The sequence below is a fragment of the Protopterus annectens genome, chromosome 1.part0 (assembly GCF_019279795.1).
Source record: "Protopterus annectens isolate FY-2018-M chromosome 1.part0, PAN1.0, whole genome shotgun sequence".
Lineage (NCBI taxonomy): Eukaryota > Metazoa > Chordata > Ceratodontiformes > Protopteridae > Protopterus > Protopterus annectens.
The window spans coordinates 913453669-913597847 of record NC_056725.1 but is presented as its reverse complement, the minus strand read 5'-3'; positions in this window follow the sequence as shown (position 1 = coordinate 913597847).

Genomic DNA, 144179 nt, shown 5'->3' with positions numbered 1-144179 from the left:
TAAATATTGGTTTAAGGGATACACGCCCATTTAAGCTTAGATGCCTATCTGCTTTTAGCATAATGATCCATTTCATTTCACAACATTCTATTCTGTTTTTAATGTCAATCCCTCCCTGATTAACAAGGACTGCAAATTTAAACCTATGCTCTGGATCACATTCTAAAATATGCTTTGCCAAGGCATTAGTTAAGTTATCCCTGACATGTTCTAATATTCTTTCCTTTAACATCTAATTTGTCTTGCCGATGTAGTAGCATTCACAGGTAGAATAACATGCATAATAAACAACATTCCTTGTTTTAGAATCTGTACAAAAATCTAAGTCAACCTTAACATCTATAGCAATAATGGTAATGCAAATAGTTCTCAAAATAAAGCTGCAAGCTGAACAAGACTGACAGGGAAACGTCTCTAGCCTTTCAGATGAAGAAACAGGATGTAACTGATGTTCTCTATAGTATAACTGCTGTTTAAGGGAGAGATTATTCTTAAAGAGAATTTGGGAGTGGAACCTAATACCTTTGCCATATCTTCATCTGCCATGAGCACAGACCATTGTCTTCTAACAACATCACAAGCACCACTGATATTACTAGAAAATGTTAAAAAAAAAATCGAGATTTGCATTCATTATTTGACTCCAAGAAAGGGCAGGCGCTAGTGCTTCTTAAAGAGTGAACAAATTCAGTAGCATTACATGTTTGCTGGGGCTTTGTCCCCTTTAGTCTCAACTGAAAATGGTTTGCTTACTATCAATACAATACAAATAGTTAATTACCTTTTCTTTTTTTACAATTATTTTGCATTGTGATTGTTAATTAATATTTGTATATTGTCACTTTATCTTTACTTATGTTTTCTGGGGCTTTTCCCCATGGGTCTCCACTGAAAATGAGGTTGTTTGCAAACTCATTTAGACTAACCTGGTTAACAAGTGTGAAATAAATAAATAAATAAATAAATACATAAATAAATAAATAAATAAATGTATCACCTTCTGAGTAGCTCCTATTAATAAAATCTCTAGCTGTCCGATCTAGTGCTTCCTTGGCAGTGGTGTCAACATCATGTAGACGCATACATTTCTAGATACAGGTCAGGGATGCGTGCGTGATTTATGCAAGAGATTGTTGTGCTTACATGGCTTCTTAAACATTGTAGTGTTTAAGTCTCCTAGCTCATTCATATGAACAGAGACATCTAAAAAGTCTACAACAGTATGGAAACATTGATAACTAAACCTAAGAAACATGGCAGTAGTATGTAGATACTCAGAAAAATCATTCAAATTGTCTTCAATGCCTCTCCATGCCATAAATAGGTCATCAACAAAGTGTTTATAGTAACATAAATTGTCACTAAACGGTTGTTACTATGCACATTCTCAGTTTCCCATTGTGCCAATACAGTCTCCGTTGCAACTCTGACCTTTTGTAAATAAAACCCATGAAAAATAAAAACATTGTTGTCAAGAATCAGCACAAGCAATGGACAAATCTAAAAACCTTGTTATGAGACATTGAGCCTTATGTAAATAAAAAGGATCTGACATATTCAATACCCAAATCATTAGGGATAACAGTAAAAAGAGAGGAAATATCCAGAGTAACAAGTAATAGACCACATTTGTCCTATAAGTTCTTATACCACCTCAACCAGCTCTTCAACAATAAAGCAGTACATAGAGAATGTTGTTGTGTCTTTCGGCTTTTCCCGGTTAGGGGTCGCCGCAGCGGAACTCTAGTCCGCTAATGATTGGTAGTTGATTTTTACGTGCCGAGTTACCAGCCCTGACGCACAACCTTCAACTAAGGTATGCCCATTCATGCATGTCTCCACGCAGAAGACACTCTAGCTGAAAATCGAACCGGACAGCATCTTACTGTGAGGCGACAATGTGATAGATACAAACTGGACACCGAGATGGTACAGGAAATGTACCGTATGGAAGCACCACACAATATAACACATTGCATATGGAAGAGTACCATTCTCTTGAAACGAATTTATGCTTATTGCTTTTTATACTGGTGTCTCAGACATTCAGGCAACATCTGGATGACATCATTGGCATGTCCCAAATTACCTTTTTATGCATACTTGTCAAATTCTGGAGCATTATACAGTATGTGACTAGGCTGTAAACTACATGATGTTTCTAAGAGCACCTGTTCAGCATCTCATTGTCAAGGAAGAACCCTGTGGAATGGTCCACATTTCCAGAGATCTTTGTGTCACTGTGCAAGCCCACATTGCTATCATGATCTCAACTAAGAAGCCTCAGACACATACATCAATCAAAAAGGTTACTACTGTTTCAACTTTCAGGTGGAAAGGATAGTATCATAAGTAACAGCTGCATCAGATACTCTGCACTGTGCATCATGTTACTTTTTAGAGAAGGTATGAACATCAAAAAATATTACCAGATGACCATAGTCCAATTAGCCAGGTTTCTGAAAGTAAAGCAAAATTGAAACCACAGATAAAACTATAATAAATCATTCTAGGGTGAATGCATAACATGAAATGACTGAAAACAATAACATATAATGGCCTAAAAAATATATTTTTTATTTTTTTGGTGATAGTGGCTACTCACTGTAGCCGAGGCAGACTGCACACATCTGTAGCCGACATATTTTCTTTTATTTATTTATTTTGTTTAGCAGGGTAGTACATTGACCACCACAGATAATTTGCAAGAACAGCCTGGGTAATATTACTGTAAATATTTAATGAACTGTACACGCATACGAGACCTGTAAAAAAAGCACATCTGCATTGTTGAAACTCTTGCCCAATGGCACAAGTGTTCATGTTAGCAACTTGTCTGCAGCAGACCTGGACTACTTGGTCAAGACCTCTCATAACAGTCACCTGGGAGACAATAAGTTCTCATAAGTAGTGTGAATAAAGTCCTAACTCAGCAGGGCAAAGATATACTTTTGAAGATCAGCTGCGAGAATGGCATTTTCTTCCAATGTTAAACTGTCATGTCTTTACTGTCTAGCACCACAAGTCAGTCTGCGATATTATGGCAGAAAAATGACCATCATCTATTGGTTATCACAATTTGATTAAAAGCTTCTCTGTATAGAAAGATAAACAAACAATGTCCAGTGAATACATATTTGGATGAGGCATTCTTTGAACGCAGCAGCAAATTACACTTCTAGGTAATGATGTCTACATGTGTAAGTGATAGTATACAATGCCAAACAGTTTGCTTCATTAACAAACAAGGGGAAAGGACTATGAAGTGTTATTCATACCTGTCACTGTAGCACCCCATTCAAACTGAAAGATTACCGAATACAACTCCGTCCAACGTTCATGTTGATGATCCAAGCTGAATGTGAATTCCACTATGAAACCGTTCTTTTTCCTTTTTGTTTCTTTTTAACTCTAGCATATCATGCATAGTTAATGATCCTTATTTGAGTAGACTACTTTGGAATCACATTATTTTCCAATGGCATTATGTACAGAAATTAAATATTAATGATGACCTGCAACTTTTTTCGGATAGTACATGGTAGCACTGATGTCCTAAAAATGATCTTGCTGTCCTAGGAGTTATCTCAGCATGGTGATCTGGATTCATGCCAAGACACTAAAGACCAACACAGCAAACACATTAGGAATGATCTTATCTAAGAAACTGTTAATCTACAGAGAACTGAAGTTTCCTAAGACAACTGAAATCACAAAGAAATGATTTTTCCTGCTAGGGGACTGCCTCTTCTCCTACAGTACATTACTGAAACATCCTCACGACTGCAAAGAAAGTTTAAAAGAAAGTCATTCTAATCTCTACAACAGTACCGCAACAAAACATCATAAAAAATGCAAGCCTATCAGTAAAAATCATAATGTACACCCTAGATTATGCCAGACACAGCAGATAAAATTGAAATTGCATTGCCAGTGAAATAAAATGACACTTCACAACAAAAAATAGTAAAACAAATAAACATTTTCATTGACAGTGACCAAGAAAAATGTAAAAGAAACCTATCAATGGAATAGTCACTGAAAGTGTCATCCAGTTTCACTTGCACTATAAAACGTCCTTTAAGGAGAATGCTTTTGATCAGACTATACACTCAGGGGTGATCTAACACATTCAAACTAGCACAGCACATATTTTTCTGACAATACCTTCATAGTTTAACATGTGTCAACACTATCATTTTGATATGCTTAAGTCATCCCTCTTATGGAAGCATGAGAGATTATGTCTTTGGTGAGCATTGGGTCCATTTCAATTTCTACCTGATAAGGTGTAACATCATTGTAATGACCAGCATTTTCAGTGCCCCAAGAAACTGACAAAGTGGAAAACATGAAATATCAAAGTTCAGCCTCAGGGCTTCAGTAAACACACAGGCTGTGTATGATTGCATTATGGTATAAACTCAGGGACAAAGCACCCTGTCAGTTACTGCAATATGTAAATAGAGTTTCCTTATTATTGTAAATAAGTCTGCCTACTTTTCCTATTGTGCAATACACATGATAAGTACAGCTGACAATAGAATAATGTCACTACTTGAATGTGCCTGGAATTGTAGTGTTAGTGTATAATTTTACTATAATTATGCATTGTGTTGTTATGGCATTTGTGAGCTACTTCTCTGAAGTTCCAGCTGTCTAGTATTGATACAGATACAATGTGCACTCACAGATATATCTGGTGCAAAACTAAACAGAATTTCTGTTTGAGTCTACATAACTATATAAGAATTGGAAAACGATTTCACTTATTTTCTGTGGAAATATCATGTGTACTATACATTGTATTCTGAAAGATGATGAAGAATGCTTTAGCACTATAATATATATATATATATATATATATATATATATATATATTGTGTAATAATGACTGTTTCACTTACATAAAATTACCTTATAATGTATGTTACAGTAGCAAAAGCTTGTAATAGTCAGTCATGTGGTGTGTATATATAGTCAAATGTAAACCACTTATGAGGTATTGTTAAAAGAAAGTCTTGCAGCCTAAATAAGCAGAGATGTTTCACACTCTTAAAGAGGGATTTGTAATACCAATAGTGGAGACTATTGCAGCTACTATAACCAGAAAGATCTGTGGATTTACTTTTGGAGTTTCAGCTTATTTGCAGAGTACCGAAAATGTACCTGTGAATTCACTATAGGTCTAAGTTGTAAATATATTTGGGAAAAGTATAGGGTTGTAGACGTGTAGCATAAGACTTCTGAGACCCTATAAAATCTGAACTGAACTGCAAGTGACCTGAATACTACTGTTTTATTATTGTTGTAAAACACTTTTGAGTTCACATACTTGCACTGTGAGTACAATACCTTCATACTTCTACTGTAAATAAGCTACATTTAAACCATAAACACACTCTCAAGTGTGCTAAACAAACAACGCAGGTGGAGAATGTAATATATCATATTACATTATTGTTTCTGTAAATGCCAGAAAGTGCTAAAACACTGTAAATAAATTACTTCTTTTGCAAAGAGAGAGAACTATTACTCAAGGATTTTTACCATACGGGGGGTGGGGGTTCTTGTTGAATGAACCATTACTATTTTATTAAACAAAAAGGAGAATCTCATAGAGACACCCACAGAAATATTAATATTATACAGAATATCATGGATCTTTGAGAGAAGACTGTGTTTTTTAGGAGTGCAGTGGAATTACTAAGAAACACTTGGTCAGTCTTCTGTAACATATAACTTTATTATCCTCCATACTGGCCACCACACCACCACTAAAGAAACGGAAAACAGATGATGATATTGACACATATCTTATTACCTTTGAAAGGTATGTCACACAGGAAAATTAGGGCCAATCTGTGGTGTAAAATATTATCTTCACAGCTGACAGGTGAAGCACTTACAGCACATATGCACATGGAAGGTAATGGCAATATGGGCTATCAGAAAATAAATAAATAAAAGAACTGCTTGCAACAGCTGCTGCACCCACTGACACATAAGACTGGGGGGGGGGTTAATAAAGCCTATGCATTTTTTTTTCATGTAGGCATCTTGCCGCGCTGCTAACACAGCCACAAACATTTTTAGAGTCAGTAAGAACTGCTGAGCTGCTCGCACTAGTGCACCACCACAGAAACTTCTGTGGCATGCAAATCACCTCATAAACAGGTGAATCTCATGCAAATGAAGCAGGTAGAGTGATCCGGCAAGCAGACAGGCAGCTCTGCAGACCTCGTGTCAGTGTCTGTAGTGTACATGAAAAATTTCCATGTACAGGAATATAGACAGAGACAAAAAGGGTTGTAAAAATGTAGATAGATGGACAGAAATGGCATATCATGTACAGCTATATGTGAAACTATCCTCTATGTGTCAGACAAATTAAAGGAAATAAGTTAAATTAAATTGATTTATTTTTTTAATAATCTGGGAATGTTTCGGCAGTGCGCTGCAGTACACAAACATGCGTTATAAAAAATGCTTTAAAAAAATGAAAAAAGCAAAATTAATATTGTGTGATATAAATGTATTACAGGACCCTGCGTGGAGTATCTGCAATGGTGCATTGGTGCTGTTGCTAACGTGGTAGGGCTTTAAAGTGTGTAGTTTCCAGGCTGTGAGCATGGATCACTATAAAAAGGAGGTAGCTACTGAACAACACAAAGGGGTGATTATGTCCGCATATCCCCTTCGTGTAGGCAGAGAACCATGTTTTTGTTTACAGAGGATGTAGCTGACATCAGGGGTGGGTGTGTCCAATGACTTCTAAGCTTATTTTAGCCTGCTTGCATGGTGTGCTACAGTGCTTAATGTAACTTTGCAGGGGGTGTGTGCACTAACTTCTAAGCTTCTAAGCGGTGTTTAGCTTAGGGGATCGTGTTTCTGTGTGTTTGTGCAGTGTCCCACTAGACTGAGCATGGAAGTCTGTGGGGGTGTGTACACAAACTGCTAAGCTTTGTTTACCTACAAGGTACACATTTGCACAGTGCACAGCAGTGCTGATTGTATCTAAAAGCCAGTGACATATTAATTAGTTTTGACTTTTGTTCAACTTAAACTAGGGCCATTAAATGATGGTAATGATATACTAGGCATGTGGAATGCATCATAGCTAGCCAATCACACAGTCAGAATATACAGCAGAGCACTGTAAAGTATGCATACCCCCTAGAAGCTGATTGTCTCCCATGCTCTGCACCATTGGAGTACAGAATTGGGAATTTTAACTGAGAGAATGCTAGGGGCTACTGCAGGTCTGCTACATCTGTATGTGCTAGATGCTGAAGTCAGTGCTGCTGCTGCTGACAATAGGCCCAGACTGAGAAGGAGAAGAGTGTTCAGGCCCAGGATAACATTCCAGGCCTACATGAGCTGGAGATTGTAGAGCTCTACAGGCTGCACATGGACATACTACAAGAGCTCAGTGAGCTCTGCCACCCTCAACTCAGACTCAGAGCCAACAGAGGGGAACACATACCAGTGGAAACAAAGGTATGTGTAGCCCATAGAATACTAGCTACAGATACTTTCCAAAGACCAACTGGGGAAATGATGGGGGTCTCTCAGGTATCTGCTTCCAGGGTACTCCATCAGTTCTTGGATGCCATGCTACCACATGCCAGTGAGCACATTTCATTTCCCCTCACCTCTGAGGTGAGGGCCAGCAATATGCAACACTTCTACCATGTAGCACACTACCCTGAGGTACTGGCTGCCATAGATTGTACTCATGTACACATCAAGTCATCACTCAGTGAGGAGGGTAGACTCTATGTCAACTGCAAGGGGTACCACTCCATCAACTGCCAGGCCATGTGTAATGCCCAGGGCATTAGTATGAATGTGTGTGCTGGCTGCCCTGGCAGTTATCACAACTTCCATATCTGGCACGCATCACAGCTGCACCAGATGTTTGCTAGAAGGGCCATTCCAACTGCCCATTTACTGGGGGATGCTGGCTACACACTGGAACCATGGATGATGACACCCATCAGAAATGCACACACACCCACTGAAGAATGCCATAATGAGGCATATGCACAAACTAGAAACATCAGTGAGGCATGTGTTTGAGCTTCTGAAGTCACAGTTTTGGTGCCTTGATATATCTGGTGGAGCCCCACAGTAATCTCCAGCCACATGTGCCCATATGTTCACTCTATGTGCCATGCTACACAATATGATACTGCAAAAACAGCTGCAGCAGGATCAGCAAAGGGAAGGGATACACAGCCTCATGCCAGTGCCTAGGTCACCACAGCCACAGTCACAGGAGGACTCAGAGGAGGAACCCCTGATGATGTCCCTGTAGGCAGATGTAGGTGTGCTCAGTAGTCCCTGGCTTTGACTAAGAGACAGCACATAGCACATTCCCTGACAACCTAGGGCCCTAGGGACTGACACCTTACTCCTACTCACATACATATAGTAAAACTGTTGATGCCACACAACCTGTACCTATCCATGTATTGGCTGTTTACTGCTTGCATCACACAGAGTCAGTCCTGAACTACACTCCTGTCAACTGCATCATTTGTAAGGTAAGTCTCTAACCTATACACTACTTGTAAGGATTACTATAATATGGTATCATATTAATGGATCTCCTGCATTTATGCAAGGAAATTTAGAGGGCTATGTGGACAGAAGTAACATCCACATGGGACTACAGGTACCCAGTCTAATAGTACGTGTTGCCTAACAATCACTAGGCCTCATGGTTGGAATATGCACTACATCAGGCAAGGGAGATGTTAAACAGTGGGGTCACATGATATTTGGACTACTGACTATTCCAGCAGATCATGTTCTGTTGTTCCCCCACCCCCGACACAGCAGTGTTCCCATATAAATGCTTTAACAGTAAGTCAGCAATGGTATATCAGCAGACCAGGTAATCTCAGGGTTGTAACACAGAACTCAATCACACATTGTATGTCACACATAATGCAGGAATAATAACGTACATATTTAAGCTGTTGATTGTGTGATGACTGACTCCACTGTGTAGCTCAATGGACTGGGGAAGGTAGCACAGGTGATGGTGTTGATGCTTCTAATCTGGAAGTAGGCACATCTTTTGCATGTGAGGTATTATTATGTTGACGTTTTCACAGACTGTCAGTCTGTGTGTGGTGTAACATTATGAACCTCAGTCACATATTAAGTGCAGTAGATGGCTGGGGAATGCCGTGGACATTTTGAATGATGTGCACTACTGCAGAAACAGGGACAGATGTCAATGTCTGTAACATACAACTCAACCTCTTAGAACAGGAAATCTGTTCAAAGCCTGACAAAATGGGGAACAAAGATCCACAAATAGGGGCATATGTTAAATACTGCTCTCATAAATGTAAACAGTCGCTAAAATAACATGGCGTGTTTCAACAGACAATTTTATGAAGGATTTGAAGGCAGGCTCTCAAATGTATTCAATCCTAAGTCCATAAGAGTGATTTGACAGAAAACCACAAATATTATGTGAAACAGACCAAAACTATGAGCCAAAACTCTGGACATTCTGCAAAACTCTGGACAGTTGCAGGTATAGTCTGTAGCATACACAATCTCAGACTGGAGTACAGGTAGGTATGGCCTGGAGTCACTGTATAACAACTGACAGTCACACTGGGCATGCCTAAACAGTTAAAATGAGTGCAAGTATGTTTCCCCGTCATCAGTCCAACCTGTTATGTATAGATATGTCTATACATACAGACATATACGTTTACATATCCATCTGTCACTATCACTCTCTCACATACATAGTATATTTATCCCTATGTAGTGTCAAATAGATATATACCAATATATATATATATATATATATATATATATATATATATATATAGCTATATATATCACATTGATACATAGACTCTCCCCATATATCTACAAAACACATAAACATATCATACACAGACACAACTACATTTATATATACATCCCTGTTAATTACAGAAATATGTTTAGATGTCAGTATTGTCCTACATACCCTAATAATGGTGAATAAATTTGCACTATCACACATACTGTTGCACATAGGATCCAAACTAAGAGCCAACAGTACATAATACAGTTACCTACAGACACCTGTGCGTGCTGGATGTCATCACACATACAGCAATAAATGAGCAGGTGGTGTAATGTATAATGCTGTCAACACACACATGGACAAGGCACATTATGCTTGCCCACAGGTTTGCCCATCTAACTGCAAGCAGCCACATATGGCCATACTGGTAAATTTACACACATAGCTAGGATAATAACAGTTATCCCACTGCTAGGATACTAGATGCAGATAACAGTATGAAGCAATATCACTCTGCAGATCACAGATGCTGTTCAACGCAAGCCTAGTTTGTGTACTGCAGAAGTAGTGTGCCTGCAATCACATATACAACAGACTTAACCTGTGGAGTGTGCAATAAGTACTGTAATCTTTAGGGAATAAGACTAGATAAGTAGAGGTTCTAATCTCTCTCCAGGCTACTTGGTGTGTGTGTCTACCCCTGCCAAACAACAGCCATGCCTTCATGGGCTATCCACATGCAATGGTTATGCACTTTTGGCTGGCTGGCTTCCAAACTCCCCTCTTCTACAAGACCTGATGATGTGATCCACATTACGACTACCAGCTGAGAGTGTAACATCAGGACTTAAACTGTGGTGCATGTGATATATACTATGCTCTGTAGTGAATAAGACTAGAAAGGTAGGGGTTCTAATCTCACTGCAGGCTACTTGGTGCATGTGTGTGTGTCCCAATGGCATAAATATGATCATCTTGGTAACATAAAAATAGGTAGGGTTTTTCAGTATTTTATTTGTAGCATGTGATGTGTCCCCCAAATGGACTGACCACAACAAAACCTGCTGATGTCATCAAGCATAGTGTGTCCTGAACTGACAGTACTAGCAGACATGAGGTGTGCTGCATGCATCACATACTGTGATCTGTAGTGTGTACCATTACATAGGTAACTGTTCTCATCTACATACAGCTAACTTGCACTACGTGTGTGCCTTGGCATGTGCTGTACACAGTGATTGGAAGTAGTGCTAGTCTCATAGTTGATTGTGAGCCTGTTAGAGCATTTTATGTCATGTTAAGGAACCATAGGATTTTGAGCTTCACTGCCATAATGCCCATACAGCCCTCACAATCATAGACATCTTTGTACTCATAGTTACCAGATCAGCACATATTGCCCCAGCTCATGAGGGACACAGGCAGATGCCTTTGTGTTGAGATAATGGTTGCCCAGCCATTGATACAGATGGCATGTGGTGGAGTGCACTGAGGTGATCTGTGTACCATTATGCAGGGTTCTGTTTTAAGGCTGTGTTTAAGTCTGCTAGACAAATCTCTCCCACAAGCATGTAGTATTGTCACATATGAGGTTAATGTCCTTACAGTGAGTTATCCATCTACTATGCATAGATAGGCAGCATATTCAATAAAGCAGGGTCACATATTGCCCCGTATGCAAGGCACAGATGACCTTTGTGTAGTCTATATGTCAAAAGTGACAATGACACTCATAGCAGACTATCCCCATTGAACACATACTGAAGACATGAAGTGACCATGTGAAGGACCATACTGTTGTGTGCAATAGCCAGCACTGCTTGGAAAGGTACATCACCAAATGGCCATTGCACTCAGATATTGGCATGCTGAGGGAAGAGAACTTGAAGGTTATGAGCATGTCACTTACAGGTGACTGTGGCCTCAGCTATGTCATATGATTCCTGCTATACCACTGTAGAAACAAGGTGATCTAAGGCACATTAGGTGGCCAGGTCTGTTTGCCCAGTTTGTTCACCCCTGACTATGTGCATCACATGTTGGGACAGATATGCTACTTACCAAGTACATAGGTACATAGGTCTAACTGATGGAACTGATACTACCTATATATATTTCAGTGTTTTGAAGTTTCATTGTTTTGGTCTTCTATATTATGAAGTTTTCTCATTTTCAGTGTTATGAAGTGAATCTATATATATATATATATATATATATATATATATATTTGCATACAGATTATGGTCATTACCATGTCAACAGGCCATTACAATGTCGACAGGATAGTGACATACCACAGAGACTCTATGAGTGCTCACAATTTGTAGGTATCAGCCAACATTGTTAGCCATAGTCAGTCAGTAGTCACGTGTATTATTGTTGAATGGATTCCAAGCATTAGAGCACCCAGGACTGCACACTGTTGAACACTGCTGCTGACAGATCAGCTATTGGAGGTGGATATCTCTGTGCAGCAAATGTGTGCTAGCAATGGGTCACTTAGTGACCCCTACAATGATAGTATCATGAATGCCTAAGTGGGAGCTTTGTAAATGTTGCCTGAGCTGGGGATATAGCCAGATGGCTTGGCTGAGTCTAGGGGGATGTATGCTCTGATCTACCCTCGCCCAGGTTCATGGTCACTACCTCGGAAATGTCAACCACATGTAACAGTCATGAGCCTCCTGTCAGACATCCAAACTGTGTACAGTCAACTGTGTGTAGAACACATATATGTGTGCTGACCAGCTCCATGATGATCACTCCTGCAGACATACAGTTATGGATACTCAGACAAAGAGATGTATAGTTATAAAATGAAGGAGGAAAAAGGACCACACTGGATACTCAAAAACAGTTCCAATTAGTGCTTTTGTTTACTAAAATGAGCAAACTTCTTCAGACACTTTTGAGACACACAAGTACACTTAAATACAATACTTATCATGACATCATTTAAGTTCATAGGTTCATAGGTTCATAGGTTCATACTAGGCTATCTGCCCAAGGGCATTTATAAGCCTAGCCAGAGTTTTGTGGCTTTCGCCACCCCTTTAGTTTGGAGGATACTATGCCCATTATTTTGCTGTGCCTCTGTCAAGCAGTGACACTGAGATAATCCCTGGGGTATATCTGTGATCTCCCATCCATTGGTCAAGATTTCTCTTGAACAAAGCCAGCGAGGTGCTCTGCCTCACATGTACCGGGATTTTGTTCCACAGCATAGGGAGTCTCTGGGTGATGAATCTGTCCCTCCAGCATGTCCTATTAATAACCGTGTCAAGGTTTAAGTCTCCCGCCCTTGTAGTTCTGAGGGATCTAGATTTTTTGAGATGAAGCATGTTCATCAATTCTGGGTTGGACATGGCCTTGTATGTCAGGCAAAGGTCACCTCTGAGCAGGTGGTAAGCGACTGAATAGAGCTGAAGTTCCTTCAGTCGGGCAGCATAGGACATATTTTTGAGACCCTTTATCCTTTTGGTGAGGAACTTTTGGGGCCTTTCCAGTTGCTGCAGGTGTCGTGTCAGATACATTCCGAATGGGGCATTGTACTCAATCATTGGCCTGATGATTGATGAGTACAGGGGGACGATGACTTCCCTTGATCTGGATGTGAATCCCTTCATGATTAGGTGGGCAATGTAGAAGGTCTTCCTAACTACTTTGGCAACGTGAGTATCAAATGAAAGGTTACTGTCAACCTGGGTACCCAGATCCCTGATAACCTCTTCTGTGCTTAGTGGGTTGCCGCCTATATGGTAGCTAGGGGTAACCTTGTTTTTCCCGAAGGGTATGACTATGCATTTTTTGGCGTTTAACTTTAGGCCATGGTTCTGGCACCAGTTTTCCGTTTCTATAAGACCCTTCTGAAGGATATCTGTGTCAGATGTGTTTTCAACTATGGCACCAAGTTTGCAGTCATCTGCAAATTTTGTCAGCCATAGTCCTCCTGTGTTTACTTGTACTTCTGAAAAGTAGATGCCGAACAGGAGAGGGCCCAGGACTGAGCCCTGTGGGACACCACTTGTGACAGGCTTTGAGTCTGACATGGCACCAGCAACTCTGACCCTGTGGGTTCTGTCACTTAGCCAATTTGCAACCCATCTTGTGACGTATGGGTTTACGTTTAAGCTGATGAGTTTTTCAATGATACCTGAGTGGGGTATTGTGTCGAAAGCCTTTGCCAGGTTGAGGTAGGCTGTGTGGACTGCCTTTCCCTCATCAATGGCCTTGGTGACTGTTTCAAAAAAGTCCACCAGGTTTAAAAGGCATGATCTGCCCTTGACAAAGCCAAACTGGGTCGGATCCAAAGTCTGCAAGTCTCCTATGTCTTTATTTATGAGTTCCATTATGATCCTCTCCATAGCTTTGCAGATCAAGCTTGTCAAGCTGATGGGATGGTAATTTCCCGGGTCGGTGGAGGCACCTCCTTTGTGAAGTGGACCACAGTTGCCATACGCCAGTCCTTAGGCACATATCCTGAGGCGAGGCTAAGATTAAACAACTGCCCTAACTGCGGGTTTAATTCCTCATTGAGTTTGTGGAGCACACATCCGGGGACACCATCTGGTCCCATGGATGCTGTGTTTTTTGCCTTGGAGAGAGCAGTTCTCACCTGAGCGTTAGAGATGTTTGGGGGGGCTATAATTCTCTGGTATAGATATCTCACCTTTTGGGGGGAGGGGGGGGGTTTGCACTGAACCTGTCAGCCAGTATGTTGGCAATGTCTGTAGGTTCAGTAATTTTTATATCATTTTGAACTAATTCTGAGCATATCTGGGAGTTTCCTCCCAGGTTTCTAACATAGCTAAAGAAGGCCTTATGATTGTCCTTTGAGTCCTTAGCGACTTTTCTCTCAAAATTTGCCTTGGATGATTTTATGAGAGATCTTAATTTTTTACTTATAATGATCAAGGATGTTTTCCCTTTTAAGGATTTTGCTCTATCTTGTAGTAGCTTCCTCCTTTTGTTGTAGAGCTTGTTTATGGCTGGGGTCCACCAAACTGGATGCTTGCCTTTGGTACAAAGGGTCTTTGTTTTGTTTGGGATTGCCTGATCCATGCAGTCCTGTAGGTGCTGGTAGAAGGCATTTGTAAGTGATTCAGCGGCTTGAGTAATGGTTTCCGCAGTCTCGGGGGCCTTAAAAGAGACCACACTAGCCTTTAGAAGTGTGAAGTCGGCTTTTGAGAAGTTCTTCACTGTGGTCTTTTTATCTCAGGTGGGGGGATGTGGACTTCCAGTGAGATTAGTTTATGGTCTGATCTCACCAGTGAAGGGTATACTTTCGGTGTTGAACATTGTGACCCCATGTTCGTGATGATGAGATCTAGTATGTTATCTCCTCTTGTGGGAATGGTGACTAGTTGTTCCATGGCATTTGAGTTTATGAACTCTAGGAACCTTTGGGCTAGAGTGTTGGGGCTTGAGTAGTGATCCCAGTCTATATTCGGGTAGTTGAAATCACCTAGTATGATGGTGTTTGGAGATACATTTATCCCCTCCAGTGTTTTCAGGAAAGCTATGTGAGGTTCCTGAGATTGAGAGGGTGGCCTGTAACATGCTACAAATTGCAGAGCAGTCTTGCCTATGGTTAATTGCACCTGGATGGTCTCCGATGCATCGTGCATTGCCACCAACCTTGAGGTGTGGGTGTTCTTGATGAATATAGACACCCCCCCTCCTTTCTTGGTGTTGTCCAGATTTTGGGGCCGGAACGCATGACATGAGGTAAAGCCTGATAGTGCCGGGGTGCTCTCGGGAGCCTTGAACCAGGTTTCAGTCACAGCACAGACATCGATGTTCTCCATACTGAGAAGGGCCTCAAGTGCGTGCATCTGGCATTGAGCAGCATTACCCTTAGTTTTTTTCCTTTTTTATGTTCTAGGGTGGTAGGTTTAGAATTTGAGCCTTGCCTAAAAAAGGCACTATGGGGGTGGCAAGAGCCTTTGCCAATATCCGGAAGCCCAGGGGTGACAGGTGCAAGCCATCCCTTGCGAAGCAGCGTGGCTTGTCCAGCATGTCATCCCAGGCAGACAGACATTGGATCCCCGTTGAATGACACCAGAGTTTAAGCCAATTATTAAAGCTGATCATCTTGTCTCTGTATTGTGGCATCATTCTTGGTGCAGGTAGGATACTGCTCAGGGTCAGGGTCATACCTGCCTGGGCTACATAATCAGAGAGCTCTTCTATGTCTCTTTTCATGTAGTCCAAGGAGGTACGTCTCAGGTCATTCACACCAGCGTGGACAATGACAGAGTCGTACTTGTACCTGCTGTTGAGAGACCTGAGTGCTTGCGTTATGTGGCGGATTCTAGCACCCGACAGGCAGCTTACTTTCCTTTAGAAAAACATAATTTCCTTTAGAAAAACATCATTTCCTTTGGAAAAACATCATTTCCTTTGGAAAAACACAGCCTCATTTTAAAGTGCCAAACTCTAAAAAAATAAACTATATATAAAAAAACAAATGAATAATAAAGGTCCTTACAAATACTTCTAAAAATTCCATGTAAAAATACATTTGTATAATTTAATAAATATACAGTAAAAAGCGATAAAGATATATAAACATAAATCTATCTAATTAACGCTTTTAATTTCAAGATGCTCTTAATAGAAACAAAGTCATTTAAACCTGGCAGAACTAAGGCATTTAATTTCAACTGCCAAATCAGTTCCTTCTCCTCTAATTTCAAATCCATCGGTCCACCCCTAAAATTATCCGGAATTTTTTCAATAACTAAGAACTTGAATTCATGTTTGGGACACAAATTAATATGCCTTGCAAGTGCATTATTTAAATTCTTTTTTATCAATGGCATACAAGTGCTCATAAATCCTATTCTTGAGGGGTCTTTCAGTTTTGTCCACGTAAAAAACGGGGCAATTTTTACATGACCTCAAGTAAACCCCCCCTCTGGTGTTAAAATTGAATTTATCATCAATGTGGTATTTTTTACCATTTATTGTAAAAAAGGTTACCACATCTTTATATTTGCACCAATGGCAGGCCTCACATTTAAACATCCCACAATGTGGGGGATGACATTTTAAAGTACTATTTTCCAAAAGTGTTTTTTAAATTCCTGCCTTTCCTAAATACAACAAAGGGAGCCTCTCCTACATGTTGTCTAGTCAAATTATCATCTAATAAGAACGACCAATTTTTGAAAATGATTGATCTCAAAAAGGGAGCATCTATGGAAAATGTGGTTATAAAACTCAACCTTGCTAAATCACTATCTGAGGACCCAGATGGTTGTTTAAGGACAATATCCCTACGGTCCCAATCAATTGCTGATGTATTGCAAGTAACATTCAAATTGTTCAATGAATTATCCGGACTACAAGAGCCCAAACTGGTGAAAATGATACTATCCTTGACATTTAATAATGGTTTAAAAATACCACAAACTCTTTTAGAGGAGACTTCATCAATCAGGTCATCCACTAAATTGATGGGGTAGCCACATTTACTGAACATTTCCTTCAATAACTTGCATTCATCTAAAAAATCATTCTCTAAGGTCACCATTCTTGCAGCCCATACCAGTTGACCCTTAACAACTCCCCTTTTCTGATGAAAAGGGTGGCAACTGGAAAAATGAAGGAATGCGTTCAAGTATGTGGATTTTCTAAAAATTTTAGAAATAACCCCGTCCAATGAAGGACGTTTAATCAATTCAACATCAAGGAAGCAAATTTGTTCAGTATTAAATTCCCATGTAAATTCAAGGAAATTTGTGTATTTGGAAATATGTTCAACAAATGCTGCAGCAGAATTCCTACTACCTCGCCAAAGAATAAAAAATATTGTCTAAATAACGGCTGTACCATGCAACTTTTTCTTGGAAAATATGATCCCTAAATAGGAATTGTTTTTCCCAGTGGGCCATCACTGTGTTGGCAAAAGTACCACCACATGGAGACCCCATGGCTACACCAGTTTTCTGTAAGTAAAATTCTCTGTTGAAAAAAAATAATTGTTACTCAAAACTATTTCCAACAAACAAATAATTAAATCTATAGAAGCACCATCCAAATGTTGTTCTAACAAAAAATCCCTGACCCATTCACAACCAAGCTCCTGAGGAATGGTAGTGTACAAATCACGGACATCAATTGTTAAAAAATTAAGGTTCTTAGAAAAAGGAAAATTATTCATGGCACTTAAAAATACCCACGAATCCTTGCATATCTGGGTTTCATTTCTTAAAGCTTCCTTAAGTTTGACATCCACTAATTTAGCACATCCATAAGTTATAGACTGCCTCCCATCAATGATGGGATGAAAGGGAGGTTTTTCCAAATTTTTGTGGATTTTTAGGTAAGCCAAATAAGGTAGGGGTGATTGGGTAGGGAATTAAGAGAAAGTTCAACAAATCAACATCAATGCGTTCCTCAGCAAAACAAATCATTAATGAAGCCTTTAATTTTTTGATATGCTCCATTCATTTCATTGAGGGAAACCTTTACATAAGCCCTATTGGTCAACAGAGAACTCATATTATAATTATAATCTTCGTTGTACATAAACACCAACCCACCCCCCTTATCCGGTTTAATGATACGGATGTCAGCAAATTTTAAATCATCCAAAGCATCCTTCTCGGATTGGGTTAAATTACACAATCTTTCATTAAGGGCTCCCCTAGTAGTCAAAAGTGTTCTAAAATCATTCTCGCAAATTCTTTTGAATAATAAAATGGAAGGTTGTAAAGGTGGATTGAAGATACTTGCAATTCTGAACTCTTTAGTGAGACTGGAATTGTTCACAAATGCCACGTTCAAATTCAGCTTCCTAGTATATGTTTTGAGGTCAATAAGTGTTCTTGCTAAGTCACTTCTAGTTGAAGGGACAAAGGTTGAACCTTTAGCTAGGACTTCTATTAATAAAGGGGCAGGAATAAAGGTAGAATAAATGAAAATTCTAAAGTCTTGTGTACTGTTAAATAAAATCTGAACTGGTCTCTTTTGTGTATTAATAGGACTAATATGTCCTATGGGACCAGGAGAAAGAACTATCTCCTCCTCCTGTTCTGTGTTTTCTTCTTCCACTGGTGTTGTTGCTGTGGACGATTTAATTGTCCCCCCATGTTTGTTTTCCTGTGTCCCTGAAAACCCTGATTTTGATGTGAACCATTACTATTAGTGTTGTTTTGATGGTTTGCATTATTGGTGATATTCTTGTTAGCAAACCTTTCACTCCTCCTAACTGGGGATGCTTCATCTAATAAATTATCATTCATTTGCATCCGGTTATTATCATACACAGCAATAAAGTTATCACCAGAACCACCTAATGCATTATTAGAACCAAAGTTCACATTCACATTTACACTGGAAGGAGGTAAAGGGTACGCCAGACCCTTCTCATAAGCCAGTGAGTCCCTATTAAGTCTCTTGATTTTGTTTTCTTTAATTTTAAACAAAGCATTATCAATACTAGTGAAAATACGTAAAAAATCTAATTTATAGCACAAAAAGTCATCGTCAGATCGAATACTAGAGTCCAATAACGCCAATTCGTTTTTCAAATTATCCATCTGTGTGCAATAATCTTTTATTAAAAGTTCCATAAACTCAACCCCTTGTTGATCAAACAAACTTAAAAGTTCCTTGTGAAAGGGTGAGTTTGAAACTAGTTCAGTAGGAAACCGTCATTGTCTAAGTCCCTTTGGGACTTGTTGCCTCTTGATGCATTCAGACAAATACTGCACCTCAATTTGCAACTTTTTAAATTTGAACAGTTTGGTGTCATAAACCTTTATATTGTTAATTAAGTTATTTTCACCAATTTCAGAGTTTCTAATACTGTCAGGCTGAAAGGACCCATTGACAAAACAAACTGGATACCTAAACCAGTCCTCTAGAGTCGGAATAATAGATGGAGTACTTACTGTACTGCCCAAATCTCCGTTGTTCCTCAAACGCTTGTTCGTCCTGCTGGAGGGTGCATTTAAAGTCTGAAAGCCTGAACAAGGCACAAAAGAAGAACCAGAAGCCCTTGGCAAATGGTTGCCTCGATCCTGTGATCTTAAGGCAAACGCTGATGTCCCAGGCGAAGAAAAATTGGATAAACCATGAGAGTCTGTGTTACCGGGACTTCCGGATCTATGAGGCCAAACAGTCGCAACCTGACTTGCCAAAGAGTCTGCACATTGTGACAATAGTTCTATTAAGGCAGTTAATTTCCCTAAAGCACCATTGTCATTATTAGATGAATAATCCATGACATTAGGCATAGGATCCATGGTACTAAAAAGTACTTGTGATCCAGGTACGGGACTAACTTCCATGAACCAAACATGTTTATATATTTTTATCGCTTTTTACTGTGTATTTATTAAATTATACAAATGTATTTTTACATGGAATTTTTAGAAGTATTTGTAAGGGCCTTTATTATTCATTTGTTTTTTGATATATAGTTTGTTTTTTAGAGTTTGGCACTTTAAAATGAGGCTGTGTTTTTCCAAAGGAAATTATGTTTTTCTAAAGGAAATGATGTCATGATAAGTATTGTATTTAAGTGTACTTGTGTGTCTCAAAATTGTCTGAAGAAGTTTGCTCATTTTAGTAAACGAAAGCGCTAATTGGAACTGTTTTTGAGTATCAGGTGTATAGTTATGTTGGTCAGTGGATACACCACCTCTGTGCAATGGTATAACAGTTGCCATTGTCCACTCAGCTGGTGTGCAGTCAGTAGTGTCGATTTGATTGTAAAGATGTCCCAATGGTGTTAGTAATCCTTGTCAGATCACATGTGGGATGCAGCCTGGAATGTTAGCATGTGCGATAGATGCTGTGTCTCTTCCAATGAGAGGCCAGTTATGAACTGCTTTGTAAATATGGATGTTAAGGGACAGGTTGTAGGAATGCCATGTGTCACATGTGATGGAGACAAGGGAGTGTAGTTGATTTTGACAGTGTGGGTCTACAGGTTAGGTATGAGTCCAGACTCATCATATGTGGGATCATGATATATGAAGTCACCGATAATCTGGGCCTGTCCTTTGAGGTCACACAACTACACTGTGCGTTGTGGTTCTGCTTGCATGGGTGGCTACTTTTGTCACTTACCATATATACTTAACATCACAACAACACTATGTGCTTCTTTTAGCTGAGGATGTAGTGCCTCCGTGTCAGGAGGGGCACCCACATCCCAACTGTCACACAGCACTGCCCACCTGTTACTGTACAGCCTGCTAATGGCAGTTGTCCACCAGTCAGGTTTCTTGAGCCATGATGAGCCTGTGTCCCTCCTGTCACATACAGCTGAGTTCATGCTGTTGTAATGCTGCTGACATAATGCATGAGTGTAGAGTTCTACATACTTGTCTGTCCCATCTGAAGGCGGATGTGCTGTCACAATATGTCATCCTCTCCACGGGAGGTAATAAATGGCTGTCTTGACATATATGTCTGTATTGTCTGCAAGGAGGGAGTACATGCCAGTAGTTCTAAGGAGACTGATCTGTGGCCAGATCCCACCAGGGAGAACCTAACATTGGGGGGGGGGGTTGTAATGGTCACCCATATTGGTAAACAGATGATGTATTACATTGGTTCCTCATGTAGGGATGTCACAGCACTGCTGTAGGGCATTGTAGGTTAGGATCTGGACCATCCTTTGTGTAAGTGAGCCGCAGCATGACTAAGTAACACAGTGTGTACATATTATACATCCCTAATGTGTTTGTCTGTGCTCTGTAAAGACACCTTGCATGACTCTCTTCCTGCAACATGCTGGAAGTAACTGCAACATTTATTTGCATGGAGGACAACTAGCAGGTAGTGCCAAGCAGTTTCCCCAGATCTCTGAGTCATGTCACCTGAAATGCCATGATAGGTGTTAGCAAGGATATGAGCACTGACACTGTCATACACCTAGTGACACTGGACCCAAAACTGCTACATTTGCTCAAGGCCAGATCATGCATATTGGCTGTAACCGGTCAAGTCCATTGACTGTTACACTATGCAATGGATGTCAGACATATGTCTCACTCCAACAACCATGGCCTGACAAGGTGCATGACAATATTATGCCAGCAGACCTTTCTGGAAACTGTGTACATCATGTACAGAGTGTTATGTCAGCTGGTGGATAAGGAAGTGTCTGACAGTTGTACTCTGGGAAGATAGCAGTGGGAGACCTACATTGCAATAATGCCAGTCACCAGTGTGGTTCACCATCCTCCAGTATTGGTGCAGCCCATCTACCTATTCCCTCTCTGAAATCACAGCCAGTGTCAGTGACCTCTGACTGAGTACATTAGCAGGTGATTGTGGCAGCTCCTAATATGCAGACTCACACACAGAACTAACAGGTATCCATGATGGCCTAAGACACAGTCAGTTGTACTTTGAGCTACTAACAAAGACTAACTGCCAGTGACTGCAAAATACTATCCTGTGGGACATCATCCACCCCTGCAAAATATTGTAGTGTTCAACACCACACACAGTTGAGCCATTACACATGGAGTTATGGACACAGAGAGTAATGTAGCTTTTGACTCTCACTGGTTGGTAAGATGTGGGGATACATTCACTGCTGTACAGTCTACACCAAGAGGTTTGGGATGTAAATCCCAGACTGTCACTTCTATACTTAATGTGGCAGTCATCATACTTATCATTGTGTACAGTGGCACCCTTGCTATGTCACTACACAGGCATATCGTACAACTGTAACAGCCGCACAGGTCCATTGGTACACTAATACACAGTGTAGATAACATGTCCTATGGAATCTGTGTAATGACTGTACATGTGTAGTCTGTCCCCTAAATGCTTTGAAGGGATGTGTCTGGCTCCATACAGGGAGGTGTCGGATGCCACTGTGTACCTCCAATGTATCCATGACAGGACTAACACGTCTCACCTGTTCTATATGCCACCAATATCACTGTTGTATTCATAGTACATGCTGGAGAGACAGGTATGTAACACAGGCAGTACACCCTACATGAAACAGCCCCCCCCCATGCATGTGAAGCACACATCTGCTGTGACACACATCATGTGCAAGTTACACAATGGAATGCAGAGCATGACAATCATAACTGGAGTCAGGAAACTGTCTGTACTGGACACAGGATATTTGTAGATGGGTCATCATCATCACCAGCTTGTAAATGTGTGAGTTCCAAAAACCTTGGTGACACTTATCAAGAGTAGCAGACCTGTTCACAGATTAGGGATGCATGAGTATGCTGAATGCCAACACTGTCCTTGCTAGCTGATAATACACATATGAACCTATGGAACCATGCACTTATACTGCTGTACATACCTCTCAACTGTCCAGATTTTTGGCTCATATTTTTGGTCTGTTCTTCATAATTCTTTTTTCTGGCAAATCACTGGGCTGATATGAGATTTGAAGTCACTAAATAATGACATACATTTGAGTTTCAGACTTCAAATCTTTCAGAAAATGTATTTTAAAACCAACCCTGTTACTCTAGCAACTTTCTAAGTTTATAAGGGCAATATTTAAAATATGTCCCTATTTTTGGGCCTTTGACTCCTTATTTTGTCGGGCTTTGTCCAGATTTCTTGCACTAAGATTTTGAGAGGTATGCTGCTGTACCTTGCTGAAGACATAGTTCTGCTGTGCTGACATGCCATCCTGTACTACTTCATTGTCATAGTGTATCCATAGATTATCCCAACAGACCGCTGAAACAGAAACAGAAACAAAAACAGGTCCATGACACACTTGTCATCATGTAAGTATACAGCCATTACAACATCATATAACATAAGGTACACAAACGTACGTGGCTTACTCATTACAAATGTCATCATACAGTCTCTGTCAGTGACCAGTGCAACTGGCATGGCAAAAAAGCACTGAATTACACAATTACATATTAATTTATACAGTCACCCTGTGGATCAGACATATAGCTTCATTTCCCTGCATCGATAGGGAGGATGACTGGGATGTGGCACAGGTATCATCACTTGCACAGGGTGTTGTGTGGTGGTGCAGGGGGCCTAGGCTGATCCAAACAGTTGACAGCATCTGTGTGGGTCAGGAAGGGAAGCAGGTAAGATGGACCATGGAAAGGTGCCGTGTGTGTCTGTAGGTGACCTGCATTTGACAGTGGCATGTGAGTGTGTGTCTGTGTGTGCATGCATATGTGTGTGTGTGTGTGTGTGTGTGTGTGTGTGTGTGTGTGTGTGTGTGTGTGTATACACAGTCAAGCTCAGTGCTAGCCCTACAAGTTTGTATGTTGGACAGCTTTGAACCGTACATGGTAGAGTTGATAGTTCACCATCTCTGGCCCTGAACATGAGAACTGGTTCTGCCTGCCAGGAGTTGCACTGACACCTCCAGGCCAAGTTCAGAACTGGTGCTAGTAGCTGATGGTGATTATGGTGATTACTGTCTGATGGGACCATGTCCCCCATGGGAATTCCCAGGACCATGAGCCCATGGCCTGCCACATCGTGGTGTGGACAGCACACTCCCCTCTATAGAGATGGATGTACTGCCACTACAGGAGCCTGATTGTGTACAGCCACATGGCCTCTCAGCAGAATGGGTTGCTGACCTATGTCCAAGTGTCTGACACTCAACTCCAACCACACATTCCAGAATAGACAATGTGAAGTCCAAGACAGACACTGCTTTAGCCCACCTATTGTCCACTGCATCAGTTAACTGATCCAGGGTGTCCCCAATGCGGTGGAGGTAGTCAAGGATGTCAAACTGTACTGCATCCATAACCCTAAGCATAAGTCTGGTGTTCCATTCAGGACATACCTGTTCCTCCATGATGGACTGAAACATGCACAAAGTGACCCTTGATGTGCCACCTACAGACAGCAGGCCTGCTACAAGCACCCCTGTCAATCTGCCTGTGTGGGACCTTGCCAACTCTCTGGTTATGTCCAGCATCTACACTTAATGTAGCCATAGTTGCCATACATTCCTGTTCAATGTCCCCACCCTTTGACTGTCCAATATCTGTGGCCTCCAGGGACTGGGTATGTGTGGGAATACTGACTGTGTGCTGTGACAATGGAGGCAGAAGAGGGATGTCTACCTCTGGGACAGATTCATCCCCTAACACCCCCACCTGTGCCTCACTGTGACCACCATCATCATCAGAGTCTGAAGAGACACTGACATCCAGTTGTGTAGAGGACAGAGGCAAACCCCCCATCACCTTTCGTAAGAAGGAAAAAAGCAGTACATGGATACCTGCACTACTGTGTATGGAAAATCAACCAATACTCATAATAACATACAGCCACAACTGGATTAGCAGTCAAATCTTTCCTCACCACATTTGTCCAAAATAGACTTCTTCAGAACCAAATACACATGCAACTCAAGACCTTTATAACAATCATTTCAAGTAAATCAAGTAAAACATGGCCAGTACAATTTACCTTTTAATTAAGCAATATGACACTATACTTGATAAACTGACACATAAAAACCCAGTATACCTATTGTAACAAATATATTGAAATACATGTTTTACTACCTAATTTAATGTCCTTTCAACCTTTTGTGTTTAAAAAGGCATTTTAGATCAAATGCCTCATTTACACCAGGAGGCTTTTGTTTTCTTAGCTGTCACTGCCAAAGTGTTTCTATTTGTTCAGCTACACTCCTGTGATTACCTCCTCTAAGATCCTTATGTTCATAGGTTCATAGGTTCATACTAGGCTATCTGCCCTAGGGCAATTATAAGCCTAGCCAGAGTGTGTTTGGCTTTCGCCAGCCATTTTAAATTAATTTTGCTATGCCCTTTTTCGAGGTTAGTATACTGTGCCTCTGTCTAACAGTGACACAGAAGTGATACCTGGGGTAAACCTATGATCTCCCATCCACTCATCAAGATTCCTCTATAAGAGAGTCAATGAGGGACTCTGCCTAACCTGGACTGCGATTTTATTCCAGAGTGAAGGGAGCCTCTGGGTTATGAATCTGTCCCTGCAGCATGTCCTATTTATTTCAGTGCTGAGGTTCAAGTCTCTCGAACGCATAGCTCGATGGGATTTGGATTTTCTGAGGTGCAGCATGTCCATTAATTTTGGGTTGGACATGGCTTTATAAGTCAGGCACAGATCGCCACTGAGCAGGCGGTATGCCACTGAGTAGAGCTGGAGTTTCGTTAACTGGGCAGCATATGGCATCTGTTTGAGCCCTTTGATCCTCTTGGTGAGGTACTTTTGGGGTCTTTCCAGTTGCTGCAGGTGTCTGGTAAGGTACATCCCAAAAGGGGCATTGTACTCAATTATGGGCCTGATGTGGGATGAGTAAAGAGGCACGATGACCTCCCCTGATCTAGATGTGAATCTCTTCATGATTAGGTGGGCTATATAAAATGTTTTTCTAACCACTTTGGCCACGTGGTTGTCAAATGAGAGATTGCTATCAACTTGGGTCCCCAGGTCCCTAATTACTTCTTCTGTACTTAATGGATTACCACCTACGTGGTAATATGTGGGCAGTTTGTTTTTGCCAAATGGGATGACTATACACTTTTTGGCATTTAGCTTGAGGCCATGGCTCTGGCACCAGTTGTCTGTTTCTATGAGGCCCTTTTGGAGGATGCTTGTGTCGGCTGGAGAGTCGATTATGGCACCCAGTTTGCAGTCATCTGTGAACTTGGTCAGCCACAGTCCTTCCGTGTTGGCCTGTACCTCTGAGAAATATATACCGAACAAGAGAGGTCCTAGGACTGAGCCTTGTGGGATGCCACTTGTAACTGGTTTGGAGTCTGACATGGCTCCAGCAATTCTAACCTTGTGGGTTCTGTTCTTAAGCCAGTTTGCAACCCATCTAGTGACATAGGGGTTTATATTTAAGCTGGTGAGCTTATCTATAATGCCCGAGTGGGGTATTGTATCGAAGGCTTTTGCGAGGTCCAGGTAGGCTGTGTGGACCACCTTCCCCTCGTCAATGGTCTTAATGACTGTTTCAAAGAAATCGACCAGGTTTAAGAGGCAGGATTTGCCATTAACAAAGCCGAACTGGGTAGGATCCAGTGTCTGTAGGTCCCCAATATCTTTTTTATGAGGTCCATGATGATCGTTTCCATAGCTTTGCAGACCAAGCTAGTCAGGCTTATGGGGCGATAGTTTCCAGGATCCATTGAGGCACCACCTTTGTGGAGAGGGACCACTGTTGCTGTACGCCACTCTTTGGGTACATATCCTGTAGTAAGGCTGAGATTGAACGGTAGTTTTATGTTTGGGTTTACCTCTTCTTGGAGTTCATGTAGGATGCAGCCCGGGACACCATCTGGTCCCATTGATACTGCGTTTTTTGCTTTGGAGAGGGCGGCTCTTACCTGAGTATCTGAGATGTCAGGGGGGCAGCACTCTGCTTGGCTAGATATTTGCCCTTTTGGTGGGGGGGGAGAAGTTTGCGCTGAACCTGTCAGCTAGGATGTTGGCAATGTCTGTGGGTTCAGTGTATTTTTTGTCATTTTGGACTAATTCTGAGCATATCTGGGAATTCCCACCCAGGTTCCTAACATAACTAAAGAAAGCCTTGTGATTATCCTTAGTGTCCTGTGCAATTTTTCTCTCGAAGCTGGCCTTAGACGATTTTATGAGTGCCCGTAGTTTTTTGCTAATACTGATCAGAAATGCCTTCCCTTTTTGGGATTTTGCTCTATCATGTAGTAGCTTCCTCCTTCTATTGTATAGTTTGTTTATGGCTGGGGTCCACCAGACAGGACGTCTGCCTTTGGAGGATTGGGTACTGATTTTATTTGGGATTGCATGATCCATGCATTCCTGAAGGTGTTCATAGAATGTGAGCAAAAAGAATCCAGCACCCTGAGCATAAGTAGCAAACAAAAAGTTTATTGTAAACCAAACCGGTTTCAGCAACTAGCTTTCTTCAGTGGCTGATTTTACAACATCACAGTGAGTCATATATAGAGGAAATACAAACTAGGTGACCTGACATCACTTCCTGTATTCTCACAATATAGCCACAAAACATAAAAAGTGAAAAATAAATTAATATTTGACAGTAAAGGTTTCCCAAAAATAAAATATTGGTTGTGTTTAAAAAATATATAATTTAACTACAACCATCCATGAAAAAATATCCATGAAAAAAGAATATAAAATACCATCTAAATGCTGGTAAATGTAATAACAAACATTCAAAAAGATTATTAATAATTATTGACCAAGAAAATGACCAAAAAAGCTATAAACACGGAATCAATATTAATATAATATAATAAATGACACTAAGTAAATCATTACAGTTTATCATTGAGACCTGGTGGGAATAAGCCACCTAATTTCACTATCCATTTGGTCTCTTTGTTATCCAATATTTTGTGCCATCCTGTTTTATACATTCTGTTGCCAACAATTCTATCAATACAAACAAAGGAAAAATGGGCCGTTTTGTGTATAATGGAATGTTTAAATAATGCATTAGTTTGCCTGGCATTTCTGATATCCCCCAAATGTTCAGAAATATGGATACGAAACTGTCTGGATGTTTGCCAATATAGAAGGCCCTGCATGTGCATGTGGCTAAATCTTACCTGTGTTTTTGCTAGTGAATTCTTTGGTTGTAAAAACAAATTTGCAAAAGGCACAATGACCACAAGGGTGACAACCTATTAATTTATCCCCTAAAATGGTGGTTTGAATCCTGGAAGCTTCCAAGGGAGTGATTTTTTGGAAATGCGAAAAATATGATCCCAGAGTTTTACCTTTCCTGTAAAAGAAGAGGCATCTATCATCTAGCCATTTTGCTAGATGTTTGTTGTTAGTTAGTATGTTCCAGTGATGATTTATTATATCTTGTAGTTAATAGGTGTTTCTGCCAAAAGTGGTAACTAATCTCGGTGTCTGATCAGGTGAATGAACAGCCTTAGGTTTGTAGCATAACAGGGAATCCCTAGACACGTTGGCAGTCATGCCAACTGCTGAATGAATGTCTGAAATGTGATAACCCCTCTGTGTAAATCTATTGTAAAGATCATCCTGACAACATTTAAGATCATGGTTCGATGAACAAATTCTCTTAATCCTGATGAACTGTGATTTGGGAATGTTCTTGATGATGTGTTTGGGATGTAAACTGGAAGCATGTAGTAGACTGTTGTATTGTGGATGTTTCCTGTGTAATGTGATATATAGTGTATTGTCCACTTCTCGGGAAAGATGTACATCCAAAAAATCAATTTCTTTTGTATCAAAATTGACTGTAAATTTAACACCCCATTTATTGCTGTTAAGATATTCAACAAATTCTTGGAGATACTCAATACCTCCTTTCCAAACCAGCCAGCAATCGTCAAGATAGCGTCTCCAGATGTCCATGTATGGCAGATATAGGTTGTGCAATTCGTTGTATATGATTTGATCTTCCACATATCCCATGAAGAGATCTGCATAAATGGGTGCGAAAGACGCACCCATTGCAGTACTCTGTATCTGCCAGTAGCAATTGCCTTTGAAATAGAACACGTTTTTAGTAAGGACGTGTTCCGCCATGCAAACCAATAGGGTGTTAAATCCAGGACTATAAATGTTAATCCTTTGTAGCCAATATTCAAGAGCTGTTAACCCTGCCCAATGTGGTATACAGGTGTATAATGATGTAACGTCTAAAGTGCACATCATCCAGTGCTCTTCCAGCTGGGATTCAGAAACAATCTGAAGAAACTCTGTGGTATCCTGTAATCTGGCCCTAATATACCGTAACAAAGGTTTGAGATACTGAGTCAGAAAAGCAGACAGAGGTTCCGTCAATGAACCAATACCTGACACTATGGGTCTCCCTGGAGGTGTAGAATATGATTTATGAATTTTGGGGAGTAAATACAGGTATTGCTTGGCTGGATCCTGGACAGTAAGATGAAATTTAGATTTAGTACTGATGATGCCTTCATCAACTGCGAGTTGCAAAAAATCATCAATTTCTTTTTTGAAATTGGGCGTGGGGTCAATGGGCATCTGTAAATAATGCTGAGTGTTGGACACTTGTCTTAATCATTCATCCCAGTAATAACTGGAGTTCATCACCACAATGGCCACACCCTTGTCCACAGGAAGAATAGTTATATCAGTTTTGTTTTTCATGTTTGTAAGAGCCTGTTGTTCATTGATGTTTAGATTGTTTCTGATAATATATCCAGTACCTAACTGCTGATGTAAATCCTCTATAACTGCATTCCGAAATATAGCTACATGTTTGTCAATCGGAGGACTAAAAGTGGATGGTAGAAATTTAAATTCAGTAGATCTTTGAGTAGACTCCTGCTCATCAGAAACGATTTTTAGATTTAACTTTCTGCAGAAATTCATAACATCAAATACAAAAGTACTTTCATCAACCAAAAAACCAGGAATAAAACCAAGTCCTTTATTTAACAATTGTTCTTCCATTGGTATTAATACATGATCAGAAATGTTATGCACATTTAAAGTATTGGTATTCATTTGACTATTGACAAAAACAGTTCTTCCAATGTTTTTATGCTTGTGTCCTCCCCTGTGTCTACGCCTAAAGGGTGACCCATGTTTCGTACTCTTTTGGGAGTGGGTGAGTCTGACAGTTGAATGGATTCGCTGTCCGTGGTGGACGATTCATCCCCAGAACTCCTAATAACACTTAGAATGGAAACTACAAAATTCACCCTGACCATTTCTGACCTCTTTACATCAGGGTGAATTTTGTAGTTTCCTTTCTAAGTGTTATTAGTCCTGTTTTTTTCTACTATTGCTACAGTTTCTATAAACTAATCAGTAGAAGACTGTATATGGTGATGTATGATTATATTTTTCTCTTCTCTATGTTGTTTTTAAGCCAGTCCACATCTATGTGGATGGGTCTATGACATTTAAGCACTTGAATTGATCATTACAGCATTATTTATCAAACATACTTTACAGGAAGAGATTGTTTGTTGTCCTATGAATCCTCTCTTTAGAGTTTATTCATTCCAGTCAGTTTTCTATCAGGACTGGTATGTTCATTACTCCTAGCACATTAAGTTTTTGGATTCTAATGATATTGGGCCTCAAGTATTTCAGTATTGGATTTTGGAGCTTATACAATTTGACCATAAGATTACACCATTTTTGTGGGTTTTTTTGTGAGTCTTCTTTGTCTCTCTGCTTTATTACTGCCCCTCAATTTTGGATTAGTTTATTGACCTTTTCCTTGTGGAATCTTTTTGGGGGTCTACAATTCTTTGAGAATAGTTGGACTGTTATAGACATTCTATAGATCAAGTGGATTTCTCTGGATAGGATATTGAACACATCACATTTGGCTTTAACATACACAATTTATTGTCATGGATCTCAATAACATGGTACAAGGACTATGCGCAGATAAAGATGACATACATATCTTTGGGATTGAATCCCGCAGGGGATCATCTACCAATGGTATAACTGGTCCAGTTGACGATTGTGATATGTTATTCACTGAATTTGCTAAAAAAATTAAAACATTACGATCCAATATATGGCATTCCAGATTATTTAAAGCATATAAACATCAAAATATTGCCCCTAGGGGGCTTAGAACCAAGGTGCAACCATTGGTTGGCAAAACGGATGAGATACTTATTAAAGAGTGGAATGCTGCACAACAAGATTCGGTTATGATGTTTGTTAACATCCTTTCTTCTTATTATGATAGAACGATTCAAGCCAATATCTGTGATGTGCAAAAATTGAGTGAGGTGTTAAAATCATATGAGAGTCAACCCAACTTTTCTGGATTGTTGAACAAACTATCCAAAGAATTGTCGGCCTCTGAAAAGATTCTCAAAGAAAAGAAACTTAAAAAATTTTCAAGAGATACGGAGGATTATCAAAGGGGTAAACCCTTTGAGCTTCATAAAGGGGTACGATTTGCAGAGGGTACAAAGAATTTCACATATACACGTAAAAAACGGCCCAGATCCATTCTTAAGAGGGGTACATCACCCAGCAGGAGTTCTGGGGATGAATCATCCACCACGGACACCGAATCCATTCAACTGTCAGACTCACCCAATCCCAAAAGAGTACGAAACATGGGTCACCCTTTAGGCGTAGACAGACGGGAGGACGCAAGCATAAAAACATTGGAAGAACTGTTTTTGTCAATAGTCAAATGAATACCAATACTTTAAATGTGCATATCATTTCTGATCATGTATTAACACCAATGGAAGAACAATTGTTAAATAAAGGACTTGGTTTTATTCCTGGTTTTTTGGTTGATGAAAGTACTTTTGTATTTGATGTTATGAATTTCTGCAGAAAGTTAAATCTAAAAATCTTTTTTGATGAGCAGGATTCTACTCAAAGATCTACTGAATTTAAATTTCTACCATCCAAGTTTAGTCCTCCGATTGACAAACATGTAGCTATATTTCAGAATGCAGTTATAGATGATTTACATCAGCAGTTAGGTACTGGATATATTATCAGAAACAATTTAAACATCAATGAACAACAGGCTCTTACAAACATGAAAAACAATACTGATATAACTATTCTTCCTGTGGACAAGGGTGGGACCATTGTGGTGATGAACTCCAGTTATTACTGGGCTGAAGGATTAAGACAAGTGTCCAACACTCAGCATTATTTACAGATGCCCATTAACCCCACACCCAATTTCAAAAAAGAAATTGATGATTTTTTGCAACTCTCGGTTGATGGAGGCATCATCAGTACTAAATCTAAATTTCATCTTACTGTCCAGGATCCAGCCAAGCAATACCTGTATTTACTCCCCAAAATTCATAAATCATATTCTACACCTCCAGGGAAACCCATAGTGTCAGGTATTGGTTCATTGACGGAACCTCTGTCTGCTTTTCTGACTCAATATCTCAAACCTTTGTTACGGTATATTAGGGCCAGATTACGGGATACCACAGAGTTTCTTCAGATTGTTTCTGAATCCCAGCTCGAAGAGCACTGGATGATGTGCATTTTAGACGTTACATCATTATACACCTGTATACCACATTGGGCAGGGTTAACAGCTCTTGAATATTGGCTACAAAGGATTAACATTTATAGTCCTGGATTTAACACCCTATTGATTTGCATGGCGGAACACGTCCTTAATAAAACTGTGTTCTATTTCAAAGGCAATTGCTACTGGCAGATACAGGGTACTGCAATGGGTGCATCTTTCGCACCCATTTATGCAGATCTCTTCATGGGATATGTGGAAGATCAAATCTTATACAACGAATTGCACAACCTATATCTGCCAGACATGGACATCTGGAGACGCTATCTTAACGATTGCTGGCTGGTTTGGAAAGGAGGTATTGAGTATCTCCAAGAATTTGTTGAATATCTTAACAGCAATTAATGGGGTGTTAAATTTACAGTCAATTTTGATACAAAAGAAATGGATTGTTTGGATGTACATCTTTCCCGAGAAGTAGACAATACACTATATACCACATTACACAGGAAGCACCCACAATACAACAGTCTACTACATGCGTCCAGTTTACATCCCAAACACATCATCAAGAACATTCCCAAATCACAGTTCATCAGGATTAAGAGAATTTGTTCATCGAACCATGATCTTAAATGTTGTCAGGATGATCTTTACAATAGATTTACACAGAGGGGTTATCACATTTCAGACATTCATTCAGCAGTTGGCATGACTGCCAACGTGTCTAGGGATTCCCTGTTATGCTACAAACCTAAGGCTGTTCAATCGCTTGATCAGAAACCTAGATTAGTTACCACTTTTGGCAGAAACACCTAGCAACTACAATATATAATAAATCATCACTGGAACATACTAACTAACAACAAACATCTAGCAAAATGGCTAGATGATAGATGCCTCTTCTCTTACAGGAAAGGTAAAACTCTGGGATCATATTTTTCGCATTTCAAAAAAAATCACTCCCTTGGAAGCTTCCAGGATTCAAACCACCACTTTAGGGGATAAATTAATAGGTTGTCACCCTTGTGGTCATTGTGCCTTTTGCAAATTTGTTTTTACAACCAAAGAATTCACTAGCAAAAACACAGGTAAGATTTATGACATCAAACATTTTGCCAATTGCAGCACGGAGTGGGTGATCTATTTAGCCACATGCACATGCAGGGCCTTCTATATTGGCAAACATCCAGACAGTTTCGTATCCATATTTCTGAACATTTGGGGGATATCAGAAATGCCAGGCAAACTAATGCATTATTTAAACATTCCATTATACACAAAACGGCCCATTTTTCCTTTGTTTGTATTGATAGAATTGTTAGCAACAGAATGTATAACACAGGATGGCACAAAATATTGGATAACAAAGAGACTAAATGGATAGTGAAATTAGGTGGCTTATTCCCACCAGGTCTCAATGATAAACTGTAATGATTTACTCAGTGTCATTTATTATATTATATTAATATTGATTCCGTGTTTATAGCTTTTTTGGTCATTTTCTTGGTCAATAATTATTAATAATTTTTTGAATGTTTGTTATTACATTTACCAGCATTTACATGGTATTTTATATTATTTTTTCATGGATATTTTTTCATGGATGGTTGTAGTTAAATTATATATTTTTTAAACACAGCCAATATTTTATTTTTGGGAAACCTTTACTGTCAAATATTAATTTATTTTTCACTTTTTATGTTTTGTGGCTATATTGTGAGAATACAGGAAGTGATGTCAGGTCACCTAGTTTGTATTTCCTATATATATATGACTCATTGCGATGTTGTAAAATCAGCCACTGAAGAAAGCTAGTTGCTGAAACCGGTTTGGTTTACAATAAACTTTTTGTTTGCTACTTATGCTCATGGTGCTGGATTCTTTTTGCTCTCAATCAAGGTTGATTTATCCGTGCATCTACCATACTTGCTAGCCTGCTTTGTACTCATGTTCATAGAATGTGTTTATAAAGGATTCTGCGGTCTGGGCCATATTTTCCACAGGCCTGGGGGCTTTGAAGGATTCCACCTCAGTTTTGAGGAGTGTGAAATTTGCTTTAGAGAAGTTTTACACTGTGGTTTTTTGGGCAGGGGGTGGGGTAGGGATGTGAATATCCAGTGAGATTAGTTTATGATCTGATCTTAGCAGTGAGGGATACACTTCTGGTCTGGAGCATAGAGTCCCCATATTGGTGATGATCAGGTCCAGTATGTTTTCCCCTCTTGTGGGAGTGGTAACAAGTTGTTCCATAGCATTTGAGTTTATAAATTCTAGGAACCTTTGGGCTAGGGTGTTGGAGCTAGAGTAATGCTCCCAGTCTATGTTTGGGTAGTTGAAGTCGCCCAATATAATGGTGTTTGGAGAGACCTTCATATTTTCCAGTGTTCTCAGGAAGGCCAAGTGGGGTTCCTGGGTTTGGGAGGGTGGTCTGTAGCAGGCTATAAACTGGAAGGCAGTTTTACCCACTGTTAGTTGCACATGGATAGTCTCTGATGTTTCGTGCTGTGCCACCAACCTGGAGGTGTGGGTATCTTTGACGAATATTGATACTCCCCCTCCTTTTGTGGTTCGGTCCAAGTTTTGGGTCCAAAAAGCATGGTATGCGGTATAACCTGGTAGTGTTGGGGTGCTCTCGGGAGCCTTGAACCAGGTTTCTGTTACTGCACAGATATCGATGTTCTCCATGCTAAGGAGAGTTTCGAGTGTGTGCATCTTGAGGTTTAGACTTCTGGCGTTGAGTAGCATTACTCTTAGTTTCTTATCCCTTATGATACCTATGGAGGTGGGTTTGTCTTTTGAGCCTTGCCTAAAAAAGGCACTATGGGGGTAGCAAGAGCCTTTGCCAATATCAGAAAGCCCAGGGGTGACAGGTGCAAACCATCCCTAGCAAAGCATCGTGGCTTGTCGAGCATGTCATCCCAGGCTGACAGGCATTGGATCCCCTTTGAATGACACCAATACTTAAGCCAATTGTTGAAATTGATCATCTTGTCTTCATATTGTGGCATCATTCTTGGTGAGGGTAACATGCTACTCAAGATCAGGGTCATACCGGCCCGGGGTACATGCTCAGAGAGCTCCTCTATGTCTCTTTTCATGTAGTCCAGGGAGGTACATCTCAGGTCATTCACACCAGCATGTACAATGACTGTCATATTTGTACTTGCCTTGGAGTGACCTGAGTGCTTGTGTTATGTGGCGGATCCTAGTGCCTGACAGGCAGCTCACCGTAACCTTCTCCTTGTTCAGCCTGGTGAGCGGGACGTCAGTGTGCCTGATGATAGAGTCACCTATTACAAGTGTATCAGGTGTGTTGTTTAGCCTTAAGGGCTGTGACTGTTCAGCACACTGGCTTATTGAGCTATGTGTTGCACGTGTTTTGTTATGGGGTAGCGGTTGCTTGGGTGTCTGCTTTGGAGGTCTCTGCTGCTTAGGCAGATTTTTATTTAGAGCCTCCGAGTATGTTTTTGTGTGTTTATGTGTTTGGTTTGCTGTCGTGGTAGGTCTATGCGAGACTGGAATTGTAGTGAGTGTGGTTTCCTTCTCCTCCTGACTGGTTACACCAGTACTGAGTTGAGAGAGCTTAGCCTCCAGTTTGGCTATATGGTTGCATCTCTCACGTGTTGGAATTTGTTGGGAGGAGGAGAGGTTTGTCTGTGTACATGAGGCAGTTGTAACATTGCCTCAAGATTCCCAGATTCACCAGCTGGACCGGATTGGAAACTGACCTTTGGACATGCTAGAATAGTATTGGGAATTCCTTTATAATTGAAAAAAAGGCCAATGGGGAACAAGGTATTCAAGGGGAGTTTGTGAGGGTGTAGTGCTTTTAATTTTTCAATGCTGACTTATATAATTGCTTTAGTGAGCAAGTGCCAGGTAACTTAAATGCAATGTGTTACAGGTAACTTAAATGCAAAAACGACAAACAGTAACTTTCTTTCAAGTGAAACAAGGAAATAAGTACAGTAAGCAATGCAGATATCACTAGGGATCCACAGAAGCACTGAAAAGCCATGTTTTAGGTGGAATTACCATTTCAGGGAAATAACAAGCAAACAAACAAGCATACAGACAAAGCTAGATTCAGCAGGCCTGAATCTAGTCTATGCTACAGCAAACAAGGTGTACCAATTTCAGTAAGAAACAGTTCAAATATGCAGGCACAATAAGCCTTTAGCCAGAAATTCCCAGCTCAGAAGGGCAGAGTCCAGCCTCTTCTCCCACAAGAGTGCAGACCACGAACCTTCTTAATATAAAATAACTGGCCTGAAGCCCAAGTGCTTAAACCAGAACTAATACACTTTTAGAATAACAGACACTGAGCAATCAATCAACAGTTCCCAACTTAGAAGGATGTAAGCTACCTGTCCTGCCACCACAGTGCAGGCCACAAACCTTCCTAATGTAAAACAACTGGTCTGAATACCAAGTGCTTAATCCAAAAGACTTAGAATGATAGCTACACTTTAATCAAGTTACTACCAAGCAGTAATTAATACAATTGAATACTTTAAAGAATGCCTGGATTAGTGCTCAAGTTATACAAACAAAGCTAGATTCAGCAGGCCTGGATCTAGTCTATGCTACAGCAAACAAGGTGTACCAATTTCAGTAAGAAGCAGTTCAAATATGCAGGCACTATAAGCCTTTAATCAGAAATTCCCAGCTCAGAAGGGCAGAGTCCAGCCTCTCCTCCCACAGGAGTGCAGACCACGAGCCCTCTTAATGTAAAATAACTGGCCTGAAGCCCAAGTGCTTAAACCAGAATTAATACACTTTTAGAATAACAGGCACTGAGCCCTCAATCAGCAGTTCCCAACTTAGAAGGATGTAAGCTACCTGTTCTGCCACTACAGTACAGACCACAAACCTTCTTAATGTAAAACAACTGGTCTGAAGCCCAAGTGCTTAAACTAAAAGGCTTAGAATGAGTTACATCAAGCAGTAATAAATACAATTGAGTACTTTTAAGATGATGCAAAAGCAAAATAAAGTAGGAAGAAACACAAATACAGTAAAAGCAGATTTTTTTTTTGAGTCAACAAATGAGATGGGCCCAGGAGTTACAGGACAGAAACAAGTGCAAATGCAGGCCTTCAAATTAGAAAGTTGAGAGAGATGGAAGACCGCCCAAACGGCCAATAGCTACAAATTCTGGGCAAGAACCACTTCCTATGTGGTAGACAGGTTACCTAATGCTTACCACTCCCACTGATAAGCTAGAAGGCTTCCCTCCAACACAAAAAGGCTTGGGGGTCTCAGAAGCTTACTAACAGTCCTGGATACAGCAAATCTGTATCTGGAACACTAATTACAGGAAAGGTAGGAAACAGGCTTACAATTTTTTTTTTCCAGAAACGTAGCAAAAACAGTAGTAAAAACAATTCACATGCAGTGCAAGCTGGCACACTTGAGTATGTAGCAATATTAGTTCACACACAGTTTGAAAAAATGTAATTAAATTAAAAAGGACTAAAAGCAAGTGCAGAAAGGGTTTATTAGGTAGAATGCGGTAAAGAGATGGGACTGGGGGAGTGTCCTAGATCAAATCTACAGTGGGGCAGGCACTGCAAAAGCCACCAAATTTAAACTACAACCAATAACAGGGAGGGTGGGTGGGAAAGACAGTTTCAACAGAGATGTGAGGAATCACAGTGCAAATTTTAAAACCAAAACAATATATACTGATCTCTGTATATTTTATATCTGTGTACTTGTTCCAGAATGGAAAATAAAAATATTCTGCCCTGTTTACACATGACATTATGTTTAAATTGGGCATTATTCTGGACCTTAACTTTAAAAGAATATAAATGTTCCTTAACAAAACAGTGTCATGCTTACCAGGAGCAGGACAATGGCCTTGGCCAGTACCTGACAGACCTGTGAAAAGTTGAAGGTGAGGTAATCTCAGTACCAAAGCATGTTGCAGCACAACAAGGTAATACGTCCATATATCTCACATTTTTATTGGTCATATTCTGAGTCTGAGAGTACAACTGAGGTAAAACCCTCCCTGCCTCAAAGAACTAAGACCTGACACCCATGTAAAAGTATGTACAACCTGATACACTGACTGCTACAGTATTAGAGTGCTGAACACAGTAAGCCTACCTGCACACTCCTCTGCTGTGGAAACTGTGGCACCCACCTTCATGATGTATAATGTGATGGATACCATGGAGCTGTCGTGTGTGCCTAGGCTCACCAGGAATTCCTCAGTGGCAGTGATTGGTAGTTCCGCTGCAGGACCTCCATTGTTGGCAGCATGATCCCTAGCTACATCTGCTGCCTTTCTTCATGCAGTATTGATAATGTTCATTGCATGGTGTCGAACCTGCTCATGTGTCCTGCCCTAATGGTCAATGCCATTCACATTATGGACAAGGTCTGCCCACAATGCAGCCTACTGTTTCCTGTCTTGCCTCCTCTTAGAGAGTAGGATGTGATGAGACTGCCTTAGTCCTTCAAGTATAATTTCATTTTCCACATAAGAGAAGCATGCATGGCATCTACGATACATGATTCCTGAAAGACAAAAAAAGGGGACCACATTACAGGATCACTTACATGGAAGTACACTATGTAGAGATACAGCAAGGACAACATGGGTGGCATTATCCACTACTTGCTCACACATGCCATACTCTGCAATGTTCAGACATACTAAGTGTGTGGATACAACTGAGACAGTAGCAATAGTCATGTATTCCTGTGTGTGCCATGACAGATACTGCTGTATGATCATACAATCAACACTTGGGTCTACTGTGGTGTGTTGCCTACGGGCAACCCCCCGATAATATGTCATAGGAACAGTGCCACACAATTAGCACTGTGCTATTACAACCACTATAAAAGGACAATCCAATCACAATGACAACAGACAATTCACGCCTGATGTATAGTACATTCCATGTAGATGTAAGACAGCAGAAGATCTATAACATCTCATTATCACAAGTCTATGACAGGATTAATGCTGTATTCCCTATTATACGTCTATTCACACATCTGCATCCTGCTGTACACAAAATCGGTTACATACCTGATGGAGTGCAGTACTCCTTTGTTGATATGTGGTGATACTAACGTTTTCACAAAGGTGTGCTCTGTGTGAGGAAAGTCTCACACAGACTGCTTCCCCATAGCAAGCTGCTTGCCTTTTAAACATGCTTCTCATCAGCAGGTGATTGCCTCTAAACCAATCTGTGAGGCTGAAATGCTAATTGCAGCTAATACAGCTGATTTGCACTATCATCAGCCAATGACATGCAACCACTGTACAATATATAAGGCCTTCATGAAGGCTAGGGCCCCTTTCCAATATGATGTGCCGTACATTACTGGGATGAGGAGACTACATTATCACAGACCATAGGTCTGTAGCAGAAACCTTACCAGAGTGATGTGTGTGTTACAGGCTGCAGCTGCTGCTGCTGGTAATAGACATAGGCAGAGAGTGTGAACACATTGGTGGACAACAAGCTGTAGGAGTAACTGTGGGAGCTGTCAGCCTTGTTGTAGAGCCAGAGCCAAAGTCAGGCTACCCTTTCCACTCCAAATAAGGCATGTGTTTAAGGTAAGTATGTCAGGCAACGGTATCACTAACAGAGTACTAGGCAACATGTTTGGTGTGTCCTTGGGTAAGATAGGGTATAAATATAAGAATATGTCCACCATTTGGGCAACTGCCAGGCCATGTGTTACAGTCAGATAGTAATTTGCAGTGTGTATGATGGCAGACTTTATTACAAGCGAAGACGTCCAATGTGCATTTTAACTGTGCAGCTGCAATAATCTGCACAGAGGCTTTGGAAGGATTGATATTAATAACCCTCATTTGCAGCACGTGCATTGAAATTCTGTGTGAATGCATATTAATGCATGACGTGACACTTTATGCACATATAAGATTTGCTATAGGGCTATGTAAAGTGCATTCCTACCTGCAGACCTGTGACCTCCATCAGTGAAAAGCAGACATGTCATTTGGAATGCATTGTGTGGATAAAGAGTGCATGACTCATTCATTAATTGCTGCCTTCACAATACTGTAAATTCACTTCTACACACCACTGGAGTTGAACCCAGGACTTTGTATGGCAAAATGTACCATTTGCAAGGCAATTAACAGACTGAGCTCCTGAGTCACTGCTACAGCAGGTGTATTTGCAAGATATATGTGCACACATATAGGCTGTGACATACATTTTCTACATCCATCAGTATATGTTTGGCTTTATATGGATGTATGTGTGCACCAGGGTCCCAGCTGAACATGTATTTTGCCATTAATGCTGAGCAGGTGTCTTTCTACATGTTGTTGCTGAAGGGCACATCTACCTGCTATCACAGGCCTCACTTACATCCATTATTATGTCTTTGGCTTTTTAGTGGTGTGTTATTGCACCAGAGTGCAAGGTACACTCCCATTTTTAATCTTTTTACTTTAATTACATTTTAATCAAGTTTGCATGGCGTGGCACACAGCTCCACTGAAACACACTTAATGACTGTAACTGGCAATTGCTATATTTTCTTTAAACCACCTGTTTTAAGTAAGAGTTGTGTGGCATGGCACTTTAATGCAGGTGTAATGGTCTTGTGTTTGAAATATGGGATCAGTGTTTATTTTGTGTGTTTTACAAGTTTAAAAACACTTATATTCAACATAGCTCTATTTAGCTGAGCTTAACAAAGCTGCACAAGCACACCAAAAATAAAAAGAAAAGAAAAATGGGGGAGATAGGAAAGTGATGAAATTGGGTGCAAGCAGTGGGAAATACATACTGAAAGGCAGGTAGGGATGTGCAGGAAGGATGTAGGAAAGAATTAGAGCTATCCATTTCTTTTACAGCAACAACTGAGCACTTTGACAGAATTTGTTCATGACTTTGAACTCTCAACCCCAGAGAGAGAAAGAGAGAGATGAGGACAACATAACTGCATTGTCAAGCCAAATGGACCAAATTACATGTGTCCAGTGGACATGTGTGCAAAATGGAGAGTTATGTATGGGACGATATATTTTCTTTTGGGACAAATGGCCATTTTTTTAAGGTGAGAGTGGAATGTTGGGAAAGGTACATAGATATGTGTGGGGGAGGTAGGTTGGGTAGGTGAGGATGTATTTGCAGACAGACAAGACAGACAACACACCAGACAGGGATGGGGTGTGACACATGAGGGGGTGAACACTTTGGGTAAGAGGGGGTTGTGGAATCCAAGTCCCATGTGCCTCCCAACAGCAGTAGCGTGACTCACATTCTCACCCATGGTACTGTTGGCATTGCTACTTCCCTACCCAAGGGTGGTAGTGCTGGAGGCTGGGCACCAGGGCAAGGCTGCCCCACCAGGTTGGCCAGCATGACTTCAATCTGGAGCAGGTGGTGGTCAGTTCCATGGTGGACTATCCTGTGCACCAAGACCATCAGCTTATCCCAGGTGATAACATCCCTCTCCACCACCGCTCCCAGCGGAGGGCCAGGCCCCATCTCATGGGGGCGGTACTACTCGACACTTCAGGTAGTGCAGGGGCAGCAGAGAGAGCACTACCAATTTGGGTCCCAGACAGGCTGGGACCCGGTGCCACAGCCAGTTGAGGCAATGTAGGGGGATCAACCAGAACCGGCCTACCTTGACATGTTGTGGTAATTGAAGTATAGCAATAAGCTGCAGTTAGTAAAAACCAAAACATTGTTAGTATTAACAGAATGGAACATCATTTTAATTAATCCATATATATATATATATATGTTAATATATCATATGTGTAACACAACAGTAAATAACATAACAGTCAGTATGGTAAAAGCATGCCAGTAAGAAGTAAACCATAAGGGCAACAAAATAATTAGTTTAACAAAGTATGCTAGATTAATGAATTATAATAACACATAACAATATTACACTGCATTTTGCAAAAATATAGTTAGTTTGGAATAAATAAATAATTTAACAACATATGTTAATACTAAATCATAATAAATAAAAATAATAAATAAATTAAGATAAGGGGTGGGGTGAGAGAGAGAGAGAGAGAGAGAGAGAAAAACAATCCATTACTGGCAATGCAGACTATAACCCTGAAAACACTGCTACTAAATATTCTACTTTACAGGCATGTAATGTCAGTTCTGAGTACAGTGACTACAGTTCTCCTATAGCTGATGTAGCATGTACATACCTCTCAAGCTGTTTGCATGGGTCAATATGAGCCAAGCAATAACAAATGCAGGTACACTACTACACAAAATACTTTCACATACTGTGGACTTCTATAACTAACAAGGTGTTCTATAAGCAGATATGGTAATTATTTTCTGGTAATCCTGTGACAGATGGATTAGGCAGTTTTAATTACGTTATGCGAAATCGTGACACTTGCGAGGCATGTTTGTGTGCAGTATATAATCTAGACATCCATCATGCCTTAGTCGGCAGGCATGGGAATAGAACCCAATCGTTGTGAAGGCAGGGGACATCTGCAAAAAAATAATAACTTTATTGGTATTGCTGATAACTGTCTGTGAAATGTTAGCACAATCATATCTGCTCATAACATAGGCTACCTCAACCATATACCATATACCATTTGTTCTTAGAGTGGGAGAAAAAGAGAACATTATGTGACTGAATTTGTTTTGCATTCTAGAACTATTACAGTGCTATATTTGACTGCAGTGACAGTAGAGCACACATGCATGGCATAGGCTATAATGTATTTATTAAATCATATTTCTGTTGAAAATAACAATGCTGCTTAACACTTTATTGGCACTGCAAATAAATGTGTGTGAAGTCCACATATTATCTGCCCATAGACTGGACTACCTCAGCCACAAACCTTTATTACATGAAGTAGGTGGAAAAGAGAGCATTATGTGACCAATATTAGCCTGGAGACAGCCTTGGACAGTATTATGAGTTAAACAATACAGTTTGCAGGACATTACTTTTGCATTCTACAGCTACTGCAGTGTTACACTTGACTGCAGCAACCTTACCATAGACAATTGATGCATACAGCTCTACTGCAATGGTTATGACAACACAATCCTGCTGTATAACATTTTGCTTACTGTTATTGGTATTGTTTATTGCTTACTGCAATGCAGTAGTTATTATTCATTTATTGCACTACAGCTCTACTTGCCCATTTATTGCACTACAGTTTTTATAGAGTATACTTTATTTTAGTAAATGCTTTGCTCTTTCTTGTTTATTGCACTACAATTCAAATAATAAATATGTACATACAACACTCACACAGCAACCTGGCCAGGCGACCTGCACAGGACTCAACATTGCGAGCCCTCTCAGCTGCAGCTGTTGGGAGAGAAGCACACCATTATACATACCAGTTTTGCAGACATTTAGCTTGCATATTGGTAAAATAGAGGAAAACATACTTACATATTTCTGGAGCAGTCCCAGATCTAGGTTCTTGCACCCAGGTGTCCAAAGTTCCCCTCTTTCTCCTCTTCAGGTCATCATAATGTTGACAACACTGCTCACCTGTATGGGGGATATCAGTAACACTGGTGAGTTCCCTGGTCAACCAGTCTCAGACCTCCGCCTTACAGTCCGAGCCCTGGAAATCACCCTGCAGCAGCCTAGGTTCATAAATTTTTATCAGGAGCCAAACAAAGACTCTGGACTCCTGATTATCCCATCTCTGCACCCAAAAGCATGTACTTTCACCAGCAACGACTGCTATATCCATAGTCAATTAGACTCCAAGGAATGATGCATATTTCCTGCTTACCATAGGCTGTTTTCCTGCCTTTACACTTCATTGAGCAACATTCAACAAAGTGCCGCATGGTTAGTAGCACACAAGCCACCTAAGCACAGATAAGCAATGCAAAAACTCGCATAACCAGGGGTCAAGCTCAGCTTAGCACTACGCAAACAAAAGTAATCAGAAACATGTTTAAGTAGTGCTCAGCCCAGCACAGCAGTACCATATTTCACAAATTTCTCTTTAAAATTAAACATATATAATGAATTAAGTTGAACATCTTATCATTGCTATGGACTCAAACCGACGACCCACTAAACATCAGGTTGTATCTCTACCCACATAGCTACTTGGATATTATGTGAACTAGTATACCTTCACATATACTGTACTACTGGGGCTACTTGTTAACATTGCTAAGCACCTCTGCATGCTGCACAAATGTGTTTAAATAAACCCAGTCATAAATAATTAATTACACCCAGTTTCTGTTTTTAGATGTCTAGCAACTGTCATCTATGTATGTATGAGTGCCGCTCGGCTCTCTGGCACTTCATGCTGCGCAAAAAGCCATTAAAAAAAAACAGAAAAAAAACCCCCTAAATTTGCAAAAAAAATATGTAATTGTGATAATTAATGAAATCCAGTTTCTATTTTTAGATGTCTGGCAGGTGTCAGTTCTCTATATGTGAACACAGCTGGGCATTGCTGCGCTCCACACTGCGCCATGCAAACATGCAAAAAATAGAAAAAAATAATTAAGATTAAATATTACACATTTGACCCAATCCACAACATTTCAACAGTAGCGGGGAGCAGTACAGGCCATTGACAACCACAGGTAGCCTCTACACTTCTCCCTACACTAATTCAGTAACCATGTTCCTATGTTCTGCCTTGGCAGCACATGATAATTAATATACATGGCGTGCTGCTGAGGGAGAACTGTGGCTGTGTACATGGATATATTCCATGTGGGCTCTACACGGAGCCTACACAGATTGTATTAAATCCTGGGGTTGAACTTTCATAATAGACATGTAATTTCAGTAAAATTACAGATACCCAAATATCTGATGTAAAGCATGTTTTAAACTTCTAGATAGAGCCTAAAGTGAACAATAACATTAAAACAATAGATATTCAAGCAGTTGATAATTTCAGAATGGCATGCACAATTAAATTAAGTAGGCTATTCAGAGTAATCCTAGGTTTATTTATACACTGTTCTAATTTTAAGGTTACTAGCTACTGAAGAGATGTCTGGAACTGAGCAATCTAAACATATAACTAAGAGTGTGTGGTCATCTGCAAATACCATTACACGGTCACCAGTATGTCAGCAATATATTTCATAAATGGGAAGATGGAGTACATTACTAAAAACTGTAACATTGGCAATGGTGTACTTATTCATTTTTGATCTTTAACCATCATACTGGTAATGAAAATATAAATATTGTGCCTACAGAGAATATAGTTTCTCACCAGCATGCTGATAGAATGAGATAAAGTAGCTGCTACTGCAGTCTAAACAAAATATTGTCTCTGTGTTATTACTTCTAGCCAAATGCATAGTGTTGGTTGATGGGAAGGAATTGAAAGTGATACTAGACTCTGTGAGCATGGCCACATCTAGTAAGGAGTCATTTCATCTCTCAGATCTCCAAGTAGTGGCTAACAATGTTTGCACACAACTGCAGACTGTGGGTTGTCATGTCATCCTATGACACCCAAACCCTCCAGAATAAGTCCTCCATAATAAATTTGTGGTGCACTATAATGAGCTCAAACTAAATGTGAAAAAGTGTAGTATCATCATTTTTGGTAGACAACCCCTCCCTTCATCACACTGTCCAGACAGCATATCTCTACAAAATGAAAATGTATGTAGGGACCTGAGTACTTGAGTTGATAGCTCCCCCCCTCTCGTTTGACCATTGTGTAACACTAGCTGTCAGAAATCATTTTATATAGCCCAGCTAATTACCAAAAGAATATCATCAAGCTCTAAAGAGGTAATCACTTCCATGTACTCAGCATTGATTAGGCCAATTATCAAGTGCAACTCCTCCTTAGGGATGTATCTCACTAAACATGTCAAACATTTAGAAAGACCCCAAAAGTTCCTAAACAAAAAGATCAAAGACCTAAAGTCACTGAGCTACCAAGAGTGGTTGGAAGCTGTATCCTTTTATTCAGTGTCTTACACACTTTTCAGGAGAGATCTCTTTATCTCTCTTGCTTAATATGTCATTAGATAACAATTATCCTGGACCTCCTGTTTTGCCTCAAGTATGATATTTCCACAACTAGTGCCAGGGACCTGAATCTTCACCAGCAAATACAGTGGAGGAACAGGTTTATAACCCAGTGCCTCTCGAGCTACTGAATAAATTCTCCAAGCATGTTCAGTGGTGTGACTTTCTATCTTCCCTTAAACATAAACTAGGTGAAATTCCCAACCATGTTCAGTGGTGTGTCTTTCTATCTTCCTTTAAACATAAACTAGGTGAAGTTCCCCAAGCATATTCAGTGGTGTGACTTTCTATCTTTCTTTAAACATAAACTAGGTGACTGGATGGATATCCACAGTTTTATTCCAGGATTGACTGGTATGGTCTTTCTGGTGAAAGGAAGTGCTAAATGAGGGAGGGCACTGGCAAAGTGAGAATGGTTATGAGACTCAGTAGCCTTAAAATACCAATGAATCTATTAATCTATTTTTCTGTAAACATAAAACTATTGACAAAAGGCATGTGGAGTTAACTCATGTTCGTGGGGGCAGTTAGGAGTATCCTGTAACACATGTAAAAATGCAGGCCTTGTTGGGTAACGTAACACACATGGTAGCATTGGCACCAAATTTAACACATGATGTTATAGGTAGGTCAAGATTTCCACCAGTTCAAGGCATTTTGGAAGCTGTAGGAGGAAGGGCAATTGCAGATGCTCTGTTGTCAGACACCCTTGGTAAAATAGGAGGGGGAGCAGCATGACACAGTTTCAGAAATGCACAGTCCTACATATGTCTCTAGAAGAGCTATGCTGCTTGGAATTTACCAGCAAATGCAAAGGGCCAATTTAAATTCCAATCCCAAAGGGGGAAGTGATGAAGACTGTTCAAATTTTTAAACAATTGCATGTTTTCACATGTTATCAAGGTAATGCTGAAGATCATGCAAGCTAGGCTACAGCAGTGCATGGACAGAGACAAGCTAGACTACAGCAGTGTGTGGACAAAGAACTACCTGCTGTACAAATTGACTTTAGAAGGACTAGAGGCACCAGACATCAAATTGCCAATATCTGCTGGATGTTAGAGAAAGAAAGAGAGTTTCAGAAGAATACAAACTTTCACTTTACAAATGACTCTAAAACCTCTAATTGTATGGACTTTAACAAAGCTTACTTTGGAAAGAAATTACAGCAATCAGGAGACCAGGTCACCTTATTTCACTGCTGAGGAATCTTTACTCAGAAAAGCAAAAGTTAAAAATAAATATCAAATAAATGGTTCAAGACTGGGAAATGAGTAAGATGAGGCAATATATTGTCACCCTGCTAATTCAGTTTATATGCTGACTATATGATCTGAAATTCTAGAGTAGATGATTCTGATGATGGAATCAAAATAACCGGAAGAAATATTAACAACCCCAGATATGCAAGAGATACCACTAGTTTAATACTTGTTGGAGAAGGTGAAAGTAGAAAGGCCAAAAGCTGTTTTTTTGCTCAACATAAAAAAAAAATAAAATGATGCCCTCTAGCCCTTCAAGTCTTTGTTTATAGATTAATTATTTGTTGTTGGTTAACTGGGTAGGTGAGCTGGTCCAAATACTCATTTCAGCCATGACCTGATCCAAAGACAATATTACAGATTAAAAAAAAATAGAATACAGATATTATACATACCAGTTCAGACAATTGTTTGTTTAAGCTATGAGCACTACAGCCAAAAACATCATTGCAATGTCTCTTACAACAGGCTAAGATAGCAGAAAGTAAAACTTAAACAAGAAATAAGACACAATTGTAGTAACAGGTCAACTACCAGAATTGTGGTATTTGAACTGTAAAAATGAGATTAGGATACAGAAAACATTACAGCTGAGTATTTAAGGTTTGACTCTGCAAAGCTGTGCTATTAACCATTATCTCTGAAGCAATTGCATGCCACTTCTTTGTGGAGGTACTCAGACACAGCAGTTTTGAATGTCTGTAGAGTTTGTTTTTTTTTCAGATGGCACTTTGTTCCATAGTGCAGGACCTAAATTAGAAAAGGCTCAATATCCTATAACAGTTTTGAATGGGACCTAAATACAGTAATCCCATTTACATGACTACTTCTCAGGAAATAAGTCTGTTGTTTGAGAGGAGTATCCTCTTTAATAGTGGGCAGAAGCCATCAGTCATTAACTTAAATACCAAAATGCCTATGAGATGGTTGACTTTCAGTGACCGGTAGCCAATTTTATTTTTTGAGGAGAGTGCATTGATGGGATTTAGGGTCAGCAAAACAAGCAAGTCTGCATACTTTGTTTTCTACTAGCTAAAGCCTATGTGTGTTAAAGGCTGACTGGAATACAAGAAATGGTAGCCATATTCAAGTTTAGGAGGATGTACATTTTTGAAAAGATCAAGGAGAGTATCTGGAGAAAGGAGGTGAGTTATTTTATAGCATAGTTGTAGCTATGCAACATTTTGGTAACAATATTGTCTGGGTGAATATTAAAGTTCAATGAGGAATCAAGAGTAAGTCCTACATATTTTTATTCAGTAACAGGAATAATAATGTTATTATGGTTAGCTGCTATTCTAAATCTTGAAACTTGTGATGGCTTGTTAGGGGTTGAGAAAAACATTAAGTTGGACTCCTTATAGTTAATGACAATTATTTTTTTTCTCTGTCTAGGTGCAGAGGTCAGAGAATGAGTGCTGGACTGAGCTTTGCAGGTTAGAGGGACAGTGGTATGATTCTAGAAGAAAAGTCATCAGCATATAATGTTATGTTTAATGCTGAAAAGGCTTCAATAGTATCATTAAATAAGAAACATAAAAGAAGAAGAAGAAGAAGTCGAATAGGGGGCTGAGAACAGAACCCTGAGAGACACCTGTATTAAGTATGCCAGTGGATGAGAGTTGGTTATATAAGATAACGTAAAATGTTTATTATTGAGGTAGCTTTGAAACCATATAATTGTGTTAGAGCCAACGTTAAATTTATGCAGCTTGTTAATAAGTAGCTTGTGGTTTACTGTTTTGAACATCCTAGTCATATCCACAAAAATGCCTGCTGTAAAGAGGACATTGTTGATATTTGAATAGATTGCATCAGTTTCTGTCAAAAGGGCTATAGTAGTACTCAGTGAATTTCTAAATTCACTCTGTTTATCTGAGTGACGTCCATAACTATTTATGTGCATAAACATTTATTTGTACATGATTTTCTCAAACATTTTGGCTTAAGGGCAGAGGTTGGTGATTGCTCTGAAATCCTTTTTGTTTTGGTGTTTTGGAGGGTGTATCTTTGGAAGGAGAATGATGATAGAGAGATTTAGCAAAGTGGAGACTTCTCCTGATATAAGTGAAATATTGAAGATGAACATGAGGGGGTTGTAGTTTTGTCTGCTGCTTTCATGAGAAATCTGGGGTATAGGGTGCTGAGATATCCAGAAGATAAGTTACTTAGTTTATTAGTTTCATTCACATAGATCTCTCAGAAGTAGAAGGTTGCTAAATATTTTACTAAATGATACAGCCTCAGTGATAAGTTTCTATTTTGTGTATTTTGTTTTGAAGAAGTATAAAATGAATTGGTAACAACCTGGATAGAAGATATGAGATAGTTCTTGAAATCATCTGAAGAGAAGTAATTTGAAGTGTTTATTTTTGTAGGGAAAGTAGAAGGCAATGTGTAGCCTGTGATGGATTTTATTTCTTTCCAAAAGGGTTTAGGATATCTGGTGGCTCTTGTTTACATTTCTCTAAAATATAAAGATTTTATGGAGATGGTTGCAATTCTGGATTGCTTTCTGAGGGTGAACTGAGTTTCATGAAGCTGTTCCTTTAGGATGTTTTGTTTAGATAGTGCCCATGCCTTATTCCCTTGTTTAATAATATTCCTGATTCAATTTGCAATCCTGGGATATTCATGACCCCTTAATCTCCACTGAGTGGTCCTGGATAGAGAGTTTTGAATTCAGTTGAAGGTTTAGAATTGGACATCTTTTGCATCTTGGATGAGGAATCCATAAACATCCCACGGTTCCTCCTTTACGCCCCATCTTATCAGGAGCAGGATGGTGCACTGAGCCTCTATCTATTTATGTAGAAGGCATTTTACATGAGTTCTTGGATAGTTGTTATACAGTTCTTAGAGACACAAAAATGTTTTTACAGCGGTTGCAAAATAGAATGGAAACCATTGATAATGATGAAGAATTTGTATTCCTTACCATGGACATTGAATCTCTTTTTATTAGTATTCCAAATGTTTGGGGTGTTGATAGAATAAGAGAATTCCTCGAGCTCGATATGAATAAGAAGCTGACTACTAATAAGATTATGCTAGTCTGTGCACTATTGGAGATTATACTTGAAAATAACATTGTAACTTTTCAGGACCAATTTTTTCTACAGAAGATTGGCGTGGCTATGGGCACTTCGTGTGCAAATAGCTATGCCAATCTATCACTAGTACGATGGGAAGAACAATATGTTTTGTCAGATGTTAACCCATTTTTTGGCTACATTCTCTGGTATGTCCATTTCATGGATGATGTTTTTGTCTTGTGGAAAGGGCATGGTGAAAATATCAGTAATTTAATTGATTACCTGCATAGTACTACAGACTTTTTGAAGTTTACTTTTACTTTTTCTGATACATGTGTTGATTTCTTGGATGTGAGTGTCACCCTTACTGATTTAAAGCAGATAAGAACCAGTATTTATCACAAACCCACAAGAACCAATGCCTGTCTTCACAGGTCAAGCATGCACCCGAGACACATACCTAGAAATGTTCTCAAAGGACAAGTCTATAGAACCCTACGCCTACATAATAATGATGAAGAGGCAGTAGTTGCTTTAAATAAGTTACAAGATGAATTTCAAACAAGAGGCTATTCTAGCCCAGAAATCACTAGAGTGATAGCAGATGCATGGAAATTGAGATCTACAAGATGTAAACCATATATGAGCTCTTATAGTGCTGATACAAGTATACCTTATGATACAAGTATTGATAGAAATAAGTTTAGAATAGTGTTTAGATTTGCAAGTGACATCAATAAGTATACGGAAATTATTAAAAAGAATTGGCACTTATTACATGAAATACCAGGTCTGGTTTCCACAGTTGGTGACACCCCAAACTTCAGTTTTAGAAATAATGTGTCTTTAAAGCAGCAGCTCTGTAATAGAGAACATCGGTCTTTTAGAAAAAATCTCTCAAACAGACAGGGCACCTTCCTGTGCAGGAATTGTGCTGCTTGTCAGCATGTCTACATTAAAAATGAGTACATTCATCCTGTGAAATGTTTTAAACTTTATACGAAGAATTACTATGATTATAAAAGTGTTGATGTTGTTTATTTTTGTTTTTGCCAAGCATGCCATGCCTATTATGTAGGCAAAACAAATAGGAGCTTTAAAGAAAGAATGTTAGAACATATAAGGGACATACGGAACCAGAAGCAATCAAATGCTCTAGCTAATCATGTCCTGAATACAGACAGTAGTCATTGTTTTAAATTTTTAATCTTACAACAAATAGTAAGGACAAACAGAGGTGATGATGTAGAAAACCACACTGAAGAATTAGAACAACAATGGATCACTAAATTACAAGCAGATAGATATCCCGGTTTGAATGGCTGCACCTCATTTGTTCCTTACCTTAAGGCAAGGCGCCTTAAACACTAAATATGAGTTTTTTTTATATATTTTTTATTGTACTATTATGGTTATATGTGCACAAAATGTGTGTGTATATGTATATATATATATATATATATATATATATATATATATATATTTTAACAACCATCAGGGATGACATTCCCCCCTTTTTTAAATATTATTGTGTGTAAATACACACCCTTCTATATATTTTATGCATTTTTCTTATGGATATCGATATATGTTCTTATGTTAGTGGAGTAATATCTCTTTAAATTGTGATGTCATACTAATTGTCCTAGTATTTAACCAAGCATCAGTTGTAGTGATGTGGTCTGATGAAGCAACATTAAGTTGTGAAAGCGCTTACCGTTTGTCTTCTGCAATAAAGTACAGTGGCTGATTTCCAGTGTGTAACTTTGGTGCCTTAATTTACTTTTGCTGTTGTTGTGTGTTTTGGGCACCTCAGTGTACCTGCAGCCGTTTGGTTTTTGCATCTTCAATTCTTGTAGTTTTTACTGAATGGTTTGTCTGTGTGACCTTTTTACTCTTTGACTTAGATATTATATGGGATATTTTACAGGCACCTAATATTTATGGAGATCAAGCTTGATTTTAAGCTCTGTGTTTCTAAAGTATAGCCAAACAATACACTTATGCAAAATGGAAGAGGTCAGAAAATGGATGAAACTTGCTTATATACAGCTAGTGCATTTTGGCTTTATTTGCCTGAATGTCACAATAAGTACTTAAAAAAGTAAAAAGTCATAAGCATTCAGAAGCCATGTAGTTGAAACACTGATATATCCTTAAGGTATAATTTGCATATATTTCATGGGCCTCATCTACAGGTGGTCTAAGGTATTACACAATGTAGACTCTAGACTGTCTGGGTCTCTCTCTTGCAGGTTTTATTGAATGGTTTGACTGTGTGATCTTTTTTACCATTTTGCTTGGTAGTCAGAATAGTGCTAAGCAGTTCAAAAAGAAGTACACAAAATGTTCAAATTATAGTCTTATTGTACTAGTCCTCAGTCTTATGAGATTATAAGGTTTTCTAATGATGTCAGAAAATTAAACAGCATATCTAAATATGAATGAGCTAACAATGAAAAATTGGGCATGTCTAAATTTCTCTCCACTGTGGACCTAATAAAAAGCTATTGGCAAATTTTGCTATCATTAAAAGCTAAGGAAATAATTACCACTTTCCACACCAGATGGATATTTTCATTATAGAGTCATGGTCTTTGCTCTCTATGGTTCACCTGCAACATTCTATGGGCTGAAAGACAAAATGCTTAGACACATGCCATAAATACAGAAGTCTACATGAATGATGTAGTAATCATAACTGAGTATGAAAAAACATCTTAAAGATGAAGCCATTTTGGATTTCTTGCTTCAAATTGGGTTGGCTTGTACAAATATCCCATAGCAGAAGCCTTCCATTTATGCTACATAATAAGCCAAGGGATTATAAAGCCAAAGCAGTACAAAACTGGTTCACACAAACCACAAAGAAACATGTTAAGGATTTTTTATCTCTAACTAGCTGTTATTAGAAATGTATTCCTAATTCTTCTAGCATTGATCTCTCCTTGGCTGACCTGACTAAAAGTAAGGCCCATTTGAAGTTAATTGGACATTTGAAACAGAGCAGACACTTAGGCAAATAAAAGACATTCTGTGCTCAAAACCAATGATCTAGTGCCAGATATTTCCTTACAATGCTTAGTGCACATGATTGCCTCTGAGTTGAGCATATGTGCAGTCTTGTATCAGACTATAAATGGGAATGAGAATTCCATCTGGTATATAAGAAATGCCAGCAATGCTCAGAGACATTATCCAGCTATTGCCTTGCCACAAAACAGACTCTCATCACCAGTAAGATCTATTTAGTAGGCAGGGAGTTTGAGTTAATTATTGACCATGCCTGTCAGAAGGATTGGAAACCAAAATTATCCAAATATATTCTGACCTTTCAGCCATATAATTTAAAAATTCAACATTGTCCAGCTGACAGAAACTTGAACGTGAGTTAGCTGTCTCAGGATTATGTCCTATCTTATGGTGCTTGTGACGCCCATGCACTGGCCCAGTAATCAAGGAGCCTCAATCCTCACCACTAGCACCAGTGAGGAGCATGCACATTGGGAATGATAACAAGTACACACACACACACACAGTAAAGTACAATTTCCCTTAAGAGCACACAGAGATCCCAGTCAGTCTGGGGCTGGTTTCTCCCTTTCTCTCCAGATCCCCAATAAGACTCCCCACTGGCACAGCTATAAGGTACAGATCTCAGCCTAGTGGTCAAGCCAAAACCTCCAGCACCCTTTCTATCCAACCAGTGCTTCGTGTCCCTGTCCAAGTAGCTCACACACACACACACACACACACACACACACACACACACACACACACACACACACACACACAAACACACTTTGAGATATGAGTTATATACAAACACAGACACACTCCTGGGTAAGGCTAGCACAGGTTCTCCAGCTATACCCCCTTTCTGCCCAGACTATAAGGTATAAATCACTGCCACCAACCACTAGTTATCACCTACTAATAAAGGCCCTTACCAAAGGGTGTCCAATTTTACTGGGCAATATTCTTATTATCCAATTAGTAAGTATGACAAACAGCAAAACTATTGCAGTGGCTTTCTACAGTATCCCCAAATACATGCAATGTACTTTAAGAGCTTAAATTATCTCTACACAAAGCAGCCACAGTTGAAAGATTTAAATATATTTAATAATAAATAATAAAAACACAAGATAATACTCATTAAGTCAACACAATGACATGAGAGTTCAGAGATCACAGGAAAATGCTTTAAAACAATATTGCAGGATAGTCTGACATAAATATAGCAAACAGCTAGACTAATCTGACTAAATTCCTATCCAACTCTAAGAGAAATCACTGTTCTAAATACTACCTACATACAGAGCAAGCAAGTGGTGGTGAGTGGATGTTCTTACAAGATCCAAGGCAAGATACACAATGCTCTTCTTTCTTCCTGTCCTTAAATTGATAATACACAGTACTGCCGAGTCATTTCAGATTACATCATTCTTGACACTTCTCTGATTTAGTTTCCCAGGGTCACAGAACTTATAATTTTAACATATCTTTTTTGTAATCTGCACCTGCAGGAAGCCACAGCAATAAAAGACTCTTTACATGTAAAACCTAGTAATTATCTCTTGTCTTAAAACAATAGAAAGAATTTCTAGCCCAGAAATCCTGTCTTCAAGCTGGAGATCAAACACAGTTATAAAATGCTTTACTTAACAACTTTCTTCCAGCAGGGTGCACTGTGGTTACATTTTTGAAGTTCAGCATATAACACAGTTTTCTTAGGTGTAGTTTTCTTACATTTGTAAAAACAAGCCTGTGGATCATATTAATATTTACAATGACATAGAATTATTTACAAAATTCTATCTAGCTAGGCTGGCAGCCTTCACAATGCTAACATGTAATTCCACCCTGGGTAACATGTGGCATTGTAAGTGATGTACATGGAAAACACAATGCTTATTTTGGTGTTGTGGTACTGAATGTAATAGCTCTTCAACATATGTCAAATAATGATAATACAGATTATCTGTGGCAGTCTTGCAAACCAGAGAGAGAGAATCCCCAAAACATAATAACAAGCAGTTGCTTCTTAGAGTATATTATGAGCATTTCTTGAGAGAGTGGATTTTCTGATCTCTGGGTCTAGAATGTTGTTTTGAAGAGGAGTTTCAAGGGGAAGGGGGGGCTACATCTGAAGGATGAAGTCAGTCCGGAAGGTGTCTCTGAAAAATGGAAGAGGTATAGGGATATTGTCCTGTAAAAGAGATACAGATGGAAATATCCTTGCCCGTATGGTAAAGTGTATTGAAGTGAAAAGCCTGTATTTGCAAGTACTCTTTGGTTGATTGAAAAGAGGTCACACTGAAGCTTTTTTTGAAAATGATATATGCACTCCGATAGACAAAATTCACAGTTCCTTCATGGCTGTACAATTTTGTCAAGAAAATAATTTTAAGTTTTCCATGAAATAAACCTCAGTTTAGGACTGTGAAGCTGGTTCAAGAGACTTTTTTTTTATGAACAAGTTTCTACAATGTATGTGTTTTACATTTATTTATGGATCTATGGCTATAACTTAAATAAAAAAGGTTCAAAATGCAAAACATCAGACCCTAATACATTGAACCAAACTAAAAAACAACAACCCAGTTTTTATGGAGGGGGCAAGCCCCCTGCAACACTTGCACTGCCTGCAACTTGTATTTATCTGTATCAACTCAAAGATCATGTCATATTGGGGAAAGGGCCAACTCCCAATCTCTACAGTTATTGACAATTTGAATAAAAGCTGGTTTGATGTTCCAAATGTTTCACCAATGAAAGTTTAATATTTTGCAGGATCAACCAAAAGGTAAGAACCCATATATTATTTCAGTGCATTCAAAACTTCAGCTACAAAATATAATAAAACATCATTTTTTTATCCCAGTTTACTATAGTAACTCACACTCAGTTGAATCATTGTATCATTGACTCACTTCTGTGAAAAAACATAATGCCGAGTTCCGGTATACCTGAAATACTTACCGAATTCAAAATCCCCTACCACTCTGAACCTAGGAACAAGCATTAACATGGGTTGGGAAGGGTGAGAGATTTTACCAGTTTGGAAATATTGGTGTTTGGCATTTTCAATGTTCGGGCTTTGTACTTTGCGTAAGTTAGAATTGACTAAGTGGAGGTCAATAAAATGATTTTCCACATATTTCTACTAATTATATATCTTAATATGAGACTGTACAACACTGGGGAAAGGGCATATTTCCATATCCTCTGAATTGTGTAATCTGGCACACCTACTGACCATCTGTGTAGTTGACTAAACTGATGTTGACCAGTGATAGAGGAGACAGATTTCAGAGGATTCATATATATATATATATATATATATATATATATATATATATATATATATATATATATATATAGATAGATAAATGTATACATATACATGTATATATATAAATAAAATTGTGTGTGTGTGTGTGTGTGTGTGTGTGTGTGTGTGTGTGTGTGTAAAATGTATGATAAATGATCACAGGAAACACTAATCAAACTGCATTCAATCATACCCCCTCCACACACACACACACACACACACACACACACACACACACACACACACACACACACACACACACACACACATACATTCACAGTCTTACACATTCATTCATACATTGTTTTTCACAAGGGAACAAGCCCCCTTGCAGCCCCATACACCCCACACTACCTTTACTTACATATTCCAACTTTGCATACATAGGAATGCACTTTGCACATCAGAAATCACTGCCCCCACACTGGGAACAACTAACCAGCTACACTTGCAGTCAGCATTTCATTACTTGCAGTTCTGACCACCTGTGCCACCCACTTCTACATTTGTCCACTAGACTGTTACCCATATAAACATATATGTATACGTATTGTAGTATGTTTACAAACTAAGGACCCTGTCTCTCTCTCTGTATGGTTTATGTGCAGTTTACTTACAGTGCAAGTATATCAAAATTACTTCCAAAATAAAAAAGAAACCAGAATTAGACTATTCTGGTCACTTACAGTTTTTCAGGTTTCAAAGTCTCTCCGACATCCAGCCATACAAGTAGTTCCTTTCATGCATCTCAACTGTCCAAATTTATGCCACATATTTTTGGTCTGATTCTCATAAAACTGAAGTTTTCTGGCAAATCATTTGCAAATTATTGAGGACCGAAGTCAGAAAATAATGAAAGACATTTGATTTTCTGACTTCAAGCCCTTCAGAAAATTCATGCTAATGCAATACCTGTTATTCTTTCAACTTTTAAAGTTTGTAAGAGCAATATTTAAAAATTGTGCTTATTTGTTAGCCTTCATCCCCCAGTTTTTTAGGGCTTTTGCCCAGATTATTTGCTGTAAAAGGTATGATAGGTATGGTACCTTGCCTTAATCCTGCAGCTTACCATAAACTGCATATAACCTCCATGTGCATCCACAAATTAGTCTACTGGTAAATCCACAGGTAAATTCCTGGAACTCAACAGGGAAGCCAGTACTTCCCAGGTTAATCTGGGTGGTTCAGTGGTGCAGCAGTTAGCACTGTCACCTCATAGCAACAAGTTCTCAGGTTCAATTTTTGGCTGGGGTGCCTTCTCTGCAGAGTCTGCATGTCATCCCTACATTTGCGTGGGTTTCCTCCCACATTCCAAAGACATGGGCCTCCATTGAAGATGGCTCTGTTCCAGCTGGACTTCCCTGTTAAACAAATGTTAAATACAAATAAATAGCCCACAGCTTCTGCTGGTTACAGTATCCTGAACAGTCTCAGTCTTTCAAACCCCTGTTCAAGAGAGGCAACTGTCCCTAACTGTGTATGCTATACTCTTTCCTTTTACAGCAGTACAACAGGTACTTTATATTTGACTAGCTGTTATAAGATTTTGTTACCCATTAACTTGTATATATGCAACATGGCAAGCTGTTACTACCATAACATTTAGTATATATTTAATTTTCATAAGAGAAACCATACCTCTCAAGTGTACCTCATTATGAGGAATGTACCTCACTTGGGGTCTTAAAATGTTAGGTTCCACATTGAAAGGGTCTGTCACACATTCAGTGTTAGGATTTTTTTAATGGATATCTATATTAAATAAAAATGAATCAAATCAGCATTAAAAGATCTTTTTATATGTAAAATCAGCATATTTTGACCATCCTATGACCTTCCTAGTTGAAGTTGTTAGTAAAACATCAGTATGTGTTCCAAGTTTTGCTCATTTGTTCTACATTATGAGGGCTAGTGTTCTTCATTTTGGACACTGGAAGTTGAGAGCTATGAATGAAACAGTCACCACGCAGTGACTCCCACCTACACTCAGTAGGCAGATTCAGTTACATATCCTGGGTTGACTGTTGTCCTTTGACATTATGAGCAAACTGTACCAGACTGTTCTATGTTCTCATAATATCAGTTGTGTAAAATCTTTCTAAAATACTAGCTTTTCTCTTATCCTTTCATACATAACCACCCAAAGTGTGGCTATGTGCCAACCTCACTGCAAGTTTTGTAAAGGATCCTGGAACTAATTCCTGCCTCATTATCTGTTCATTGCATGGATTCCTTGTAGAGGAAGCCAGTTTTTTTAGCTCAAATCATGCATGTGGGTTGAGCCTGTACTCTTCTTTTGCCTCCTTATCTACTACTGCTATACTCTCCTTAGTGATAATGCTTAGTGTAGTGTCTTCTGATTGAGCATTCCTGAACTTGACATGGCCTATGTGGACAGCATGAAGGTCAGCATTATTTTCTTCAGTTTTCTGATATGAATCGGAGGTCATGGCTTCTTCTGTTATAAACACAGGTATAGGTTTTCCACCTTCGTCTAGTTTACCCACTATAAAAGGTATTTCAAATATTTATCCATTTGGGTACTAGTACCTTCTGTTTCTCTTCATTGATAATTATTTTACTTTCATTGCCCTCAAAAGTCTTGCTTATGTTTCTGACTGGTTCTGTGCTTTGGTGTAGGCTGAGAAGCATAATCCTCTGTCAAGTTCCACTTTCCCTTTTCCTTCAGTATGAGATTCATGTCTGTCTTCCTCAGTTTCCACACATGTCCCTTAGTGTATGCTCATCTATAGATCCTTCCTTATAAATTTCCACTTTAACCTCTTGCATTGCTTTATTTTTTTTTGTATTATTAACAAATTAAGTATTTTTTCAAGACTGAATATTAAACTTATTTGGCTTTTCCACCCACGGCCAGATCTTTGTTTTATGTTATGTAGTTCTACACTTTTTTTCTTTTACCAGGTTTGTGTGTTTCTGGCAACATACCCGGTTTAATTTTTTTTCTCCATAGAATTTGAATTGGGAAAGCCTTGGCAAATTATCACATCACATGCTAAGTTAGGTAATGAAACTATTTTGCATGTAATATTTTTCATAAAAGGGTTTTATTTCTACCTGAGTTATATGGTACTCCCTTCTACTTGCATGTACATGTATTACTTCAATGTTCTGTTTACAGATTGTTTTAGGTCAAAAATGTTGTGATCTAACTAATGTAATCTTGCTTTCTGAGTCCAAAAACCTTTGCATCCCTCTCCCTTTCACAATAATAGCACATTTAATATGTTTAGTAACAGCACAGTGACAAAAAGCAGACTACAATTCTAGTGATTAAAGTTTCAGCATTATCACTTTCCATAGGCATGCTTTCCACTACAGCTTGTTGGCCAGCAATAACAGTCTCAACAAGTACAGTTTTACTGGTGGCAATGGTTTAACATGTTGCTATATACTCTTTTTAGAATATTAGATACAATTCACCTCAGATGGGGAAGTTTTTCTTATTACCAAGAAAGGAAACACACTTAAGTAAAAACTTATTAGCCCTTAGTACGTGTGAGTCAGAATTTCAGTTACCAGCAGATGAGCTACTAAAACAGTTAGCTGTTCAGAGTATGTAGGCTCTCTCTGGAATATCCATTTACTTAAATTGTTAGGGAGTATCCTTTTGTATTTATCTACAGCCAAGATTTCTAGAATTTTTTGCACATTGTTTGCATGAAGGTCAACCTACAAATTCAAAATATGTTAAATCAGGCATCTGTAACTTCCTAGTCTATTTATAATTAAACTCCAGCTGTGAAATTTAAGTAATTGTACCTGCCATACCCATAATTTCTTGTTTCAGTTTCTGATAACTGTGTGCATCAGCATCCTCAGGGTCCATGTAAGCTTTTAGTGAGTCCCACTTTAGATGTGAGGACAGTATCCTGGTCTTCTCAGTTTTGGGCCAAGGCCTCGTAGCTGCATATCTCCCAAATACTTCCAAATAGACCTTCACAACATCTTCTGTTCTGACTTTTTTCAGAAGTATGCTATTTTTTGGTATTCTCAATCAGACTGGTGATTGAGTTATTATAGTGAATTTCTTTTTTTGAGACTTGTGAGGTATTGACCAGTGGCTGCCCTTCTTTCTTAGAGGCTGAGAAGGTATTGGTCAGTAGCTGCAATTCTTTCTTGATGGATGAGTAGGTGCTGGTCAGTGGCTTTATTTTTTTTTCCTGAACAGATATAGTAATGTTCACAAGAGCCACAGTTTTTTTTTTCAATCTAAAAATAATGCAGCAGCTAAAATTTCAGTTTTTAGCTTCATTGAATTATTTTACCAACAATTATTTATTCTCAAAGCAGCCCATTCTTACTGCACCATGAGTTCTCTTTGTCACACTAAATTTCTGTATGGATACAAGGTTTTTATGCATCTCATACATTTTACCCCACAAGATGAAAACAGCCAACAAACCAGGACAGTGTACTACATTAAAAGGCAAAATTGCACTAAGATAGGTTTGCTTTCTATTCTAGGGGGAGAAAAGCAACGGAGGCAAAGCATTTGTTGTTAGGTAGCTTGGAAAATTTGTAGCATATAACTGTTGCTCTTCTGGTCAGGATAAAACAGATGAACATCTGTGGGTTCTGTTTAAGCAGCTTTATTATGTACATACACATCAGGAGTGAGGCTTAATAACTTTAACTTAGGTAAACTTGTAAAGAAACTAGCTATCACACTCATACATGCTCACTCTCAGGCTGCACTCTCAAAATGGCACTGAGGTTAGCACGTGCTTGCTATTTATATGCACATGCTGTCCTTGGAAAAGCTTCTTAAAGGTACAACACACACACACTATTCTACATCCTCCCTCTTAGAGAAATGAGTCGTGCATTATTGACGACATTAAATGAAACGCAATTGATACAAATAATTCTTTGCCATGCAATTATACAGAACTAAATACATATAGACAATTATGTCCAGGATGCTGTGTATTTCACACTAGGTCTTGAACTATCACCAAATCATGTGACATAGAAATTAGAACTAGGTCTAGCAACTGGGACTGTCTCTGCTGAATCTTCAACTTTGGGGACATCAGGAACATCATCAGGAATGGAAGTAGAAGTTAAGACATGTTCTGCAACAGGAACATTGTCTGGATTGCTCTGAGATCTAGAGCCTGTATCACAGAAACAATGCTGCGATATCATTTCTGATACAGGAAGATGTCTGTGATTTCTCCTGTACTCCACACCCTCAGATTCCACAGAGTAGGATCTCGGCTCTGCACATATACCTGTTACTTGACCAATCAGGTCGAAACCTTTCATTGTTTGTATCCTCACTGTTTCTCCTTCTTTCAGTGGACAAAGAAGCTGCTCGATTTATCATAGCTGGACTTCTGAAAAGAATGCTTTCTAAATAGCTGAGCTTTGATTGTTCTATTGTTCTTTGCTTTTGGCCTGAACAAACTGGAGCTGATAGGCAAGGTTGTTCTGGTTTGCCTAGATAGAAGTCTCTGAGCAGGCAAACCAAGTATATTGTCACAGGGTATGTTTCTGAGATTGAGTAAATTCAAAAAGGCATTGATATTATCACTCTTTGACTTCTCTAGTAATTGCTTTGCACTCTGTACTGCACGTTCAGCTAATCCATTTGACTGTGGGTATTCTGGACTACTACTAACATGTACAAAGTCTCACTCTTTTGCAAATTTCTGAAACAATTGACTGGTAAATTGGGTACCATTGTCAGAAATAACTTTGTGTGGACTACCATGGACTGAGAAATGACATTTCAACTGGGTGATAACAGCAGTGGATGTTAGGTTAGGTAGTAAATCAATCTCAAACCAGTTTGAATAAGAGTCTTTCAACACTAAGTAATGCTGATTGTTTCACTCAAATATATCAGTGGCTACTGTTGACCAAGGTAGTTCAGGAACTTGACTTAGCTGAAATGGTTCTTTTTGCAAATGCAGTTTAATACTATAGCATACTGCACAAGAAGAAAGTACTTTATCAATATCTTTTGCTAGAGAAGGCCAAAATACTAGTCCTCTCGCCCTTCTTTTGGTAGATTCAGAAACTGGGTGACCATGATGCAAAATCTGGATATATTCACATTGAAAGGAAGCAGGAACAACAATTTTAGGACCTTTGAAAATAATGCCATCTTCCATCAACATCTAATCTCTGTAAGGAAAATAAGTTTGCACTTCAGGCAGTACACTCGATTGCTTTCACAGCCATCCAACATTAATGTAGTGGCTGAGCTTTTGCAAAATGGGATCAATCTTTGTACAATCTCTCAGCTCTTTAAGTTTTGTGGTAGAAAAATCACACACTTCCATGACATCAAAGTCAAAATTCTCTGCATTAAGCTGTTGTATTGTATTTCTGGGTGATCTGGATAAGGTATCAGCCAGATAAAGAAGTTTGCCTTTTGTATAGACCATTTTGAAGTTGTACTTTTGCAGTCTGAGCATCACTGTTTGCAATCTCGCTGGAGCTGAATGCATAGACTTCTTTAAAATAGTGACTAGAGGTTGGTGATAATTTTCAATCTGAATAGCTTGACCATAAATATAACCATGAAACTCTGAACATGCAAATACTATTGTCAACAGTTCTTTCTCAATTTGAGCATATTGCATTTCAGTTTAGGTAAGAGTTCTAGATGCATAGGCTACTGGTTTCCCTCTTGAAGAATAACTGTGCCAAGACCAAGTGTTGAAGCATCACAGGAAAGAGTTATTGATTTATTGACATCATATTATCTTAACGTAGAGGGAGTGACAATTTTCTGCTTAAGGTCTTCAAATGCTCTCTGGTGCTGTTCCACCCAAGACCATATAACATTTTTTTGCATGTCATCTCTCTCAAACGTGCTATCAACGAACTGAAATCTGGTATAAACTTGGCTAAACATTTGACCATACCAAGAAAACTTTGTAGAGCTTGAACATTATCCGGTGCTGGCATTTCTAGAATGGCTGATTGCTTGGACGGGTCTGGTTGCAAGCCAGTGCTTGTAATTAAATGACCTATATATATAACTTCTGGTAGTCTGAATTTGCACTTCAGAAGATTGAGCTTCAAGTTCACTTCACGAGTTCTATCTAGAACTTTCCTAAGGTTTCTGTCATGCTTTGCTTCAGTATTGCCTCCAACCAATAAATCATCTACTATTATGGCACAAGGATAACCTGAAACATTTGCTCCATTGCATGCTGAAAAACTTCAATTGCAGAATTTACTCCAAATGGCCTAATGAGGAATTTATATCTTCCAAATGAGGTACTGAAAGTAGTCAGTAGTGAGGATTTGTGATCAAGCATCACTTGCAAAAATGAGGCATTTGCTATTAAAGCTGCCACTTCCTTAACTGTACACATAGGATGATGCATTCTCTTTAATGCTTTGTTCAAATCGCTTGGGTCAATGCATATTCTGATTTTGTCGGACCCTCTTTTCTGGGCTGCTACCGTAGACAATACCCATTCAGTAGGTTCTGTAACTGGAAAAATTACACCTTGCTGCACCATTTTATCCAACTGAGCTTTGACTTTATTTTGCATAGCTATCAGAACTTTTCTTGCTGGTCTGACCACTGGACTGACCTCTGGGTCTAACTTCATAGAATAACTTGTCATCAAAAACATCAGCATACTCTGAGAAAATAGCTTCAGTAAAATTGGAACTGAGACATGTGCTTATATGATGAACTTCATTGGTAAAGGAAAGCAGATTCATTCTCAAAGTGTCTCTGAGACCAAATAATGATTGCACAGGTCTTCAGACTACATAGAATAGTCAGCTGTAGCAGTTCCTAGCCAAGTAGCATGAAAGGACTACTGAGCTTTTGGTTTGAATCTCTATAAGCAACAAATTTCACACAACTGGCCACATTAAGTTGCTCACCAGCTCTCACCTTAGCAAATGTGTCTGCTGTATAACATTACCCTTTGATCCATTGTCTACTTTGAGCTTGGTGGATTTACCATTGATCTGTAAAGTGCAAAACACTTCATTCTTTGCCAGTAAATTTACTGCATCAACCTTTTCACCAATTACTGATACCATCTACATAGAAAGTAGGGTTGCAGATCTCTATATGATCAACTTGCTTGTTTTAAGTGACTCTTTTTTATAACTGTGTAAGGTTTACTTGATTTGCAAAACATTTGAAAATTGTTCCATTTTTTACACTTGTGGCATTGCTGACCAAATGCTAAGCACTTTTCTCTTTTAGACTCATGACTGGCACCACAATTGTGACAGTTAGCAATAAAGCTTAATTTGGGTTTGCTGACTCACCCTTGTACTGCACTGAGAATGTCCTTCTCACTGAACTAGTCTTAGAACTTGCTGGAAAACTAGAGGTGTTGCCTGCCATACTTGCAGGGGTTATAGCCACCATGTGCTTAGGCCTACTTCTGCTACCCATGTGCTGCATCCTGTCTACATTTGCTCTGGAGCTTGCTGAAACCATGGTCTTATCACTTGCAAGCATACTTGTGTACCTTTCTGTAACTTCATGGATTTGACAAATCTCAATAGCTTTTCTCAGCATTAAATCACTGTCACAAAGCAAACTCTTTCTCACTGCAGCACTGTTAATAGGACACACAAGCCTGTCCTTTATCAACTCATCTTTTAAATCACCAAACCTACATATGTTAGCTTTGTTTCTCAGGTCTATAATATAAGCTGCAAATGTTTCTCCTGGTTTTTAATCTCTTGTGTAAAAGAAATGCCTCTCTAATGTAACATTTGTCTGGGGATTGCACATTTCCCTGAATTTGCATTTCAAACACTCAGGGTCTTCCCTTGATTCAGCCTGTACAACAATATGATGGTTTTCCCCTTCTCCTTCATATACTGCTGGTGCATACACAAATGAATGCTCTCTTTCAATGGCCTCTGACTCAGCTAAGTTTAGCAAAATGAATGCCCTGGTACATGCATCGTTGTCAGAATAAGCTGCTTGTATAAAATATCGTACTCTTGCTCAAATATTCTCCAATTCTCTGCAATATTCTGATCAAATACAAGAGGACCTTGTCTGCAAAATGCCTCTGCCATATTAACACATACCAGTGAAGGTTTTTGCAAGTATGCACAAGCACACACACTTATGCATATGCTAGCAATTTATGCCAGTACTTGTAACTATGCCCAATAGCACAACAAGCTTTTGAAGAACTGAACTTTGCAAAATAAGTTTCCTGGGCACAAGAATACTGTTGAAATCACTGCACTGTAAGATATCACCTCTTATCAGTGTAAGAAATATGTCAAAATAACTGTACTGTGTGAATAAACTAGGCAGAAGAAGCTCAGAATAAAAACATTGCGAAGTAACTGCACCTTGCAAATAAACAGTACACAGCACAGTGAAACCTTTACCAAAATGGCTGTACTTTGCTAAATAACTCTGTATAGTTCAAGAAACGATCTGTAATGGTGGCACTCTGCAAATAGACATACTCAGCACAAGAAACTTTATACTTTTTGAAATGGCTGTATTTTGACTGTACTTTACAAAATAGTTGCACTTTGCACACAATAAACTCTTCAGAATAAATGCACAGTAATAAGCACACACTGTAAGCACTTTTACACACTTTGAGATACTTTGGATAACTCTAGTTATGCCCTGAATAACTTCAATCAATGCAAAACAGTAGTTTATGCCAAAGCACAGTATCTTGCCAAAAAACATGCAGTTGCCTTGCTTCACTTATGCTTAATGTGCCCTTTTTGCCCTTTATTATATTTGTTTTGCTCGTTTAATCTCTTTTCATTCCCATTATACTTTTCTTGTGCTCGTTTTACTCTAAACATGCTCATTTTACTTTAAGCATGCTTGTTTTGCAATTCTGAAGTAATTCCAAACCTCTTATGTGCTTTTCTGATAATTGTTTATCAAATATCTTAATTTTAAACATCTTGTTTAATTAATAAACATGTTGTGCCTCTAATTTGCTTAATAATGCATGTTGTGCCATTGGAATGCTCTTTTTTACCTTTTTAATAAATAAATCATTTGTGCAAGTTTCCATTACCTTTAGTTCATTTCTGGCCATTTATTGTGCTCGTTTTTCTTAATTTACCTTCACTGTTAACTCTGCACCTCATAGCTCTGAAAAGCAGTCTCTGGAATCCCATTTCTGACACCATGTTGCTCGTCTGCTCAGGATAAAACAGACAAACATCTGTGGGTTCCATTTAAACAGCTTTATTATGTACAAACACATCAGGATTGAGGATTAATGAAATAAACTTGTAAACCTACTAGTCATCACACTCATACATGCTCACTCTCTGACTGCACTGTCAAAATGGCACTGAAGCTAGCATGTGCTTGCTATTTATATGCATGTGCTGTCCTTGGAAACACTTCTTAAAGGTACAATGCACACACACTATTCTACAACAATAAAATGCATTTCTACCCACTGCATTCACAAATGTGGGAACTAGTGCTTGCAGTAATAAAAATTCTTGGCAACAATCTTGTTAGTATTAACAGAATGTTTATTTTCAAGGAAAGCACACAATTACTTTTTTTGCCAAAATGATGTGGAATGACACAAAAACAACACAGTTACAAATGAAGTGCTAGTATGTTTCAGTTAGTGCATGCATAGTATTTCCAAATTCCATTTTAGTTTGTACTATTTTCAGTGACAAAAGCACTACTTATTAATGCCTGACTTTCCCCATTAGCATTCTTTATCACACAAGCTGTGGTAATTCCATCAGCTTCTCCTTTGTAGGACAACAGGTCCTATCCCTCTGATAGGACTGTTTGAGGCAGGCAGGCTGCTCTGATATAATAATTTCTTTGTATATCCCACAGTGTGTGTCCTACCATCTGTCTCAGGCATTTCACCTCCTTCACACTTATCTCATTGGAGGCTCTGTCAAAGGAAAAGACCAATACATGTAAGGTTCAGTTAAGACACTTTAATTTACTTGCAGCAAGGAGACAAAAACATGCAAATACAAGGATTTGTCTAACTACTAACAGGAAGTATGTTCATTCTTATACTGTTTTACAAGACATGGCCTTCTAAGCTGACGTAATCAAACACAACTTTAAGCATTGTACTACAGCAGGTGTTACTTCAGATTTTCTGCTGACATGACTAGATTTGTGAGAAACGTTTTAGAAAAACAACCTGGCCTTGATGACCAGTACTTCGCTTACAAGCCTGGATTGTACAGTGTTACATTTCAAGGTACTCTTCTAATACAGATACAAGCAAATGCTGATTGCAGTTTATATTTTCAAGCAGGCTTTGTCCTAATTATCTGTTACTTCTACAGCTGTATATGTTCTCATAGCACAGCGAAACTTCTTGTCTGAGTTTCATATAAGTAGTATTGTTCTATTCATTATTTTCCTAACGCAAGCAGAAATCATCTGCTTCTCAGTAAATTTCCAAAGCACAAGCAAGATTTAGCTGACAATACAAGGTCAGAAAGCAACTGCAGTTTGTACAGATTTATGCAGTATGAAATAAAATAAATGTGTTAACTCTTTTAGGCTCTGAATGCACTAAGCATATTACTAATACATACATTAATACATATTTTTCTAACATTTCCCCCCTATTAATACTTTTATTCTACTTTCAAAATAAGCATAAACAGTGTGTGTTTCTTCTCCTAACCTCTTCCACTCAGGATTTGCAGTTAAGAGTCATTCAGTTTAAACTTATGAAAGCATTTTCAGTCTTTTAACAGTTCTTCAAAGTCAGTACTTTGATATAAGGTTTCAGAAACCAACATGTCTATAAGGTCTTTAATCAGTCTTTTCATGCAGGGGATACCACAACAAACACATACTCCCAGTAGGAGCATACCTACACAAACGGCAATCAGGATGTTCATTAGGATGGTACCCCACCCCCAAACCATTTCTGGAAAAAGTCCATCAGTGGGTTTGGGCCTGGTTTGGTCATGGCCGACACTTGCTGAATCACCTCAAGATGACTGTCTATCTCATGTTTATGGTCAGGAATATACAAACAGCATTCTTCTTGAATTAAAGCTCACATACCACCTCTCACCGCTAGGATGAAGTCGAGAGCCATGCGGTTTTGGAGCACTACAGTTCTCATAGCATTCAGTTCATCAGTCACCAATTCGAGAGCAGAAAAAGTTACATTGCTCAATACTTCGAGAAGTTTTGACAGTTTTCTCAGCTCCCAAATCGATTTCATTGCTCCATATGCTGGTTATATGCCTGCCCACGATATAAAGCTATCACTCAAGTCCATATGTGTCAGCCCTTTGCCTAGAGAATGATGGTCTTTCCAATGTGCATTGATTCATCCCACAGGATTCTCAGGTTTCTTGACGACCTCTCGGACATTTCAAATTTTTCCATGAGGCAAAACTGCAGTGTGTCGTATGGCTGGAACCAGGTAACCCAAAAAACAACTGCCGGACCAATTCTCAGGTAACCATTTGTATGCCTTTCTGCCACACACAAAATAACAGTCCTCTACTTTAGTAGTAACCCTGCTATGAATATACACTCGCCCTGCATGAAACATTTTTCTATCAATTATAGACAGCTGTTTATAAAGAACAGAATTATGTTTTACTTCATCAAGTGTTTTATGCATCAATCCAAGAAATGAACCATAGTTTGTATTACAATAAAGATCTACTTTGTTTCCTTTAGTATAACATCTATAAGGAACAGTCGCATTGCAATTGCTCCAACCCACCTGAACAGTATCATTTTTATAAAAACACACAGTTCCCTTTTGTGGAACAGACAAGTGCAATGCTATTTTATCTTGTGCTGTAATGGTTGAGGTATCATAAATCAAGTTCTCCCAGGTCTCATTGACCCCTAGGGGGACTGTAGTCATTAATAACCCCCCGTATGCTGTCGGCAAAGCTGTGCAAATCCAGCAATCCGAAACATTGAAAGTCTCAGCATACACATATTTAATTGCCTGGTAAGTGTTAAAGTTTGGATGCCAGTTTATGAGTAACGCTTCATGTTTATTCAGTTCAGTCTGTGTGGCTAGGAAAAGGAAAGGTCAGAGCAAAAAGATTATTGTCACTAGTATAGTTAACAGGATGATTATGCAATACTTCTGAGGAAAGGGTTGTTCTGCATTCCTGTTTCTTCTGGACTCTATCATTTTTACTCTTGGCATGTAACAAGATTTTTGTCCAGTTCAAAGTTTTTACCTAATTTACAGTGCGTCAGGTGGATCCAAGAGGCACGTTCCGCTATCTTGACTGCAGTGAGTGTTGATAAAAGCACTTGATATGGACCTTCCTACTTCGGAGATGCCCAATTTTTCCTCTTAACTATCTTCAGCCAGATCCACGCTCCAGGGGGCACTGCCACTTCTGATGGTCTGGTTCATTCTTTATCTGAAACAGAATTTAACTGCAACAAATGTTTAGAATTTAATAACTTACGCATATACTCTGCTAATGTACCATCAGCTTCCTGGTCTGCGGGCATGAGAGATTTCCACTGAGGTATATGATAAGCCCTTCCAAAGAGCTTTACAAAAGGTGTCTATCCTTTTGCATTCGGAACAGTTCTCATGCTCAACATTGCCAGGGGCAGACAGTACACCCAGTTTCTCTGTGTTTTTAATATTAACTTCCTTAACTTACTTTTTAAAATTCCATTATGCCTCTCTACTAGCCCTGCAAATTGTGGGTGATATGCAGAATGCTTTTTTAAAGAAATACCAAAAAATCTACTTATCTGTTGTATGGTCTGATTCACAAAGTGCGTGCCATTGTCACTGTAGATCCTTTCTGGAATGCCGAATCTAGGTATAATTTCTTTGACAAGGACTTTGGCCACCGTTGTAGCATCTGGATTTTTAGTCGGAAAGGCTTCCACCCATCTGGAAAACATATCTACAATGACAAGACAATACTTATTTTCACATTTATTCAACTCTATGAAATCCATACAGATAGTATGAAACGGATACGGTGGTATAGGAAAACTCCCTTGCTTGGGCTTTAACACCCCTTGTGCATGATGTTTATTACAAACGTGGCATACTGCGCAGAATTTTTTAGAGTAATTTGAGAAGCCATATGTCGTGAACACTCGGTTCACCAGCTGTACCATCCCCCCTGTTGAGACATGGCTCTGCCCATGGCTCAACAAAGCTGCATATCTAAACAAATTAGATGGCAATATCGGTTTCCTTTCTTTAGAGATGTACAGCCCCTTTTCAAGAATTGCTCCTTGTTTTACCCATCTTTGTTTTTCAACTTTCATTGTAAGTGTCTGCATTGTTTTTAACATTTCGAAGTCTAAAATCTCAGAGGGTTGTAATTCCTCATTCAAAAGAAATGCTTCTGAAGCTGCCTGCTTTGCAGCTGTATCAGCTCTCGCATTACCTTTTGAAATCCTATCCTGTTGCTTGGTATGAGCTACACATTTACAAATAGCTACTTTCTGAGGTAACTGAATAGATTGTTTGCCAGTAGATGTTATCATTCCTCGATTTTTCCACTGTTGCGCAAAAACATGTACAGTAGAAAAAGCATACTGGCTGTCAGTAAAAATGTTTACACATTTACCCTTTGCTAAGGTACATGCCCATGTCAAGGCAATCAATTATGCTGCCTGGGCAGATAAACTGTGTGGTAAAGATTTCACTTCTATAATGTTTGTGTCAGAAACTACTGCATATCCTACTAGGTTCTGTCCTGCAGGACCCCTTTTGCATGAGCCGTCCACGTAGTATGTCACCTCGGCATCATCCAAGGGAACATCCATAAGATCTTTTCTAGGTAGTGTCTTTTGCTCAATCACCTGCAGGCAGCTGTGTGGTGTGCCATCTGCAGGGGTTGGGAGCAAGGTAGAAGGGTTCAAAGTCGTACAACGTTCAATTGTCATATGAGGTTGGCTCAACAATATTGTCATACAGGAAAGATGCCTAGCAGGGGAAAGATATGCTACCTTCTCTTGCAGTAAAATAATCGAGACTGCATGAGGCACTCTCAATGTGAGAGGGTGGAACAACACTACTGAGGCCGAAGCCTGTACTGCCATTGCAGCTGCAACTACTGCTTGTACACAGTGAGGTAAAGACTGTGCCACTGGGTCCAGCTGTGATGAATAATAAGCAATAGGGCGTTGCTTGTCCCCATGCTGCTGTGTTAACACTGATGTCATATAACCTTGCTTACAATCTACAGTTTGGAAAAAACGTTTATGATAGTTTGGTTATCCCAAAACTAATGAGGACACTATTAACTGTTTCAGTTTGCAGAAAGCAGATTCTGCTTCTGGTGTCCATTGTAACAAATCCTGTGCTGCCATAGGCCTTTTATAAATCAGGTTAGTCAGCGGTGCAGATTCCAAGGCATAGTTTGGAATCTAGCTCCAACAAAAATTAGTCGTACCCAGGAAGGACATCATTTCCTTCTTGGTAGTGGGTTTTGGTGCTTGCAAAATCGCTATTTTTCTGTCCTCATCTAATGTCCTACCTTCCTTGGATATTACATATCCTAGATATTTAACTTGTTTTTTCCAAAGCTGAAGTTTCTTTTTGTTTACTTTATGTCCTTCAGTGGCTAAAAATTGTAATAGCGCTATTGTATCTTCTTTACAATCTTGCTTGGTGGGAGCCACCAGCAGGATATCATCAACATAAAGCAAAATCTGACTACCTCTTGGTGGGGTAAATCCCACCAAGTTGCTTGCCATTTCTTGTGAGAATATTGTTGGACTTTCACAATATCCCTGTGGTAGTCGCGTATATGTATACCTTTTCCCCTGAAATGTAAATGCAAACCAATACTGGCTGTCAGGGTGTATCGGTATCGAAAAGAACGCATTGCTAATATCTACCACAGAAAAATATTTCTGTTGAGGTTTTAAATCATTCAACAGGGTGTGTGGGTCTGGCACCGTAGGTGCCCTTGGTATTACTGCATCATTTACAGCTTGTAAATCTTGGACCATACGCCACTCCCCATTCGCTTTCTTAACAGGAAATAAGGGTGTGTTACATGGTGAATCAGGAGATTCCACCAGCACCCCTTCCTTAAGCAAAGCTGCTATAATAGGTTTGATTCCTACCTCTGCATCTTTTCTTAAGGGATACTGTCTCTTTTGAGGTCTAAACGCTGACTTTGGCGTAATAGTAACTGGTCCTGCTGTACGAATAAGTCCTACATCTGATTTTCCTGTTGACCAGAGAGTTTCTGGTATATTCTGTAAGGCATTCTCTTCCTCCTTCAATAGGAGTGCTAATCACCTGTCCTTGCTAGACTGCAAGTGTACAGCTGGGTGGGTCTGAGTTATCCAATTCAACTTCTGCATTTGTATTTCCTGTTCTGATAGTTCTAACTCTGTTTGTTTCTCCCATTTCGTGACTTTTTCTCCCAAGTCTACCCATTTCACATTTTTGTCCTTAGTTAAGCTAACATGTGGTAATCAATTAGATTTATAAAGTGTGAAGAACTCCTGGGGCAATGAACAGCTGACTACACTGTTCCCTTCTGTGTCCCAGTACAGATTACGCAATACCAATCTGTTTGCATGGTTTCTAAACAATTCTTGCTCATATTCCTTATCAGGTCCTGGTGTATTACAATAATACAGAGTACAGTGCAACAAATGTTGTCTATCAATGTCAAGGGAGGGGAACTTGCTGATGGCTACGTTCATTATCTCTTCGGTCACTGCCCCTGGACCAGTCGTAACCAAGTCCAGGCTGTACCAATAAAACATTTCACCCTCCGATTGCACTGCAAAGGTGTCAATTTGTCGCTGTGCTTCCATACCCTGCATGGTTGGAACCACTGCCATACCAAATAGCTGCATAAGGTCTCTGCCCAAGAGGTTTACTGGGCATTTTGCAGAAACAACAATTTTTCTTTTCTGGGATAATCCTGAAACAGGATCAGTTATCACAATATTATGGGAGAGAGGCTCCCGATACAGCTGTCCATTAGCTGCTTTCACTAATATGTAATCAGGTGACTCTGAGTTCTCTGGCAGCTTGGAGGGATGTATCAGGGTCCGTGAGGCCCCTGAGTCACACAAAAATGTGACTTCCCTCCCTTCTACCAGGAGTGTGACTTCTGGTTTTGTGTCTGCTAAATAGAGCTCTAAGCTCAATAAAGCCAAATCCAATATTTCATTTTCTTCACTATCCGTGACTTCTTGCACTTCCTCTATGTCTTCTGTCACATTCTCTACTCCCTCTATCACATACTCATTTGTCCCTTCTCTGCTATCCCCTTCTAGTGATTCCTGACTACCATATAGTCAGTCCTCACCCTCCTTATCTTCCGTGGTTGCCTTCTTATTTTTCTTGCAATCCCTTGCCAAGTGTCCTTTCTTACCGCATTTAAAACATTCACCCCTTTTCTTTCACCCTTCAAAGTCCTCTGATCATTGATCAGATTGTTTGTTTCCCTGGGCATTTCTCTTGCCCTTTTTCCCGGACTGTATTACATATACTTCTGCTCCATCTTCTACAGAAAATACTTGGGATTTCTTTTTCTTTTTGCTATTAAAATGCCTTTCGGCATGCCTAGCATATTCAAGCAATGACTGTAATCTGCTTGTACGATGATCTACCGTGTGTTTTGTAATAAAACTGCTTATGGGTGCAATACTGCCTTTCAAAAGTGCATTCTTTAACTGCTGCTCATATGGGGAATCATGTGTCTGATCTTCAGGAACCTGCATTCCACAATGGTTATTAAAACATTCTAATAGTCTGGCATAATATCGGTCAATAGCTTCACCTTCTTGTTGGATGCATTGATTAATGCAAGTCCAGTCTGCCCTAGGCTTCCATTTCTCAGAGATTCGGTCTGTAAGACCTTTCACTCTGTTGTCTAACTCTGCCCTGCTATGTGGGAGGGGCCTGAGTGCAATATCACGGGGATTCCAGTCGCCACTAATCATGTGCCAATCTGGTCCCACAATTTCTCTGACTACTTTTTCTACCTCTTCTCCGTTTAAATTATAACTCAGCCTCATTTCTTGCAAATCTTCTAGAAACTTTATAAAATTAACTTTTGGATGGGGAATTCCCTCAGTGGCTTTCCGGATGTCTTCCAGAGTCCAGGGTCTATACACTAGAATAGTTGGGTCCTGACCTTCTTGCCCTGCCTGAGGATTAGGCACTTCTATAAGTGGGCATATTTCTTCCTCACTCATATATCGTGAATTTCTACCCATTTAATATAACTCAATGTCCCCTTTTGAGTTTCCTGCCCGTGTTCGAGACCTGGTCTCGACGGGATCTCTAACAAACGGTTTCACTTTTGTAATGTCTCCACATGCAATGACAGCAGGATATCGCAGGGGTGGACTAATTTGTTCACTTGCCTCATATTCTGGTAAGGGATGCGGAGGGGCTGACGCTATTACTAAGTTATTGTCCTCTTTATCTAAAAACATTGCTTTTGAATTATTACTCTTTTGTGCCCTTCGGTTTACTTCCTCAATCCACCTGTGTGCCTGAGGAATTCCTAATTGACGTTGCTTCTTTATCTGACCTTTAAAATTGGTTTTAAGCTGTTTGACAAGTTTAACAAGCGAGGATTTCTCTAGTTTACCATCAAATTCATATTTATTAACCCATTTTGAGTGGTATTTAATATTATCAGCATGCTGTGACTGCATGTATTTTGCGTCTTCGGTTAACGGCGGATTTTGGGACCTTTTTGTACAATTATTACCCATTTTGTTCTACACTTTTAATCGTTACGTAACACCTTATTTTTTAGTGGTACCACGGATATTTTTATAGTCTCTTCAGAATGACTGCCTACCTGCTCTTTTTCCCTGATATATGACAAGACAGTAATCTTTCTGTCCCTGACTTATAGACAAAGTCTCTAACAGAACAAATACAAATCTAGTCCCTGATCTAAAACAGAAAAAGAAGGTAGATTCACCTTACCTGAGCCTTCGTGATTGATCACCTGGTTCGAGTAAATCCGTCCTTCAGTCACAGATCAGAAAGTGGCTGGCCTCTTTTGTACAACAATTCAGTTGGAGGACTTTTCAAATAAGAAGAACCGATGTGGTTTCTTCCCCGTACAGTTTCAAGCCACCTGGCCTGTCTGATCCGAGGCGAAGTGAAGGTTTCCGGTCCAAAGGACCAATCTGTCAAAGGAAAAAACTTCAAACACCAATACACGTAAGGTTCAGTTAAGGCACTTTAATTTACTTGCAGCAAGGAGACAAAAACATGCAAATACAAGGATTTGTCTAACTACTAACAGGAAGTATGTTCATTCTTATACTGTTTTACAAGACATGGCCTTCTAAGCTGATGTAATCAAACACAACTTTAAGCATTGTACTACAGCAGGTGTTACTTCAGATTTTCTGCTGACATGACTAGATTTGTGAGAAACTTTTTAGAAAAACAACCTGGCCTTGATGACCAGTACTTCGCTTACAAGCCTCTATTGTACAGTGTTACATTTCAAGGTACTCTTCTAATACAGATACAAGCAAATGCTGATTGCAGTTCATATTTTCAAGCAGGCTTTGTCCTAATTATCTGTTACTTCTACAGCTGTGTATGTTCTCATAGCACAGCGGAACTTCTTGTCTGAGTTTCATATAAGCAATATTGTTCTATTCATTATTTCCCTAACGCAAGCAGAAATCATCTGCTTCTCAATAAATTTCCAAAGCACAAGCAAGATTTAGCTGACAATACAAGGTCAGAAAGCAACTGCAGTTTGTACAGATTTATGCAGTATGAAACAGAATAAATGTGTTAACTCTTTTAGGCTCTGAATGCACTAAGCATATTACTAATACACACATTAATACATATTTTTCTAACAGGCTCTCCTTCAGAACCCTTTTAGACCCCTTGTTCAGGAATATAACTCTTTCCCAAGCAAAAGTAGGAAGAAATACTCCAAGAGGCAGTTTGCCTTCCTGTAATTTGTCATGCCAATTCTTACTCTCTCTAGTTTGCCTGCCTACTTAAACAGCCTGTATTTCATTTCTATGATCCACAATCTGGTAAATGTAAACCCAACCCATGTAAGATGAGTGAATACAACACCAGAATAAGCAATGTGCTTTCCAAGCTCAGCAGTCATTATGCCACAATATAACATATAACATATACGCACAACATATAGTTCATCATCATCACTAACCCCTTTTTCTCATCTATTACATAGGATCAGGGTGTTACATCAACTGCCACCACCTCTCTTTTACATCAAAGACAGGCCTTTCAACATTACAGTGGTACAAGTTTATGTTACAACTGTGGTTGCCAAAGAGGATGAAGTCAACCATTTTTTTTGGGGGGGTCTACAGCACCTTCTGAATGCAACATCAAAAATATATTATTTGTTTTATACATGATTAGGATGTTAAAGCTGGTAGCCAAAGTGCAATTGGAATATAAATGGTAAGCTTGGCCCTGATATATGAAATGAAACAGGAAACAGTCTCATAGAATTCTATCAAAATAATTCACTGGTCATACCAGAGTCTTTTTGTAATACCCTAAGAGACAACTTCACATGACTGTCACCTAAAGGCCAATACCAAATTCTGATTGATTATATATGTTGCAGTAGATGGGAAAGTACTACATGGTCAATAAAAACAAAACCTGGAACTGAGTGTGACTCAGACCAGTTTTTCATTGAAAACATTAGAATCAATTTCAAGAAAGCAGAAAGAAAGACTCCCATCCATCTAGCTGCAAAGTCAATAATATTCCATATGGAAAAAAGCTGACAGACTAAGTTTGAAGCTTCTCTCAAAAGAAAAATAATAAATAAATAAATAAATAAATACATAAATAAATAAATAAAGTGGAAGAGATACAATAAAGTCACACAAAATGCTACACCTTATTACACCAATAAGCAGTTTGATCTTCCAAAAATAGACTTTATCAGATTGCTAAAACAAATCATTACACAAATTTAAAAGAATTTAAAGTGCCACAGATTAAAATCTAACCCATTAAATTAACATTTCATCCTCTACTTCTAAGTAATGTTTAAAAAATTAAATGATCATTAAGGCTGTGGAATTTAAATATGCATGCCTGTAATATATCCTGCAATGTAAACAATTTTTAAATCACTTCCTCTTGACTATTCCTGCTACATCCAGTACATGAATAAGAAAATGTAAAATTCCAACACTATTTTGAATGCTTAAATAAAGACGTTTTTATCCTGGTTATTGATAGAATAATTATGTTCATATATCCCTTTTGTCAAAGTGAGTTTTGTCCTTCCAATATAAAGCATTGCAGGCCATACAATCTGCAGCAAAAATAATACAGTTGGACTTACAATTAAAATATTCTGGTACTTCAATAGCCCTATTACAGTTTACACAGAAATAGGGTGAGTTAGCCACAAATTTACACTGAACACTTGTTGCAATCAAAAGCTTCCCTAATACCTCTTCTTGTTAGCCTAGTCATGCCTTGCCTATCAAGAATATAATATTAAAATCATTTTATTAACTAAAATAGGAGTTTCCCCAACAAGCTTCCTAACATTCTCATTTGCTGTAACTATTCTTCAGGTATTTCTTTCCACCTCTCCATTGGCTGTTTTATCCAAACTGTATATAACAGAAAATATAAAATTTCATTAAATTCTTTCAGTACTTTAGATTTTCCATCTGTAAGCAAAACTGTAGGATGGTACACAATGCCCCTTACCCAAAGAATCTCAGCCTCATATTCAGAAATGATATCAACAGGGTAGACTCTTGCATTAAATCATCCACTGTCAATCTACTTGTTCTTGAAATTTCTTCTTTCACTATTTCCTCTTCTTTTAAATGGGATATATATTCTTCTATTTTTGTAATTATTCCATATGAGTATGCAGTAGAGATAAAAAAACAGGTTTAAGGGACTAGACCTGGTGGATAGAATGCCTAAAGAACTATGGACAGAAGCATGTGATATTGTCCAGGAGGTGACAAAAATGTATTACAAATAGAAATATGATTAAGAAGGCAAAAATGGATGTCTGTGGAGGCTTTAAATGTGGTTGAGTAAAGAAAAAGAAGCAGTTAACTCAGAAGGCTAAATCTCTAACTTGTTGAGGAGCTACTTCTTGTGGCAAGGGTTTAGGGTTTGAAACTTTCCACCTTCATTTACTTACATAGCCAGACAGTGCTTTGGGGCAATTGGGAATTTGGGCTAAACTCATTAATGCTCTCCAGAACTGCATGCCTAATAACTATCAACCTTTTTCCCACCATTCCTCATTGCATAGCTGATCTAGTTCAGGAAATGTTATGGCACTATCACCAGCACACCGATTCTGGGGTTGGAGGTTGGTGAAATGGTTAAGGTATTCACCTCTCAGACACAAGGTTTAAGTTTGACTCTCACTTTTGAGGGAAACTGGATAAACTTAAAATGGAATACAATGGTAGCTAGCCTAGTACTCACCTATGAACATATAAAAGGCAATGGAGGTAGGGAAGTAAGTTAAACTAAATGTAGAGTTCTACAGAATAGCAACAAAAGATAATGAGGCACAATTATATGAACAGTCTGAGGAAATGGAAGAAAAGTATAGAAGAGGAAATACATGAGATCACCAAGAAAACTGATGATATAAAATGAATCTTCTATAAAATGGATATGTTAAAAGACTAAAATAGGAGGGATCTAAGAGAAAGAGAAGACATAAATAACAGTATACAAGAACATATAAATAAACTATACAAGAAAGAGAGAGACATCCAGGACAGGGAAGCTGAGTGAGCTCTAAAAAGTCTTATGAATAACAAGGCTGTAGAAACTGAAAGAATGCCAGCTGAGTTGTTTACAATCTTATAGTGTTGCACATAATTTGACCGAAAGTTTGTAAAATACAACATTGGAATAGAAAAGGTCAATTTATATTGTCACCCCCACAAAAAAAATAAAAAGATTAAAGCTATAAAGTGCTCAAATTATCAAACAATTCCACTTGTTTCACATGTTAGGTGGGTAATGCTAAAGATCCTGCAAACCAGATTCCAGTAGTATATAGATTAAGCTCTACCAGATATGCAAGCTTATTTTCAGGGGTCAGTGGCACCAGAAATCAAATGGCCAACATCTACTGAATAACAGAGAAAGCAAAGAATTCCAGGAAAAGCATTCTGCTATATTATCTGTTTTAAAACGTTGGTTATTTGGACCATACAAATTGTGGAAAGTTCTTAGATAAATGGACAAAAATGGGTCCTGTTATTGCCTCCTAAGGAATCTACATGCAGCCAGAGATGCAACATATAGAATCAAATGTGGAATAACTGATGGGTACAATATGGGAAAGGAGAATGTCAAAGCTGAATATTGTCAGCCTTCTTATTTAATTTATATGCTGAATAAATTATAGGTCAGATGATGTTGGAATCAATATTTCTGACAGAAATAATCCTCAGATATGTTGATGATACTCTGACAACTGAAAGTAAAGGGGAGTTTAATAGCCTGTTGATGAAGGGACACATAGGGTGGCAATGAATATCACTGGACCTTACTTAAGTTCAGAATCAGAGTAGCATGGGACATTGATATGCAATGTCCACTGTTCTTCATGAAGTCCCACATTATCAGGGACAAAAGCACTCACTTGTTTCACAAACTGTTTTATGTTTTTATGTACACCCAATGGGGTGTTTAAATTTCTTTTATTCTATTCAAAAAATGTGGTTGGTGTGCTCCCAACAGTTCGGTTTTACTTTTTAAATGAATGACAAGAAAATAGATGATATGGAATCAGTTCTGGCTAACCATTCAGATCAGTTAGGGATCTTGCAAAAAACTGTTAGAAATGGAAGATATGGTGAGAAGAACAAATATGAAATTCATAAATGTTGCTGAGTGACTTGGAGGAAAAAAATTGTAGGGTAAACATAATTAATCAGTTAAGTAAATGGTCTGAGTTACCAAAAAAGAACATTCTGCTAGACAGGGGATGCTGCATGTTTACTTCAACAAGGCAAGCAATGTGTTTCCTAACACCCATCCTGATAAAAGTCCAAAATTACCAGTTGAAGAAGCATTTACTCAACTTGCTGTGGCAGAAAGGAAAGAGCCTGCAAATAGGAAAGAAGCAAGTGTTCCTTGATCATAACTATTCTCTGGGGACTAGGTTGAAAAGAAATATATTTTCTCCACATTTGAGAATATGCAAAAATATGAACTTGAAATTTAAATGAATTTATCAAACAAAATTCAACGTGCTCTTTCCAACAAGTACAAATACTTTCTTGGAGCTAAATGTGGCAGTGGATGAACTAGAGCAATATGATCAGCTAATCCAAGAAGAGGAATGACTGGGTTGTGCAGAAGGGAGTAATAATGGCAGAAAGAATCGAGACAGAAGGATGGAGGAAAGATGGACAGTGAAACCTTTCATCTTATTCAGTAAAAAGATGCAGGATCAGCAGAGGGACACTGAGAGACTGACAAAGAAACAGAGACTCTGGTAAACAAGCAAAGACCAAACAAAGAGATTGGAGTGCTAAGAGCAGGGAATTCATAGTTAAGTGAAATGAAATTTTTGGAAAATATGAGGGGTGAGCTGAACTGATGTAATACCATTGCTGATTTCCTGTTTTTATGTTTGCTAACAAACAGTATGGGCAATGAGCCTATGAGGAATGCATTTACTGCAAGGCAAGATCCTTAAACATTATCAAATGCAAGGTGTGACCAAAGCATGTAATATCTAATAAATAGATTAGTCAGACCTTGGAATTCAATAAAGTCGTGCGAAGCCTACATGGAGTTTATGCATTTGCATGGTGAGCAACAGCACTTAATGAATATCCATGCCACGGCTTGCCTTCAAATATACACAATCAGGGTTTTGTGGTGGCCAGGAAACTGTGTAAAGCAACACAGATAGTGAACTTAGTTACAGCATAGCAAACTGGGTTAGCAGAATTGCGTGGAATGCCACACAGACCACCAGTTTTTTTCATATATTAATGTATTATGTTGCGGGGACAGGACAGGACAGTGTATGTGTACACTCCAGCATACTGGGCTAGTGAGATTGTACAGAATGCCACATGGAATACCAGGATTTTTCATATATTAATGTACTTGTTGCAGGCAAAGGACAGGACAGTGTATATAGTGCTGAGTATTGTGGAATCTCATTCCAGGCAGTCTGTACAAGTTGTATCAATGATCTGTAAGGGTACATGGACTGACATTTATAAGAAACAGTTAGGGGAAGTGTGTTTATTGCATAGGGACACACAGGTGAAGCTTAGGGATGAACACTGGGTAGGAGGACGGGTGAAACACTGTAATGTACTGCACATGAGGAAATGTAGAAGGAAGACATTTGCAGCAGGGACACTAATCACATCTCCACATGGCATAGTATGGACTGCACAGTGATAAATGTATATGATGTGACTGTCACACAAGGTGACATAACAGTGGAGGATGTCTGTGTGATATAAGCATCCAGACATTAACAATGGAGAGGGCATGTATCATGAATGTTAAATACTATTGGGGTTGGGTGCATACTGTGAAACTGTGCAAACTGATTTGCCTGAGTATGCCTGTATCATCAGTAGAGGCATCCAACAAGTAGGACACAGATACAGGCTCATGGCCATCAGTAAAACCATCATGCACAATCATTGACAATATCAGAATAATACCACCAGTACTACCCATGTTTCTGACACAACATATGTGTTTCTGAGTGCACCAACACACTTGTACAACTATTAGGACATGTCACCAGTCTATGAGCGTAATCAAGCACACTCTACTGACACTAACATATGCAGAAGGTGTGAGGAGACACACTTGACATTATGATCACTACAGGTTAGTTGACTGATGTGCATGGCAGAGATATATGGGGCACAATCCACACTGTCATGAACATAAACCATGTCATCAATGTCATTAAGTAGCTATGTATATTATGAGTGCATCAACGATATCAGACATGCATCTGGTATTACACTTTGATGGGGATTCCATGCCATCAGACAGTAATGTTTATGCAACAAAACTAATACCTAGGTATGCACAAATAGATGTGTGACAGCTCACAGTGACAAAGACAGTGCACTTCAGTTACACATCACTGGAAGATGTGTATGGAGGGACATGAGGAAGGGAGCACTGTACTCGGGTATTGGTGTGGTGAAGGCTGTGAACTATGACGGTATTATGGCCTGGTATGTCGATATCCTGCACATACTCAGTAGTTGTGTTACATATTAGGGGAGTACTCACCACCATCGACTCATGCTAGTAGACATTCCACATATCACATGTCCCAGGATGCAGGCCACATAACAGCTGGACTGCAGATAAGGTGTGATGTCTACAGAATGAAACAAATCCCCACAAGTTTTTTTTTTCATGTGTTATCATGACTGTGGCAGCAATCTTTGATGTGTGTGATACTGTCTGTATTATAACAATATCACAGTTGGAGTTAATGATTGTCCACAATCTGTAGTCCTCCAGACAGCTATTGGCAAACAAGATTTGTATGTCATTCTTGATGCCTGTGATTTCAATGATGGACAAAAAAGGGCCTGGCAGACAGCCCTGATGTACACGCTGTATCACTGGACATAAGATATAGGTAACTTTACACATTTCTAGCATATTTAGATGCCATGTATGTGATCCACTGTTCTATCCACTTGGTGATATAGGTGCTGATGGCCATATCTGTCATTGTGGAGTGAATATCTTAGCGTGGACTCCTGTCAACTGCCTTAGCCTTTTCAAGTTCCATAGGATGATCTTTCAGGACATCTGACAGATGTAACAAATATAGATGTAGCATCAAAAACTTACACATGTCTGTTTCACACAGCCGGGATATTACTAGTGTCCATTTAGAGAAGGTCCATGATGACATGTTGGTCTACCTCACAGATTAGGAGAGTCAGGATGTGTCAATACATGCATGAATCAGGTGCTGTCCCTAGCCAACTCAGAAGGATGCCTGTCGATATGCACCCTTCTATGGGAACATAGTCTATCTGGAGGGTGTGTTGAACTGTGTATCATACTGTGTCAGGTAGTTGGATGTTCTGAGTCATGCTATAGGAGATCTGTGATGTTGTCACACATCATTGTTTCTGTGTAATAGGCCTGTATGAATGTAACACAGTGCATACTGTCTATCTTGATCTGTCCTAGGGTTTGGACACAATCCCCCTACTCAGACATCATTGACAAACTGCACCAGCTGGGGATTAACACTTATGTCACTAGATGGTTAACCATTGCCCTCACCAACAGACCACATACTGTGAAAGTTGGTGAATCAACCTCTAACATTGCAGCTGTCACCACTGGTGCACCCAAAGGATCTGTGCTGGGCCCTATACTGTTTGGAATCTATTGCTCAACAGTTCAGGCTACAAAATATGACCTGTAGCTAACCAAGTTTGCTGATTCATGCATATTGGTTACAATCACTTAGTCTACCAATGATATGACTATAGTACAAGAGGGGGCTAACACACACAAATGATTGGTGCCAAAGCCACACAGTCTACTAATATATACAGAATGTGTCAGGATTTGTGCTTTATGCAATGTGTAATTTCCTAGTAAATACACAACTGACAACACTCCCTCTAATGAAACCAGCGATGCAAGATTTGGGAATGCGTGTAGCTAGCAATCTGAACTTCGAACAAGTGTGCACACTGGTATGGAAAGGCTACATAATGCACCTCAGAAGTTAGGCCATTATATCCAGATTTGAGGATATAACAGCACTGTACTCAAACCTCATCTGAACACTAATACAGTATAATGTTTCCTTTTGCATGTACCTCACCAGCCACCTTCAGCAGCTGGACAGATCATGGGAGTTTCACACCAAGAAAATAGAGCTCCTACAAGCCATGCTATGATGTACTTATATACTGAAAGGCCTGTTCCTGAAGTCTATACTGGAAAGGATGAGATGACTTGTGCCTGGACTACAGGACATCTCTGACTCTGCCCTGCTGCACATCCACAAATAAGCAGAGTCTGTTGAGAGGAAGATGGCAAAAGCAATGTCCCACATGCTGTTGTAAAATGCTCTCTCTACTGTCAAGCAAGTGCACAAACACACATGCACACACACACAAACAGTTGACTGCAGTTTTAATAGAACCCCTACCTCTCTAAGTACATAGACTACAGAACACAGTACTTAACACAAGCACAATGGCACAAGTCTAACTTTTATATGGCTGCAGGTCAACTTATAGTGGATGATATCAGTAGTGCATGCTGGAGAGAAGGTGTAGGGAGGCCTGCAAGAAATAGATCTGTAGGCGTGTACAAGTATCAAATACTGTCAAGTCATGGAATTGGAGTGGTAACTGCAGGATACATACTTCTGCTCTTCTGGCTAGATACAGACATGCAGTTAGCAGTGAGAACAGAACCCATACCTATCTAAGTACACAGACTACAGAACTCAGCACTTTAAGCAAGCACCTTGGCACAAGTCTGACTTTTATGTGGCTGCAGGTCAACTTACAGTGGATGTCATCAGCAGTGCATGCTGAAGAGAGTTTGGAGGCCTGCATGAAATGGATGTGTAGACATGTGCAAGTATCAAAATACTGTTATCTATGGGATTGCAACTGCATCAGTAAGGTACACACTTCTGCTTTTCTGGCTAAACACAGGCAAGCAAACACAAATGTCCAGTTGATTGCAGAGAGAACAGAATCCCTACTTATCTAACTGCACAGACTACAGTACTTAGCACTTTATGCAAGTACCATGGCACAAGTCGGACTTTTACAAGACTGCAGATGAACTTATAATAGATGACATCAGGAGGCCATGTGGGAGACAAAATGTTGGAAAACCTCCATAGGCCTATAGCTTTATATGTACACAGGATGCTACAAGCCTAATAGCCCTATGATGTTTAGAAGCCTAGCTGTGTAAAAACACAAGTACCCTTACTGAGCATAGTTAGATGGTCATTGTTAGCACAGCAATTTTGTGAGCAGCACCAACTGCCCCTGTCCATGAGGGCCATAGGTGCCAACCAGTAGTCTAAGTTGTGCTTTAACAGGGTCATTGAGAAACACTGATTCACATGCAGTGGGAGCCTATTACAAAGGAGTGTGAGTTGCTGGGGAGATATATCTGTCTCCCAAGCATGTTCTGTTTATGTCACAGGCTAAGTTGAGGACCCTGGGCCAAATTATTCTTGTCCCATATGATTAGCAGATGTGCAACATTTACAGTATGGAAGAGTCTGAGACTGCCCTGTAGGGCAGGCATAGGTCATCTCTCAGCAGGCTGCATGACATTGAGTACACTGACAGGTCTTTCAATCTTTCCATGTATGTCATGTTTGGAGGCCTTGGAGTCTCCCAGGCACAACCCTGTGTTTTCTCCAACTGATGTAGGTGTCTGGTGAGGTACAGGCAGAAGGGAGCATTGTACTCAATTAGTGGTCTGACAAGAGTAGAGTACAGCAGAGGTATGACCACCGTCTTGGATGTGATGTCAGTATATATGATGTGCACAATGCAGAGTGTTTGTGTGTGTGTGTGTGTGTGTGTGTGTGTGTGTGTGTGTGTGTGTGTGTGTGTGTGTGTGTGTGTGTATGTGTCTGTGTCACCATTATGGACACATAGTAATGAAAGTGTAGATTTCTATCAACATGTGTTTCCAAGTTTCACAACACTATGTTTGAGCTTAGAGGGGCACTATGTATATCATAATTAGCAGGGTTACTTCATTGCCAAAGGGGACAATAAGCCATTGTATGCTTTAAGGTTCAATCTGTGAGTTTAGCACCAATCATTTGTGTGTGGCAGCACCTTTGTAATATGTTACCATCATTGGGGGACTCAATATTAGTGTGTCCAGTTACCAGTCATCTGCAAACTTGGTAAACCACAGGCCAGCTACCATTGCTTGCACTTCAGGGAAGTAGTTTGTAATAGTTTTGGGCCTAGCAAAGATTCCTGTGGTATTCTAATGGTAACTAGGCTACTGGTGGAGGTTCAGTCCCCAATTGTGAGAGTGTGTGTTATGTCAGTGTGCCAGTTGCCTATCCCTGTACTACTGTATGGCTTAATTCCCATTTGGGAGATCTTCACTATGACACATGAATGGAGTATAGTGTCAAAGGCCTTGGATAAGTCAACATAGGTGGTATGTCCTGTTATCCTCATCTAGGTCTGTGGGGGTCAGTATCGAAGAAGTCCACAAGGTTCAGTAAGCAAGATCTACCCTTGACAAAAACAAAATGGGTAGGGGGGGTCAAGTGTGTTGAAGGTCACCTATGTCCCTGTGGATATGGTCCATGTTAATTCCTTACCTAACCTTGCAGATAAGTGTTTTTAAAAACAAAAAAGAGCCATATGTGTACTACTCACTTTAAACTGTACACTTTAATAAAACACACACCACGTTTACATGAAGCGGTTTTCGTTTAGCTAAATGACTAAACTTCTTTAGATAAATTTCACTTACATAACTGGTGTTTAAATATTAATCATGTGACACATCAAAATCAACACCTGCTAATTGGCTAATTGTTAAAATACACATTTGATAATTATAAAATTGTATACAATAAATACAACAACCTAAAAACTCGAACTACTCTTGTGTCCAACAGTACAATTACCTTAAAATATGTAATATAAATTATCATTCTACATTAATATCTCAAACCACTAATGGTTAATTAAAAGTGAAAAAATACTAAATAATACATTTAAGACCAGTATGTTAGGCTATCTACAGGATATTTAACTGACAATAAAGGTGTTATCTCAGTAAACTTTTCAATTTTAATATACAAGTAATAGAACAAGTTTCATCTAAGCCTGGGTACTGACAAGCGTTTAACCTTACCTGCTATAATAACTCCAACCTTTCAAGTAATAAGGCAATAGGTCCCCAGCTAATATCTGTCTTCACTTGGTCTATTACTCTAAATTTAAATGTATGGTCTGGAAACTCACCACAATGTTTTGCTAACACATAGAACACATATATATATATAACATCAGTAGAAACAAGTTGGACAATGTATTAACAAAACATTGTGGTGAGTTCCCACACCATATTGCATATGGGTCAACAGCTGTAGTTCTGCATGTTACCAGATTGATGTGCATTGCATAGCACACAACATTTGATATTACATTTTATACAGTGGTTGATATATGTGTGGAAAGAAAGTACTGAGACACCAGGGTTGCAGTGCTTGGGGGGGGGGGAGTGGCAACAGATGGATGTATTGTAAATATGTGACATATTGTTAGATAGGGCCCTCAGTTTGTAATCTTTATACATGTAATTCACATCATATGCAGGAAACAGACAGTAAACAGCAGTAATACAGCATAATATAAACATTTCCATAGGGCGGCAAGCAGCATGTTTGCACAACAGTTATCAAGGTGCATACATATGCAAGCTAAGCGTTTGCTCATAGGTAAGCAGTGCATAAACCAAGCCACATTGGTAAAGCTTAACCGTTAGTATTGAGTCTATGAAATACACCTACTCCTTGACTGACTCTGTGGCAGCATGTGTTAATGCACTGATACATTCCTTTATTTGGCCCAGATAGTACTGGGTTGGAAATACAGGAGTAGCTAATGCTTTAAAATCCTTTTCACTACAGAGTGATAATGCTATGGCATGAATTGTTTATACAAGATGTGTTTCTGTGTGTTGGCACAGCACAGTGGGGTTAAGCAGAACTGCATGGAGGTAACTGCAGCATTTTGCCATTGCTCACCGGACTGTGCATTGATGCACAATGCACACCTCTTCACAAACATGGAGCCCAAAAAGTGAAGGGATCCATTGCTTTTTCTGCTATTTAAGAGTGCTGTATATGATTCTATTTTTTGACCAGATTAAAGGTGTTAAAACTGGGTAGATAGGAAAGTGGTAAAATGGGGACCAAGCAGGAGAAAGAACAAAGTCTGATAGTTAGTACTGAGTCTCTGGAATACATCTGTTACTTAACTGACTCTGCAGCAGCACATGTTAATGCAGTTAATGCAGTGATACATTCCTTTTTGGGGCCAGATGGTACTGGGTTTAAATGCAGCTGTATGTAATACTTTTAACTAGTTTCACCTTACTGTTGCTGCACATTGGTGCATAATGTGCATCACTGCACAATAATGCAGTAAAGAAAATAAATGGGGAAGACAAGACAGTGATGAAATGGGGAGCAAGCAGGGAGAATAACAAATGGAAAAGAGGGCAGGAATGTGCAGGAGGGAGCTAGGAAAGAACCATAGCTATCTATTTCTTTAACAGTGAAAAGTGAACATATCTGTGAGATATTAACTGAATTTGGATTGTCACCTTCAGAGAGGGGTGACCATGATGCAATCATGTTGTATAGCCAACTGGACCAAATCAAGTGTGTCAAGAAGGCATGTGTGTGAAATGCAGAGCTATGTGCAGGACAATTTTCTTTTTTTTTTTTTTTTGGGAGAGAGAGAGGAATGTTGAGTAAGGGATGTAGGAATATTTGGGTGAGGTAATTTGGGTAGGTAAGGAAGCATCTGTAGACAGACAAGACAAGAGACAGGAATGGTGATGGGCACAAAAGGTTGGGGGACACCATGACTGGGGTGAGGGTGGGGACATCCCAAACTCATGGTTGTCAAGCTGGGTGAAAGTGGGAACCATGTTCTCACCCACTGAAGTGTCATCACTGTCACCTCACTCCACCACTAGCTGGAGTTCCTGATGTCTGCATCTCCTCCTCCTAGTATTATGTAAAATGAGGGAGAACAGCCTCTCCAGCTGGCGTAAGAGTGTACCAACAGAGCAGTTCACAAGCCTATGCACAATCCCTGGCAATTCAGAGCTGGTGATAAACTCACCACCTCTGTCACTGCTCCCGTAGAGTACTACTGGACCAGCCTCCAGGGTAGGACTACCTGAGGGGGGCAGATAGTGCAGGGGCAGCACAGGTGATGCTGCCAGTCTGGCTACCAGATGTTCTGGGCAATGGTGCTGGAGCTGGTGGAGGGGAAGCAGGCAGATCCTATGGGTCAGGCCTACCCCGCTGTGCTGTGGAGCATTTAGTGATATGGTACACAAGGATGACATGGACACATTTTGATGACGTATAATAAATTAAATAAATAATAAAAAAATAAAAATAAAATAAAAAAACAGAAGATAAGGGTTTGGGTGAGAGAAATAAAAGAAATAAGATTATTACTTCATATGTGACATACAATGCATTGATACAAATAATTGACTGTATTATCTTAACTTGTACTTTTAAGACTACCAGCTCCTAACAGATGCAACAAAGTAAGTCCAAGCAAACCTAGAACACACAACTGACAACCGCTGAGGAAGGTAAATGTAACGTTACAGAGTGGAATTAAAGAGTGTTAACTTTGTGTTAACAGCGTACTTGTGGACTGCTTTACTGAAAACATTTAGCTCTTCATTTACCTTCCTCAGCGGTTGTCAGTTGTGTGTCCTAACAGATGCACACTGTAATATAAAATGCAGCAAGTACTCCTTGACATGTGCATATACTGCACATATGCGTGTTCCAGTTATACAGAGTACACTTTATAGCAGGGCATTTTTGTCACGGATATAGAGGTTTTAATTCAGTTTAAGTATAAATTGCAAAAGTAGCAGTATTGTATATTTGGGAAGTGTAGTATTTGAACTCACAGCATCTAACTAAATTGTAATATCATACTCGTGATTTGTGCTGCAGATTAATGCATGCATACTTGCTTTTACAGTTGAGATATGCATGCTCATTTTGATACAACTCTATAAAATACCAAAAACGCTATCTTTAACTTTTAGAATAACACTACTATTCTGCTGCATATATACCACATGCTTCCCTCATCCTCACCAATCTAGCCCTATTGGTTTGGACATTTACTTCACGATCACGTTCAGGTGTGGAAAAAATAGAACAGAACAGAATACCATTATGAATGCCAGTCTTACCTATATTCAACTTTTAAATCTTACAAGTTCTCTCTGTAGTTGATGCTTACACAGGTGTGGGCTGTCCTCAGTCCTAAATTCTTCAATCCAATGGTCGAGGGTATCCATCTTCCTCTTCCGGAGGTAATTTCAGTAATGCCCACATCATACCTCTCAACTGTCCAGATTTTTGCAGAATGCACAGATTTTTGCCTTATATTTCTGGTCTGTTCCTCATAAAATTTATGATTTTCTGGCAAATCATTAAGGTTGAAATCACTTTATAATGACATGCATTTCAGTTTCAGACGTCATATTCTTCAGAACATGTATACTAGCAAACATCATGTTATTCTAGTAGCTTTTCCAAGTTTAAAAGTGCAATATTTAAAATCTGTCCATATTTTTGTGCAGTTATTCCCCACATTATTTTAGGCTTTGTCCAGATTTCTTGCACTGAGATGTTGAGAGATATGGCCTACATTGTTCAGCAGTGCAGGGGATACCAGGGACACTGGTTACAGCCCAGGCTAAACTATCCCAAGTCCCCCTGTAGGAGCCTGGCACTGTGGTTCTTAACTAGGAGTCCAATAAAAATCTTGACTTCATAGACTCTGTGCCTTAAACCTGATACCTTCCTCACAAACACCTGCCATATCTGCCACTGATCTAGAAAAATGGAGAATGATGTTTTCCCACCATTTCTAGTCATTGCATTTACTGGGAGTGCACACACTGTTTGAAACGTTTGCACTCTACTCACCATCATGCAAACATGGTGCTCGACAGTGCGCACCTCTGAGCTCCACGTTTGCATGATGATACGCTGAGCGCAACAGTGGCAAGCAGTGAGGCATTACATAATTGCAGTTGCAATTTCAATGTTATTGGATGCACAGGTAGTTGTGTATGTGTGTTAGACAAATGTGAAGGCCATACCATTCCAGATAGCAGAAATATACTTACAGGAATATAGTACACAGTATATCCACAGTCATACATGTAATAATAAATGTGATAATACATAGATATATACATAAATAACTGACACAGTATTACTGTCTCAGTCCTCATACATACAATTAATGTCAGCTCCACTATGTCAACTATTAGAGATGAGACTGACTATAATGGGAAGTGGAACAACAATAAAAGTGCATGGAATATCCTGTATTCAAACCCAGGACCACATATATGGCAGTCCTACACTTATACCTGTTGCCACAAGAAGGTTGAAAAAACACTTATCTATGTTGCACTTCATTGTTATAAACTGCAATGCTACAAAAGTAAAACAAAGTTTGCACACTCTGTACTAGACCCCAGGGTCATCTGTACTCCAGTCCTACACTTACACCTGCTACCACATGACTAGTTACATGACATTCCCTATATTAATTATCATTCTTAAGGTCTTGCTGTTAACTTCCGCACAACGGTGCTTTGCGGGATTGCTTAATGCCTAATAGTATTAATTGAATGCATCCGGTTTCTGTTTTTGACTGTCTGGATCCTGTCTGGCCAGTTGTCTAGTTTGCATACTGTCGCACTTCGTGCAAATGAGATAAGCACAGCCAAACCTGACATTCATTTTTTCTCCAGTCCCCCTGTTTGTGCTAAGTGGTGCATAGCGCAAACACCGGCCACCCCAAAAAAAATAAATAAATAAAAAAGGGATGAATAGTTGAAACGAGAAAAAGCCATCTAAGATGTACATACTAGGAAATGTTAGTACACATGGCATATTTCTACATATGTCTGGATTAGAACTCTCACTCCAATGCACCTTCAGAACACAGGATGGGTGCTGTATCCCTCTTTGCCACACAAAAAGCTTTGCAGCAAAAAATGTAAATCAATAGCACACAAACAAGTGCAACAACATCTACACTGATAAAACATACAAGTGTTATTCGTACATGTATTCATTTTGGATGTAATGCACCTAGTGTTCACACAACCTGTCATGATTATTGCTTCCAAATATATACTGTAGCTCTACTTTACATTTCTGTGTTTGTTGTCCATTTTTCATTTACTTTAGAAGTAATCTGAGATGTGCAGTGTGTAAGGCATTCTATATCATTGGCCTTAAAATATTTGAGGATATTAAGTGGAAATAATATCATATGCAATTGCCAGCAAAGGAAAGGCAGGTTGGATGTGAAGGAACACAACCCGTGATTTCTGTGCTGCTTACTTACATTTCCAGTCTTGCATCTAAAACTTTGTAGATGTGACCTGACATACCCAGTGGAAGTAAGGCTGCCTGCAGTGCGGTTGTGTTTTCCTTCACCCAAACACTAATCTGTCCAGTTGCAATCCATTAAAACCAAACAGTGAGGGAGTTGCTGCACTATGTTTACATCCCTACATGGATCCATTTTTTTTTTTTTGGGATTCAGCAATTCTAATGAGTTCACACCTCATTTTCATATTCACAGTACTGACATCCCAGAATTTACACCATAGAAATGCAACCATGTAGCTAGGCAAACTGATGGTTGGGACACTTGTTTACATTGGAAATACTGCACATAATGCTGTTTCTTTAGGATATATCTGCACAGAGAAGTACTGCACTTCAGAAGGTATGTTTCCATTTGGTCAGTTACATACTGCATATGCTGGAATGCATTTAATAAATATCTGAAGCATAGGCTTTTACACTCTTAACTGCATGCATTAGTTCGAAGTGTACTGATGGCATGGGCATGTTTGCCAAGCCATTTCAGAGGTATGCATGACTGCCAATACATAAAAATGGAATGGCTGTGTGATAAGTGGGATCCATGCAGATGTTCTAAGTTTCACTTCTTCTAACCCACTTCACAGAGTCCACTTGTTCAAAATAGTGAAACTTTGAACATTGACTTCGGCAGTCACACTACAGCGCAGAATGGAATATTCCCTTTTCCCCACTGTAGTGCAATCTCGGAGTTGGCATATTTAAGTAGGGGGGTGTGGAGGGTGCAGGGAGGCTTGCCCCCCTGCAAAAACATGTTTTAGTGTTTTTTTTTTTGGGGGGGGGGTCGCCTGGGGAACTAGACTTCAGGGAAAGTGCACTTTCGTTGAAGTGAACTTTCGGTAAAGTGTGGGTCTCCTGCTCTATTTCGAAGAAGTGTTATTTCGATGTAGAGCAGTAGACCCGATAAATACATACAAATGTTTCAAGAACAGTTCCTTTGATAGAACTTTTAGCATTTGAAAGAGGATTTGTTAGAAATCATGTCATTTTTCTGTTCTTTTGGGGGGGGGGGCATAGGTGAGTCACTGTTATGGCACAAGCAAGGATAGACTGTTCTTTTAGGGGGAGTAAAGGTGAGTTACTGTTATGGCACAAACAAGGATATGTTGCTGTATTAGTGTAATACAAGGATATGCCACCTATTATTACACAATACACTCCAATTTCAAGACTTACCTTGTAAATGCAGCAGGTGACATGGTTCTGTCCATGTAGACTCCGTTCCATGGCTGTATTCCAAACGTTTTGGAATACACAGGACAAACCAGCACAGAGTCTACACAGATGCTTTATAGCTTATTGAATAGCTCCTCCATGTTAGATTGGTTGATTCACATGCAATTCAGCTGTCTATGTTGTAATTACCATAATGTGTATCTGGTTTGCGCAGGGGCGTGCACCTCTAAATAGTGCTTACTGAACCTAAAACTTTCTGCAGCCATGGGTGTGCATCATGCCACAACACACCCAGTGAAAAATAACCCTGTAGGTTTATTGAATCCCACTGAGAAGGACCAGAGTGCAGCCAAAAATATAAGTAATAAAATAAAAAGTAATAAATATTCTAAACAATGAATTCTAAACAATGAAAAACAGAAAAGTTAAATAATGGTATACAGATTCAGCTCATCTGTCTACTAAGGGCAGCCATGATACTTCCATTGTACAGCAAGCTAAAAACGGGAGAGAGGGGAAAGAAAATTAGGTTGATAGAAGGCTGTAAAGGAAATAAATGATTTGTGGGGGGCAGACACCTAATGGTGAGTGAAGCAGAGACTAGAAAGCTGTTAATGTGAATACTATGAGGACAGAACAGCTTTCCAGGAAGTGGGTTGGAGAGTAAATGAGCTCAATTAAAATAGTAAATAAAGTAGAAGTTACAAAGTATTGAGTAATGGGAATGGGGAAACAATGTCTTAATGTGTAAATCGGGTGGTTAGAAGGGTCAACTAGGATTATTTTCAACAGGCACCTCTGAAAGTTAAAAGGGGTAGACAGAGGAGGTTAACAACAATTTTAAGAAAAGCGGAAATGATAGTAAGGAAAGAAGACAAGCTAGAGGAAGAGAATCAAGTAGCAATACAAGATACAAGACTCGGCAAAGTGAAAAGAAGAGGAGTGGGGAAATGGAAGAAAGGGACATTAATAGCAAGGGAGGGCAAGTAAACGTAGAAGCATCAGGAAGGCCGGTAGCACCAAAATAGAACCTTGGTTCTTAAACAGACTTGAGGATAGAGGTGGGGGATGAGGGCGTGAATGTTATTAGTTGTGGTTAAAAAAATAATAAGGTTGCTGTTTCAAAGTTTTTGTGTAGCACTTGCCAAAGAAATGGAAAAACAAACATGGGCACTTTGAAATAGGAAAAAATGAAAAATTAGAGCTAAAGGTATTGGAAACTAGATAGGAGTAGAGGTCATACAATATCAGAAGCAAAGCAAAATAAATATATGGGGTACATAATTACAATATGGAATTTGAATGGTTGTAACAGATAAATTAAAAATGAGTACAGTATTAATGTGCATTAGATAGGGGAGAGTAGAGTTAGTAATACTGTGGGAAATGCATTTGATGAAATAAGAATATGAAAAACTGGTTAAAAAAGGCTTTATAGAGGGATTTCGTGCAGAAGTTAAAGAGGAAGAAAAAGGAGAGCAATTATTCTGATAACAAGATGATCTGAGGCAGTCATAGAAGAGCATAAAATGGATGACAAAGTGAGATATGTCTTACTAAGGGGCTATGAGAGGGGAGGGCAAATATCACTGGGAAATGTACTAGCTCTCCATAAAATTAGAAGATTAATAAGGCTGTATGCATTTATTTATTTGTTTATTTTATGGACTGATATTACTTTTACCTCAGGCATTTTATGCATGATTCTGGGAGGACTCTATGGGAACAGTTAAAGAAGCCAATGATTCATAGGTTAGTACTAGCCTAACTGCCCTTGTGAGCCATTGTAATCCTAGCCAATTATCCCTTGTGAGACTCAAATGCTGCACCATGTGTTTGTAAGGGAAACATCTTAACCATTAGGCTACCCTCCCAACCCCTAAATGGACAGTTCTTTTGTGCATAAAATTATAATGTAGAGTGAAGTTAAAGTAATATTGTGCTGAAAATTGGACTTAAAAATATTGCACAAAAAATGTTACTGCAAAATGTAGAACTGCAAATCTTAACTGGCTGTTTTCAATATGTATATGTTTTCAATATTTATATTTATAATAATATGATGAGCTACAAATGGGAGGGTAAGGACATCTGAGTAGATTGGCAGATGATGCTATTACCAGTAGAAGAGGGAGATATAGCAGTAGCAAATCTGCAAGTGTACTTTGGGGCTGCACACTTAAAGATGGTATATTATGTGAAGAATGAAGGCTATAGTTCTAAATGTAAAGGGGCCGTGTTTAGCAGGGAGAGATGAATTAGGGGGTGCAAAAATTGAATATGTGGTCACAAGATGTGGCCATAGTGCAAAATAAGTTATATTTGAGACGAGTATAAAGAAGCATAGAGCAGGTCATGAACAGGAGATAGCTTTTGGTGTGGAACTTTGAGGTTTAGCCCATTGGGTTATGTAGATCAATGCTAGCAATTAATATACCACTTCTCAAAAGATGGTGGGAAGATATATTATTGGGAATAATTAAGAGTATACGGTAAGGGAATCAATTGGGAGGAATTATTAGCCCACCAAGAGAGAAAATGTCTAAAATATGGAGAATTTTATAAAATTTTGGAAGAATATGAGAGGGAGATAGGAAAAGGTGATATAAGAAACCAGGGGTAGTCCAATTATTAACTCACTCAAGCCTAAAACACCTTTTTTATACACTTCTAATTCACACCCATACCTCCTTATGACATCCAGATCTTTTTTGATCTGGCCTCTTTAAGTAAGTGATTTATCAGTTAATAAAAGGCAATATTAGAAAGGGCAATTAGTTATTAATCAATTGACACTAAAACTGTTAGCCTAGGTTGTCCTGCAGTGGAGATAGTAATTTTTGTCACTTGTTATTCATATTTTCATATTTATGTTCATATTTTCATACCCAAGAAACCTACATTGTATTGGACAATATAGTATGAAACACCAATGTGAAAAACAGTAGAACTCATTAAAAATGTTGGTTCATATCAGACTATACTGGAAATATTGCTAGTTATTTGTTAGTAATTATAAAATAAGCAATATTTCCACATGTACTTAACACTTCAAAAATAATAACTTACAAACTGTTGCATGCCATTAGGTTAAACCTTAGATGTTGTTGAAGAAAACTATCTTTGGTTTGATATTTGTATTGTAAGTTGCACATCTTATTAGATATCCAGTGTTATTTGTATTGCTAATTATATAATTAAATGTGTGTTTCCATATGTCTGTAAATATCTCAATAAACATGCACTTTTAGAGGAATTTCTTGTTGTCATTTGAAAGCGTATGCCTTAACAAAGGTGTTCTAACAATATATGTTTAGGTTGTATAATTTTCAAGATATGAACATTTGTTTGTGAAAGCTTTGAAAAAATACAGTTTGGGATTGTGTAATATATTACAGTATTAATGGAAAAGACTATAAATGCACTGACTATAATCACTGTAAAGAATACTTCTTACTGATAACATTTGCTATTTGTACAGTTTTAATAGCTTTTATTGTTCACAAAATATTTACATTTGTTTTTCTTATGCTTTTTAAGGTTATTTTTCAGAAAATGCTCGGGAATGCAAGATGTGTGTGCATGCTGCTAGAGGTGTGACATTCCACACCACATAGGTTAAGGAGTTATTGAAAAATGGGTGACCTGTACATCACCACTCTGATTGGAGAACAAATGTTCTCCAGCAGAGCACTAGTGTACAGATAATGCCCATTGAAAAATGGAAAAACAGTGCTTTTGCTGTTTACAGAGTGTAAAATTAAAAGAATAAAAAAAGAAGTGTGTGTGTGTGTGTGTGTGTGTGTGTGTGTGTGTGTGTGTGTGTGTGTGTATGTGTGAGTGTATGGGTGCACGAAAGTGAGAATGATCGAGACACACTTGCTAAGCAGCACTCTTTCTGTTTGGCGCATGTAAAATTAAACAAAACATAAATGAAAAGTGTGTGTGTGTGTGTGTGTGTGTGTGTGTGTGTGTGTGTGTGTGTGTGTGTGTGTGTGTGTGAGTGTGCGTGTGTGTGTGTTTATGTTGCGGCCTGCATGTGTGAGTGTATGTGTGCTTGCATGCATGAAAGCAGATGTTTGTGTGTGAGAGAGATAGAGAACTAGAGAGAGAGAGATTGATCAAGCAGTGACATTAGCAGTTAGGAGATGTGTACACCTCTCAGCTCAAGAAATCTGGATATGGCCTAAATTGGGGGGGGGGGGGCAAAGGCTTGAAAAAGAAATAGATTTTAAATACTGCTCTTATAATATTAGAAGGTTGCTGGAATAACAAGTCATGTGTTAGCATGCATTTTCTGAAGAAAATAAAGTCTGAAACTCAAATGGATGCCATTATTTAGTGACTTCAATCCCATATGATTGCCAACAAACCACAAATTTGATGAGTAAGAGACCAAACATATGAGGTAAATAACTGGACATTTTTTGAAAAACCTTATATTTGGGATGTAAAATACTTCCCCCACACCATTTACAAATATTACAGGAAGTCTGACACATTAGACAGAGGAAATCTTTTACATCAAAAATATAAAAAGAAATGTAGTTAAATAAGTAAAGCACAATAATTTTACAGACAGACTATTCTCTATGTGCAATAATTCCCTCCAGGGTGTGTGTTACTGTGTAAATAAAGTCCTTCCAGGGGTGTAGAGGCCGTCTGCCTTCTGTGTTGGTGATAACACCCCCGGGCATGTGTTATTTACACAGCAACACACACCGTTTGGCATTATTGCTTGCACAGAAACAAGATCATAACAGACAAACAACAAAGCATCAATCAACAAGCTACAAAAGCTGATTGAACAGGGATACCGGGATCTCACTTGGAGTGTCAGGCTAAGGAAGTGTACCTTTTTTATTATTTATTTATTTTATTTTATATTATTTTATTTTATTTTTATTTATTTATTTTAATCTTCCATTGAAGAGCTGGGTGCTGACAGATTTAGGCTTGGCACAGGGATCTAGATGAGCCAGCCATGGTCCTGATAGGCTATACAAAGCAATAATATCAGAAAAGTGAAAATTTAGAACTAATCAAATGTGGTTATGTTAAGGGGCAATGAGAGATGTAGCAAACTAGAGAGATGTAGACAGTAGTTACAAAAACTAATTGAAAGGGTGTTAGGATAAGAAATTCAGCTACAACAGAGATTTTTATTTAAACTAGGTAAACTATCTACATGAATATGAATATATATTACACACACACACACACACACACACACACACACACACACACACACACAAAACAGGCCTTTGATATCAGTGATTTTAACAGAGACAAAAAGATTATCCCTCAAGAACCAAAAATAGATGACTGGGATGACAGGCAATATAAATAAAAGGGAGAGAAAATTTAATAATAGACCGAGGAAATTACATGTCAGGAAATGTAATCTTTGGAAACTAATGAGAGGATATTCAGAATAAAAGGACTGAAGGTATGCAGTAACCGTTAGAGGAGATAAGGAAAGCATTAAAAAGATAAAGGTGTACACTGTGCTCAGGGCTTAACGGGAAGGGACAACAAACACTGAGAAGCAGTACTGAGGATCATAGGAGTATAGCCCACAGAAACATACAAAATATAAGGACATGGTTTCCAAAGGAATTTGTAATTTTGGGAGAAGAACCGAAAGTGTAATCCTTGGTTCTGGGTTGAGCTTGATGTATAAGAAAAGAAGTTAATTGAATTATATCAAGTGAATGGGGGGAAGAGATAAAAGGCTCACCTACTAGGGATGATTAGATGTGTACCATGCATGTGGATTGCACTGTTGCATTAGCACCGATCTTCTGAAGGATTTGAATCTGAAACTCAAATGTGTGTCTTTGGTGACTGCAATCCTCAGTGTTTTGCCAGAAAACTTCACGTTTTATGAGGCAAAAATCTGGACAGTTGAGAGGTATCTATCTTACAGTTTGATAACTGGGTAAATGAGTTGGTCAACTGACTTTTTCCAGTCACAACCCAGGTGCACTTATGTAATGACAATACTTATAGCAAGTACAATAAATAAAGTCTAAAAGTCAATAAATAATATATAAAAATACAACACAGGAAGTAATTATATTAGAAATGAAGTATGGAAGTACTAAAATTAACAAGGAGAATGTTTACATTATACAAAAATATTAAGATTAAAGAATCTGAATTTTTTTCAGAAATTGTGTGTACAAAATATATATTAATAAAGCTTATTGTATGAAGGAGTGCATGCTGTTACTAGCTGCAAAATCAATTAGCAGTGTCCCTAAAACAGATGCTTATCTTCTTTATGCAAGTGCAGCCAGAGATGTTTTTTGAATGTTTCCAGAGTTTCTATTTTTTTTTTATGTATATAGGCAGTTAATTCTATAAAGAGGGTCCTATTCTTAAAAGTGTATTTTCTCCTATAGAATGTTTAGGTCTGATCAAAGTGAGAGAGCTATCTTGGTTACTTCTTATGGGATACTTTCACTGTCTGATTTGGAGTACTTTTTTGAGGGGTAGATAATAAGCTAGCTTAAAAATTTGAAATAGTCTTAGGAGATAGGTGCTTCTGTCTGTAATCAAGAGCCAGTGGACCTCTTCATATATGATACAATGGTGGCAGTTCATGTCTGCAAGGAGAGCAAATCTAAAGATTTTGTTTTCAGTTATTTGTATTTTGTATGTATTACATGCTGAGTGAAGGGCAATAACTGGAAGTGCACATTTCTAAAATGCAAGTCTGAGTGAGTATATGATGAGTGATGTGTAGACCTGCATACTAACTGACAGTTCCTTTCTTTATACTACCTACACAAGTTATTTATGCAGCCCTAGAACATATAATCTGTGAGACAAATTCAAATTATATTACATAAGTTTATTAATAAAGCAATATGGCTTATAACTTCTGGGGGCAACATATTAAAAATAATAAAATTCTAGTGCCTGAGCAGCTTCAAACAGCTCTGCTTCTGTGAACATAAAACAAAGCAGCACTTGATGGACCCAATGTGTGGCAAAAAGGGTGTTACAAAAACAAGGGAAAAACTGCCCAGCATAGAAGAAATGTTGGCCCCAAAGAACCACTGAATAGCAGCAGCCGAAAATCTACAGTACAGTCAGTGATAAATAATACCTAGAGAGTTTATTTATTTGATTTGCTCATTCCTTTTAGATGCTCATAATCGTTTTGCTCAGAGAACAGATCATGCCCCTCCTCTGAGCTTCAAACACAGCATTTTGCAGCAGTAGCTGTCAATGGAGACTTACGGCCTAAGATTCTTATAGCTATGCAAAAACACTGGCACTGTCCAGTGTTTTCTATTACTGCTGAAAGTAGAAAGTGCAAAAGCTGGCTTAGTGCTCAGTTTAAATATATGGGGTGTGACGATTGGGGAGAGATGGGCGAAGGCTGCCAGCCTAGTCAAATAGAATTTGATATATAATTCTTGCATTTGTAAATAAATGTAAAATACAGGCATGTTTTCTTGAGTGTAAAAGAATATTGTGAAAAGTGAAACTGCAAAATATGTGACAACATTGCACTCTACTGGCCCAGTGAAGCATGTTGTGACACTTTCATATAAGAATTCGGATCCAGTGTGGCTGGATGAAGGTTTCATGCCCATTGTTTTAAGGCTAAAGTTTATGACCAGAATTTAAATATGGAATGTGCTTTATTACTCTAGTTTCTGTTAGAATATACATGTGAAATGTCTTCTATTGTTGTAAGTTTATGAGTAGGTGTTAGATTGCTAAATAATGCAGTTTCTGGCCTGAGAACTCAGACCAGGTGTTAAGATTATCAGTTTGTTTGCCTGGGAAAACCTAACTGTCAAAAATGATGTAATTTGGGGAGGGACCCAGCAAACATGTTTGTTAGTAATGCTTAAATACTATTTCTCAGAAGAGACTGAATGCATTTTGACTTTGGAAATCTGACTTCTCAGCACTCTGCCTTATGCTCACATGTAAGTTTTAGCACTGTGATTTCTTGTAGGAATAGTTAAAGCTAGCAAAGATTAATTAGGTATTTTTCTTGGAAATCAGACCTGTCCTACTGTATTATTTTAAGTTTCTGTGTGATCTCTGAACTCTTATATATCTCTGTGGTGTAGTAGTTTTGTTTTGTGTTTTAATTATTTATTATTAAATATTTTTAAAACCTTCTACCTGTGGCTGATTTGTGTAGAGATAAGCTTTAGAGTACATTGCATATTTATAGAGGTTATTGCAATAGGCCACTCTAAAGTAAGCCTTGACTGTTAGTCATACTACCATTGGATATTAATATTGCACAGTAATAATTGGACACCCTTTTAAGGGCCTTTTAGTAGCTGATATTATTAACTGGGTGGTGGCAGTAATTACTATTGTGTAGTCTGTGTAAAGGGGCACAGTTGGAGAATTTGTGTTAGCCTTTCCCAGGAATGTCTGTGAAGTTGTATAAATGCTTATCTCAAAGTGTGTATGTGTTGTGGCAGCTACTTGGCAGGGACATGAAGCACTGGTTGGACAGAGAGGGTACTGGAGGTTTTAGCTTGCCAAGTTAGGCTGAGACCTGAACCCTATAGCTGTGCCAGTGGGGAATCTTATTGGAGAACTGGTGAGCAAGGGAGCAACCAGCCCCAGACTGACTGTGATCTCTGTGTGCACTTAAGGGAAATTGTACTTTACTGTGTGCATTAGTTATCCTTTTCTCTTCTATGAGATGACCTCCCTAGTGTTAGTGGTGCGTATTGAGGCTCTTTGATTGCTGGGCCAGGGCACGGTTTTCACAAGTGGTGGCAGTAGTGGGATCTACTTCACATACTAATTGGCTTGTAGTGATGTGGGTAAAGCGAATTCCTGCAGCTTATGTACAGTGATCTCTAGAAGTGTTCTGTACTCTAAAACAACCATGCAGTGTATACTCAGAGTTCAGATCACAATTGTTTTATTTCTTTTGTTAGCTTAGTGTTAGTCAGGGTGAGCAGGCAGCATGCAGCAGAAGAGTATGGAAAGCTGACAAGGAACCAGCTGGTGGAGATGTGCCAAGCAAGGGGGCTGGTGCATGGAAACCTGACAAAGGAAGACCTGATTGCAGCCTTGGTTACAGCTGTATGAGAAAACAGCAGCCTGGAGGATAATCAGACTGACAGTGGAGGTACAATATCCTTGGAGAATGGACAGCTCAACCTTTCTGCAGTGGACTTAAAAATCCAGCTGGAGCTGAAGAGACTTCAGTTGGAGGCCAAGACTATGGAAATAGAAGCAGCCAAGAAAATGAGGAGTCTACAACAAGCTGAGGAAAATGAATGGCAGAGGAGGCATGAGAGGGAAATGCTAACTCTTCACCAGAATCATGGAGTTAATGGGGAAGGGAGTAACCAGACCCCAGAAGCACAAAAGGTCAGTAAATTTCTTCTACGGTTTAAAGAGGGGGATAATTTTGATAGCTTAATTCATATGTTTGAGCGGGTATGTAAACAGTATGAAGTTGACCAAAGTCTTTGGGTACGGTTCCTGACCCCCTTACTCCATGGTAAAGCTGTGACTTCTTTAGCAAAAATGCATGACACTGACTGTTTTGATTATACTACTGTAAAAAGACATTTATTAGAATGTTTTAAGCTAACATCTGAAATGTATAGGAAAAGGTTTTGTGAGCATAGACGCAAGGCAGATGAAAATGTATGTGAATATGTTGTTGAACTAAGCACTTATTTTCATAGCTGGGTGAGTGGATGTCAAGTCACCACTTTTGAAGGGCTGGCAGACCTTTTGGTAAGGGAACAAGCCCTTAGCACTTTCCCTGAGAACATGAGGATCTCGTTAGCTGATAGACAGTGTGCTACTTCAGAGGAGTTGGGGAAGAAGGGAGACCTATACCTAGCAAGCAGGGCAGCCCTGCACAGGAAAGGGACCTCCAGTACTGCTCATGGGACTAAAGGAACCCATGGTGGGCAGCACAGATTGCCCCAACAGAATCCGCCAGTAGCAGAGAAAGCCACTAGTCCAGGTATATGTCCAGGATCTAGGGTTAAATGTTTTGAATGCAACCAGTGGGGCCATGTGGCATAGAGATGTCCACGGAGGCAAGGTGGGGAACCAAAGGTGAGAGAGCCAGTAAGTGGTAAAGACAAAATGCCAATAGTAGGTTGTCTTGAGACAATAGGGGTATGAAACTACCATCCTGCAGATGTCCTGAGAGGGAAGGATTTGGATGAGGCAGTACTATGTACTTATGCAGTTACATGCAGTAAGGCTAGGAGACAAGCGTGTGGGTCTGGTAGCCTGGGGGAGACCCAGACAGACTGCATACTTGCAGTCAGGACTGATGAGGTGGTCACTTCAGGGAGTGAGCTATGCTGTAGCAGTGAGACTGAATGTGAGCCACAGCTGCTTGTGGGTACTGATGTTCCCTTGGACAGGGTAACTGCAAAGGTAGAAGTGAGTAGTAGTAGTACCCAGGCTGACAGTGAGGCACCGCTGTCAGAGGATGCCAGACTTCCTGTGGAAGGGGAGCTAGAAAGGGTTACAAAGACAGACTTGAGACAGGCTCAGCTCTCAGACCTTACATTGCAAGGCCTGAGGAAGGTAGCTAGGGAGGCATCTGATTCTCAAGGGAAGGGGGAATCTGTTTACTGGAACAAAGGGTTACTGTAAAGAAAGTGGACCCCTGAGGGAGGGCTAGAAGGTGAGAGAGTACAGCAGTTGGTAGTGCCTAGAGCTTACCATCTGACATTTCTAGCCATAGCCCATGATATTCCCTTTGCAGGTCATATGGGCATAAAAAGTACAAAGAGGCATATTATGCAAAACTTCTATTGGCCTGGAATTTCCAGAGATGTAACAGGTTACTGCAGGACCTGTGAGCAGTGCCAACAGGTAGGCAAGGCAGGAGACAAGGTAAGAGCTCCTTTGATGCCTTTGCCTGTGATTGAGGAGCCATTTCAGAGGGTAGCTATGGATATTGTGGGTCTTCTGAGTACCCCAAGTTCCACAGGGAAAAAGTATATCCTAGTGATTGTAGATTATGCTACACGATACCCTGAGGCAGTGGCTTTGTCCTCCATTGAGGCAGAGAATGTGGAAAATGCTTTGCTAGAGATTTTCAGCAGGGTAGGGTTCCCAAAGAAAATACTGTCTGACAGAAGTACCAATTTTATGTCAGACCTGCTGGCTTGTCTGTGGAAGTTCTGTGGGGTGAAGCACATGAAGACCATCCCCAGGCTAATGGTCTTGTTGAGAGGTTAAACTCTACAATCAGGTCCATGCTACAGGCATTTGCAGATCAGTTTAAGAGGGAGTGGGACAAATATTTGCCCCATCTGTTGTTTGCTTGCAGAGAGGTTCTCCAGGAATCCATGGGTTTTTCACCCTATGAGTTGCTGTATGGGCATAGGGTGAGGGGACCTCTAGATTTAATTCAAGATGAGTGGGAAGGTGAGTGTGAGTCTCACAAGGACTCTGTTGTGGCATATGTCCTGAACCTCAGGACAAGGCTCTAGGAACTCATGGGCCTGGCCCAAGAGAACTTGGCAGAAGCCCAACAACAGAAAAAGGTGTGGTATGACAGGAATGCTTGAGCTAGAGAATATGCTGTAGGGCAGCAGATAATGGTTTTCATTCCTGTCAGACACAACAAACTGCAAGCAGCTAGGGAGAGACCCTACAAGGTGGTAAGAAAGGTAAGAGATATTAACTGCATGGTGGAAGTGCTAGGTAGATGGCAGGGGCACAAATTGTACCATGTTAACATGATGAAACCTTACCATGATAGGGAGGCCCTTGTGCTGAGCATTTGCAGTGGATTGCAGGAGGAGTCTGAGAGAGATCTTCTGACTGATCTCCTCTGTGAGGCTCGGGCTGACACCTCGTTGGAAGGGGTAGCAATGTCGCAGCAGCTATCTCCTACCCAGGTTCGAGAAATCTGAGCAGTTTTGCTGGAGTTTGGGGTCATGTTCACCGGGAAAACAAGGAGCACCCATCTGGTGCAGCACCAGGTTGATACAGGACCCCAAAGGCTTATCAGGCAGGCCCCTTATAAGGAGCCTGAGAGAGTCAAACAGACTCTGAGGGAGGAGGTACAGGAGATGCTGGAACTAGAGGTGATTCAAAAGTCCAACAGTCCCTGGGCCTCACCAGTGGTACTGGTGCCAAAGAAGGGTGGAAGCACTAGGTTCTGTGTGGATTACAGGAAATTAAATAGTCACACAGAGTCAGATGCTTACCCCATGCCTAGGACAGATGAGGCCCTAGAGCAGCTGGGTGGGGCTAAGTATCTTACAACCATTGATCTTACCAAGGGTTACTGGCAGATGCCCTTGACTCCCAGTGCTACAGAAAAGTCAGCATTTGTGACTGCTTTTGGTTTGTATGAGTTCACAAAGATGCCTTTTGGGATGACGAATGCCTCAGCACCTTTCCAGAGGCTGGTAGGTCATATCTTAGCAGGAGCAGGGGGGTTTGCCCTTGCTTGCATGGATGATATTGCTATCTACAGCCATTCCTGGCAAGAGCACCTTCAGTATGTCAGGGAGGTGCTGGGCAGACTACAGAGGGCAGGGTTGACCATTAAGCTGAGCAAATGTCAGGTGGGTATGGCAGAGGTCTCCTACCTAGGACATAGAGTGGGGAGTAGTAAGATAAAGCCAGAACCTGGCAAAGGGGAAGCTATTCAGGCATGGATTGCACCTGTTACCAAAAAGCAGGTGAGGGCATTCTTGGGGACAGCAGGGTACTACAGAAAGTTTGTTCCCAATTATAGTACCATAGCTGCTCCCCTCACAGAACTGACAAGGAAGAACAGGCCAGATAAGGTAGTGTGGACCCCAGCATGTGAGCAGGCATTTTAGAAGCTTAAGAAAGCTTTGGGAGGACCCCCTGTGTTAGCCAGTTCAGACTATGGCAAATAATTTGTTGTGCAGGTGGATGCTTCAAACTATGGGGTGGGGGCTGTACTTAGCCAGATTTCTTCAGAGGGACAAGAGCACCCAGTGATTTATCTCAGTTGTAGGCACCAACCTAGGGAGGAATGCTATGCAGTGGTAGAAAAGGAATGTCTAGCCATAGTGTGGGCACTACAAAAACTTCAGCCTTATCTGTATGGACTTAAATTCACTGTGATGACAGATAACAACCCTCTAACATGGTTAAGCAGAGCCAGTCAGCAAAATGCCAAGTTGCTAAGATGGAGTCGGGGGTTGCAAGCATATGATATGTCAGTGCAGCACCGCAGTGGGAGTAGTAATGCCAATGCAGATGGGCTCTCAAGACAGGGAATGGGGTGAGGTACATATGAGCCAATAATGTCAAAAGCCTAATTCTAAACATTTCTAGCATGAAAGACCACTCAAACTTCTGTCATTACAATTTACCAATGTCAGTCAATATAGACAATCTATGCAGAAGTTAAAGTCATGTGAATAATTCTACTTTAAAGAGATCTGTAACTAATGAAGAGGTTGTTGCAAGCAAACAACTTTATATTTCAGTGTTTCAGCTACAAATTCAGTGCCTACTGCCCTTGAAGAATAAATTGTCTATGTCACATTAAAAAATGGTAAGCTGATTATACCTCAACAAGAAATGGATGGCAAACTGTTAACAGGTTTATAGTTACTAAGTATCTCACCCAAAGCAGGGCATGCTAAACACTGCAGCACCCCACCCCCTTAAAGTACAACACAGTATCAGCACACCATCTACATGCTGTAGGAGTCAAACTCACAGCCTTCTGCATCAAAGTGCAAGTATGCTACTAATAATGCTTTACAATTATATACTACAATAGTGATGCCATTTTCTAAACAAAACAGTCACATGTTGTAAACAGACTAAGCAGGAACAGCAGTCAACTTCACTTTCCTTGAAGCTCATAATTCCTTGAAAATGCAGTTGAAACTCAGTTCTCTGAAAAATGCACCTGAAACTCAATTCCTTGAAAAATGCAGCTTGGTAGCTGGGGTAGAGGATTCAGGCTATTATTTCCTGTAACTAAGGTACAGGGTTTGAGATGGAGCAAATAACTAACCACCTGATATCCCTAACTAGGGCATCCCGAGCAAGAAATCTGGACAAAACCTGAAATTTTGTGGGACAAATGCCCAAAAATAGGGACAGATTTTACATATTGCTCTTAAGAACTTAGAAAGTTGCTAGAATAACATGATGTGTGTTAGTATGCATTTTTCTAAAGCATATGAAGTCTGAAACTCAGCAGGTTCATAGGTTTGTACTAGGCTAATGACCACAATGGCCTTTTTAAGCCTAGCCATGCATCCCAAATCTCTGACAAGTTCTAGTACCCTTGATTAGTGTAAACACTAGCTTGGGGGTGAAACATTTGCAAGCAGGGGCCTGGAAGTTGAACCATTTACAGGCTGTCTGTGTCCATAGAGACATAGGTGCCAAACCAGGGATGAATTTCCTGTTTCCTATCCAGTTGTACAATTTACACCTGAATTGGGTTAGGGAGGAACTCCACTTCATGTGGATGGGGAGTTTGTTCAAGAGAAGGGTTAGTCTCTGGATACATACCTGTCTCTCCAGCAAGTCCTATTTATATCACAAGCAAGGTTTGTCTTAGAATGGGTAAGTCTGGTGCTGTTTGTTTTTCAGATATGCAGGAGGTCCATCAGAGTGGGGTTTGACAATGTCTTGTACGCCAGGCATAGATCTCCCCTCAACAGTCTGTAGGAGACAGAATACAAGGATAGAGCCTTGAGGTGATCTGCATAGGTTATGTTACTTATGCCCTATATTCATTTAGTGAGGAACATTGGTGAATGTTCTAGTTGTTGAATATGCCTGGTGAGGTACATATCAAATGGGACATTATAATCAATGATAGGTCTGATGAATGCAGAATACAGTGTAGCAATGACTTATTTGGATCTAGATGACATACCTTTGTTTATAAGTTACACAACATAGAATGATTTTCTCACTACTGTAGATACATGATGGTCAAAGGCTAGATTACTGTTTATGTCTGTCTCCAAGTCCCTGACTACTGTGTCAACTCAATATGATAGTTTCCAGGGATGGATGTCTTCCCAAAGTATACTATTCTGCATTTCTTGGCATTTAGTTTTAGTCCATGGCTCTAGCACCAGTTATTTGTCTGTGTCAGCCCTTCCTGGAGAACATTTGTGTCAATGGACAATTCACTGACAGCTTCTAATTTGCAGTCATCTGCAAATTTAGTTAGCCAGAGGCCACTGACATTGGCTTTGACTTCAGAGAAGTGAATGCCAAAAAGGAGCAGTCTCAGGACTGATCCCAGAAGGACTCTGCTTGTGACTGTCCCCTTTGTAGAGGTGGACTCCCCAATTATATTTTCCTGGGTCCTGTCTGTGAGCCAGCTGGCTATCTACTGGGTGACATAAGGGTCTGTACTTAACCTCATAAGTTTTTCAGCAATGCTTGATTGGGTGATTGTGTCAAATGTCTTAACCAGGTCAAGATAGCCAGTGTGAACCATCTTGCCCTCATCCATTTCTTTGGTGACCTTCTCAAAAAATTTCACCAGGTTGAGTAGGCATGACTTCCCCTTTATGAAACCAAATTGGGTTGGGTCCAGTGTTTGGAGGGTTCATGTGTCATTATTGATAATTTCCATAATAATTATTTCCATGGCTTTGCATATGAGACTAGTGAGAGTTATAGGTCTGTAGCTTCCAGGGTCTGTAGATGTCCCTCCTTTGTGTAGAGGGACACCTGTTACTGTTCTCCATTCCTAAGGCAAGAAGCCTGTTTGGAGGCTATGGTTAAATAGCAATTTCAGACAGCCTGATAGATCATGTTTCATGCTAGTTAGAGGGCATCTTGGGACATTGTCTGGGCCCATTGATGTAATGTTCTTGGCCTTACAGAGAGCATTAAGGCCTGTCCCTAGTGACAGCAGGGGAGTTATATTTGATGGGATTTCCTGAGGGGAAAGTTGATGGGAAGAGACGGGGAAAGTTGGAGCTGAATTTGTTGGCCAGTATGTTTGCCATATCTTCTGGCTCAGTATAGGTGGCTTAATTTACAATGAGCTCTGCACACAAATGTGTATTGCCTTTGAGGTTGTGGACATAGTTAAAGAATTCCTTGTGGTTGTTCTTGGGCTGGGAGGTCAAATTCACCTCAAATTTGGCTTTGGTAGACTTTATTTGTGCTCCATGTTGATTGTTTAGTTTGATGAGGGTGCTTTTATCCTGCTGAGTGCTGCACCTCCTAATTTTTGCCATGATTTTCTTCCTCCTGTTATACATCTGACTGATTTTGTGATTCCACCAGGGTGGCTTGTTTTTTTGTGTTAGTTCTGTACTTCTTCCTGGTGGGTACAGCTGTCTCTATGCAGCTATTAAAATGCTTGTATAGAGTTCCTGTGAACTGTTATGCACAGGTAGCAGTGTTCTCAAGGTTTATGAGGACATGAAATGTTGCCAGGTTATTACTTAATAGTAGGAAGTTAGCCTTAGACTAGTTCCTGAATATTCCAGTTATCTGGGGTTCCAGTGTTTTTTTATTTCTTTGAAGGAGACCATTTTGTGACCTGACCATACAGAAAAGATGTTACACTAGAGAGTATGCCACACTCTCCCACATTAGCAAGGACCAGATTCAGTATGGTTGCTCCCTGTTGGTGTACTGACAATCTGGTCCAGGGATTTTGTGTTTACAAAATCCAGGAATCTCTGCGCCTGTACATTTGGTGTTATATATGATTCCCAGTTAATAGTGGGATAATTAAAGTTAACCATAAATATGGTATTGGTTTGGATGGTGAGTGTTTCCAATAAGCTTAAATACATGTTATGGGTTTCCTGAGTCATAGAGGGAGACCTGTAGCTTGCAAGGAAGTGGTGTTGGATTTTTGTCTGTGATGATTTGAACATGGAGAAACTCAAGTGCATTGCATTGTTTGGCCAGCCTTGACGTATATTTATTTTTTGATGTAAATCAAGATACCTCACCCTTTAGTCCCTGTCTGTGTAGTAGCTGGAGTAAATGTGTGGAAGGCATTATAACCTTGCACTGTTGGTGTGCTTTCTGTGGCTTTAAACCATGGCTCAGTGACTGTACAGAAATCAGCATTCTATAGGGTGAAGAGAGATTCTAGAGAGTGAATTTCTTTATTTAGACTCCTAGTGTTTTAGAAGTACTTTCAGTTTTGCATTGCCTAAAAAAAGACACTGTGGGAAAGGGCAATATGTTAGCTAATATTCAAAAGCCTAGAGGGGAGAGGTGAAGACCATCCTTGGCAAAGCAGCATGCTCTATTGACCATCTCCTTCCATACTGACAAATATTGCTCCTCATTAAAATGACACCAGAAATTAAGCCAATTATTAAAGTCAAGTTATCTTTTGTTCATATTGTGGCATCATCCTTGGAGAAGGTAAAATTCTGCTCAATGCTAGTTTCATGCCAGCCTGGGACACATATTCCAAGAGACCCATGATGTCTCTGCATATAGTCTAGGGAGGTATATCTCAGGTCATTTACACTCACATGGACTATGACTAAGTCATAATGGTACTTGTGGCCCAATGACCTGAGTGAGTACATAATGTGGTGGAGTCTGTCCCCTGAGAAGCAACTGACCACGACTTTCTCCTTACTTAGCCTGGTGAGTGGAACATCAGTGTGTCTCACAATGGAGTCTCTAATGACTAGAATGTTGGATTTGGTGGGGGCTTGCCTTATGGGCTTAGAAGTTGAGGCTCCATGAAATGTGGCTGTATGTGTTTATGCAGGTGTTGTTTTGAAAGAGTGCATTCAGGGTTGCTGAGTATGTTTGTGATGTGTACTTCATCTAGGAGGTCTTTGGGGTTTAGGAAGCATACATTTAAGTGCCTCAGCATATGTGGGTCTGTGTGTCTGCTTTGAATTGTGTGTGATGGGTGCAGTGTGTGTACTGGTGACAACCTTATTGATATTAGGAGTGCTTTTATGTGAGAGCTTTGCCTCCAGTGATATTGTGTAAATACATCTCTCACACACCATATCAGTTTATATGAGAATTAACTGGTTGTCAGTAAACATGAGGCAATTTCTGTACTGGCCTAGGATGCCCCTATCCACTAAGCTGGTAACAGAGATAGTAGGAAAGTTCATATCCATAGGAACAGATCCTTTTTTATTGATTAGACAATGCCAGTCATTATTTATCAACTTCAATCCTCAATGATTTTCCAGAAAATCACAAATTTTATGAGGAACAGAACAAAGATATGAGGCAAAAATCTGGACAATTTGCAAAAATCTGGACAGTTGAGAGGTATGCCTTCCCTACTTCTTACCACACACACAAACACACACACACACACACACACACACACACACACACACACACACACACACACACACACACACACACACACACACATGCACACACACCTCTTATTTGTCTGTTTGTGGTCCGCAGTGCAAACATCTTCTTATATTCAAATTCCATGCATAGGGAAGATGAAGATGTAAACAACAGGTTACATGAATGCAAAAGACAAAGACATAAACAGGTCACAGTGGCACAACAGGTGTTTGCGAACAGATGCAAATGCATTCTTTAAAAAAATCATTAAAAATAAAATCATAAAATATCATAAAATCATAAAAAGAAGAATGCCCTTAAAAAATATGCATTTTTTTAATTAAAAAAAATTAGTCCCCAGACAAGAAGGCCCCCTCCTCGTTAGTGGACCCTAGGTGACTGCCTTAGTCACCTGGTACTGGATCCAGTTCTGCCCACAATGCAAACTCACTAAGGAACAAACCTCTGAAAGTATGCTGTTTCAAGAAGGAGGTTGAATGGTCTTTGTGTCACAGCCCCTCCCCAGAGAGTTATACAGACCATAGTTGCATACTACTCCCACACCCCCCAATCCTGCACCTATACTAGCTGTATAAACTAGCATTCAAACATGGGCTGCCTGGATAACAGGCAGCAATATATCCCACTGTCCCATAGAAGTGGGTGCAAACCACTCAATAATGTGAAGTAGGGTAGGTACAGAATGGTAGCACTTCATGTACACTCTGTCAAGGATGCTGATGTGGGCTGTAGTACCAGGCAAGCAATCTGTGTGTGCTGTAGCTGCATTTCTTTATTTATTTCTTGCAGTTTGATTCCCAAGATAGTGCCCTGATTCTACTCTACCAGCTCCAGGCTAACTCAGTGTGTATATAGGTATAGAGACTAGAGAGCCATACAATTCTCATTGATCCATGCAGTGTTACATACAGTGGTATTTACCGCAGAGTGTAGCATTCCACAATGTACCTTAGTAAAGTACAGCAGCAGGGTATCACTCTTGATTGTTGCACAAACACATGGCACAGTACCATTGACTGACCAAATAAATAGATACGTTGCAGCAACAGAAGACAGACAAAGCAGACAATATGCCTCCACATTGGTACCATTACCAGGCATTAGCTTGTGTCTAACATACCGAAAGAGAATGACTATAGCTGGGTTCAGACAGATGTGGCTACACTAACTGGACTACTGCCTGCAGTCTGCCTTTGCAGATTGGAAAAGAGATGGGTTACATCATCCGCAGCAGACCAACCCTACTGTGGACACCATGGACCAATATATACTATTGTATGTTTTGTCACTGTGTGGGACTGCACATGTCTATGAGTTACCATGGTAATGATGATGCCAGAGACTGACCAATAGTTGTGGCTGTATTCAAAGCAACATCAACTGACTATATGTCTGTCAGGACTCAGTGACTAAATATGAACAACTGACAGCGCACATTGCATGTTCGAATCCCAGAATCTGTGAAAATTTAAGTGCAGTGTAATAGATCATTTTTTTCTCTTGGGTTACTCCTACTTATTTCATCTTGTATCTCTTAATCTTTTCTGTATAGAACAGTTCGACTGATTGCCATTCAGCTGCATGTGCTACACAGTCTGTGCAACTCAGTCCAAATAATGTAGTAAACAAGCAGTGGTACTAATTAATTATGCATTGTCCTAAGCACATGCTGCATTTACTTTGGCCACATATATTATGTTGGCTATCCAGATTATAATACCGGAACTAGCTCAGATTATTCACTTTAAGTCTGCCATGTGGATCGGTATGTCAGATGCCTTGCCAAGGTTATAGGAGTCAGATCCAGTACTAATTTCCTGGATTTGCAGTTTTGTAATTTCTTCTGACCATCTCCCCTGTAATTATAAATTGTGATGATATTTTTTTGAGTAGAAAACAGAGAACTGTGTAAAGTATAAACAATTCTTTAATGATTTTTTTGTTAGATAACATGGATGTTTGCTAGTAGCAGACACATGAAGTGAGTACACTTGTCTCATTGCTACCTCAACAGATTCCAAACCTTTGCTACTCCTTTATGAAAAGGGATATATGCCAGTCACTGTAATCTTCAGATTTAAACATACTTTTAAAGGTGGAGGAACTCCTCTATGACACTCTGCTATTGTATGCTTAAATGAAACGGAAATGTGGATGTGAAACAATCAGATCCCAAGTTCACTGAGGTGAAAGGATTATCATTTGCAAACTAGGGCAAAGAAATGTCATGCACTGGAGTTCTGAAACTGATTAAATGTTGCCTTGCTGTTATCAGGCTCTTGTAATGTTTGTATTTATAAGTCTTTCCCAATTTTAGATTAGCCAAGACCATGGCATTGTAGAGTGTATATCAACAATGCAGGTTGAATCAGCGTACAGCTGGCACATAAGATGGCAAAGCCATACAGAAACAGGATAGACACTCTAGTGGTCATGGCAAGTGGCAAGCAGGTGAATGTTACAACAAAGAAACATTATTATTTTTAATTATCTCTGTCCTTTCCAAATTTTCTCATTAAGATATAGTTTGACATTGCTACAGACAAACACTATCAAAACATGCTGCTGGAATGTATATACTTACAAATAATAGATATGGTAAGCAATGATTAAACATACAAGAGCACACACACACACACATACACACACACACACACACACACACACACACACACACACACACACACACACACACACACACACACACACACACACACAAACAAACACTCACACTGGCTTTTTACTTTTTATCACAGGGATTAGAATGTCAGTAGCTCCTACCTTTGTCCTAATTGAGAAATATATTCCTAGTTAGGCAACCAATAGCTATGACAAAAGCTGATGAGCTGTAACTGGTCATGTAAAAAGCATGGAGTTCACTGGAGTCAAGGACATGTACTGCAGACAGTAACATGACAAAAACATACCCTGGGATTGTGTATTACAAAACAAGTGGAGAAAAGCTAAGCTGTAGCAGCATGTCACCCTACACATTGCCATGTACCCTTGGAGTGGGTAGTAACCTACTATTAATGGCACATAACATAACATATGTTAAGCAAAATTATATCACAAGAGTCTGGTTCAAACAAGTGAAGATGCTGTTGTACTGTTTTTTTCTCACTGATTATTTTGTTTTCTAGATATGTAACAAAAGACAGCCACCAAAGCTGTCTAGTTAAACATCTACATGTGTATGTATCAGTTAAAGTGCTCTATATAGGTCTTCAGAATATGTAGTGTGCAATAAAATCATAAATAAATACAAAAAAACATGAACTACTGAAATACAGATTAAGCAAAGGCTAAAGTGGACTTGATAGACATGACTGAAGAAGGTATGTTATTGGAGATGAGAAGATTTAATAAACACATTAAAATGAAGCACCAAAGCCTCTACAAATGAAAAAATGCTTTGAGTCGGAATTATGGATTTATTAAATTATGTTTAATAAAAAAATAAATAAACACACAGATTAAGATTTATACATAAGACATCCATTAAGGCGAGTATGTTCATGAATGACTGGACTGAAGAACAATATAGACTAATTTTGTGGTTTTTAATAAAAAGTAAGAACAGGAATGAAATGTGAATGTCCTGGTGATAGACGACTATGGCCAGAAGCAGCATAATACAGCGAAGGTTATCTGCACATGAGTCAGGCTTCAAGATAAGGGTTTACAGATTATGTCCATAGTTAAAATGGTTGATAAAATGTATATTAAGTTGTTTCTGGATGATCAGTCAATTAGAACTCAATAAAGATAATTGTTTAATGACAGAGAGAGAGAGAGAGAGAGAGAGAGAGAGAGATACCCAAAGCTCTGTAATGCCGTGAAGAAATGACAAAATATTGCCACACATGATACAACTATAAGATACAATATATTCAGAGTATGTATAGTGTTGTGTAGTGCCAAAACATATCCAGACTAATGTACCATAATAAAATTAGCATACAAGTTTGCTGTATCTGTATGTGTTATTATTACTAATAGAGTAGAGAATGAAATTTGTCATGTATGTTGAGTTTAGTTTTCTGTTACATTTACAGTTCTACAGACTTGAGGTTGCATTTTAATTTTCATATAATCTAGTACTTAATGTAACTGTTTTATGTGATTTAGGTTTACGGTTACAGTTTTAGTGCACTGGTAGGTTTAGATTGCAAAGACTTTTTTGTTTAGTGCAAGCTTGGACCAGTAGTTGAAGATGTAGGTAAAGAGTTGATAAATTTGGGTGACGCAGGTAAAGTAGAGAAAATTTTTTTAAGGACACAGGAAAAGTGGTGATAAACAAATGTTTTAGCTCAAAAATGCATGATTATCTCATTCTTTTTCTAGGTCTAATTAATTACATCAAATATGCACCTACAAATACATTTGGAAATATTTCTCTGTACGGATCTACTTTGGTAGACCTAATTTACACTTACCCAAATTTCAGGTCTATATTAGATGAGCGACCGTTCCGATGTTCGAATCATAGATGGTCGACATCATATAATCGAATGTCGGAAAGGCCGAAGGTGAAAGTCAATGGCTTTTCATGTGCAGAATGGGAAATTTTGCCTTTCTGCACTGAAGTGCATTCTTGGAGTTGGTATATGTAAGTAGGGGGGGTTGTGGGTGCAGGGGGCTTGCCCCTCTGCTCAGTGCAGTAAGGTAAGTTTTTTTTTTTTTTTTTTTTTTTTTTTTATTATATAGTCAATGTTTCGAACTTTACTCATATGGGTTTGCTCAAGTGAGGTTAGAAGTTTTCAAACTTCGACTGTATAACATAGACTCCGAATTTCAGATTCCGGAGACGACAGCACCAAAAGTTCAATAAACCAAACCCGAACATTACCAATTTTTTTTAAAGAGAATGGAGACACTTGGCCAACATGGGGAAATGTGCCCTTTTCCCCACTGTAGTGCAATCCCAGAGTTGATATATTTAGTTAGGAGGGGTGTGGAGGGCATAGCCCCCCACCTGGTTGAATTAGACATAGTTCAGTGCGTTATTTTGTTAAATGTTGCCCCAAGTGTCTTCTTTCCCTGTAAAAAACTTCAGTAATACAAAGGCTCAGTTTATTGCAATTTCAGTGTGTTGTCTTCTCTGTAATCTGCTGTTCGGGCAAGTGTAAATTTGGTTCGTCGAAGTAGACCCCCCCCCCATACAGATGTCAGGACATAACTATAAAGCAAATGGCTTAGTATATATGTATGTGCATATGTTAATGTATGAAAAGGAACTGATGAACTTAAGTATGTGTAGATTCTTGGACATATGTGAAGTCAAAATATAATACACTGTACTGTAAACGGCTATCCCTTTTCCCCCCACATTCATAAAATGCACACTGCATTGTGCACATGTCTGCCACCTGTAGGCTGGTGCCTCCAATGCACTCTTGCATCTTCATGACATATGTATGTCATAATGCAATCTATAAGGGCAATACAAGATAGCCCATATCCTCAGTATGACTAGCATAGTGTGCACACTCCTGAAAAATATATAGCATCAGCTGAAATGAAATACTAATTCTTTCAGTCACCCTATGATATACAATAAGCTAGCAAGTCATTAATGGTGTACCTCTCTAGCAATAAAGATCTGTCTACTTGTCCACCAAGCTGACACAGTGCATAATGGAAGTATAAGGGCATTAATGCATGTCCTGTTTTTTGTGCAAAGCCAAAACACAATCATCCAGTACCTAATTATTGGAGTCTGATAACTATGAAGCAGTATAAAGCATCACCAGGATCCAGACATCCTAATGTACATGGCAAACCTGTACAGTATGACTTCTATTTACAAGGAAGGGCCAGGGCTTTGTTTCACAATACCTGAGCAGAAAAACTATGAGTAAGCCTGCAGATTTAAACACAAATGCCACATACATAGTGTGTACAAAAACAACTGAAGCCAGACTACAGAAATCTTAGTATGCCATAAAACTACGCAGTCATCAGTATATGCGTTATAGACTGTGGAGACTGTGACTTACTAATGAATAATTACAGTAAAAATACACAGAAAGAACATATAAATACACCATGGTGTGCCACAGCTATGTAAAATTATGTAATAGTATACTAGCATAAAGAGTAAAAAGTACATGATTATTGCAGTTATCTGCCCACATTTGTAAGTAATACCAGGCACAATTATAGCATCACAGCATATATGCACAAAAGATAAATCTACGACACAGTGCATGACAGTAGAGGTATGTGCTAGATTAACAGACAAACCACTACTGCAGTAGCAACAAAAAGTGAAAAAATAAAAATAAAAGAGACAAAGGTTAGGGTGGGAGAAAAAAAGAGATAACTACTACCATCACTGGTGAAATACAATGAATTATTACACTATTAAGAATTTATTTCTAGTTTTACATTTAACGATACTTTTTAACAACTACAAACTATAACTGATGATTGCTCAAAGTAATTTTTACAATGTGGATATGTTGTACATATGCTTGGTCAAATAATATAGATTAACAGTCAGGCATTTATGCTACTGCTGTTGAATTTTTTATCTAATATTTTTAAATGATTTTACTATATGTGTTACTTGTGGTATTTGATCCCACAATGTCTGAATACATACGTCTCAACTGTACAGATTTTCGCAGAATGTCCAGATTTTTGCCTCATATTTTCGGTCTGTTTTTCATAAAATTGTGTTTTTTTTTGGCAAATTAGTGGTAAACCATTAAAGACTGAAGTTAGAAAATAATGACAAGTATTTGAGTTTCAGACTTCATACTCTTCAGAAAATTCTTGCTAATGCAAAACCTGTTATTCTATAAACTTTCTGAGTTTGTAAGAACAATATTTAAAAACTGTCTCTATTTTGGGCCTTTTTACCACTTTTATTTAAGGCTTTGTCCAGATTTCTTGCTCTAAGAGGTTGAGAGGTATGATTTGACTCCTGTAGTTGGCTTATGCTACAGACCAGAGCATGTATGCTTGATTTTATTGTTAGGATATGCATGCTTAATTTGCTACTACTCAATGGAAGAGCAATATTTTAGCTAAAATAATAGTTATGTTGTGCTGCATACTTATGTTGTGCTTGTTTCCCTTAGTCTTTCTAAATGCTCAGCATGGGCTTCCCTGTTCGCCATTATCTCCTGGTTGGCTGTGGAATAAAAAGAAGAGAATGAGAGAAGAGCGTTAAGCAAACTAGTCTTGCATATATGCAGCTGTCTGTCTAGTTTAAATTCTCTCCACAAAACTGCAGGATGTCAGCAGTCCTAAACTCAGCCAGCCACTGGTTGAGTGTATCCTGCATGTGCCTTTTGAGATCATTAAAATGGTGCCTTTACTGTTCTCCAGTGTATGGAATGCCAGTTGCACTGGATGCATCCTTGTCTAGACTATTCCATGCCTCAGACTTTTACTGGGAGCTGGTATAGTGCTCCTGCAAGAACCTTCAGCTGTGGCACTTTACATGGAGTCCAATAAAGATTCTGGACTCCTTGACAGCCAACTTTGAGCCCCAAATTACCTTCCCTTCTATCTCCAGAATACAGCAATAGTTGAGTTCTTCCCCACCAATTCATGTTATTGCATTTACTACTAGTGGGGTGGATTGTGCGAACTATACATCAGCTATGTTTGAAATTCTAAGAGACGAGACCAAATAAATATATGGTGGCCTCTAGGAATGAAGTTAAAATTATTAAGTAAATAGATTTATTGTTAAGTGATTGGTTAATCAAGACCAGATTGATAAGTATATGCAACACAATTCTCATGCAAGAATACCTAGCGTTTTTGGCACCCCCCCCCCCCCACACACACACACACACACACACACACACACACACACACACACACCAGAAAGCAATGGTTGCAGCACACTACTCTAAAACTCACCAGTTTGCTTATTTTGTTGATAGGAAATTAAAACCAGAATATGGAAATATTGAACATATCTTAAAGGATTCATGGGATTTTTGTTGGCTAGATTTCAATTCCATTTATATGGTGAGGATCTGATTTTTCTTTCTATTGATGTAACAAGACCAAATCATGCATGTCCACAGCTAGTGGGGTTTGGCTTTATTGGCCTGAATTTGTCCATTAAATGACTTAAAAAGAAAAAAAAAACAATGGGCATTCAGAATCACCATATAGCTGAAACACCTGATGTCCTTAAGGGCCATTTGCATATATCCCATGTGCCTCTAATACAAGAGGTTTGAGAAATCACACCATGGAAATTCTAGCTTGGCTAGAATTTTCTTTTAGTTTTTACTGATTGGGTTTTCAGTGTGACCTTTTTACTCATTGTTTAAGTTTGTTAGTTGGGATATTTTACAGACTCCCAAGTCACTCAACAACAAGTACCATTATAAGTTTGCCATTGTCCATGGAGTGAATGACTTGAGATGTACCTTTCTGGATTGTATGAAGACAGACATGATGGAACTCTCTGATTATGTGCCTCTGGCAGATATTTCCCTAGCCCTTAGCAGTATCCTACCCTCACCAAAGATGATGCCACAATATAAACAAAAAATGACTGACTTCAACAATTGCCTCAGGTTCTGGTGTCATTCCAGGGGGATCCAGTATCTATCAGCCTGGGAGGGTATGGTAGACAGACCTCTCTGCTTTGCTAGAGATGGTCTGCAGCTGTCCCCCCTAGGCTTTTGGATACTGACAAAGGCCCCTGCCTCCCCTCATAGTGCCCTTTTTAGGCAAAGTCAAAACAACAAAATTTCCATTGTAACAAAATCTAATCAAAACAAACTCAGGGTCATGCTGCTTAATGCTAGGAGTTTAAACACAAAAATGCACTCCCTGGAAGCACACCTCACCTTAGAGGATGCTGACATCTGTGGAATTAGCAAGACATGGTTCAAGGCCATTGACAGCATCCCAGCCATGCAAGACTACAATGCCTTTGACATGTTCAGACCTCAAAATTAGTGTGAACGAACCAAAGGTGGAGGTCTATCCATCTTCATTAAAACCAAATATGCTTTCAGACTGGTCAAATAGCAAGACTCTCTTGAACTACTCCATGTTTAATTAACTACTGGGAAAGTGCCACACCACATCATTGCCAGCTATAGATCCCCCACTATGAACCAGGATAAGCACACTGCCTACTTTGATTTACTGGAATCCCTTGCCATACAGCCCAACACCTTAGTCATGGGGAATTTCAACTATTCTTCTATAGGCTGGGAGACATACACAAGCAAAAACATGCTTGCCCAGAGGTTCCTGGACTTTGTTAACACAAATGATCTGGAACAGATAGTCTGAACCCCCCATTAGGGGTTCTAATGTTCTGGACATAGTACTCACCAACATGGGGGGGGTCACTGTACCTCCCCAAGTGTGATGCCCTCCCTGGTTAGGTCAGACCATAGATCAGTCTCATTTGAAGTAACTACTGGAAGTGACACTATCACAGGAAGAAAAATTATAAAAAATGTCACCAAAGCTAACTACAGTGTAATAAGAGATCATATAAAAAGCTTCATACCACCCACAATCACAGATGTCAATGATCATTATGCAGAAGTGTATACAAATGCCCTGTACAAACACTTAAGTGACTGCATAGACTCTGTGCTGTACCGCACCAGATCAAATCCAGGTCTTCTTGTAAAAACAACCCACCGTGTTAGATGTCAAGTATAAACAAATTATATAACAAGAGGAAGAAACGATTATCCAAAAGCAAGAGGGATATCACTCTGCAGAGGAAGAGTTCCTTCCTAAGCCTAAACAGGAAAATCAGAAATTTTGTAAAGTCTTCTAAAGCAAATTGGAAAACTAAAATTGCATCCCTAACCAAGGATAATCATAAGGCATTATTTAACTATGTCTGACATCTGAAAGGGAATGCCCAGCTATGTGCCGAACTGGTTGTAGATGGTATCATTCATACTACACTGGAAGATATCACCAACCTGCTAGCTGACAGATTCAGCACAAATTTCACCCTCCTTATCCCCACCTACCATATCCCAAAGCATACCTGACACCAGCAACTGCCTAGTATGTCTAAAGAATGGGTCATCTCAGTGCTTGCCAAGGCCAAAAACCCAGCCTCAGTGGGACCAGATAATATCCCAGGTTGTTCACTAAACAATCTAAAACAAGACCTAGCAGACCCACTTGCTGTTCTTGTTAATCATAGCTTGAGAACAGGCTATTTTCCTGCAGAATGGAGAATAGCAACAGTAATCCCCCTGCACAAAGTGTGGGGGTGGGCATCAATTGACCCTGGGAACTACAGACCCACAAATCTAAGCAGCCTCATCTGCAAGGCCATGGAAAGAATTATTATGGATCTTATCAACAAGGACATAGGCGACCTCCAAATGCTGGACCCAACCCAGTTTGGCTTTGTTAAGTGCAGATCACATTTATTAAAACTGGTAGACTTCTTTGAGAATGTCACAAAAGCCATGGATGAAGGCAAGACAGTCCACACAGGCTATCTTGATCCTGCCAAGGCTTTTGACACAATTCATCACACTAGCATCATTGAGAAACTCTCCCAGATTAGGATTAACCATTACATTACTAGATGGGTAACTAATTGGCTCACTGACAGAACGCACACTGTCAAAATTGGTGAATCCACCTCCACCAGTAGACCCATCACCAGTGGAGTATCACAGGGGTCTGTGCTGGGCCACTTACTGTTTTGCATCTATTTCTCAAAAGTCCAGGCCAAAGTAGATGGTCTTTGGTTCGCCAAGTTTGCTGATGATTGCAAACTGGGAGCAATCACTGAGTCCCCCAATGATGTCAACATATTACAGGAAGGGCTAACACAAACAAATGATTGGTGCCAAAGTCATGGTCTAAAACTAAATGCAAAAAATGCATTATTATTCCCTATGGCAAAGCAGAATTCTGTGCAAATTACAATATTGACAGCACTCCCCCTGACATCCAACCCAGTGGTGTGAGACTTGGGAACACAAGTTGATAGCAATCTGAACGTTGACAACCAAGTTTCCACAGTGGTAAGAAAAACCCTCTAAGTAGCGCACCTCATAAGCAAGGGCATAGCATCCAGGTCAAGTGATGTTAATGCACCCTTTTGCATGTACTTCACCAGACACCTGCAGCAGCTGAAGGGACCTCAGAGGTTTCTCACTAAGAAAATACAGGGACTCCAAACCATGACCTAGGTAGACAATGAAAGCCCTGTCACTTTACTCTGTATCTTATAGGCTGTTGAGAGGTGACCTGTGCCTGGCCTATAGGGCAATTTCTAATCCTGCCCTAATGGAAACGCTGCACATTTGCAATTCAAATGGCTCAAGACTCACTCATTCTAGGGATATCAACCTAGCTTGTGACATCAACAGATCATGCTGGAGAGACAGATATGTCTCCCAGAGACTGTCACTTCTCTGGAATAGACTCCCTATTCATGAAAAACATAGCTCCTTACTGACCCTATTCAAATGCAACCTAGATAACTGGATGGGGGTCTACAAGTTCACCCCTGGGGTGACACCCATGTCCCTCATGGACAGGGTCAAGTTGATCACAGACCTGCTCTGTTCAAAAATTTGTTCTGCGAACTACCCAAAAAAGAACAAATGGGATACTTGAGATTAACATGGCTAGGCTTCTAAAAGCTCTAGGGCCACTAGTCTAGTAACCTCCTATGAGCTTATGAACCTAAGAATCTATAAGGAGCAATAGTTATATAATTTTCCATAACACACACTCCATGCATTATACCTTTGATTTTTTCCCTCCAAAGGCACAATACAAAATATGATATCTGATTAAACAAATCAACACTATCAAATGTAAATCAGGCAAGTGTATGCCATGCATGAATAGGAAAATTACACAGCCTTCTAGAAGAAATAAATCACAGTACACTTCAGGATTATTCCACTGTGCATTTACTGATGAAATAACATACTGCAAGCATTACAATGAAATGAAGAAAAACAAAGAAATGTGACATGGCGCTATTTGGAAACACAGAAGGTAATGGGCAAGCATGTTTCAAGCAGGATTGCTCAGTGCACTATAAGGGAGCAATTCAAAGACCAAGTTAGCCCTATAATGATATGCAGACTCAGGCAACTAACACAGCAATGGTCTTGCTGGATACTCATGCAAATGAGGCAGTCTGATGACTCATCTGATATACTTTAGACATGTCGTCTGCCTCAGCGCTGTACAAAGTGATTTGATTATTATGTTAAAGTGATTCAAATACAAGTTCTACAGTGAAAAATGGGAATGTACATCATCTTTTTACAGTGCTCACCCATTGTGCGTGGATTGTGAGATCTATGGCAGCAGCAGCTTAAGAATTATAAGGCTATGTGTGTGTGTGTGTGTGTGTGTGTGTGTGTGTGTGTGTGTGTGTGTATGTGTGTGGTGGGTGGTGGGTGTCCTTGTTCATTTAGAAACTTGCTAATGAGCTTTTGCTCAATGAGATCATTTCATATAGTGCTTGTTATCATAGTAGCACTGCTACAGTTAACCAGTGGAACACTAATGGTGCTAGGGTGATAACCCATAATCATAAAAATCAGAAACAGTGGTTGATATGTGCTTTCAGTATCCCATGCATGCTTACCACACTTTATATACCATGTGCAAACAAATATCATGTTAACCCTTTAAACCAACAATGAACCCAAAGCAAAGAAAGGATACCACCATTATAGTATGACAAGATACATGTCATAGGTCTCAACCTCTTGGCACAAAACATCTGGACAAAGTTAAAAATAATGGGGGGGACAACACCTTATAAGTAGGGACAAATTTTAAACATTGTTCTTATAAACTTGGAAAGCTACTAGAATAAAAGATTTTGTGTTATCCTGCATTTTCTGAAAGATATGAAGTCTGAAACTCAAATGCCTGTCATTATACAGTGAATTCATTTCTCACTGATTTGCCACAAAAATCCAGAAAACCACAAATTTTGTGAGGAACAGACCCAAAATATGATGCAAAAATCTGGGCATTATGGGAAAAACTGGACAGTTGAGAAGTATGAAATGTACATCTTGTGCATTGTGTTAGCTACCTTGATAACAAATACTAGTAAACAATATTCATTACATTAAACTGTTTACCAAGTTATGTATGGTCAACTAAATGCATCATGAATACTGTTTTATTTATTTGTTTGTTTATGTGTTTGTTAACTATGTAGATGAACTGATCAAAAGAACCTTTTCAGAAATGACCCACACCAAAGTCAGATAAAATGCTAATAAATATATAAACACACACACACACACACACACACACACACACACACACAGACATGAACAATTATACTATCTAAAATCATAAAGTATACAAAGTAGCAGGCTTGAAGCATTGTAAAAATTAAAATAACACAATACATAATAATATAGACGTTATCAATATGGATAGGAACGCAAACCCTATTTTGAGTCCTACAGTACTGGAAGAATTGTTTAAAGTTCAATGTAATAACTGGCACTTACTTATACAGAAACATTTACAAATGTGTGCCTAGAAGAAAGCCCATGGCATTCACAAAATTATGTTATCTCAAATACTAGATAACAAGAGGAACCCATCATCTGAACAGTTCATAGGCTGCATAAAATGATTGTCACCGAAATATTTGCTACAAGGCAAGATACATATATGTTGCACCTGAAACACTGGCATTCATAGTCAAAAGATAAATATTCATACATTTTAGATTTCAATGATTCTTATTTCCAATTATTCCCAACCATCTCAGGTCTGATTCCACAACACAGTGGAATCTTCGCTAAAAGCTTTCACCCTCCAACTAGGCCATAAATCAGCATTTTCAGTGTTTCCCCTGTTCATAGATCTTAATGTCTAAATTATTCTAGAAAATAAACAAGTGAGGCAGTATTCTATATGTAACAGTTTGAAAGTTAGTAAGTCAGGTATCAAAGTGCACTCATGGTAAGGAAAAGCCAACTTGCATTTTCCAGGAAATGACACTGATGTTTCCATAGTGCAGGTAGTGATAAAAATCTACCTATTAATTGCTATAATTTCTGTGCTGTGTGTTAAACTGAGGGCAGTGAAGTGTGAGGCAGTATCTAGGTATGGCATCAGAAGGTCTACACCAATAACCCATCATAATTTGTGCCAAAATTAGTTAGGCTGTACATCAGCTTAAGCCCTTTCAATACCACAATTGCACACTTTTCCACATAATTTAGAAACAGAGGTTTTGAATCAATATAAACTACAAGGTGTTTGTATTGGCTGACCACTGCAATAGGATTATTCTCTGGTTTAAAGTCTCTTGGCTCATGTGTCAAAAATTTTGGGGGGTGTTCCACAAATTATTGTTTTCGTTGGACTCACTGACATTTTATGGTTTGCATGTCAATGGCAAAAATGAAAAATGTTTTCTGAAGTTTTTTTATGACATCTGACATTGTTAATTAAAATTAAATCACTAGCATATATGATTAAGCAAATGTTGTGTGGACTAATATCAAATCGTCAAAACAGGACTCAGTATAGAACCTTTGTGGGACCTTAAATTAGCCAGCATCAAAGATACTGTTATCCAGAGCTACACTAAATGTGCCACTCTTTAGGTAACTATTGAATCCCCTCTTTTATCCCACTGGGATATCAGATCCTATGTGCAGCATGTTGAGTACACCACACTGTCACAGAAGAACTTTCCTTTTCAAACTGCTCCTTGTGTTAGAAGAGGCGAGAGGGTACTTGACAGTAGCAGCAACTTGTGTTGTAGAGGCTGTGAGGTAAATATCAGTAGCCAGCTCTGTAGGCATAGTTGAGTACTGCAGGTGTTCATTAAAAAAGAATGTATATACTCAATTTTGGATTTTATTTTTTTTTTACAGGGATGTAATAGAACAAGACAGCATGAGTCACGCTAGTATTATTCATTATGTGTGCTATGTTTTATAGATAGCTTTTTTACTGTGTTTTTCTGTCTGGTTTTAATCAATATTTCATAATAAATTTTGTTTTTAAATTGTGGTTATGGATAATTCCAATACATTCTTAAAGAAAAAGGGTACTTGGGTGAGTGCACTGGTTGTGGTATGTTGTATAAAATTTACATGCATTTCTTCAAAGGAAAAGGGGGTTAATGTTAATTGTACTCATGAAATGGCTCTGTCATAGCAACTGACTTTGAATTATAACCAACTGTAAACGGCATGTGAATGTGCAGCCAAGGAACCAATAACCAACACAAGAGGCTCACATAGTGTAAGGAAGCAGATCCAACAAATCTGTAGCGAATCCAATGAACGCAACAGGTTCAAAGATAAACACCGGTAATACACAGTCTATAGATCGAATAACAAAGCATTGGTGTAATAAATAAAATACAAAGCACCAGTGTAGTAAGTAAAACAAACTTTATTCCAAGTACAAGCAACTGGTTAAGCGCTTTCATCCCTTCAGGATTTTATCAGAACTTGCTAAAAACATAAAGTGTAAATTCATGCAGTTGATTGAACAAACAACACTGTTGATTGTCAGTAAATAAGTTGATGAGATAATTAGTAACAAATCCAAAATCCAAAACTGTTGTGGAAAGTCTAGTGTCTAAAACAAACAAGTAGGAGCTTAAAAAACTAGGAATAAATATCTTGTTGGTGTTGGGTAAACAACAAATGAAAAGAACTCTTTAAAACAGTTTTGGATTTGTTACTGCATGTAGTTAAACTTCATGATTGTTAGCATTTATTGGTTCTGATGAAGTCCTGAGGGCATGAAAGCGCTTAACCAGTTGTTTGTCCTTGGAATGAAGTTTGTTTTACTTACAAAACTGATGCTTCATATTCTTGTTTTAATATTGCACAAGTATTGGAGCTTTACTTAGGGGTTTATGTCTAAGGTTATTCAATCCTTAGACATTGTATTACCAGTGTTTATCTTTGGACCTGTTGTTTTCATTGGATTCACTACTCATTTATCAGATTCACTTCATTACATTACATGAGCCATTTGTGTTGACATTGAATTACGCTAATGAGTGCATTAAAGAAGTTATTGTATTCTTGGATCAATTGCTATTACACTGACTTATTTAATTAGCACAGAAGAAAATTAGGAGGGATGTAATAAGAAGAAGAACACCAGTTTCTAAAGGAGTATCTGTCTGGAGAAAAGTAGAGACTCCATAGAAGAATTAGCTAGTATTATGGGTAAAAGGACTTCATCATTTAGGAGAAACATTCAGGTTAATCATGACGATGCATCAAAATGGATCAGGGTAGAGATGGATAAATTAATTTCAGATTTTACTTCAGTGCCTGGAGGAAATACCATTTGAATTAATGCATTGCAATGTTGCATTGGATAAAGTATATTAGAGGGAAAGTAATAATGAATGAAATGTAGTAGAGAGGATAATATGAAACATGGAGGGAAGTAAACATTTTAAAGAATGCACCTCACAAAATCAAAGAATAATAAATCAAAAGAAAAATCCATCTGAAGGAAGATGATAATCTGGAAAGTTTAAAAATAATATGGTTTATTTTAATAAATGAGTTATTTCTGATGAATTTATAGAGGTATTAAACACTGAGCATGTCTGTTAGGACAGTGCTACAGAGAGCTGGTTTAACAATAGCAATATCAGAATAGGAAAAGTGGCAGTGATGGTAAAGTAAGACAGGGCATTGGCATCTTGTAAACAGACAGAATCTGATTACAGTAGAAAGACTACTTATGAGAATGACGGAAAGTGGCTACAAGCAGTCCAAAAATGGAAAATTCAGAAAAAATAAAAGAGATACAGCTACACCTAATTACTTTGATATGTCACAATTGACAAGCATTGCACATGAAATGAACATTTCAGGTAGTGAAAAATTACCAGAAGTGGAAGCTGAAGACAAAACAAATGAGAGGTTGGCAGGAAGATGAAGTCTAACACAGTTCAAGGAAATCCAGGAATCACACTGAGAACTAGTCAGCACATTGAGGAAAATATTAATAGGAAAACTGTATTGGCAAAAGGTGACTCAACTGTTTATGGAAATGACACTTATTTTTGTATGATTTTTAAAAATGATAGGGTATTATGTTCCTTACCTGTCCTACCTTGATAAACATAAAGAAAGATCTGGACAGGATACTAAAACAGGGCCATCTTTATAGCGAAACTGTAGCTCATGCAGGATTAAATGATCACAGAAAAGAGAATTATCTGACAACTGTGAGACAACCTGTAAAGGTCATGTCTTAAATAGCTGCGAAAGAGATACAATCATGTCTGTTGTTTACAGGCCAGATTTCTTGTGTGTAAAATGAAGAAAACGATCATATGGATAAGTACATATATTTCATCAATATTGCCAGTTAAAGGGATGGTGTTTTTATCACCTCATATTATTGACTTGAATAAATAAATTTTATCCATAGATAAAATCCATTAGTCATAAGTAGGGAAAAGGCTTCTAGGAAATTCTTTAGTCAAATGGCATGCAACAAATGCACATGAGCACACACACATGCCTGCATGCATGCGCGCGCGTGCGCGCGCACACACACACACACACACACACACACACACACACACACACACACACACACACACACACACACACACCATTTATGGGAGCACAGCTTTTGGCAGGAAGTTAGAGGCTTAGGAGAAAAAAATTCTGCTATATGTGCCAGTAACACTTTTGTTTTCCATATCTCTAACATGCTTTACAGAAAAATAAATGTACTGTTTTTATACTGCTTTCCATTTCTCTTCAGAAACAGTTACTGGATTTATATAGCTGTTATATTTTACATCCAAAGCAAACTCAGAAGCAGCTGCACAATTTATAAAAAAATTCACATTTTCCATATTTGGTGCACCTTTAGTGAAAAACAGTGTGTAGTTTTACACATCTCACTAGACTACTCTGCATTTATGCACACCCATACCCACACATACATACATACACACACACACACACACACACACACACACACACACACACACACACACACACATCCATACTCGCATACATATATATCTATTGGTGCTTTTCTACTGGATTATATGTCAGAATAAAGAGATGTTCATTCTAACCCTTTTTGGTTCTATTTGTTTCATATATATATATATATATATATATATATATATATATATATATATATATACATACACAGATATATATATATTCTTAAAGCATTCCATTGACAGACATTATGCAACTAGGCATTATGCAGCATATTTCCTAATCATACTGGCCAGTCCTTTTATTCTGGCATTCAGATGTGATTAAACCAATTATTTTCACACATAAGTCTTGCTGGACATTTGCATTTTCGATCAAAATGTGTAGGTGATTTGTATGTCGCACAATTGTGTATTCACTAAATTTACTTACATCAACACACACACACACACACACACACACACACACACACACACACACACACACACACACACACACACACACACACACACACACATATATATATATATGTGTGTGTGTGTGTGTGGGTGTGTGTGTGTGTGTATGCAGCGTGTACATCAATGCTGGATTTACCATTGAATACATATTTTACTAAATTAATATTTACATTACCTATATTTGTAAAACATTGAACAGCAAACATATGAGGAAGTGGTGCAGATTAAAGTACAGAGACAAGATAATTCCTTTTGTATAGTACATTATGAAATGGCTTCTAATATGAATATTATATAAATCCTAGAAAAAAAATTACGAAGATGGAACAGCAGCAGTAGGAAAGCAACTTTTTTTCTAGTTTTCCATAGTTGTCAATTTGCTTCCAGTTGCAGCACCAGTATAAATATTCTTCCAGTACATCCATGCATCTAAATATGCATGCATACATATATAAGTACATACCGTGTGCAAGAATAACATGTTTAAAGTGTTTGAATAAGACTTGCAGTATTTTTACATAATTCATACTCGGAATGATACCATACACAAATTCAACTGTATGCTCAATTGTTGACAACTATGATATATTAAAACCATTATTATGGTAATCTGACTGCTACTCTTTACACAATATAGCAGTGCTTAGAAAATTGTGAAAAAGCTTCACTTAGCTTTTTCTGCTTAAAGGAAAAAGACTAAAGGATTAATAAGTAGCACTGCATCGCTACAGAGACCAGTAGATACAAATAAACTTCACTTTATTTTGCTCTAAGAAATATAGAACAGAACTGTGCCAGTAATCCACATGACCACCATGCAAATTGTTATGGCACTCTAGTGAAATGGCACATAAATGCCAAGAGTATAGAGATCAGCACCACACAGAATGTACAAACAGAATGCAGTAAAGGGCCTCCTAAAGCTGTTCAAATGTCTCATACTACTATGCTGTTACAAAACACTAAACTACTGCATGCATTTCTTCATTTCCTTCTGAACATGCCATCCAATTTATATCAAGGCATTATTTGTATTCATGAATACAGACTTCACTACTTATATCTTCAACAGTTTTGGTGGTAGGATGTGTTACAAACTCTACAAAGCATTCAGTAAAGTGATGTTTATGGGGATATTTTAATGTTTTCTTGACTCCTGAATATCATGTTTTTTTAAGGAACAACTGAGTTAAGTCCTTATATCAGTTTTAAAAGTGAACACCCTTGTAGGTGATTGTTTACATGATGGTTTTGTAGAGTATATACTATACATTTTTGTCTTGTTTGCTTGATTTCATGAGCCCCCATCCCCATTCGTCCCTCACTCCTTCCATGCAGTCCACCACAAAATCAGTCAATAGTTTGCTTCAACAAGTATTTGTTTTTCTGTGTTTGCATTAGCAGCAGCTGTTTGACCAGTCTCACATTAAAGAATGGAAGGTGCAAGTAGCAGTCTATGTGGCACTCCTGGTCACCATCATTTGTTTGAAATTAAATGAATTAATCATCAGCCTCTGAATCCTGTCAAGCAACCAGTTTAAATTAAATTTAAATTAGATTAAACTGCAGTTTAATGCAGCTTGGTAACTTATGGTTAGTATTATGTTTTTTACTTTACTTGCATGCATTCTGTGAGCACCTTATAAGCTGTCTTGCTGGAATAAAGGTAGCTGACATTTGCTGCTGCCCTTTTAAAGTACTTCTTTAGTACTACGCTGTGATACAGTCATATGCTTTCTGGTCTACTCTGATGTGCCATATAAAATATCTTACCAAAATCCAAAACAGCTCATATTCACTACTGACCCTTTCAAGGACTTCCTATACGAATCAATCAAATACATCAATTAGACCTGCAACACACAAGCTCATAGCTCCTGTCTCTTCTTCAGCTGTCAGACTAAGCTTCTGATAAGGGATCATCTAGTCAAAATCTATTTTGGAGTACCCAGAAACAAGCTTTGTCTCCCGGCCTTCTTATTAGGCTACCAAGCTCTTAGTTACCTCCATTCACTCTGCTCAGATCACTTTGTACTGCATTATTGAATACAGTTGACAGATCACTTTGTATTGCATCATTGAATACAGTTGACAGATCAATTTATACTGTATTACTGAATGCAGTGTCAGATTCACATGTGGATTCATTGATCATTTGAAGCTAGTCTACCACCCAAATTCACATCATATTGTGAAAGGCAGGCATGTAATTCTGACAGGGCATATCCTTGGAGAAAGAAATAACCTAGCTACTGCAATGTAATTCAATGGCTTTATTAAGAAAATAATTGTACTGAAATATTTCAACATGGAAATGATTTGTATAAAATGAAGTATGCAAAATTACATTTCTTAATAGGGATTCAAAATTTATTTTAAATGCAATATTAATAAAGATTAGCTCTTTTGTTCATGAAATATGTTGAACCAAATGTTGTTGGTTTAACTCAGATAAGTTTTACATAATACATTTCTGAAATAATTAAATCATAAGAAAGTGAATTGTTTTAAGTATGTTACTTGCCATTATCACAATAATACAGAAACTATGACTCTGTAATGTTGTGCAGCATAGTTAGCTCTGCATTTAACTTTTCATTGAAACAAGTAACAGCAGTAGTTTCACAAGTTTAGTGCTTAGAATTACTTACTGCATAGTCATACCATACTGACTGATGTTGTTTATCCGCTGTATTCAACCATGAAATAACGACAGCAGCAGGTATCTCTGGAGAAAAAGCAAATGAGGCAAAATGATCCATTTTTGTTGCATTAGTCACCATGCAGCAATGTAACCTCAACACTGTTATCAGGTAGGTAGTTTTGTAATAATGTGAAAGTGTTACTTATCTGTTTCCTGCTTCTATACAGAAACACAGTAATTAAGGCTTCAGAAACCAGTGACTGTGACTGACAGATTCCAGTACTCTTTGCTGACTAATACAGTATGCAGAGAGTTATCTGATAAAGCAAAAGGGCTGAGACTTTACAGGAATGAGGATGATTTTGTCCCCGAAACAGGTAACCATTATTTTGTACAACTCTTCCTGGACACCTACATAGGAAGGAAAGTCTTCCTGAAGATTAGTGCTGTCACACTAGTTCTAAAGTACATTCTGGATGTTACTATATGATGCTGGAACTACACTTCAGAAAGAAATGGCTGGTTTGAAATGCAAAAAAAATCAGCAAGTGCCAGCCACAATGATTTTTCAAGTGTCCTCTCTTATTTTTCATTCAATAATATGCAGATATATTGCATGTTGGTGGTACTGGCAACCTTTCTGAACTTAATTCTCTTATAAAAGAAAGTCTACAGGCTAAGCAGAAAGGTATATTCAGCCTGTGTGTTTAGAAAATGCTAATGTACTTCCATTTCAGTGCAGACAGCACAGAACAGCTTGGCATAAATGGCCGCTCATCTTCTGCTATAGTGCATAGTTAAATTTTTCAAAACAGCACTGATCTTGCAACTAATTACAAATACATATCTATTTCATCTTAAAACTTTTCATGGTTTTATATATATATATATATATATATATATATATATATATATATATATATATATACAGTATGTAAAAAAAAACAAGTTGCTGGAGCTACAGTCCATTATTCAGAAAACATAATTATGTGTGGTAGGAATATCTTTTACACTAGCCTTTTAGTAGAAAATGCTCATATGTTGCATCAGAACATTGTTTCTTGGTCTGGTGGTAAGGGGTAATAACCTGTGTAATACATTACAAAATACTGCTGTTTACAAAAAAGAGCTAAATAAATACGGCTGTGCAGGTTACACAGTTCAGTGTGAAGAAAACACTGCAAATGGGAAGCTGATGATGGACAAATTGCTGGCTAAAAGCCACATGGGCACTTGCATTGTTAATTTGAGAAAGCAAAATGTGTTGAATGTAGCGATGGATGGGGCTAGGGGGACTCATACCTCTTTCTCATACAAAGGCACACGTTATTAAGAACAGTCACTACTTACAAAATTTGCACAGAGTCAATGAAATACTGTCTGAAATGGAGTAGCCAGGAGAGACTTGCCTTCATGGCTTTGTGTGAAATGTTACACAACCAGTTTTGAAGCAGTACTAATGAAGCCATCAGATCTCACTTATGTGCTATCTGTGGCTACCACACAGCTTAGATTCAGGCCTGAAATCTTCCTGTGTTAGATAATTCAGAATATTTTACAGCGTGCAACCCCACAGGACACATGCCTCTCAACAGTCCAGATTTTTACAGAATGACCATATTTTATTTCACATTTTATGGTCTGCTACTTGTAAAACTTGTGGTTTTCTGGCAACTCTCTGATGATTGAAGTTACTAAATAATGACACACATTTGAGTTTCAGACTTTATATTATCCAGAAAATGTATGCTAACAAACAACATGTTATTCTAGCAACTTTCTAAGTTTGTAAGAGCAATACTTAAAATCTGGCCCTATTTTTGGGCCTTTGACCCCCAATTATTTTAGGCTCTGTCCAGATTTCTTTCCCTAAGAGGTTGAAAGGTATGGCAGGACAACATTTATGAAATTATTTCTTTCTTTCCACATGTGCAACTGTTATCTTTTTCAATTGTCTGTTCCATGTTAGTTTGGATATTCACTCTCACGAGTACAGTAAACAGGAAGAAAAGGAAACAGACCTACCAAGTGCAAGTTAGCAAGCAGCAGTGGATAGTAGCCATGTCCTTCATTGGTATCAAGGCAGAATGCACCTAAACTTCAACTACAAGCTGAATATCAACACTATACAGACAGTAACAAATCAAGTATGATCAAAAAGTACACATGCTATCACTTCTGCAAAAAACAAGCACATTTTCAGCTAGATTCTGAGCAAGTGGCCTTAGAAGATGAATATCTTCTGTGGCCACTGTTGAGTTAAACAAATCCTCTTACCATATGTCAACCTGTGCTGGAAATAATGAAGAAAAATAGTGCCATTTAAATGATCAGCGGGCAATGTATTTTCCTTCTTTTTCTGTCCTGTGATCTCAGACCATGAAAAGGACTGCTCTTAAATAGTGCAGTAACAAATGTAAAGAAAATTCATCATCTGTTTTGAATGGTTAAGGATCAGATGCCATGATATTCTGGTGAAGTTCTACAAAATACTTACCAGAAGGGCATTGACAAAATCTATTTTTTACTTGAGCAGACATGTTGTGATTTATAGTACTAGCTAGCACTATAGAGTAATGAGGAAAACAACATGAAAAATGGTTATGCAAATAAGTAAATGACATAAAAATAAAGGTGCATAGTTCAATATGTAACAATGAAAAGAAATCATCAGCCAGGCAACCATGCTGAAGACCATAAAAAACATAACTTATTCAGATAAAAACTGTTGTATAAAAACAAACTGCAAAGCAACAGATGTATAAAAGGATTAGCACTTTCAGGTATAACCCTTCATCAGATACTACAGTCAGTTCACTTCCATTGCTTCAAATAAATGGAGTTAACCAATCATATGAATCATAGGAGCCTGTGCCCCCTCAATGCTGGTTTTTAGGGAGCCAGACCATTTAAACCAGGCTGTTTATCTGCCTGGAGATCAGCAATCTATCTCATTTCCATAGCTTCTGTGTAATTTTAAAAGTTAACATCATGAGGGTTAATCTTTTAAATATGTAATGCCATAAAATGAAAGTTATGTTCAGGATAGAGATTTGTGTGCTGTGCAAGAGCATTGTATTTTGCTTTTATTCTAATGTCTCTATTATGTTGCAAAATGTGCTCTTTGAATGATCTCTTTGTTTTCCCTACATAGAAACAGGAACAGAAACATCTGGTACAGGTAGCCAGATAGACAACATTTTTAGTGAGACAGTCAGCATAAAGGTTCAATCTATACACTCGATTTGTTTTAGGATGTATAAATTCATTACTTGAGTTAATGAAAGGACACGTTCTGCACCTTCTACAACGGAAGGTGCCCACTCTGTTAGATCTTACATCTTGCTTACATGATCCAGATAGTCTTCTACATACAAGTCACTTCAAATTCTTGTTGTTCTTGAAGCAAAAAGAGGGCTCCATGCCCACTATCCTTTTGATGTTGTCATCAGCCATAAGAAGTTTCCAGTTCTTCCTAATAATATGACATATACTCCTTATATCACCGCTGTATTTCAACATTATCCAAAATTTATTGCTACTTTGTTGCTCCTGTGGATCATCCTGATTACGATTGCTTGAATGCCATGGCTGTCTCCTTTTTGTTCTTTCATGCTTGGTGGCATTTACCACTTCTACTATTTCCAGGTCACTGTACCCACATTCCTTGAATTGTTGAATCAGTCTCCCTACTTATTCTTCATATTCATCACCTCTGGTGCAAGTCTAGATGTTCTGAGTAGCTGATTTTTTATTATATTAGAAAATACGTAACCTGAATGCATACTGTCATGTCTTAGTAGAGTGTTCTTATAACATTCTTTCCTAAACAGGGAAGTCTGTATTCCCCCTTAACTACCAACAGTTAACTTGATGTCTTGAAAATCAATATTCACCCCCGAGGAGTATATTGTAAATCTAAAAATTAAGGTTGTTCCTTCTAAATATTGTAGGAATATTTCTAGTTGTTCAACAGTTCCTGTCCATAAAAAGAAGACATCATCCACAAATTGTTTGTAAAAAGGAATGTATATATTCCATTAATTTCTCTGGGTGAATATTGAATATCACTCTACTAAGACATGACAGTATGCATCCAGGTCACATATTTCTAATATAATGAAAAGTCAGCTACTCAAAACTTCTATACTGAGTGTCATATATCTGGCCACCTTGTTGGTTGGTTTTGATGTCCAGTTGAAGAGCTCAGGGGGTGGGTCACTAGTTGAGGGGGCCACCACAGGGAGCTGGCTGAACCAGCAACACTTCTGCTCTAATTTACAGTCTTTTGTAAGTTACTATTGTAATAGCAGTAGCCATAAAAGATATAGTTTACATGCAAGCCTCCACTGACTTGAAACTAGAGGCAATAATTCTGGATACTGTGGAAGATATACATGGCACTTCAGGATTTACAATAGCCCTGCTTTACAGTCTGCAACAGATCTTGAAATACGGACTTAATAGCAAGTACCTCATAATAAAAAAACATGCAGAAACATGTATTAGTTACAAGCTCTCATGTCCACAGGGTTCCAAAGAAAAATAACTAGCATTTAATCAAGTGTACCTTGCAGGATAGGCATTAAAATTAAATATTCCTCATTGCTAATAACAGTATTTTAAGTGCTGAGACAAGCCTGGTTGCAGACCACCTCATATGATTACTTTACTCAGATGGAATATATTGTGTGATGTCAATCAATAGTTTAGTTAACTAACAAACTGTCTAAAATAGCTATTAAAGTGGCTACAGTAATGAAATTCCAAAACGAGGAAAACAATGTGTGCTGGAATTAGTGAGTTGCATTCAAGTATCTACAAATGTCTGTGCATGACAAAAATACTTACTATGTTCTTCATAATAAAGATTGTGTAGGTTTTGAACATAAAGAAACAATGTCCAGCAGTTCAGTAGAAAAAAAATTATCTAGACTTTTATACCTCAGTGAGCCTAGCATACTCTACAATACTGTTTTAGACTTCTTTTTAGTGCTTTTAAATGGTTTCACGTGCACCAGTTAGTGACAATGCACTTTAGGAAATCAACTATATGAAAATGCAGTAATATGCATTTGTCATACACTTTCACCTAAATTATCAGCCTTCAGAATATGGCTGATTTTAAACAAATAGCAGAACACAATACTATATTAAATATGACTTTATAATAGCAGAACACAATACTATATTAAATATGACTTTATAAAAACTCTAATTTTCTTTTTTACATGTAATCAATGCAATCTCTGAACATCATTACCAGTACAAATTAAATACATTGGATGTCTCATTCCAAAACAACCAAAAGAAAATAGTGTATGTTAATTTGGACCCAATGCTTAGCCAATAAATCTAAATTAATTAGGCCATAGCTTGCTGCTGTACAAATTGTCAAAAGAGTCACAGTTTAATAACATAAAAATGGTCAAACTCCACTCCATGAATACACGTTTGTCCAAATATGCCTTATCAAGGGATAAATCCTCTTCCCCATGGTGCAACAACCTCAAAATTTATCATATCAGAGACAGAGGTGTTTCCCATATACAGAGGCTGTGGTAGGCTTTTCCCTCCATAGAAAATATGTTTTCAATTATTCCTATTATGGGGGAGGTCATCTGGTATCTCGCTGAGCTGTGCTTATTAAGACAGCATCCAAAAAGTTACTTTTGAATAACCAACCAAAAATTGAGCTAAACCATATTAAAGAGCATTGCAGCAAAAGTAGTGAAAAGTCTGACTCTGATATCTTCTTACAAGAAAAACAGCCGTTTTCATTTCAGCTTACTGATACTACTCTACAACTCTGTTTTATTAGTGTTTTGTTTTGTTCTTAGTATTTTGCCAGCTGTTTGAACATTACATATTTAACTTACTCATTTACATGTGTCATGTCAGAGATAGTGAACAAAAAAAGAAGTTTATAACCAGGTTATATTATAGCAATAACCCACGCCTGTGTGTGGGTAATGCGGGATTTACCCACGGTTGGTGTGGTTTGGTCCCGAGGGCGAAGCCCGAGGGACGAAACAAAGACAACCGTGGGTAAATCCCGCATTACCCACACCCAGAAGTGGGTTATTGCTATTATACTATGACATTATTTAAGAAAAGAAATAATTACTTTTCTTAAATAATGGCATTGTATAATGCCTCTTTGCTGCCCTTCCGCAGCTGGCTGGTATCCGTGGCAGTTCTGATGTACTGCGCATGCCTACACAGTACATCAGAGCTGTGGCCAAAAGCAACGGAGAAAGCAAGATCTCCATTGCTTTTTACTGTTTCGCTATGTTAAATGGGTTTAACATAGCGAGACAGCTTTAAAATAAGCAATGGAGATTGCTTATTTTAAAGCTGTCTCGCTATGTTAAACCCATTTAACATAGTAAAACAGTAAAAAGCAACGGAGATGTTGCTTTCTCCGTTGCTTTTTTTTTTTAAACCTGTCTCGCTATGTTAAATGGGTTTAACATAGCGAGACAGCTTTAAAATAAGCAACGGAGATCTCCGTTGCTTATTTTAAAGCTGTCTCGCTATGTTAAATGGGACAGGTTTAAAAAAAAAGCAACGGAAAAAGCAAGATCTCCGTTGCTTTTTACACACTGTGTCGCTATGTTAAAGGAGTTTAACATAGTGAGACAGCTTTAAAAAAAGCAATGGAGATCTCCGTTGCTTTTTTTAAACCTGTGTCGCTATGTTAAACTCTTTTAACATAGCGAGACAGTATTTTAAAAGAGACTTATACTAATGGAAAAAGTCCGGGCGACTGGACCTTTTTCCATTAGTATAAGTCGATTTACAATGTGCACGCTGGCCAATCAGCGTGCACGTTTTGGAATATTAATGGGGGGTCATGGTATAATTATAACTATTGACCTGAGTCACAGCATTTCCTAAAGGATATTGAAGGCATAATGGATGGTAAAGGAAAGTTTAGGTAGAGTGTCAAACAGCACAGAATTAGATTTATATATAGTAACTTTATATTACATTATACTTGTTAGACAGTAGAAAAAACAAAACAATCAAAAGTTGAAAGGTTAGTACTGGTGACCCAATACAGTGGCCTACATACATGTTGGTTTACAAAGTCCAGTGAACATGTGGGAAAAACAGACAAATGTAGGTTTTGTAAAACAGAATCGGAAACAGTTGCACACCTTGTTGCTGGTTTTGACACAATAATGGCAGAAGGACTGTATACTGAAAGGCATAATAATGTGGCAAGACTGTTGCATTGGAGATTATACAAACAGTACAGTAATGAAGTGGCTGAAAAACATTGGAAACATGAGCCACAAAGCATCATAGAAAATGATGAAATTTATATCACATGGGATCGCCCACTACCAACAGTTAAAAAAAATTGATACAAGAAACCAGATATAGTAGTTCATGAAAGAAGACAAAAGTAGCATTGATTATTGAAATTGTTACACCCAATGACTGCAGTGTGTTATGTACAGAGAGACACAAAGTCAAAAAATACTAGGATTTGCAGGTGGAAATGAGGGCAATGTGGAAGAAGGATACCCAGGCAACTCCAGTAGTACTACGGGCAACATGTTTTATAAAAAGAATGCACAATCATACTTGGATATGTTACTTATACATGTAACTCCATACGAATTGCAGAAGATGTCATTACTAGGCACATCATTGTGGGTGCTGTGAAGAGCTGATATTAAAGATTGAAATAATATTAATTTCATGAATTTTAATCATACTTTGACTTAGGAATAGGGATCATTCCCATCATGGTATTAGAAACCCAAAAGATTTGAAGAAATTATAAAAATAGAAGAACATAGTAAGCTTATCTAATCTGCATTTAGAATTTTATCACCCCTCCACCTGTCCCATGCCCTCTTGAACTATTCAGTGGAGTTTCACTTCATCACCTATACTTGTAGTCCATTCCATGTGTCTACAACTCTCTCTGTGGAAAAGTACTTCTAGAGACACTGGAAGGACTTAGCCCCTTCATTATATGGCCTGTGCTTCCCTTTTCCCCCTCTGCCCATTTTGTTCAGGATGAACCATTCCCATATCCCTGACATGATCTTCTGTACAAATATAATGCCCCCTCCCCCAGTTTTGTTTTGGTCTAACACAAAAGAGATCGATCTCCTCTTGCCTATTATCATATTCCTTTTCCTTCATCCTGTGGATCCTTCTACTAGCTTTCCACTGGATTCCTTCTAAAAGCTTGACAGTCCCTTTCCTCATATGGTCTCAAGAACTACATACAATAACTATGTGTTGTCTGTCAAAGGCCACTTAGAGTGGAAGCTTTACCTCTTTGCTTCTGGAAAGTATCCACCTGAGAAAACACACCAGCTATTTGCTGCTGCCACTACCCTCAACACTTCTCCTGGTGGTATGGTCTGTGTGTAACCGACGTCATAAGATCATTTTCCTAATCATTTGCCATCAGTTCTTGCTGACACTTCCTACCTAAGTTTTTTTTTCTAGTCGAATGAGCAGTACTTTGTATTTATTTGCATTGAATATCAACTGCCACTTTTCTGCCCACTTGTTCACTCTTTCTAAATCTTTCCTTGGACTCTTACAACATCCTCAACTACTGCTCCCATCTTTGACTTTTAAGAGGTAAATTACATTCTATCTTCCCCTCTGATGTGTCAGAGGCAAACACAATGAAAACTACCATACCAAGGGTAGTTACATGCCTAATTTTGGATATTATACCTCTCCATACCACTCATGGTTTTTAACCCTTTTTGAGGAATTCCATCAACAAATTTTCCCTTGGTAGCACTTGTGTTATCACTTAGTAGTACTACTCTTAGACCTTCCACCCTTTACACTCTTAGCTCTTTCAGTGTCTGACAAATATGGATGGACAGTTTCCTAAATTTTCTCCTTCCAGTCTGGTTGATATGGGCACCTGAGACAGTGTAGCAACTGCCTCATATATATGGACAACCCTCTACTACTACCATCTAGGAGCACAATTTGTGAGAGATGCAAATACATCAAACACCTAGTGTCATTACTCTATCTCCCCCACAAACTAGCATATCTGGCACTAAGAAGGTTAGCAACATAATCACCACACCTCGTGCACCACCCACACCTACACAACACATGCCCACAATATGCGGAGGTCCTCAACAAAAACATACCCAAACAAAAGAGACCTCCAAGGCATAAACACATGTGATCTCCACTGCACAGCACACCACACATAGTCCACACACCTGTGTCTCACAGACACTAAGGCCTAAACATAAACCCAACATATTAGTCATAAGAGAGTCCATTGTGAGACACACAGATGTGCCCCTCACCAGGCTGGATAAGGAGAAAGTCATGGTTAGTTGTTTGTCGGGTGCCAGAATCCACCATATCACCGATGCACTCAAGTCTCTCAACAGGTACTATTATGACTCTGTCATAGTCCATGTTGGAGTGAATGACTTGAGATATACCTCCCTGGACTATATGAAGAGAGACATGATCTAGCTCGCTGAATATGTGTCCCAGGCAGGTATGTTCCTAGCCTTAAGCAGCATTCTACCATCACCCAGAATGATGCCTCAATACAAACAGAAAATGATTGACTTTAACAATTGGCTTAGTTTCTGGTGTCATTCCAAGGGGATCCAGTACCAGACAACCTGGGATTTCATGATTGACAAACCACAATGCTTTGCCAGAGATGGCCTGCATCTGTCTCCCTTGGGCTTCAGGCTCTTGGCAAAGGGTCTTACCTCCCCGTAGTGCCTTTTTTAGGCAATGCCATGAGGTCAAAACTGCCAACATGAAAATTTCATCAAAATGTAAATTAAAGGTCATGCTGCTAAACACTAGGAATCTAAACATGAAACTGCACTCATTGTAAGCATTCTTAACCCTGGAAGAAGCTGACATTTGTGCAGTCACAGAAACCTGGTTCAAAGCTGCAGAGAGCATCCCAGCCATACCAGGTTACTCATCCTATCACTCATTCAGACCCCAAACCACAGGCAGCAAAACAAAAGGAGGTGGAGTTGCAATATATATAAAAGACATACACACCT